The 144,179-nt window shown below is 32.5% G+C and overlaps 3 protein-coding genes across 4 annotated transcripts in view; 2 read left to right on the forward strand and 1 right to left on the reverse strand.

Annotated features, from left to right (window-relative positions):
• Positions 1-224: 224 nt before the first annotated feature.
• Positions 225-69,132, reverse strand: LOC123703135 (toll-like receptor 4). Of its 2 annotated transcripts, XM_045651034.1 has the most exons (16): positions 68,863-69,132; positions 27,687-27,834; positions 21,949-22,165; positions 21,244-21,362; positions 18,627-18,770; positions 16,091-16,238; positions 14,890-15,018; positions 13,396-13,587; positions 11,084-11,430; positions 9,349-9,551; positions 7,644-7,793; positions 7,007-7,265; positions 3,411-3,489; positions 1,560-1,648; positions 901-961; positions 225-355 (listed from the first exon to the last, which is right to left on the reverse strand). In XM_045651034.1, the coding sequence occupies exons 2-16, from the start codon at positions 27,831-27,833 to the stop codon at positions 225-227; spliced, it is 2,415 nt and encodes an 804-aa protein (XP_045506990.1). In that variant the 5' UTR covers position 27,834; positions 68,863-69,132. The 2 variants fall into 2 exon arrangements, with proteins under 2 accessions (XP_045506990.1, XP_045506989.1); XM_045651033.1 differs by lacking the exons at positions 225-355; positions 901-961; positions 1,560-1,648; ... (2 more) ...; positions 27,687-27,834; positions 68,863-69,132 and adding an exon at positions 21,527-21,644 and having other exon boundaries at positions 5,514-7,265.
• On the forward strand, positions 32,552-52,294 carry LOC123703140 (lysozyme). The gene is made up of 5 exons (XM_045651043.1): positions 32,552-32,604; positions 35,620-35,769; positions 38,743-38,831; positions 50,889-50,952; positions 51,588-52,294. The coding sequence occupies exons 2-5, from the start codon at positions 35,628-35,630 to the stop codon at positions 51,719-51,721; spliced, it is 429 nt and encodes a 142-aa protein (XP_045506999.1). The 5' UTR covers positions 32,552-32,604; positions 35,620-35,627; the 3' UTR covers positions 51,722-52,294.
• Positions 69,133-78,722: 9,590 nt separating the features above from the next.
• The window catches only part of LOC123703141 (apolipophorins), a 67,623-nt gene continuing 2,166 nt past the window's right edge, over positions 78,723-144,179 (forward strand). The window contains exons 1-67 of the mRNA XM_045651044.1: positions 78,723-78,965; positions 84,929-84,973; positions 95,411-95,529; positions 95,668-95,801; positions 96,290-96,431; positions 96,807-96,959; positions 97,291-97,504; positions 97,823-97,934; positions 98,227-98,391; positions 99,544-99,678; positions 99,973-100,094; positions 101,091-101,206; positions 101,423-101,577; positions 102,109-102,251; positions 104,612-104,788; positions 105,078-105,187; positions 105,463-105,789; positions 106,163-106,347; positions 107,205-107,390; positions 107,889-108,024; positions 108,337-108,516; positions 108,835-109,105; positions 109,479-109,771; positions 111,011-111,187; positions 111,911-112,105; positions 112,635-112,820; positions 113,327-113,496; positions 114,542-114,756; positions 115,662-115,824; positions 116,181-116,406; positions 116,770-116,874; positions 116,991-117,102; positions 117,536-117,682; positions 118,262-118,380; positions 118,635-118,832; positions 119,342-119,521; positions 120,010-120,108; positions 120,498-120,650; positions 121,473-121,679; positions 122,015-122,173; positions 122,828-123,063; positions 124,669-124,780; positions 125,418-125,588; positions 126,235-126,377; positions 127,100-127,205; positions 127,745-127,875; positions 128,199-128,400; positions 128,663-128,883; positions 129,369-129,504; positions 129,828-130,205; positions 130,965-131,210; positions 131,587-131,823; positions 132,151-132,483; positions 132,878-133,043; positions 133,395-134,325; positions 134,609-134,804; positions 135,211-135,344; positions 135,926-136,167; positions 136,880-137,082; positions 137,691-137,847; positions 138,396-138,622; positions 138,947-139,071; positions 139,599-139,793; positions 139,894-140,015; positions 140,597-140,745; positions 141,118-141,229; positions 141,545-141,676. Of these exons, the coding sequence (XP_045507000.1) occupies positions 78,908-78,965; positions 84,929-84,973; positions 95,411-95,529; positions 95,668-95,801; positions 96,290-96,431; positions 96,807-96,959; positions 97,291-97,504; positions 97,823-97,934; positions 98,227-98,391; positions 99,544-99,678; positions 99,973-100,094; positions 101,091-101,206; positions 101,423-101,577; positions 102,109-102,251; positions 104,612-104,788; positions 105,078-105,187; positions 105,463-105,789; positions 106,163-106,347; positions 107,205-107,390; positions 107,889-108,024; positions 108,337-108,516; positions 108,835-109,105; positions 109,479-109,771; positions 111,011-111,187; positions 111,911-112,105; positions 112,635-112,820; positions 113,327-113,496; positions 114,542-114,756; positions 115,662-115,824; positions 116,181-116,406; positions 116,770-116,874; positions 116,991-117,102; positions 117,536-117,682; positions 118,262-118,380; positions 118,635-118,832; positions 119,342-119,521; positions 120,010-120,108; positions 120,498-120,650; positions 121,473-121,679; positions 122,015-122,173; positions 122,828-123,063; positions 124,669-124,780; positions 125,418-125,588; positions 126,235-126,377; positions 127,100-127,205; positions 127,745-127,875; positions 128,199-128,400; positions 128,663-128,883; positions 129,369-129,504; positions 129,828-130,205; positions 130,965-131,210; positions 131,587-131,823; positions 132,151-132,483; positions 132,878-133,043; positions 133,395-134,325; positions 134,609-134,804; positions 135,211-135,344; positions 135,926-136,167; positions 136,880-137,082; positions 137,691-137,847; positions 138,396-138,622; positions 138,947-139,071; positions 139,599-139,793; positions 139,894-140,015; positions 140,597-140,745; positions 141,118-141,229; positions 141,545-141,676 (12,232 nt within the window). The 5' untranslated portion in view covers positions 78,723-78,907. The remainder of the gene's footprint in view (positions 78,966-84,928; positions 84,974-95,410; positions 95,530-95,667; positions 95,802-96,289; positions 96,432-96,806; positions 96,960-97,290; positions 97,505-97,822; positions 97,935-98,226; positions 98,392-99,543; positions 99,679-99,972; positions 100,095-101,090; positions 101,207-101,422; positions 101,578-102,108; positions 102,252-104,611; positions 104,789-105,077; positions 105,188-105,462; positions 105,790-106,162; positions 106,348-107,204; positions 107,391-107,888; positions 108,025-108,336; positions 108,517-108,834; positions 109,106-109,478; positions 109,772-111,010; positions 111,188-111,910; positions 112,106-112,634; positions 112,821-113,326; positions 113,497-114,541; positions 114,757-115,661; positions 115,825-116,180; positions 116,407-116,769; positions 116,875-116,990; positions 117,103-117,535; positions 117,683-118,261; positions 118,381-118,634; positions 118,833-119,341; positions 119,522-120,009; positions 120,109-120,497; positions 120,651-121,472; positions 121,680-122,014; positions 122,174-122,827; positions 123,064-124,668; positions 124,781-125,417; positions 125,589-126,234; positions 126,378-127,099; positions 127,206-127,744; positions 127,876-128,198; positions 128,401-128,662; positions 128,884-129,368; positions 129,505-129,827; positions 130,206-130,964; positions 131,211-131,586; positions 131,824-132,150; positions 132,484-132,877; positions 133,044-133,394; positions 134,326-134,608; positions 134,805-135,210; positions 135,345-135,925; positions 136,168-136,879; positions 137,083-137,690; positions 137,848-138,395; positions 138,623-138,946; positions 139,072-139,598; positions 139,794-139,893; positions 140,016-140,596; positions 140,746-141,117; positions 141,230-141,544; positions 141,677-144,179) is intronic.

Here is a 144,179-nt window from a genome sequence, read left to right on the forward strand (position 1 = left end):
ATCAAAAATTGAATTTTACGAACAGGTATACACATTTATTATTTCATAAATTATAATAAGGCTCTTTCTAATAGTATGGACAGGAGAAGAATATCAACACAGATTATCAGATATCTTCACCAATACTATAATTTAGTAATAGTCGGATTTTTGACTCGTAGTTATTACTATAAATGTTATTAAAATGCCTCCCTCTGGTTATCTATTAAAATATAAGATTTTACTTACTTCTCAATATCAGGTAACCGTTCCCCCTTACATCGGTTCTCCCATTTCGACCAATACTTGAAGCCTTCTTCTTCAAACACTTGCAGTGCGCACGCGCAGTCGTCTCTTATATCATCGTCTAGGAGTGCTGAAAAAACATATTGACAATAATTTATACCATTGATAGAATCACTAATATGCAGACAATATGCACAAGTTACGCACGCAGTTACGCAAGCACGAAGTTACTGTATCAAAAAAGGTGAAATTGCTCATGTTTAGCGTTAAAAAAAATCAATATGAAAAAAAGGAATGACAAATAAATTATTAATGCAATAATTGTCATTACCTAAATTTTATGATTAATGCTAAATCGCCGGCATTAATTTGCATTTTAAAACCCCTAAAGGATTTAAAGGATCCAGTTGAAGGTTAATAATTATATAAAAAAATACTGTACTGATCCGATCTGATGCATTATATATCTTTTAATTTAATATAAATGGCATAAAATAAAACTTAATTTGATTTCTCATTCAATCTTTATAGGTAGCAGTCAGACGGAAAAAGTTATGCCCAAATCGATATTTACGTGTTCAAACAAGGAAAAAGATTCAATATTGATATCAAATGACCACTTTTTGGTAACCTTAAGATCTTTATCTTTGAAATGTGATAAAAATATATAATTACCTTCACAAGCAACATTGCATTTGCCTCCCTTGCGACCTTCCTTGCAATACTCATTTCCTATCTGAAATGCACTAATAACATCATTTTTTATCACAAATTCAACATTTCTAAGGCATTATTTGTATCTATCTATCTATCTATTTACCTTTTTAGTACCACATATAAAAGCATTGTGTAGTATTTAATGGATACTGATAAAAATTGGATTTGATTATGCTTGACAGACTTTGATAAAATTAGGCGTGCTGGTAGACCACGAATCCAATAAAATATGAATTTTTCATAATGAGATATCAACAGTTATAACATACATATTATGTTATAACTGTTGATATCTCATTATGAAAAATTCATATTTACGTTACGTAAAATTCATATTTACGTATTTTTATATAGTTTTTTTATTCCAGATTAACCTCTGAGAGATTTGCTGGTATACCTATTATAATCTATAAAAATGAATCGCAAAATGTGTTGGTAAGCGCATAACTCGAGAACAGCTGAACCGATTTCGTTAATTTTTTTTTTATTACATTTCTTGAAGTATGACTATGAGGATGGTTCTTATGGAGAGAAAACGTAAAAATGTACCACGGGCGAAGCCGGGGCGGACCGCTAGTTCTTTATATAATTTAGAACATTCAAAGATGAATACATACTTGAAACAATCCATAATACTGCTTTCTTGTTGACTTCACAACCATGGCGGATGTATTCCTCCCGCTCTCTTGCTCAATTAAACATACCCCTGTAATTATAATTTATAAAGTTATTATTAATAGAAGATTTAAAATATATTCCGCTAATAAAATATATACCGGCCGAATTGATAACCTCCTCCTTTTTTTTGAAGTCGGTTAAAAACAAATTGAACAAACAAGCCCGGAATCAGAGCAAAACCTGAATATGTTTACTGATTTCGTTACTTCAAACAAAACAGAATCATTGATAAGTAAGATACCAATACAGAAGTTAATATTTGTTATTTTGTGATTGCGGTATCTTGTGGCCTGGTATTTTAATCTTTATATTCATATCATGTGGTAGGTACTCTTAGCCCGTGTGTGCTTCTATTAAAATTTACGAAAGTTTGTGAGGATGTGTGTGTGTTTGTTACTCTTTCACGCAAATACTACTGAACCGATTATAATGAAATTTAGCACACATATAGAGGGTAACTTGGATTAACACATAGGATAGTTTTTATCCCGGAAATCCCACGGGAACGGGAACTATGCGGGTTTTTCTTTGAAAACACGGGCTAAGCCGCGGGCGGAAAGCTAGTATATTATAACTATAATTCTTCGGAGAACGGATATCAGAGACTCAAATGTAAATGATCGAAGAAAAAAATAAGGACTACTCTACATAAAAAATCTGCTCCTTATCAGTTAATGACTGACAACGATGACTTCTGAGAACTACGAGGCGTTATTTGTTTAAAAATAATATCTTTATCAATAACGCAAATATTCGTCCTTCAAAATGTTTACATCGCTGCCTCAATCGCAACGTACTTTTTGTCTTTTTAACAAAAACTGTTTAGCTAAATTGTAAATGTATTTTCCATGAAGTAGGTACTCAGTACTCATAAGCAACAAGCATTTTGTTACGTTTATCCTGAATCAACTCGAAAAGAGCCTTAGCAAGAGAATAATTTAAATTTAGTACAAAATATTGGTAGCGCGAAACATCGATAAGTAAATCTTTAAAAATAGCATCAAAGCATGTAGATTTTAGATATCTTCATAACATGTACATTGTACAATGTACATGTTACATTGTACAATACAGTTCAAATTATTTTATGTTGACTAAATGACCCATATGATTATGAAATTATATACTTGACTCTACCCACTCAAAATGACAGATTTATATGGAAATCTATACTAATATTAAACCTGAAGTCTGTTTGTTTGTTTGCTTGATCTCAGGAATCACGGGTCCGATTTGAAAAATTATTTCACTGTAAGACAGCCCATTTATCGATGAAGGCTATAGGCAATAAACCATCACGCTAAGACCAATAGGAGCGGAGCAATGCGTGAAAAAGCGCGGGGCACAGCTAGCTAATTTAAATTTCTAATGTTTTACAACATAACACGCATTCTAAAGATAAAAATCGAAAATTACGTTAAGCCTCCGAGTAATAATTCTCGGAATAGTATCCAAATAGAAAAAATAAAAATCTAGTTAGTTCACTATTAAACCAAAATACTAAATAGCATGATCTATGCATAATCAACAATGCTATTGAATTTATTAGATACGTTTATTTGCAAACAATAGAGGCTAGGGTCAAATGAAAAAAAAACATGAATGAAACGACATAAAAACAAATTAAAACAAATTACACTCAAAACTTCGACAGGGAAAAACCCGACAATATTGTAACGATACAAAGCGATACAATAATTTAGCATCGACAGTTTTTACAAACAATAGATAATTACAAAGAAGATAATATATACATTTAATATGTATTTATTATTACATAATATACTTACAGTTGCTAAGGAACGTCTTTTGATGGAAATTGGTTTTTAATAACTCCCTTGTTAACTGACATCTTGTAAACACTTTTCCCTCTGTGCACGATAACGTTATAAACAATGTTAAAAATAAACAGAAAGCACGTCCGCACTCCATGGCGGTTAATTAACAACTAAGAAATCAGATTTTATAAATATCATCGCATGCGCGTACGCACCTTTTGACATTTGACTTCTGTCTATCTACAACGGACTTTCCGCGCAGACAATGCACATAAAATTAATTATGTAAGTCATAAAAATCGTCTAATTCCATAATATTATTATTTAATTGAGCCCATTCCAATCATAAACCAAATACAACAATACACTTTCCAAAAACAATTGATATTATAGGTACCTAAGAGGTACCTATACCAGGGTACTAGATATATCAATTGTTTTTAAAAAGTGTCACTTAACTCCTCATTTGTAATCGTCTCTAATTTTACTTATTTTATTTATTTATGCGCTTGGATCAGCCAATGATGACTCTTCATTCTGCTATTGTTAAAGAATTAATGTTTATGTTTCAAATTGTCATTCATCACTTGAAGACCTAAGTGGGAAAGTAGCACTCATGAATGATGATTTACGTACCATTAGTAATTGGAGCCGCGACCATGGTCTATGCATTAATCCGAAAAAATCGCAGGTGATTATTATTGGGAGTCAGTCGCTTATATCTAAAATTGATTGGTCCTCTATGCCTAAAGTTTGCATAAATAACACTGACATTCCATACAGTTCCACCGTTAAGAGTCTTGGTGTTTTTATTGACGAAACTCTTTCGTGGACAAATCAAATTAAAGAACTGAGGAAAAAAGTATTTGCAGCAGCTGGCTCTCTCAGACGACTCCGAAACTTTCTACCTATTCCCACTAAAATTGCTCTTGCTCAGTCCCTTCTCCTATCCCTGTTTGACTACGCAGATGTCTCCTATCCTGATCTCCTCCAATTCCAACTTGATAGTCTTGAGCGTCTCCAGAACTTCTGTGTGAGATTTATTTTTGGTCTACGTAAATATGATCACATTAGTGAATACCGCACAAGACTCAAGTGGCTCCCTGTCAGACTCCGCCGGGACTCTCATATCCTTAACCTTTTGTACTGCATCCTTTTCTGTCCAAACACGCCTTCCTACCTAAAAAGTAATTTCCAATTCTTGAGCTCCTCCACCCGTTCCCCACGATCCTTTAATAAACTCCTGTTGTATGTTCCTGTTCATAGATCTAATTTCTATGATAGCTCCTTTACGGTTCGTGCTATCAAGCTGTGGAACAGTCTGCCCGACAGTATCAGAAGAGCTGAGACACTGAATGAGTTCAAAAAGCAAGTATATAATTACTATTTATCTTTATGAAATGTATATTTGTGTGTATATGTATATTATTTTAATATGTAGTATACTCATTTATTTAACTATGTATAGTATATTCTTATGTGTATATATGTATAATTTTATTATAAATTGTGTTGTGCACCATCGACCTCAATATATTACGTAATTCTCATGATCCTTGACCTAAGGTTGCCTGGAAGAGATCGCTGTATTAGCGATAAGGCCGCCTTTTTGTACTTTTTTTCTATTTTCTGTGTTTTTTTGTTATTATTTTGTTACTGGTGCAAATAAAGTATTCATTCATTCATTCATTCATTCATTCATTCATTCATTCATTCAAATTTTTAAATATGACTAATTAAATGTAATAAATACAAACGAGGCATACCTAGTTACTTATCATTTTTTTCTCAATTTACAAAAGAAGTTAAATATATAATTTAGGAGATACTAATTATATAGGTAAATAAAACACCATTATACTCAATTTGTTAAAACTTTATTTATAAAAAATGTAATTCATAATTTATTACGTATTTACACAAATTACATTCTAATTAAAGCAGAACCAAAGTTCTAATCAAATGTACAGTTGCGAACAAACTTCATAAATAGAAAAATGTGTGCGTGTACACACGTAAGTAAGAAGTGAAACTTCTTTATCACCTTATTTTTCAAAAAATAATTTACTATATGCAACTTCACAGAAATACGTCGAATCACGCGTGGTAGGGATAAGAAAAAGATGGCGCGTAACGGAAAATTGTCACGCGTAGCGAAAAAATGTTACACTAAATTTTTTTCCAACTCCGATAAAGAAGTTTCACTTCAAAAATTACAACTACCCGCAAACAAACGAAATCATTAAAAACAAAAACGATCCTATACAATATTAACTCAAAGCCTCGTGTTAATATATTATTAGCTTAATATTAATCTTCACAGAAGATATATGTTAATCCGAAATCCATATTTTAGTAATGATATTCAGTCATGACGAAATATATTACTATTAGCAACAAAGATTACACTATCGATTATGTTAACGACTACTCAGAATTAATTGTATTATCTCAAGACACTTCTCAATAAGTAGTATATATCAGTGTTTACAAACTGGCAAATCTCAGTTCCGTGAAAAGATTAAGCTGGCTATTAATAGAATAAGATAATTATTTACATAATTAATTCTAGTATAAGTTTTCATAACACTTGACACGAATAATTTAACAATTATTCTTGTGAAAGGTCTAAATGAAATAATCTAGTTAATGAATATGTCAACGGAAATGTATGTAATCCGTCATTGTATACATTCCGAGGAAAATTATACATTTCCTAAGATATTTAATAATTTTTTTAGACAATATTTTATACATTTCCTAAATAGTATCGGAATTGTACACATTTCCTAGGATTTGTATACAATTCCTTGATTTCATCTATTTCCGGTAACAAATACATTAATGACATTCAAATATTAAAAATAGTTCTCGTTTCTAATATTAATTGCATTGACAATGAGTAAAAATATATTGTTACAGTTTATAAATAGATAACCGAAGAATATTATGGTTAAAATAATTGTTAACATCTATACATTTATCTGATTCATTTTTTCTCTCAAATAAGTTATACTAAACTATTTTTATTCTATCTGGCCGATAGATAAAAAATTATGATAAGCAGATTTTATTACAACAGTCTATTATTGATAGAAATTACTGCTCTCTTTAAGCGAATATGTTCTGGTTAGATACCATCGTAGTAGGCACATTTTCATACACATTACAAACTAACATAACTAAACAACTGACTAAACTGTTAAGAAGTAATAAATGTTTTAAACATAATAAACAAGGCACAATAATTCTGTAACGAACAAAGTCAAACAATGATTTTCAATCACAATAGATTAGCCACATACATAGCTTCAAACTTTAGAAGTTGCCGTGAGCATAACATAACTAGCTCTAGTATTCTCTTCCTGTACAGGTTCTGACCTGAAACATCTATGGGGTTGGAAATCTACAGGCTTCTTCAACATCTTCCTAACAAACCACACTAAACCTACTACAATAATCATCAGACCTAAGGCCACGCCAATCAACGCAGTATTCAATCCTTTCATACCAGATTTTATTTCAGAGCCTAATGGTTCTAACATTTGTGGTACGATACAAATTGGATGAGTATCGTCAACCTTATTCTGTGATATGGTAGCGCATACTTCATAAGGCCCACGAATAAACCCTTCCATGGTTATGCCTAAAGTTTCATGGCAAGGTGTATCCTTTTGAGCTACTAAAGACCCTCGGGATAAAACTGCTAGAACTACATAGCAGTTGTGTATAGGGTAATACGGTGTATCAGAAGTGGACAGTCTTTGGGATCTGGATACAAACTGGGATCGAGATGGTAGCCCCATTACAGATATTAAAACTGTCAATACACCGTCACTTGTTACGTTCGAGCGTACTTCGGAGACCCTGAAACAGAATAATAATTAGCACATTTATAACTAAAAGGAATTTTATTCTGTTAAACTTTTCTTCCGAAAAACAGTCAATTCTATTAATTTTGAACCATACTGCAGGATGAAAGGAAGAATTATTTATATATGGAAAGGAGAATTATTAAAGATTAATATTAATATTACAGTATAGTCATATTCTTTGGGTACCATTAATTTATAGAGTAAATTTTGTTTTGCTACTAATTTTCTATGGCATCACTGATATTATCAGCAAACTTTAATCATGTTCGTCTATTGGTTCGAGAAACAAGCGTAGATATCATAATATTAATTATCTCTAAACACTTCATATTTTAAAAGCACTTTCAAATCATCTAAATTATAACCTTACCGTATATCAGGTCCTGGTGGCAGTGTAACCGGTGACGTCCTCATGGTCACGTATGCTGCTCTTTGTCTCACTGCTTGTGGTGTTCCACATCCCAACACCAACGACATTGGCACGTCTTTGAGATCCATCTCTTCGAGGGCTATGCAGAACCTGTTTATAAGGAGTATTTTTAAAAGGAGATAGATAATTTAAAAAAAAACAAAAATAGGGAAAGGATGAAATAGTGAATAGAATTGCATCGAAATGATTATACGATAAATTTCTTAAATATTGGTGGATGTTTTGGATTGGTTGTGAATAATTTATTAATACAGCTAAATCCTGCGTTATTATCATGTGCATATAATTTGGTTATTTATATTTCAAAGGTTAGAAAACTACATTATAATATTATGATGACACGCGGTAAGTAAATCGTGTTTATGTACTTAATGCATAGGCTAATAAAGGTAGTAAATAAGAATCAATAGCTCCTTTGTGATGATAATAAAAAATAACAAAATTTTAACTAAAGCAATATTTCATGAAATAATACATGATATCAAATTGAGCATGTTTTTATTTGCAGGTTCACAATAACATTGTCCCTTCGTTTTATTTGTGGTTTACAATTTCAAAAGCTTTCCGAATTAAATAGTTCAGTGAAATGTTTTTCATAGAAAATCAATAATAATACGACACGAATTAATATTATAATATAGCCTAGCTCTTGCCCGCGACTCTTTCCTTGTAGACTATATTATATAGATTTGTATACCTAGCTGTTGCTTGTATGCGAAAGTCTGTGAGGATGTGTGTGTGTTTGTTACTCTTTCACGCAAATATTACTGAACCGATTACAATAAAATTAAGCATACACATAAAAGGTAACTTGGATTAACACATAGGATAGGTTTTATCCCGGAAATCCCATGGGAACGGGAACTACGCGGCTTTTCTTTGAAAACGCGGGCGAAGCCGCGAGCAGAAAGCTAGTCTATATAATATTCTATATATTTGTACGTGAAACCTGCAGATATATATTTTTAAATTTGCTACGCCTGACCGTTGTATCGAAGCAAATATTTGTAGTCTAGAAAAGTACCTACACTAGTAGTTGTCAATTATTATTAACCTTAGTGCTGATTTACACAGGGTCAGTAACTGACTACAAATTCGAGGCAAATCAGTGCTGACCCGAAAAAAAACCCTGTGTAAACAGATTTGAAGTCAGTACAGAGGCTTGAAGTCTAAGTAAACAGTTAAGCCGAAACTCGGCTCCGCGACTGACTTGTCTACTGACCCTGTGTAAATCAGCACTTAGTGTAGCACCTAATTCCTAAATACAGTTCATAGCTGCAGCAAGTAATAATGCTGCCAAATAAACTGTACTCTTTCTATTTCTATAAGAAGTTGTAAGGTTTCTTCTGTACAAACTGTATTGAAGTCCTACTAATCCTACTATCCTACTATCCTATCCTACTACTACACTAACTAAAGTTTGTGAGGATGGATGTGTGTGTATGTTTGTTACTCTTTCACGCAAAAACTTCTGAACCGATCACAATGATATTTAGCATACACATAGAGGGAAACTTGGATAAACATATAGGATAGATTTTATCCCGGATATCCTACGGGAACGGGAACTATGCGGGTTTTTCATTGAAAACGCGGGCGCAGCCGCGGGTGGAAAGCTAGTATAAAATAAACAAAAAGTACTCACGTATACGATTCAAGGGGGTCAATCTTCAAACCACGCAGTATCACATTCGCGGGCGGTGCTCTATGACAGGCGATATGTTTCGGTAGACCCCCTCCTTTAGACGCTGTGACCCCAGTACATCTGAACCGACGAGTGGATGGAGGGTCAACTGCCCATGTGAGATGGACCTCTTCGTCGTCAAACCAAGTGTCAAGTAAACGAACCTAGAATATGTGTTTGTATAATTTTTCATGTAAAACAAGTTTATTTTGTATACTTGATAATAAGATTATAAAAAGCTTGCTATTCAAATTGGAAAAAATCGTAATCTTTCTAAATATTTGTTAGGTGCATGGCTACTGAAATCTAAACATCTTCACATTAACGCAATCAAAACAAAAGCCAATTCAAAATTGTTGTTTGTCTATTTAGGATAAACACAAAAAATACTTACTGATTTAAAAAATATGTTCATAAGTTCTGAATTCTTAAATTTTAGAAGCAAATTATTATTAACTATACTGCAAATTTTCTCATAACGTGCCAATATAAAATAAATTCTATAAATCCCTCTTCAATAGATTCTAACCAACTCAATCACTACTATTCATAGTGTAAATAAATTTCCTTCACAAATTAATATTTTTAAAAAGAAATCTTTATAGCAAACTGCGCAGTGCAGCGGTTTCCTTTTTAGTCCTCCTACTAATTATATTAAGACTCTTCGATGTTGAACGGTTAATAAAAATTAGATAGCCAGTCGAAAGCCAATTATATTAGAAGAAATTTATTGGTTTTAACGATGGAACTGTAGGTACGCTATTAGGTTCAAAATCGAATAGCATATTAATTTCTAAATACATTTTGTGTATTTAATCACAGACTAGGTTTTATAATTATAAATAGATGCAATTTTTATGCCAAAATACTATCTTTAAATTTGTGAGTTTGTGCAAGCCATAGTTTCCTTTGCACTAAGATTTAGGGCCAACTATATCCAAGATACAGGCCCACAGAAATATATTATTACCTATGTTGATTTGGTTCGTAGGCATTTCAGAAAAACCATTATTGGAAGATGTTGACCTTTTTTAAGTAATTCAGCTTGTGGCGAAGAACATTGATTGAACATTTTTAAAGTACGATAAAAATATAATTATTACAAAATAACTGTATGACACAAATGTATAAGCAAATATTTATAAACCAACATTTGACCTACGCTTGGCAAAGGGAACCCTACTTTATTACATGTACCCGAATATGAAATCAATATTATGATAAAAAGTTTTCATGCTTGAATAATAATGCTATATTGTTTTAACCTTATTGTTAAACCAACGGTGAGATGAACATACAATTTTTACTATTTATATTTTTACGTTTTTAACGCACATACCCATAATTTTTTATTTGATCAACGAAAGCTCCATGATTCCATAATCTATAAAGACGAAGTTTATTTTTAAAGAAAATTAAGTTAAAACCACTTAATGAACACCAGAAATATGTCCAACTATTGTTATTACTATAGCTTTTCACCATTTATGCATTTGCATAATATAGTATACTGTACTTTTTCTACAGGAGTAAATAACCGATCAGAATTATACCACAAAAAACTTATGAAGAATGACTACTTTATCTTACACATTACACATCCAAGTACAGAAATGATAAGGATCATATTTTGAAATGTAAGTAATAAGCATGTTCCTACTGAAAGCTAAGATATACATACGTTTGCTATCCTTACCTTTGATTGCGATATCGGCAAGTCCTCTTCACCGGGTACGTCCATTTCTTCATCATACATATCATCATCCAAACCGTCTCGTTTATCACCATAAGCTTCATCATCTTTATCTGCATCTATGGCGTTTTCTATAACCTTATTATAGTCGTATAATTCGTCCACTTTAGGGTCAACGTGGTCGAAATCATCACAGAGTTTGTTCTTGGACAGGCGAGATAGCAAGGCGCCTTCCAAGTGGGGTGGAGTCGCGCAGACCACAGCGGATTTATCAGATTGAGACACATTTTTTGCTTCCCTTAACCACCTCGCAAAGCCGGCCATTAAGCAATCGCAATTAAGCGGATTATCTGCGAAAGAGAACGAATTTATCTTTATGAGTTCGAGAGTATAAATGGGTTGGAATTAAAATTAACGATCATCAAACGATTGTAGCGAACTTTTTGCTTTTTGTTCTGAAACGATGTGATTTCATCGGCATTTTAATGAAGGCTTCAGTAATTGTGAATGGAAAGTTGGAAATATCCGTGAATTCTACTGTGTTTAAAAATCGAGTGCTTTTCAGAGATAATCAACTCAATGAGTGAATATAATTATATTTTACCGTCCGGTATAAGTATTGTCTTTCGCTGCTCTCGATTGTATTGAAATAAAAGAGTGTATATATGTGACTTGAATTACGTTAAAGGTTTGCAGTGTTTTTAACAAGAGCATTTTTGTACATTTTTTAACCGGACACAACTAACGATCTAATAATATGTTGTGTTCTGCACAACTGTCAAGAGAAAATATAAATCTTAAAAAATTATTTACGTAATTATCATTCTTTCCATACTCCTTTAGACATATCATAAATAATTTTTATGAGCAGTAATATTTCTTTAGTAAGCTCATAAAAAACCATATCAACAATAAGCAAACCCATAAGTTATAGCAGATAACAAGAGTCATGGTAATAACAGGGTGTTATTCCGACGTTCCAACAAAGGGTTTGGCATACCGACGCACAATGACCAATATGGTACATACTGCTTCAGGGAATAGCGAACAAAAATGAACATATTATTATACTCTTGTTTTAAATGAGAAACTAGTGAAACGATTTTTAACGAGTAGGTATAATCCGTAGTATATTATTATTAGTCTGTGGTATAATGCAACACTATTACCAAATAATTATAATGTGACTGTATGTTTGCTATCGCTTGCTATAATTGTTTTTAACCTGGATGAGTTGGACGAAACTAGAGAAGTATTTAACATAAAGATTGACAGATGTTTTAATATACAAACTTTTGTAGTAAAAGATGACAACTGAGAAACTTGTATTTACATAAATACTTGTATTCACAGGCTAAATTACTTATAATTAGTCTATTATCAAACGAACAAAACGCACTACTATAAAGAAAATTTAGGAAGGTTACCTACAAAGTAAAGATTGCAAAATGCTCTAAACACGTGCCGTCTTAAGCTTACATTTGTAACATGTACAGTGTACACTAGTATCAAATACATAAAGTTTACGATTTCTAGGTAAAATCAATAGAACAAGCGGCATTTAACTATTTGTGCCAAATCTTTCAATACAATTCCCATCCTTTTCTTTCGTATGTATCTTATAAGATGCATGTCATTGTATCGTCATTATATACAATAGTGTAGCAGTATCATTGTAGCGTTATCTTCAATCATAGACTTATTGTATAGCAAGGATGTGACAGAAAGATTAAAGGGATTCCCGAGAAAAATAAAAACATCAAGGTGTCAACCCTGTCAGTATAATTATGCAAATAGGGCTGAATTTCTTTTCATCCAAGGAATAAGCGCGCGTAGTTAGAATGTAGGATATATTTCTTACGTTGTAATGGATTTAAATGTAAGATGAGCTGATTTCATGTAACTTTATGATTTACGTGTTTCAATGTGTTGTTTATTTAGTTCTCTTTTTGCTAAAGTTTTATCATTTTCGTTAAGTTATTATAATGCTAAATTTTAACTCTTTAAATAATGATAACTCGTAGTAGCTACCTGATTCCTTTTCTTATTTTGATACTGAATACGTAACTTTTCATTCCATATATTTTAAAATCAAATACTTTTAAACTAATTTAAAACGCAATCTATTCACTTTAATATTAACTAACCCGTCGTTTCGAATAAATTAAAACGAACCTAGAGCACCAATTATTTTTTAAATCTGTAAAAAACTCAATTAAATTGATGTGTGTAATTAATAAACTATGTTTATAGGTAGGTACGTGATAATTCTTGCCTAGAAATATATAAAATTATAAAGTATCTTTAAATCTTACCTTCAATAGTAAACCGGCTCAAATCCTTATGCAGAGCTAACGCACCGTCTTCAATTATAGAAATGTCATTATCATGTAACAAAAGCTCGGAGAGTTGATGGAGAGTTTTCAACGGCTCAGCGGAGAGAGAACGGAGAAAATTGTGAGATAGATCTAGGTGCACTAGATTTGTTAGCTGCGCTAGTGATGCTCCTGCAAATTCAAATTCATTTATTTGCCAAAAACACGGTATACAGAGATGTTAACAATTCAGTTTTCCAGAATGTTCAGCCGTTATTAACAGCTTGCAAATTATTCATACTATACATTCATACCTACATATTAAAAAAAAATTATATCACTTAAGCAAACTTTGTTTTAGTATCTGCTTAGGTTTATGTAAATTTCGCTAAAATTACAGGTACTGGTAGATCGCTTGTTAGAAGAAACATGAGTAATAATAACTTATGAAGGACAGAATATGATAATAATTATTATAAAAATACTGAAAGATAAATAAATATTATAAAATAAAATTTAATACGAGTAATACTGACATTGAATAAGCAACTACAGATTAAGTAATATTATACTACGTATATGAAAATATATCATTTAAAATCGACCAAAAGTAGGCTATTAATTATTTTGCTACCTTTCTTTCAAAATACACACCACGCTCTAACATTAATCAAAATTAAAATAAACAAGCACACATTACAAATTGAAACATTTTTAAATCGAAAATCCCTCACGATCAAAGACCAACCAAAAGGCAACATATTAAACCGTTAGAAATTTCTCCCAATTAACATCCATGTAATCAAGGTTCGTATTAAGAATCTCATTTACGAACCCCTTTCCAATACCATTTTTATATCGGAAATTGAATCGTCTCTGACTTCCTACAAAACGCTTGTAATATCACAATAAAGTATCGGACGTAATCAGATTTAGGTTTTATATTTGAAAAAATCTTGAATATCAATTTCCAAGTAAAAGAACCGGTCAAGTATTTCATAGAAATATTCAATAGAGAGCCAATAACTGAATCCTGAAATTCTGAGAACAGATATTTGATGTAATTTACTTTTTTGAATATGAAATTTTGAAGTGTTTTATTGCAATGCTTTAGTTCATTAAACTATACCTTCTACGCAATTTCAGTTCTTCGCTCTATAGTTTTAAAATATTACCTTTATAACAAGGAAAATAATAAACATCATCCTAACAAGATTTATAACGCCATTCGTTACTACATAGTATAAAATAGTCAATTCCCATTGTCTATCTGTCCCTATTTATGCTTAGGTATTAAAAACTACGCAATAGATTTTTATGCAGTTTATTTAATAGATAGAGTGTTTTTCGAAGGAAGTTTTAATATAATATTATTTGTTAAATTTAAGACAAATCGATCGAAGCAGCTGGCCGAAAGCTATTCAGAAATAAAATGTATCCTACAGATATTCATAGTTAAAATATGAAAAAAAATAAACGAGAAAAACAACCCACCTGAAACAGAAACGATTTCATTATGCGACAAATCCAAGTGGGACAAATTTGTCAAATGTCGGAACGCGTAGTCTTCCAATACATCTATTTGATTATTGTGCAGGTTCAGATGTGTCAGATTTGCTAAGCCTGGATGTGGAAAATATAGTCAGAATACAAAATATGTTTTTGGTTATATAAATACTAGCTGTGCTCCGCGGTTTTACCCGCTCCGCTCTTGTTGGTCTTAGCGTGATGATATTTAGCCAGCCATTCTCGATAAATGAGCTATCTAACATCGAAAGAATTTTTCAAATCGAACCAGTAGTTCCCGAGAATAGCATGTTCAAACAAACAAACACACTCTTCAGCTTTATAATATTAGTATAGATTACAATTATCTATGACTTTAGATCAATTTGCTGGCAGTCAAGATTTAAAAGTTAGAGATAATAAGTGATCAAAATGTTATAATTTGCATTTTATTAATTCGCAATTATATTTCACATTCTAGGTGTATAAAAGATTTATAATATTATTTATTCTTATATTTCTTATTTCTTACATTAATAAATACTCTTCTTTCTACCCTCGATTTCTATTCTGAGAACATATCTTAGCTTCTTTTTACATTAATTGCAATAAAAGTTTCTAAAATATAAATTATGTCCTATTATAACTGTATAGAAAAGAAAATTAGATAATGATCTAACCGCTAACGTTTAAAATATAAATCAAAAACAAGGACGAAGTTCTCGTACATTCAACTTGACTCAATTCTAGAGAATTTGATTAAGGTTCATATAACCAATACTGGATGCATCTAGTTGAGAATTTGCTAGGAATATCCAGTGAACTTAGAAATGGTAATACGTTAACAATAAGTTTCAAATTAAATTTAATGTCTATCACATTTTAAATGTATAAAATAGATGTATTTTACGTATTGAGTATAATTTTCATTACAAGTTTTCAGTCGAGTCTCCTAGCAAGCTGATGTTTTTCATCCTTCATCTCCTTGATCTGTTTTCCCGCGTTAAACACCCAAGATGTTACATTGTTGAAAATTATTATAGTTAAAAAAAAGCTTAAAAAGAAAAACAAATATATCTACCAGCCAGCGCGCCACATCTTGCCACAACTCTTATCTGTTCTATTTTCCCGCCAAAGAGGTCGATTTGAATTTCGAACATGAACAATAAAAAAGAAAAAAAAAACTTACCAGCCAGCGCGCCACGCCGTATACTCGCGAAGGTATTGTCGGCCAGGTGCAGGGTCTCCAAGACCAATAGTGTCGGCAAAGTTGTCGGTCCCACAGGCCCTTCTAGCGCGTTACTTGACACGTCCAACTCTTTTAACGATTTCGCTCCCTGAGGAAGGGTTAACTTTAGTACTTTAGCTTTATGTTGTTTGGGGATTATTTCACAATGCGGGGTCACTTTCATTATTGAAATTAAAATTTAAGTCATTCTATAATGTAATATTTTATATTTTATCTATAGTAGGTAATAAATTTATTCTAGGAGGTAGCAACGTTGACAAGTGAGCATTTTAGTATAGTTGGTTCTTTGATATGCTGTTCCTCTTGCTATTTCGGTTAGAGTCCGGGCTGTCTGGCTGGCCGCAGTGGTTGCGTTTATTAGTGCGCATCTTATCTGCACAGGAAAATATCCTTAATTTAAAGTCATTTTTTAACGCGTAATATTTAATCGTTTGCCTTTAGATAGATCCATTAGACATACATTTTTTATTGCAAGACGTTTTTTTCGTTGTTAAATAGGTGCCAGACGCAATTTTTATTTCAAAATAATTAAAATATCATCGAAATAAGTGAAATTCCATCAACATGAGTCCCAGTGAAGGATAAGTAATCACTGTGTTACTTATACTATATATAATATTCATTTACTATTTACAGTTTTATTGCAACAATCTACCATATCGCCTCCTTTTTCCCAACGAACCTCAAATAGGACGTTAATGTAAACTTGATAAAAACCAAATTTCATCAAGAAATTAAAGACTTTTTAACGGATTTTAAACGCGATTTATTCATTGTATTATTTTCCCAAGTCTTTAATTTCAAAATGTATATCACTCGCGTAAAATCAAGCACTAGAAAATACAAATATCATCAAATTCATATTTATACCCAAAAGTGTAATAAATATGAAACCATCTATTAAAAATATTAGTTTACTAATTATTCAATATAAGTATTAAAAAAGGATAATATAATATAAATAATAAAGTTATTACTTACCTTTTAAGCGGACTCATGTTGATGTAATTTCACTTATTTCGATGACATTTTAGTTATTTTGAAATAAAAATTGCGTATGGCACCTATTTTACAACGAAAAAAACGTCTTGCAATAAAAAAATTATGTCTGATGGATCTATCTAAAGGCAAACGATTAAAAATTACGCGTTAAAAAATGACTTTAAATTAAGGATATTTTCCTGTGCAGATAAGATGCGCACTAATAAACGCAACCACTGCGGCCAGCCAGACAGCCCGGACTCTAACCGAAATATCAAGAGAAACAGTATATCAAAAACCCAACTATACTAAAATGACTTTTTTTTTAACGTTGCTAGCTCCCGTACTAATTAATGATCTTAATTTAGCGAACAGCTAACTCATATTCATACTATTTTAAATGTTATAGTTGGTTTAACATCTTTTCCGTTCGAAATACATTTTTTCAAAAATCATACGTAGTTCGTATGAGATATTGAAAATATTATTTCTATCTATACTAACAAGACGTTAACCTAAATTGAATTGTCTACATAGTGTGGCTGCAATGTACTAGGACAACATGAGCCACCCAGAAGTGCACCTAATATCAAGAAACTTGTTGTTCAATCTTCATACCATCTTCATACAAAGCACTGCCTTTGCCTTACTTCAAGAGTATTTGAGGCTCATACATTATTCAAGAGTACATGCAGGTAGGATTAGCTTCGATATATGGTTTGATCACTATACTAGAACCTCCGGAATGGGAACGTGCTTTAAATTCGCATATTTATTAATTTTAGGTATTGGAGAAGTAATGAAGTCTAGTATGATATAAATGTTAGGTAGGCGCTAGGGATGGTTAATAAAAGTAAAAAAGGGAAATAAATTTTATTTAACAGTAGGCATATTATAAAGTTTCATTAACATGTTAATTATAAGAACTATGTAGGCATAAAATGAATTGAAATAAGGGCTGCATATTAATTATAAATTTTAATTACTCTGATGGTGATGACATCTCCCATTTCTCTAAATTTTGCTTTATAATAATATTTGCATTTAGAAACACAATTTTTAGACACAACATAATACTGAATACATGGATACTCCATGGGTTTTCTACATTGGATTTTTCTGTACATTTTTCATTTTGAATCGCTACATTGCAATGCATATTATGCATATGTATATTGTATACAATATAGTTTATAATATCCCCTTATCTTGGAACGCCTCATTGAATTTACTAAGATGCAGTACATAATATCTACTTAAATGCAGTATAAAGATCTTCATATTTATATTATTACGTATTAAAAATTTAATTTAAGTATTAGAATCTAAACTTAGATAATCTTTCTTTGTTCTGTTGAAGTTATTATGTACTCTTTCATTTACCAATTTTTATTAAAACCGCTTAAATTTAATCTAAAATCCATTTATTCACGTTAAGAAGCTTATCGATCTCTATAATATTGTATAAAATGATATTTTCATTAAAATTGCTTACCTTCAGAGACGACAAAGCGGCGACCTTAAGCAAGTTGCCTCTTAACCTCAAAACTGATAGTTTTATTAACGGCTTGAAGGCTTCAGGGGAGATACTTGTTAACTGGTTATCGCTTATATCCAAGTAGGTAAGGTTTTGTATACCCTGAAATTGTTATCTTATTAATAAAAAGTCTCTTGTATTATTTATGAATAGTGTAGGTACTTAATTATAATTACTTAGATTTCATTATTTGTACAAAGTAAATAAACTCGAGAATTTTGTTCTCAATTTGATAGTGTTTTTCTGTTGAACATAATATTCAGTATCGGTAGTAATAATATTCAGTTATTTATAATAAGGAAAAAACAAACCAAAAAAATACAGTCGAATTGAAAATATCCTCCTTATAAATTTATAAAGAATAGAAAAAATTCGATCACGAGGCGGGACTCGAACCCGCATCCTTCGCGCCATTCCGGGGCGGATGCCTAACCAACTCAGCCACTCGTGACCCGCCCGAGTAATCGAATTTATTCTATCCTTTCAGTTTTATGTGTCTTAAGGGACACACCGCGCGCCATCTATTGAGATGATTTAACAACCATCTCAACCAATATGAAGCACTTTTCAGTGAATACAATATTGTAACGATGGAACACGACCTTTTCTTGAATTTATATTTTTTGGTTTTTATGGCATTCAAATGCTTTATAAATATAAATTTATAAAGAATAGAAAAAATTCGATCACGAGGCGGGACTCGAACCCGCATCCTTCGCGCCATTCCGGGGCGGATGCCTAACCAACTCAGCCACTCGTGACCCGCCCGAGTAATCGAATTTATTCTATCCTTTCAGTTTTATGTGTCTTAAGGGACACACCGCGCGCCATCTATTGAGATGATTTAACAACCATCTCAACCAATATGAAGCACTTTTCAGTGAATACAATATTGTAACGATGGAACACGACCTTTTCTTGAATTTATATTTTTTGGTTTTTATGGCATTCAAATGCTTTATAAATATAAATTTATAAAGAATAGAAAAAATTCGATCACGAGGCGGGACTCGAACCCGCATCCTTCGCGCCATTCCGGGGCGGATGCCTAACCAACTCAGCCACTCGTGACCCGCCCGAGTAATCGAATTTATTCTATCCTTTCAGTTTTATGTGTCTTAAGGGACACACCGCGCGCCATCTATTGAGATGATTTAACAACCATCTCAACCAATATGAAGCACTTTTCAGTGAATACAATATTGTAACGATGGAACACGACCTTTTCTTGAATTTATATTTTTTGGTTTTTATGGCATTCAAATGCTTTATAAATATAAATTTATAAAGAATAGAAAAAATTCGATCACGAGGCGGGACTCGAACCCGCATCCTTCGCGCCATTCCGGGGCGGATGCCTAACCAACTCAGCCACTCGTGACCCGCCCGAGTAATCGAATTTATTCTATCCTTTCAGTTTTATGTGTCTTAAGGGACACACCGCGCGCCATCTATTGAGATGATTTAACAACCATCTCAACCAATATGAAGCACTTTTCAGTGAATACAATATTGTAACGATGGAACACGACCTTTTCTTGAATTTATATTTTTTGGTTTTTATGGCATTCAAATGCTTTATAAATATAAATTTATAAAGAATAGAAAAAATTCGATCACGAGGCGGGACTCGAACCCGCATCCTCATCTCAATAGATGGCGCGCGGTGTGTCCCTTAAGACACATAAAACTGAAAGGATAGAATAAATTCGATTACTCGGGCGGGTCACGAGTGGCTGAGTTGGTTGGGCATCCGCCCCGGAATGGCGCGAAGGATGCGGGTTCGAGTCCCGCCTCGTGATCGAATTTTTTCTATTCTTTATAAATTTATATTTATAAAGCATTTGAATGCCATAAAAACCAAAAAATATAAATTCAAGAAAAGGTCGTGTTCCATCGTTACAATATTGTATTCACTGAAAAGTGCTTCATATTGGTTGAGATGGTTGTTAAATCATCTCAATAGATGGCGCGCGGTGTGTCCCTTAAGACACATAAAACTGAAAGGATAGAATAAATTCGATTACTCGGGCGGGTCACGAGTGGCTGAGTTGGTTAGGCATCCGCCCCGGAATGGCGCGAAGGATGCGGGTTCGAGTCCCGCCTCGTGATCGAATTTTTTCTATTCTTTATAAATTTATATTTATAAAGCATTTGAATGCCATAAAAACCAAAAAATATAAATTCAAGAAAAGGTCGTGTTCCATCGTTACAATATTGTATTCACTGAAAAGTGCTTCATATTGGTTGAGATGGTTGTTAAATCATCTCAATAGATGGCGCGCGGTGTGTCCCTTAAGACACATAAAACTGAAAGGATAGAATAAATTCGATTACTCGGGCGGGTCACGAGTGGCTGAGTTGGTTAGGCATCCGCCCCGGAATGGCGCGAAGGATGCGGGTTCGAGTCCCGCCTCGTGATCGAATTTTTTCTATTTTTTCTATTCTTTATAAATTTATATTTATAAAGCATTTGAATGCCATAAAAACCAAAAAATATAAATATCCTCCTTTTTTGATGTCGGTTGACAAATTGAACTAAATTTACTTTAATAATTGAATATATTATGTATACCTTGAAAGAATTAGCATCCAATGAGTGGATTTTGTTATTAGAGAGATCCAATCGGTCCAAATAAGATAGTTTCGACAGGGCTTCCGTCGGCACGGCTGGTAGCTGATTATTTGGAAGACCTAGGAAAATAAAACGATTACTTCTTACTTGTTTTCAAGGTAATTACACTAAGTTCGGATATTAGTTGATCTAGTTCAGATAAGGTAAAAATGTCTATGGAGTTCATATAAATAAAATTATTGTCGTAATTTCCTTATATTTATTTTATAGACTTTTACATTACCTGTAGAAATTGCTGAACTTTGAGGAAATGGATAGGATTTCTTATACTTTCCCCCAAGAACGGATGACATTGACACATCTAGATGTTATATAGGAAAATAAAATTACCTACATTTGGAAATACTAATCCCCCCAATTAGGTCCCCAACGCTAATCCATTATCTGAAATCGTGATTTATTAAAAAATAATGATTAATTAATGACTGCTAACATAAACTTAAAGCTTAGTACATACAAACTAACCTAGCGCCAATAATGTAGATGCAATACTAGTGAACGCGCTCTGCTGCACCCGCTTTATATCTCCCTAAGATATCACCAGACCATGTAGGCCCACACCAGCCAGCTCAGATACGGACGCAGAAGGTAATGACGTCACACCTCGCAGAGCACAGTCTAAAAGAGTACATCTAACACACTTACCTAGCGCTAATAATGTAGATGCAATACTAGTGAAGGCGCCCTGCTGCACCCGTTTTATATCTCCCGAAGATATCACCAGACCATGTAGCCCCACACCAGCCAACTCAGATACGGACGCAGAGGGTAATGACGTCACACCTCGCAGAGCACAGTCTAAAAGGGATACAGCTGTGTTCTTGTTTCGAGATCTTTGTTCGCGAAGATGACGACCGATTATCTGTAACAAATAATATGTAGGTAGGTATATAAGGTATAACTGCAATTGTTCGTTATTTGAGAACGAGACGACGACAATCTACGGTCTGCTAATTATTATAGAATAGAAACAAAAGTCAAATTTATAAAAAAAAAATCGTTTGTAGGTTGCAATTATCTAATCCATTGTCTATGCATAAACTTAATTTTGCACATATGAGTGTAAAAAATATTAATGAATATTGTAACAAAATATATTCAACAATATTCAAAGCTAGCAATAGAAATCATTTAAACGAGCATAAAATAATTATGGCCATTTATGTATACTAGATCATTTAGCACTTTAGCAGTAAACAGTCAAATTATTCTAAATATTAACAAAACATTAATTGCAACACAATTATCAATCAAATCACTACAAATACATGAATTGTGGCATCATACAATACTAATAATTTAGCCATTTAATGAAATACTTAATTGGTTATTACTGAACTAATGACTGTAATTATTGCTTGATGATGTTATTATTACATATTTATTACGTCCAATCTCATAAACATTAATATATTATGTATATAAAAGGACCAGATTCACAGAAAAATATGAACATAAAAAGTAAAAGTAAGTCATTATTACAGGATAGTCAAAAAATACTTCTAAAAGCTGAAAAAATTACATGATTAGGGAACGTAAATCATTATTTTATTTTTATAGATCTTACAAATAGAAAACAAGCACAACTAAGTAACAGTAATAAAAAAATCGAAATCGAAAAAACGACATCAATGTACCAGTCCAAAAACGATACTACTACAAACATTTATATAAAATTTCGAATAAACAAAAATTTTAAGCCATTACGCAATACAGTACGATAACAATTTCATGAATGGCAGCCTTACATTTAGAGAAAGCAGAACATTAATTAAATTTTACGTTTACTTGAGTAACACAAACTAAGCGAGGCCCGTACAAATTGCCCTTCTAGCTCAACGATTTAATTCTACGAATGAATTCGATACCAATCATTCAATTTATTTGAACTGAAACAAATTTGTCCAATCCCTGTTTGACGTAGTTTTAAAGGATCGTCGACAAAATGGAATAGAACCTGATTTAATATGTATTAAAACGGTATTAACTAACTACTGCTTTGTACTGTAGTACGAATACTCGATTTCTATTACTAGAAAAAGTGGTACTTTATAGGTTATTTCGTGATCTAGGAGGGTTCACAAAGTTTTCTATCTAAATTACTAAAGTGACTAGTCTTTTCTAACGTGGATAAAATGATACTTATATTAAGTCTCTTGTTTATCAAATAGTATATAGTTCAGGATACATCGCCCATTTTTGCAAGTGACTACTATCAAGTTAATTTTCCGTTTGTAGCTTTATTTTGATGAGACGCCCAATAATTTCGTGTACGAAAGTCTCGATTGTGGTAGCTAACAGAGATAACAAGGATAAAAATTTTTGATTTGATGGTTCTCAAATATTTATTACTAACTGAATGAATTTTTTTTTGTTCAATCTCAAGATAATTACCTAAATTATTCGAAAAAATATTTGTCCTACAAAATCTATGGTTTGTTCAAAGAGTCCCCCTTTTCAAAGTGTATCGATAACGAGGTCATCATAAATGATTACTAACAAGCTGATTTTTTTGTTTTCACTTAGTTAATGTTTATATAATTCAACAGACATAATGTCCTACAAATTGCGTAATAAATATTTGAGAACCATCAAATCAAAAAATTTTATCCTTGTTATCTCTGTTAGCTACCACAATCGAGAGTTTCCACGAAATTATTCGGTGTCTCATCAAAATAAAGCTACAAACGGAAAATCAGCTTGATAGTAGTCACTCGCAAAAATGGGCGATGTATCCTGAACTAATAATGTAAAAATCAGAATTTCATTTAGATGTCAAATTGAGCAAAAAGAAAAATATTTTCCTCTATACTAGAAGAATTTATTGAAAAATGTAACATAAGCTGCACAGTGCTGTACCTATGAATTTATTTGCAATCAGAAATGTTTAATATCGCCTTTACATAATATGAGTTTGAAACTACAAAATAACGCTCATTCGCTTAAACTATGTTTATATTAAGTAGCCTCATCTATAAACTGCCTATTGATTTCACCCACACTTACCTGTGTTATCTGAGAATGCCCTGTTTAAATTAAATTATATAAAAATAAAGGATCGCAGTAGTAAGGACTAATAATCCCAGAACAAATAAAAATTAATTATGAAAAACCGAATGAGCGCATATTCGCGCATCTCTTAATAGATCTTTTGATCTTTGCGAATTCAATTTTCCGTCCATTGTCATGTTCAATTCATATTTTTTCGCTTTAGTCTTTGGAACAGTATTGAAAGATTTCTCATTAAATTCACAAATTAAAAAGAAATTTCCAATTTGTGGTCCCTTTGAAAGAAATTACTGTAACTTACTCGAGTTCTAAATGTTTTTCTTTATTTTTGTTTTTCTAACGAACGGCAGATCTTCAATTAATGTTTTTCTTGGAACTGTCATCATATTAGTACAGGATACATCGCCCATTTTTGCAAGTGACTACTATCAAGCTGATTTTCCGTTTGTAGCTTTATTTTGATGAGACACCGAATAATTTCGTGTACGAAACTCTCGATTGTGGTAGCTAACAGAGATAACAAGGATAAATTTTTTTGATTTGATGGTTCTCAAATATTTATTACGCAATTTGTAGGACAATATGTCTGTTGAATTATATTTAAACAATAACTAAGTGAAAACAAAAAAATCAGCTTGTTAGTAATCATTTATGATGACCTCGTTATCGATACACTTTGGAAAGGGGGACTCTTTGAACCAACCATACATTTTGTAGGATAAATATTTTTTCGAATAATTTAGGTAATTATCTTGAGATTGAACAAAAAAAAATTCAGTTAGTAATAAATATTTGAGAACCATCAAATCAAAAATTTTTATCCTTGTTATCTCTGTTAGCTACCACAATCGAGACTTTCGTACACGAAATTATTGGGCGTCTCATCAAAATAAAGCTACAAACGGAAAATTAGCTTGATAGTAGTCACTTGCAAAAATGGGCGATGTATCCTGAACTATATTTTAAAAGGCTCATTTTTGGAAGCTTTGAGTAGTGACCGTGATCTTTACGTTGTTGAATTGTCTTCAATTCGAAACACCGTATCTTAATTTTCCTGTCTTCTAATTTATACTCCTACTGTTTTTCTAAAAATAGAAAGCTATATGAGGAGGTTGGGTTTGGGTATCTTATATCTTGCTGAATTAATAAATTTTGTTTACTTTTAATATTATGATGAATTTGCATGTAAGTATAACCTATTATCTGACCGCCTCCGACTGAGGAGTCCTGGGTTCGATTCCCGAGGAAAAAAAATGTCTCGGTCTGGTAGGATACAAATGACTGATCACCTACTTGACCCTAAAGAAAATCGATCAGTGAAACAGATGTATGCATAGTGCATCTGCCCCTTACCCCACTACGGGGACACGATTTCACACATAACCTATTATCTATTCAATCATGTCAATAATAATTCTACATTCCATGTAATTCTATTTCACACAAGTATTGTGTCTCAAATAATTTCTCTATCTAGAAATGGATATACTTTTTCATAGGTGGATAAAATGTATTAGATCATCATTTTATCAGATATGGCCATCAATCACAGCTCAAACCTTAGACAACATTTTTGTGTTGTCACTAAAAGAAAAAATATCACTCAAATGTTTGCGGTCAGTAATAGAAATGTGTTTGGATTCCCTCTTTTGCGGCTTTTGTAGTTAAAGAGTCGTAACATTTAAATATAACATGTATTCCTATAAATAGAGCTAATCTGTACTACACTATAGAATTTAGTCTTAATTTATATTATACTAGTGGTCCGCCCCGGCTTCGCCCGTGGTACATATTTCGCAATAAAAGGTAGCCTATGTCCTTTCTCGGGTATCAAAATATCTCCATACCAAATTTCATGCAAATTGGTTCAGTAGTTTAGGCGTGATTGAGTAACAGACAGACAGAGTTACTTTCGCATTTTTAATATTAGTATGGATTGGTGGATCTAAACTTTTGACATAATGTAACCCTAATTTATCATTTAAACTCTTTGATATTTTACCAGAAAGTTTGAGTATAAAGGTTGTACGTGTAGGTGTGCAGTTCCAACTCAAATCGTAGTAAATTTTGACTTCTATAATCTATATCATTTTCTATTTAGCAGCTTTCGAACTTGGCCTTCGATCAAATATTTTATCCTCGTTCGATTGTCCTTCATGAACTTTCTGCATATTGATTATATTTCCAAGCATGTTTCCCACACATTAGACATTCTTTATTACGTTTTATAAATGGTAAGCTCTTACACTATTACACATAACTTGATATTTATTTACCTCTTCGTTCGTAAACATCACTGATGGGTTATGAGATATCGTTTATGAAAGAAAAAGTAATAATGGTGCGAACTCGTGTGTTTATTCTCACATAGAAATGATTTTCATTTGTTACGTTCCCCTAAAGCCAGTTTCACAATACCTGAATATGTTCTATTTAGATTACATATCTGCCAGATTAATTACAAATTATGTATGATTTTATATTTATTTAGCACCGAATTTAATTTTTTGTTCAAATAGGAAACCTAACAAATACTTACGGAAAAATATAGAGCGACTGTCATCATATTTAAAAGACTTATTAGTGATCTCTTCCAGGCAACCAGGGTAAAAGGTAAATTCAAATCAAAAAGTGAAATGGGCTGTCAGTGACGCTATCTATCAGCATGTCTTAAAAATGGCTCTATATTATTGTACAAATCTTCGAAATTAATATTTTAATTATTGTATGACTATTTAAGCAGCTATCTAGTTACCGTTAAACAGTTCTTCGACGATTAAAACGGTATCAGTTATGCGAAATCCACTATTCTTAGTAGAATCTAGTTCTGAATTCCGGGAACCACTTAAGCTAAATTAATTTCTCGTACCTAATGTTAATTCCACTAACATACATGAATATGAAATCTTATTAATATTATAAATGTGAAAATTTATCTTTAAATGTTTGTTAATCACCCGCATAGCAACTAATTGACTTGTGGATAACTTATTATTATAAATTTAATCTAGAAATTAAATTATCGTCAGTAATAACAATAAATATTTATTTTTATGATATTTTAATTTATAGTCCACTTAACAAGACCATCGCACTTTTATCCGTATCTTTACAAATAGGAAAGTAGGCATACTAAATTCTCTATAACGTTAACATAAAAATAAGCAAAGTCACCAAATATTAAATTATATAACTATATTATGTGATGATCATTACTTTAGTGCTTATATATCTTGTTGATGTACATGTTTATGTGAGGCAGGCGTTTCTAACGTTTTGTGGGTAGTTTCCGTACTGTTTGTATGTATTTACTGTGACATTTCATACATACAGAGTATGACATAACTGTAGAGCACTGTAGTATGATGATATACCTGTAAAGCAGTATGATCGCCAGCACAGCGCAGCGTATGCGGCAGATCGCAGGAGCACTCCGCGGAGGGCCTCGAACTCAGCTCCGGGCACAGGAACTCACCAAACGTGTTTGAGATGAGGCACACCAACGTGACCATTAGCCACATTCTGTGGACAAACATAGTAGTTTAGAAGAGTAAGAAGAATAACTAATACATTAGCTACTTGTAGACGTTTCATATTATATAGAAGTCGAGCTTGCTTCGTCAGGAATTGGGCCAAATCTGTACTAATATTATAAAGCTGATGAGTTTGTTTGTTGTCAGGAACTACTGGCCCGATTCCTTTCGGTGTGAGATAGCCCATTTATCGAGGAAGGCTATAGGCTATATATCATCATGCTAAGGCCAACAGGAGCGCAGCAACGCGGGTAAAACCGCGGGGCACCGCTAGTATCCCATATCTTTTAAGTTGGCAATACCAATATTCCTTTATTAATAATAAATAATAAATAAATATTATAGGACATTATTACACAAATCGACCTAGTCCCACAGTAAGCTCAATTAAGGCTTGTGTTGTGGGTACTAGGCGACGATAAATATAATATTTAATATATAGATAATAACACCCAGACCCAAGAACAAATAATTGAGTTCATCACACAAATATTTGCCCTGACCGGGGATCGAACCCGGGACCGTCGGCTCAGTAGGCAGCACTTTACCACTGCGCCAACCGCGTCGTCGTTTTCGTCTTTATTCATTATACATAGTTGGCAATTCATCTACAGAGGCGTAAAAATTATCATGGGTGTTTATCGTTGTGTTGAGAATTTGGGAGTTTCATATAACGCATTCGAAATTTATGTGTATTTTCTCTTTAAAAAAAATATGTTGTTATCACGCGTCACACTTTGCCATCTACAATATGCCTTTTTTGTATAGTAGACAATTAAAAAAGTATCACGTGAGTGTCTTTGATGAAAGTATTATTTACTTAGATTAGGAAATCTTTAAACATTATCCTCGTTTATTTACTTGACTTAATACAAACATATTCATAGAATCCATCTAATCGAATATAGAATAATAATGTTTGCTATTCCGCATATACAAGAAAAACATCGTCTCAAAAATGCCAATAGCAAGAAAATCCCAAAAATCGACATCCTTCACGCAAGTAGGTACAGCAAACTTACAAAAGCGGCGACTCAACAAAAGGTCTGCCGAAACATTAATTCAATACGAAACTAAGAAAACACCGCTGACTGAAATAAAAGCGATCTCAAAAGCTGTTCTGGTCATATTATGTGGTACTTGTAAAAGAATTGCCACTGCAATGCGTGTGGTTGCGACATAATGGGATATTTCCACTGAGTGACGGCCGGACGAAGGAGCTGGCTGGTATACGGTAGGAGCTGAGGCGTTTTCTATTTAAAATAACACTTACTGTTTTACCACAAAAAGTTTAGACAGGGTTTTTTAATAAATAAAATTTGTCGTATTTCACATAGAAAACTATTAAAGTGACAGATCCCTGGTTTAAAGTTAGACTGTGTTTAAATTATTTTGTGGTAAGACAAATAATGTTCACTATACAAAAATATAGCACTGCATAAACAATACAGCAAATGTGTAATGGTTTTTTTTCCTATGTCCAAGTTCTATGTTTGCGATACTTTAGAATTTAAGTAACATACATGTTTATTTATTTATTTATTGCTTGACCCTATGTATTTATTTAATCAGTTTATCAATTCACATGAATATTATACATGTGAATTGATAAACTGATTAAATAAATACTAAAAAATATTGAAGTGAAATTCTCATTCCGTTATTTGTTATTCATTCATCATCATTATATTGTCACACATTATCACAAGACATAACTGCGTTAAAAACAACCGACTTCAAACTTACACTTGCAACATTTACAAATACAGTCAAAAATGTTCATAAAATAAAAACTACTGGGCTACTATCCGAATAAAATTTTTATGGGACCAATTCGACACCAACCCGCATCGAACAAAAAAGAATCACGTAAATCGGTTCAGAAACCTTGGAGTAATAGGTGTACATACATAAAAAAAACATACCGGCCGAATTGATAACCTCCTCTTTTTTTTTTTTGAAGTCGGTTAAAAATGATTGGTTCTTGCAAATAGCGCTCCAATGAAACCTATAAATAAAATGAAGGTACATAAGAAGCTCATTTACATTTAATATTGAGTCCTTATCTACTAAAAAAATGAAATTTCAGATTTGGGTTCCATAGAAAAAAAATTCCACAAAAAAATTTACGACTCCCAGCTCGACGCCCTATAAAGTACCGTTTTACCCGTAATTCGCTTATAACTTGCCCCCTATTAGATATACAGTGGGAATAACAGCAAATTGCTGGACTATTGATAACATAGGGTGACGGACGGGCTACGACCCAGCTGTCTTCGATTTGCATCTTGATGTATGACCTATATTACTGACTATACGCACCTGTTAATGGAACTACCTTCCTTGTGCGAATTAGAATGCGCCACACGTACCACCACGTTATATTAGGGTTATCGAATTATGTCAGACTTTTATGAAGCTCTATTGGTCACTAGATACTATTCGTATGAATTAATCTTGTAAGGTTTTTGTTAATTCACATCTTGTATGTTATAAATGCTTCACAGACTAACATTTAAATTTGTAAGAAAGCGAAATAAGCAGTTTGCATTTTAGAATTATTTAACCCGACGTATCGATAGCTACAGTGCTCGTTATCACGGATACACTGAGGTGTCAGTTCGAAAAATTGTTTTGTTAGACTACCTCCGCTTTTCCTTTACATTTTATGTATTATTATTTTTTAATCGTACTCGATACTTTTTTCATGTTCTTAATGAATCAAATCATTTTATTTAAACACGGTGCAGATCTTGGAGTGAAAGTGGGATTTTGAAACTGAAAAAGTGTTCGGGCCAATATTTTGTAATGTTTAAAATACGAGGCCATTTATACTTTACATGCAATCATTATTATTGCTCATGTTTAGAAATAATGGAAAAACAACATACAATAATTTATTCAAACTTTTGACCATTAAACAAAATTTAGGACCGCATTGCATCAGCAAGAATATTATATGCCTATTTTAAAGCTAAACTTTTTGCTCTGCCAATTAAACTAGACCTTCGTACTTACATTCAGAGCGAAAATTTTCATACATTGTTTTATGATACAAAAGGGCCGGACGGGTCATTTTAAATTGGTATCGTTTATCAACATATGAATGTTTATGACACAGGCAGTTACGTAGCATTGTTTAAAAGGTTTGCAAAAATGTTTGACCTCTCGTGTTTATAAATTTGTTTAATGACTGCGTATTTTTTGGTGGCGTTAATTAAACAATTCCTTTTAACAGGTCACACATAGAACATTATCTATATCCTCCATATCACTAGATGTAATATTAAATTCAAATTCAAACTTAAACTCAAACATTTATTTATTCAATTAGACTTCATCGAGAAGCACTTTTGAAACGTCAATACATATTTTTAACATTTACCACCGATTCGGAAAGCAGTATCTATGGAGAAGTCGAATCGGCAAGAAACTCCATAGTTGCTCTTTTAAATCATTTCAGTATTACAATTTATAATATTATTTTTCCTTGACTTGACTTGACTTAAATCTTAATACTTCAGGTAGAGCCTGGTTTTTTTAACGTATGGTTTTGAACAAAAAAAAGACCATTTATTTTATGGAAAGTTTCTGAATTTCGTGAATACATCGTACTTTAGGGCTCTATCTTCTGAAAATTCAAAAATGTATTTGTTTTCTTCCAGACATAGCTCAGGACTGCTCGATTGAATCCACATCATGAAAATAACCGGATAAAGAAATACGATTCTATGCCGTTTTCTATTGAACTCAATTTCTGTTAAGGCTCCTGTCAATATTATTTCTTGGTATTAAAAATTGCTTTGATTTTCGACACAATGAATATTTCGAGGGAAGATAAAAGTTTTTGAAAGAAATATACGTCTATCAATTCATATTTTGTTTGTACTTACCTACTCAATTAATTTTTAAGCTTTTGTTTATTGCTTCGAAAATGTATAATGTAAATGCATTATATTTTTTTACAATATAGTGTATTTGTGTATTTCAATCAATAAATAACTAAACCTATCCTAACTTTATGTTCCTTTTATCCATCAATGGACATTTTTTAATAGTTTGCGAAACATATTCTCTTATCCTGTACTAGCTGCTCCGCGCGGTTTCACCCCCGTGGCTCCACGATGATAATGAATGATGATATATAGCCTATACCTTCCTCGATTAATGAGCTATCTAACACCGAAAGAATTTTTCAAATCGGACTAGTAGTTCCCGAGATTAGCGCATTCAAACAAACAAACTCTTCAGATTTATAATATTAGTATAGAATTAAAAGTACCTCAGTCCTATGCATCGCCTTTAAATAAATTGGCATGGGAAAAATTAAATTCATCTAATAACGTTAACTATTCCGTGGCATTTTTAACTACTCCGATATATTTATACTAATATTAGAGGAAAGATTTGTATTTAAGCATGATTGTAACGACAATTTGTTACAAACGTACATATTTGCATGAAACATAACAGCAATGTTCATTTGTTCATCGGAATCTCATATGAGCTATATAAATAAGTACCTACTTGATTTTTACCGTGGGTTCGTCTGCAGGGGAAAATTGTTCTAGAATATTTACTTCCCGGGTACAACCTTCAATATTTACTTCACGGGTAGAAAAAACTGTTCTTCAAAAATAATAAAGAAATCGCCTCCCCTTAACATCGCACGCAATGCGTACAATTGCCTAAATTGATAATAGCCATCCTGCACTCAGTTACTTGCACTTGCATCTCGACGGTAACCGCACTACACTTGGTAAATATATTTTTTTAACCTACTTTGAAAAAAAAATTCCTTAAGTAAAAAAAATTACCTTAAGTAAAAAAAATATTTTGGTGGCTTGCGCATTTTTTTTATTTTTTATTGTGATGGTTAAAAAATCCATTAAAATATTTTAAAATTACGTACATACGTATGTGTAGGTATTATACTAGGAAATATTTTATTGAATACGCTGCATTGGCTACTAATTTTGAGACTATTTAAAAAAAACTTAAAAAAATTAAAAAACTTAAAAAAAATAAACTCTTAAACTTTAAAAAATTGCCAGGAAATTCATGTTTAATCAGTCTGTGAAAATTATAGATTTTATAAGTTTAGTTAACTTCAATATCAAATAGTTACATAATTTGATAAACACAAGTAAACGACATCATTAATTAATATATTATAATCCTATAACCAACCAGACTTCATATTTATAAATCATATTAACATCAACTCCCTACCTACTACATGAAATTAAATTGGTGTGAATCGCGATTAAGAAGCTTGAATATTCTTGATAACTTTATTTATACGTAAGATCTGTTTGCAATCAATGATTAAGTGTACATAAACATGCGGTTTATAAAGTATGTAGTATAGTATAAAATCGGTTAATTAATACAATAGATTCATTTTCAAAGGCAAACAGATGCTTGAATCGGCAAACAAAAACGTTCTTTACGTTGCGCGTTGTAACGTTTACGTTGAATTTTACAAGCCGTTATAAAAGTTTAATCTTATGTGCCTGATTGGCGGTAATGTCATTTTCATTTAATTCTAGTCCCTCTGTTTTTACTTTTATGGTATTTTTTGCCTTATTGCCGTAATGGCAGGACTATAAGTCGCCTTGATTATACAATTTTCCATGGTTTATCGTAATAAATAATATTAGTTTCTGTTGGGTAAAGTATTTTTAAAATAATTGGTCTAGTCCTTTTTGATTTTATTCGTTACAAGCATTCAACAATACCTATACATCTCTAATAATAAAAGATAACGTAATATATAATCGATAATACTCTCTACTAATTATATTGTAACATAACTATATCCTAGTATTTTAGAATTAGTATCATTTTAAACAATTACTGAATAAAATTTGCAATTTCTTGTAGCTCCATCTAGTGAGTGGATAAGAATTTCATTAAAATCCTATTAAATCCACTTGTAATTAAGCCTGGAAACTAACGGTATAAAATCTTCAATTTTCATTCCGCTAAAGACTCAAATGGTACAGGTATTTAGGTACTTTCTTCCTTTACAAGAATTAATATTCCAGAGACTAACTCTTTTTGCAGATATCGTCAACCTTAGAGTTCCTTTACTTCGACAAAATATTAATAATCTACTAAGGCTAAATTCCTATCTACTAAGGCTACTAAGTTTCTATCCTTAGATTTTTTTTATTAAATTATTACCTATCTATTAATTATTATTTAACGTCGAAATAAGTGTAGTTCAATCTATTTTCTTTTTGAAATAAAACAAAATCCAGGGACATGATATTCTTTTTGCAGAAATAGTCAACCTATTCTTTTACTTCAACAAAATATAAATAAGCTACCAACCTAATCGATTCCCTTTTGTTACATTACTATTTTTTTTTCAAATCGAATCGAATATGTGTAGTTCTATAACTCAGTTCAATCTGCCACAAATTGGGTCACGCTGGGGTACTATGGAAACGACAGTATAACTTAAAGTACCTACGTTCAAAGGTCATTTAATTTCCATAGAACACAGTAAAGAGCTTTATCGAATGAATTTCAAGTAGAAATACCGTACTCAAATCTTTTCATTATTAATTATGGTATATCGTATCATCACTACATAGTATAACAAAGTCGCTTTCTTTGCTCTATATCCCGACATAGAGTCGCCTGTATGAATAATAATAATTAGCTTTCAAACTACGCAACGGATATTGATGCGGTTTTTTAAATAGATAGAGTGATTTAAGACTTAAGAGGATGGTTTTAGCACATAATTTATTAAGTTTTAGGCAAAGCGGGCCAAGCAGCAGATGGAAGGCTACTTAAAATTAAAAATACTTTTGATTTGAATTGATTTTGAAGCTCAATTTCTAATCACGCTCAATAGTAACCACATTTGTGCAAATCTTTTGTTTTCAACGACAAAATGAGAAATGCATAAACAGCTTGCGTATTCTCAGTTTGCGAGAACAATTGTGGCCAGCTATTTTGAGATGTATTTCGTAATTTATAGAGGTGTGAATTGCGTGCGACAATTTCGCTGTTGAAGTTTGCACTGGCCGTCACTGATTCGCTGTTTAATTGAGTTTCAAGTTTTTGCATCTCCAACAAGGATTTTCATTATTTCAACAATACTGGTGACGTGGCGGTGACAATGTAGATCTGTATTAATTTGTATGTGTTTATTACGAGTTATTGTTTGTGACTAGCCTTGCGTAAGGATTTTGCATGTATGAAAATAATAGATTTGAGAGCCTGAGAGAGCCTGAGAGAGCTTATTTGTTAAACGTAGATAAATAAAAACTAATATCTACTATTTTTTAATTTATTGTATGAATATAATCATAGGTTGCTCATACCAGCAAACTGTATGCATAAGAGTTGTCTTGCAACTGAATTTTATGCATTTATAGAAACAAAATAAAATAATTGTAGTTGACGATAAATCTTATCCTTTACACGTACTCGCACTGTTCTCCCTCCCTTAGATCTAATAATATATAATATACTAGCTTACCGCCCGCGGCTTCGCCCGCTTTGACTAAAACCTAATAAATTATATACTAAAAAATTCCTCTTGAATCACTCTATCTATTAAAAAAAACGCATCAAAATCCGTTGCGTAGTTTGAAAGATTTAAGCATACAAAGGGACATAGGGACAGAGAAAGTAACTTTCTTTATACTATGTAGTGACAGGGATAGTAAGACGCTAGATAAATTTTACTCCTACTTCTTATAAAACTTATCAATAACCAAAAACACCAAATGGAATAAAACTATTATTTTAGGCACCAAAATGCGGCGGCACACGGAGATCCTTCTCATCATCATCATCGCTTTGGTCTATAGTGCCCATGGTCACAAGCGGACGTTTACAAGATGTCAGCTATCGCGGGAACTACTGCGATACAACTTCCCGAGGACTTTGATACCCAATTGTAAGTAATTAGTTATGTGTATTAAAATATCAATAGTTAAAAGTAGTTTCGCACAAAAGAAGGAAATAATTTTAGCGGTATAGACACTTTGAATAGTTTCTGTAGTTGCTATCTCACAAATGAAGAGATAACATTTCGGAGATAGAGCTTACAAAAATATTCTAAAGGGCCAAAAAACATCATGCAAAGTTCTTTGAAATTTACTTAATTGTATTAAAATACTAATAACTAATGAAAGAATTTAACAAAATATAATTCAATATTTCCCGCCACATTTATTATTCACAACCTACAGGACAAGTCTCTACTCTCCAACACTTCAGACTAGAGGTATATTATGTCAATTATTAAACACCGAATATCGTATTTAGTGCCAGAAGCAAGGCCAACTATTCAATTGCCTTTAGTGTATCAATATATAAGTTGGGAACACGCGTTTAACTTATACCATAATAACGCCTTCAAACTTTGAAAAGCTTTACCTGGCCTTTGTTAACTGTAGGATATATTTGCGTCGTGTAGGATTATGTAACGATATATTAAATTCGATACATAAAATCTTTGCCGCAGATTTATGACAAATAATATAAATATAACATTGTATACGCTATCATTTTAAAATACATATTTGTTTCAATTTACATAAAAATGGTTCTGTTCTCTTATTGTTAATAAATAGGTGAAGCACTTTTTTAAAAAGATACTAATGATTTTCTAATGTATATAAACCATAACTTAAATATGATATTCAATGCAGTATTTGAGTATAATCCGCAATAAGAATTTACCAGATATTGAATACTTTACTTACATATATGTATTTCTAAAAAATGTCACGTAAATTCTAGAACTTGTCCAGTAAATACAGAAAGATTTACTCACACAAATTGTAGTGCATCCAACATTCTTCAGACTTCTTTACAAGGTTTAAATCTCGCTGAAAATTATTCACTTCGCTCGATTGCGAAGACTGCAAATACTCTAGTCCTATTTTGTAAAGCAAGTATTACGTAATATTTTATTTATTGAACTGTTTTATATTTTGTTACTATTTCATATTGTGTGTATTTTGTTCTGACACCATTAGTAAGAACCTACTGCCTTCCTTTTTATTTCTTGACTAGCTGCTCCGCGCGGTTTCACCCCCGTGGCTCCACTGTTGTTGGTCGTAGCGTGATGAAATATAGCCTATAGCCTTCCTCGATAAATGAGCTATCAAACACCGAAAGAATTTTTCAAAGCGGACCAATAGTTCCCGAGATTAACGCGTTCAAACAAACAAACGAACGAACAAACAAACTCTTCAGCTTTATAATATTAGTATAGATTGAATTTTTTTTATTTCAAGTATATTTTGAAGTACATTACAAACACAGAAGACTACAAGTTGTATTACACAAACACTTTACAACACTTAATTAAAAGATACAGCCTAATATTAATAACCATAGAAACATACTTAAAAGCAATAACAATTATCCAACTTTAACTAAATAACACTAATCCATTTTACCTAATAGAATATTATTATATGGCAAATATTATAATAATTGTTTGAGTTCGGAAATTCAATTAACAGTCTAACCAGACGTGAATTAATATCTTACATTAATATTGACAAACTCGACTATGTTGCAGTTCAGTATTACCATTCTGATTGTGAATATTGTAGGAAAGCTTTGACATAGGTATCTGCATATCCTATTAACTATGCCATTATTAGAATTACCAGCCGTGGTATCACACGAGAGGCGTCGTATTAAAGGGATTAGGTATATTAAAACAATGTCTAAACATTGCAAGCATTTTTAAGTGATGTAACACTAAGCAAATATATATAAAATTATTCTAGGTATTGTCATTAATTTTGCTGGTCGTATCACCAGCAAAATTATTTTAAAAATTTTACCGATATTTAAAATTTCACTGATATTTTACCGATATTTAAAATTTCACTGACATTTTACCGATATTTAAAACTTCAAAAGATAACTCGATTGATAGGTTACATTAATCGATCTTATTCTTATCTCATAAGCATCTTAATCACCACAAAGAGAAAACGTAAGTAGATATTTATCATTTGGGAAAACATATTTCTCATAGAACGTTCAACGTATTGCATTGAAATATATCATGATAATTATTCATCCCTACTTCTTTTCTGTAGTCACAACATTCTTAAATAAATATCACAAATGGAATAAGTAAACTGTACGAATTGTCCTTAACAAGTGATACCAGCAAACTCCGCGGCAAGCACTTATTAGCATAAAAAGGGGCGCTCAGGCAAAACATTTTGGATCCTTTCATTTAAGTTTAAAATTGTCAGGAAACGGGTTTAATTGACAATGTACAGGGACACAGAAATCGGAATTAATTTCAATTCATATTACCGCGTTTAAGTCGTATCATGTTAATTAAGAATCGCATTGGGACTAAGATAGTGAGCTCATGTGAGATGACCGTATATGTGAATATAAGTTATGAATGAATATTGCATAAATAACAATTATTTAATTGCTTGTAGAAATATTTTTTACTATAGTCTTTAGTCGAGTTTTTTAGGTGTGATTTCAATACGTTTAATGGTCGTAAAATATATTTTGATTATTTTTAAGGTCCTGTTTTGTCCATCTAAAAAGGTGATATGCTATTGTTACGCTCAGCTAGGTATATAACAGTATTTTCTGTAATTATTCTCTTCTGTTAATATTATCATAAGAATACGTTTACGTTTATTTCCTCTATAGATGTGAAAAAAATTACGTAACCTTTTTTTATAGTGGGGAAATCTTCCAAAGATACCCACGGTCCCCGGGGAAGGAGCCGTGGGTTATGTCGGATTCTTACCGACTAAAACCCCACTGTGTTCCGTCGAGCCGCTTTAATGATGGGGCCGCGGGTGTTGGTTAGAATTCTTCCGCGACCAAATTACTACGTAACCTAATAACTGTTTTTCTTTTCTTACAGGGGTGTGTCTAATCGAGCATGCGAGTGGAAGACAAACGGACAAACTTACGAACCACAATAACTCCTACAGCAGTTACGGTCTTTTTCAAGTAAGTTCGAAGGCCCATATCATTTTACAGGCAAGTGGGAGGTAGGTATGTAAATATGTATCGTGTATTAAATGATGAGGTTAAATTTTTACGCAATTTTTTACAAAATCGGAGACAAGACGTTACTTTACGTACATTACTATTTATTAAGATCACATGAAATCTGTATATAACAAAACTTAAAATTAAAAATATTATTTTTATAATTCGGTCACAAAAATATTACTATAATTTCGCAGGTTAAATATATTCTACTACGCAATGTCTCTAAATTAAAATAATGGAAGATATTAAAAGCGGTAAAAAGAACGAACAAAGTTTTTACAAAAATAAAAACTTTCACTGTTCCTTCAATAATGCTTATACACTGAAAATATTGAATACCCAAATATAGCTCTCAAATTTAATAATTGTTTTACGCAAACGTTAATAAATTCACATCTTGTCGGAATCGCTTCGTCTTACGAGGCATTAATTTAGCATTACCACTAAGCTCCTAATGACATATCACGAATAATAATAGAAATTAATGCGCCGTCGTAAAAGCTGAAATAATGGAAAATCGAGGTTCAACCGACATCTTGTTATAGCCAGTCATTTAGATGATGGATATAGACACTTTTTCAGTGTCAGTGTAGTTTAAAGTATTTGAAAAACAGAAAATGTAATCAAAATCATTTTTATTGCCCATATATTACTTATTACTAGTTTATTAATTTCACTATGACTTATTTACGATTCATTGTTTTCGCCTACAGATTTTCATTGGCCTCAGTAAATAGGTTCATCACGCATAAGGGGTTTATTCTTTTATATAAGACCAAAAGTCAATACTTATAGCCATAACTGAAGCCTGCTTCGTGCACATAATACCCATAAACATTATAGTAAACGGCATTAAAATCCACTTCCTCTATTCATAAAAAATTATAACCAATAAAGTAGTGTTTGAGTTACAGACAAGATTCGTAACAACCGTGCCCTTTTTTAATATATTCGATTAAATTTAGACAATTAGAAGAACCCATTCATACATTTTAACACCTAATTGTACACTTATTACGCACACAATACGATTGTGCGGACCGAATCAGACTGTAATTTCAATACCAATAGTCAAACTAAGGTAGAGCATATCCCACCTCAATTGTGCACAAACATACGTATTTACATATTAATGATAGATTACAGCCGTCTGATTGCATACAATTGATATAGAATAATGGCGTAAAATTGTCCAGTTGCCATCACGTTCGGCTTTGGTCATGTTATATGGACGTGAATTATGTTATTGTAAATAGTGTTAATTGTAGTTGATTTATTTCTATTGTTTGGTTGGTGAATTATGTTTTGCTTTATATTATTAGTTAAATACAATATTATATTTCATAACGGATGAATCTTTGAATTATGAATAAAAAGATACTTTTAAAAAACGTTTGTATGTAACGCAATTTTTATTTGAATTTAAACTGCTTTAATACATTATAATACAAATTTTAATCCTTTTGATAACAATGTTAACACTAAGTTACGCTTAAGTAGGTATAAATCGTTAATTTTCTTTTTTCTCCAATCTAAATAACAATAATTAGAATGGGTAACACAAATATTATTATGTATTATTACAAAAATTGTTAAATTCAATCAAAAATATAATTAACAACATTCACAGCATCGAAACATAACTTCAGAACAAAATAATAATCTCAAAAGTGAACTTCATAACCGTTATATAAATGCTAATTTGCGACAAATTTCCAAGGGATAACTTCAGCGATTACGCGATCCTTATATCATTAAGAGTGATGGTAGCTGAATGCGTATCGAGTAATATATTAAACCGTCATTAACATACGATGTACGTTTACACGTATGTTGTTACTGGAACTGGTATTATATTTTCTTACTAGCTGTGCTCCGCGGTTTTACCCGCAGTGCTCTGCTCCTGTTAGTCTTAACGAGATGATACATAGCCTATAGCCTTCCTCGATAAATGGGCTATCTAACACCGTAAGAATTTTTCAAATCGGACTAGTAGTTCCCGAGATTAGCGCGTTCAAACAAACAAACTCTTCAGCTTTATAATATTAGTATAGATTTACTTCTATATTACCACAATTTAACTCTTAATGTCTTTAAATATATAATAATATAGGTATGTCACTGTAAAATGGTAAACTCCGTTAACAATCGATTCCGAGAAAAATCTGACGAATGAGTTAACAGAAAATTGTAATACATCGGCTTTTAAAATTTTACTGTGACATAGGTAATCTTTAGAAGTGTCATTAACATACTTCTTCTACTTGTAATATTTAATGAACCTGTTATCTGTCATCAGGTATAGTAAGCCTAATCATAACTACCAGTAGTTTTCCAAAAAGGAATCGATAACATAAAGATATTATCCATAAAATTTGCAACATGTCTTTTAAAACAATGCAAGTATAGTGAAAATCCTGATGCAGCGCAGTATAATAGAAACTTATTGTAATTCTTAGCTAAATGGTGCTCAAACTTCAACCTCCGTTGATCCCAAGATAACAGTTTTTACTTTACTAAGCTTACGTGTTATGTTCCGCTCAAGAAGTGCGCTGTTGAGACATGAATAAGTTTGGAAGAAAATTTAGACTTTACTATTTGAATAATATGTATTTATAGTTGACTAGGTTTCCAGCCGCGGCTTCGACCGCGCAGTCAAAGAAAAACCCGCATAGTTCCCGTTCACATGGGATTTCCGGGATTGCGTCATTTTCCCGGGATAAAAAGTAGCCTATGTCCTTTCTCGGGTATCAAAATATCTCCATACCAAATTTCATGAAAATTGGTTCAGTAGTTTTATATATATATATAAGATAAGAAGTTATATATATATATATATAAGAAGTATACCTATATTATTTCAGAGAGAAATAATTTCTAAAAGAGATATCAGACAAATTGCCATTGAAATAAAATTTCCACCAAAGAGTAATAATACTAAATACAATCAAACTATAAGAAGGTAACCTAAGATTAAATATTAGCGTTTAGTTCGTAAACGAGGCATAAACTGATACAAATAATACGCGTGATTCGTTCGCTAATCACTCAAACGATGGAAAATGATAACCGCAGGTTAGATAACTAAATATTTATTGCACAAACATAGATTATTGACTATCGTGAAATTGAGTACTTTATGATTTTGGCTCATAAACTATGGCACGGTTAGTTTTAGGCCTGTTCAAACAGTGAATTATTAATTTTAACTTGTATAGGGGTTTTGAACGTGGATGTCGTATGCTATTCATAATTTAAGGTTTTATTTTGAATCTATACATATAATAAATCTGTAGAAGGGTCAATTCTGTACATTGAAAATAAATAGCAGGGGGTGTTACTGGATCGATACCAAACCCAAATATGTAATTAAAAAAATTTTTGTCTGTCTGTCTGTCTGTCTATATGTTCAGGCATCACGATTCACGTGAAAACTAACGGTTCGATTTCGATGAAACTTGGTATAATTATACCTTAATATCCTGGGCGTAAAATAGGATACTTTTTATCCTGGAAAAATACGCAGAAAAAAATTAATCTTAATTTTTCAGTTTTATCCATAGACGTTGTTCTGTAGAACCGCGAACACACGTTGCGTATTATTATAGGCCTAGCCGTATTTGGGTCTAATAGATATTTATAAGATGTCATTGTCAGAGTTACTCAAAATGGAGAAATAAACCATCCACGCGAAGACCGACATCCGCGCGGACGGAGTCGCGGGCGGAAGCTAGTATATAATAAATATATTTTGAGTATCATAGAACTTTTAAAATATAAATATAGCATAGTTAAATATATAAATAATATTACTCTCACGAACCTCTTTCCTGCTTCTACGAAAGTATTTCAAATATACGTAGCAGAAATATAACAATACTAGATTTCCGCCCGCGGCTTCGCCCGCGTTTGCAAAGGAAAACCCGCATAGTTCCCGTTCCCGTGGGATTTCCGGGATAAAAACTATCCTATGTGTTAACCCAAGTTACCCTCTATATGTGTGCTAAATTTCATTGTAATCGGTTCAGTAGTTTTTACGTGAAAGAGTAACAAACATCCATACTTACAAACTTTCGCCTTTATAATATAAAGAATATTAAGATCGTACCTATCCATTGAAATTGAATTTTACATAACATAAATAAAACATCACAAGTACCTTTAAAGTTTAAACACGTGTAATCAAACGAATATCCAATAAAATAATACGAAATTTCTATCCCATTTGACACGGAACAATTAAGCAAATAGCATCAGACCTAAACCAGGGGTCGACATCTAGCAGCGACCGCAGTTCAATAAAATAAATGGCACAATTACAATCACAACCTGACTACGTACAAATTACAATGTACATAATGTAACGTCAGCAAATGAAATGAAATGAAAATACGTTTATTATGGACATATGAAAAAAGAAAGATACAATTGAGTTGAGATAAACAAGCACTTAAAATATATACGTATGACACAATTAGGCCAGCCACTCAGTGTATCATCACTGATTTTCAGCGGTCGCCTTAATAGATCTTATTGACAGCATATAAAGTTCAGTGCTTTTTAATCGTAAACATTTTATTTATTTTATAGGTAATGTTGTAACTGAAATTTACAAAATAAATTAAGTTATCTGTGGTTATAAGATTTATACGTTCATGTGTGTGTTCATCTTTAATCAATATATTTACTCTACCAAACTCAACTCTACTCTACTATACTCTATCATATTAAATATATATACTCTCCCCAAAATGTACCTACTCTAACCAACAAAGTAAACTTTGGTGTTTTCTTTATCGAAAAAAAATGTTCTTAATACAGCTATTTTCGTATAGAATTAAAAATGTGATTTTAAATGCCCAATAAGTGCACCAACAACTTATAGCCATCTTAACTCACATATTACTTCAAACAATTCACAATTACTGGCATATTCACAAATACATGAAATCAGTCAAATCAGTCACACATAACACAACCACAATTTAACATAACACACACATAAGCAATAACTAATTCAACACCGAAATTATAATCCCGGACACTGTCAAAGGATTACTCCGAGTGTACCATTGTACGAATACATCGCTCGTTACCGTTAATTTGGACGGAAGTGACAATGCATTGAACCGGGCATATGAACAAAATATCCTCACGATTATACTGTGGTTAATAGATTAATACGTCTCTATGTCACTGTGGCTTTGTACGGTTAATGGCCGTAAATGAATTAGAATTGTGTTGCGCGAAATTCACGGATTGATTGAGAGTAATTATTAATTTGTATACAATTAGTTGTGATGTTATGAAAGGCTTTGGTAATTAATTGTAGAAAAATGTTAAAATTTTGCCAATTCTATTGGTTAGCTTAATTTTATAGATAAAAATGTTAAAATAGTCATTGAGAGTTTCTTTCTAATTCATATTTTACACTAGAAATATATACAAGCGAATTCTGTATTCTTTCAAGCGTTCTCTAATTATACTTGATCTGTAAAAAATACGAAAAAAATATACCTTATTGATGATTGATTTTATCCCAATCAAAATTCAAAATCTGTGTCCCGCCTCATTCGATGTATAGGTATTTATTTTACCTAAATTGTACTCAATTTAGATTTTAGATAAATAAGTCAAATATGAGCATTATAAAGAATGCGTATGAATGAATGACGGATATATACGTGTTTTTCTTTAAAAGTAAACAATAAACGCGTGAAAAATAGTCCAATAGAGAGGTTATTTTGAGGTGTGATTCGCTGTGTAACTCAAGGCGACTGTATTCAGCATCATTTGTCGACGTCACCACTTTACTAGTGTTGTGATGATCTTATTATTTCTATCGATATCGATTTCGATTTATAAATATTTTTCTATGTGATTTTGCTAGTATACATAATATTTCGGGATTATATTACACATTTTTATATTTCTCTCTTATAAGCAAACAATTTTAAAGTCTCACAATAAATTGTATTTTTTTCTATTATAAATATTATATCGAATTAGATAAAATCAACATCACAAAATTTGAGGAAAAGAATTATAATTTAATTGGTTTCAAATATGTAGTTATATTTATATTTACTATATTTTTAATAGTTATATTTACACATTTTTTTTAAATGTTTAAAACAGCATAGCAATTTATTTAATAAATTATTTGAGCTACAAGATTCAGTTTCACATCGTTTAAAAATATAAAACTTACTCAATAGTAAAAAAATATATTTATCGATATCCGCAAACATTGCGCACATCACTATCCTACGTAAGCTACAAATACAGTAGAGATACGTACTTACAGTTTCAATCACCGTGGAAATCTCAATCGACTCGTTTACAAAGACTCTTTGATTTACACATACGTTATATAGGTCTATGTAAACTAGTTTGTATGTTTCTTTAGAAGAAGATTGTATAGACTTAAGACTTGAGAATGAGATGGACATGCTCTTAACTATTTATTTGAAATTGCTCTATGCATGACGCATAATGATGTTGGTAGTGTAGCTAATTAGCTAAGACATATTTTTTTTAAATTAAGAAAATGAAGAACAACGTGATGCCATTGAAATCAAAGGAAAAATAAAATAAAGCAAAAATAACAAGTAAAATATTTTAGGGTAATTTTAGCTACGAGAGGATAGGAGAAATAGTTTATGATTTCCAATAAATATTAGCCTTCTTCATACTTCTAAAATTATTGAGTATTTTCTAATTATTTATTGATGTCTTCATGGCTATCATGAAGATGTAATTCCTCTGCTCTGAATGGATTAGTTTGCAGGAAAACAAAAGGTGGAACTTTTATTTGTGTGTGTGTGTGTGTATAATCTAAATAGCCATCTAAAGGAGTGTGAACAATCTAAATAACTATCGAGAGGAAACAAACTTGAAAAACGGTTAAAGTTTAAAAAGCGTAGGTAATTTTAATTGAAGTCTATGCTTACTAATTGCAAGGCAGCAAATGAGTTTCAGTAAGCGATTGCACCGTACGTGTTATTACTCAGAAACCCGATTCTCAAGTCTTAGCACTAAATTGAAACCACTAAAGACGATATCGACAAATCGAAGTAGACGAATTCAGACGGGACAATGATAGGGTTGTCAACTTGAAGAATTAAATTATATCAAATGTATTGTTATTGATGTTATTGTGAAAAATGTTGACTTAGATTAGTAATATAAACAGTTAATTCATTTTGATCAAATTTGTTATTTTATATTATTATTGTTAGAATTAATTGCCTTCGTGACAGAATCATATTTTACAAACCACCTTCATAGTTTTACTTTTGTAAAAAATAAGCAGGATTAGTGACTTGAATAATGTAGACGTTAACTTACACTTAAATTATTTTATCAATAATGACATATTTTTAACCACACTATAGAGCAAAAACTAGATACACAAACTAAGTTATTTTCACGTTTCAATACCACGGACACCTCAATATACTCAATATATTACAAGAAATCGACAACCCTATAGCTGAAGCAGTGGACTGTAACCGAGAGCGTCAGTAAATAACGTAGTGAGCTAATACTTTCACGCGTGATTGCTAATCTCCAGTGAACCTAGCTTTCTCACATATACTAGTACTTTACTAGTCTACAATAAGCGAAGCCACTTTAGAATTCAATGTAATTTGTCTAGTAACGACGAAATGTTTAATTGTGGATCGGAATTCCATTGAACCTTTGGCAATTTGATGGCTTGTTCTTGTTTCTATGGAGATCGAAATACGTGAACTGAGGTTTCCTAAATTATTAATACATATTATGTACATACAATTATAATATATCTAATTCTGTAAATATTTTTATCATGTTACGCGGATATCTTTTTTCGGGTAGCACGTCAAATATATAGGCTCAAGCAAGTCGCTCATCAATCGCTTTTATTTGCTGCATCATCGCTCTATTTTCTACAATTTCATTGTAGGGAATCATATTGTATGTTCAATGTATACATGTTCATAGAATATTTGTAGATACTTAAAGTCCTTGAGTTTAAGTCAATCTCCTTTTTTATAAATTTTAATTGAGAATTAAAATACAATACCGTATTATATTATGATTAAATCGACAATCGCAGCAGTTTCTGTTGACAATACGAAAACCATATCGCGAATAGAGCGTGCACTCAATACACGGTTAATATCGCCGCATCGCCATCAATACTAGTGCAAATAAATAAGCGAATTAATTAAAAACTTGTTTGCTGACAAAATACAAAATGCAGCGCTGTGTCGCTGAAATTTACATTTTTATCGCGGCCCGTACGGAGACGTGCGTATGTAAGCGTCACGGGTCAAATGTTGTAATGGCTTTTACTGTACGACTTGCATACAAATACGTTCAGTTTATATGCTAATGTGTTTTATAAATATCAAATCAAATAATTGGGTAGATTATGGAGATAGCAAACGCTTTTAGAATACGTAAATTGTGTGGAATTTTACACGAATGGTGTAAGTGTATCGATAGATATTATGTTGTTAACGATGGGATTAATTAGAGCTTATTTAGAATAACGAGTTTAATAGAAACAGATAAATACGGAGCCTTCCATAAAAAGATGTCTTATGATTAGTGATATTGGTATAGATAGTAATTCACTCTACATTCGTAATATACTGTAACAAAATCTCTACATCTCATCAATATGTACAATTGATATTTGATACCTTACCTTACTACCGTAGCACATTTTGTAGCCATTTTTAATACTTTTATTTTAAATCTTCTCTCCATATTTATAAGTTTTAAAAATATTAATTATCAATAAATTAAACTGGGCCATATTTAAATGCGCCCACGCGAAAGGCGCTACCATACAAATAAATAAATAATAATTCAAATAGATTCACACTCCCTTATCTCTTAGTATTATATAGATAACATACTCAAATACATTCGAATTGGGACCTCCTTTTTTGAAGTCGGTTGACTACAAGTCAGTTGCACCTCTCTTCACTACAATGACAAACCAAAATAATGCAATACTGTGCGGTCACACGATTAATATTGTGGCCGGGTGATTTAATAAACGATTGTAATTTTTGCAATGCCAGCAGATTTGTGAAGAGTGTATTTATTGCTTTGGGAATATGTTGGTAATTTGTGTCGTTTAGTCACACTAAATTGAGCACGTTTTTTTCGTTGTTATTAGCGAGTCGCTGGGGCGAACTGTTATATTTACAGAATGTATGTATGAAAACAACAATTAATTAATGTATTTTGTAGGAAAACAACAATTAATGTATTTTGTAGGAAAACAACAATTAAAAGTTAAAATATGAATTACTTACTGTAAATTTTAATTCTAAATTCTATACGCCTTCACGATTCCAATCCTACGTGACCGCTAAAACACTTTTTTACATTATTAGACATAAAGTATTATTTTTTTTAGCTATGATTCATTTTTAGCACTCTTGTCACCACAAATATAGTCTATTATACATAAATTATCTACATTTTACATTTCAACTTTGTATCGATATTAAAAGTAACTTGTACGAACGGCCTACTCTAGGTACAAAATTCGCTACAAATCTTATGCATGGACGTTCTCGAAAATTCCATTGCATTCCAGACTTTGAACGTTCATACTATATGTATGTATTATGACCGATTGACAATGTGTAAGTGGTCTGCCTTTGAGAATCTATCTTTACCCCATCCAAAATATTAATCGTCAAAGGTAGTTTTCAAATTTGTCGTAGGTACCCTGAGGTTTTCGATCTCTGAATTATAATATTATGAACTACTTAATTGGTGATCTTATAATTGAGAGGTTATGTAGATACTCTTTAACAAAAATGAAAGATAGAGTACCTAATTGGACCTATCTTGGTAAATTAAAATTATGTAGAGACATTATTTTTCTGTAATAGTATATTTTTTTTAAGACAGAACGAATGGTTAATATCGACATACGACAGTAGCCTAGAAGATGAAAGTTTTACAGTGCAAAATTTATTGTATTGTAAATCACAATAAATTCGTAAACTAATACACATAAATAATGCGTAAACAATGACTTATTATACGAATTTAATCGCTTAACCAAACATCAATTATGCAGCCTTTATGTTATTCAGAGTACATTCGGTTTATTACTAATATTCATCTATTAATATCAACAAAAGGTCCAACCCTATTCACAATGAATGCCTACAGTATTTTGATATTAAATTAATAACTATTGAGTACCAGGTACATATTAGGGTTGCCTACAAGAAGTTTCAGTGTGTATATTTTTTTTCTAAAATATAAGTATACCAGAATGATTGTATTTTTTTTTTGGTGTTTTCGAACACACATACAGAAAGATAGAGTGTTTTTGAATGACAGGTTACAGTTATACTTAATTTTTTCGTAAATGGTGACAAGCTGCAGTATCGGCAAATCATAAAAATATTTTACCACGAAGCTTAAAGTCATGAGTTGTGCAACATTTGAACGTAACATCATAAAATTATAGCTGTATGAATTATAACACTGGTTTAAACCTTTTCTTCCAACTTAAACATCATGACTAATAACAGATTTTTTACAATAGAAGAATAGAGACAGTTATAAGTAGACAACACAATTTTAAGGCATATAAACAAAACACGTGAAAATTATGCTTAAAAACTTAAAAATTAGCAATTGACATCCCTGATCACCAATGCGACAGAATTGCAGATTTAAATCAAATTGGTCTCAATGTAATTATGGTTTGATAATTGATTAGTGTTATGTGAATAAATTATTAAACGATTGTTAAAATATGTCTAGTTTGCACAAGTCAGTTTTATAGAATACAAAATGAAGATAGCACGTAAGTGCCTAGCAGTTAGCACTATGATCTATACTAATAGTATAACGCTGAAGACTTTGTTTGTTTGTTTGTTTTGAACGCGCTAATCTCAGGAACTACTGGTCCGATTTGAAATTTGAAATTCTTTCTGTGTAGATAGCCCATTTATCGAGGAAGGCTATATATCATCATTCATCACCCTAAGACCAACAGGAGCGGATCAATGCGGATGTAGCCGCGCGGCACAGTGTTTTAATAAAAAGCAAAAAACATAACCCTGTTAATGTTATACGTATACAATATACATATTATATGCATCAGTAGAACAAGGCAGGTAATTGATACACCTTGTTAAAAGCTTTTCATAGTTTTACACGTAATTGCGTCGTATGGAACGTCTTAAAATATAATATAGATATTCTCTACAAAAATTCAAGATGTTACCTTAACGGTAGATTAAAAAAAAATAATGTGTAATGTGTATACCTGATTGCCTTTAATACAACAAATACCATTTGACTTGCGTAAAACAAACCAATACGAAACCAATTACAAACTCTTATAACTCTGGAACAAAAGAAAATAACATTTCGAACGAAATAAGCTTAAACAAAAATAGGAGGCCAATATTTTCAAAAAATTCAATTGCTAGAGAATCCTATAGAGTGACGCGTGGAATACAGCGGGCGTGGAATAGACAGGCCAGACGTCGAATAAATGTCACCATTATAGATGGGGATTTTACAATTTTATATTGCACTCCATTTTCAGGTTTAAACATTTTCACTGTTATCACTTATTTCAATGTGGAAAGAGTGAGACTAGAGAAGCCTGAATTGAACGAAACGTTCCTTAACACTAAATAAAATAGCCTGATTTGATGTTGCGTTGATTCCACGTTACATATGATTTATTATTAGTAGGTATGTAGATTGTACCCAATACAAATTATATAATAATTTAGATTCGGTAATAATTAAAATAAACATTCATCCTACACGTTTTAACATTTTTAAAGTTTGCCATACGCATAATCTGCGTTAGAGTCAACAGATATATGGATCATAGAAAAAAGTATAACATAGTTCAATATTACAATTTAAGTAGTAACAATATTGTCTTTTTCCAAATGATGCTCATATAGCTAACCGAAAACTAATGTGTTAAAATTAAAGCAAAACTCCGTCATATTTCAGATAAACAACAAGGATTGGTGCAAAAAGGGGAGAAAGGGGGGCAACTGTAGTATGAAGTGTGAAGGTGCTATAAACTTATTAGACGCTTTCTAACTAATTGTGTTTAACACTACCTCTGCACCGGCAATGCTTTTAACATCTCTTGTTTTATATTTTCAACATAATGCTTCTAATAATTTAACGTGTAATTCACGGTTTGGTTGAGTATAAAATGAACTATATTATGCACTATAGCGTGCTCTATTTTCCTATACTTAATTTTCCTCAAATTCATATCTGCATTATTTACTTGTCAAATTACATTATATCACAATCGAGCTTGCATCCGCATCGGCCTCCGAGTGTCTGTATTCATTCATTTTATAATAAATTTGGAAAATAAACAAACTTTTGCCAAAAACAATATGCTTTATACTTTACGCCACTCTTACTTAACCCACGCCACGTACACCAACAATTTTCTTTGATAAATTATTAACTGCAAAGTATTTAAAAAATTCCATTGTTTTTCGAGGCATCGATTTATTTATTTGTCTATTTATATATTATATAATTTAACTGCATGAACCATACTCCTATGACATCAGTAAACTTTACAGAATTTTGAAACAAACCAAAAGTATTATACATACATTCATATCTACATTTTTTGTCCAAACATACAATGTAAAGGTTTATTTGATATTGTGTATGTTCCAGACCTTCTCAACGAGGACTTGGCCGACGACGTGAGATGTGCAAAACGTATTTACGATCGTGTCGGTTTCAAAGCCTGGCCATCCTCCTACGCATATTGCAAAGAGAAGAGCCTACCAGATTTATCAAGATGCTAAATGCTTTACTATTTTGTGCTCTGAACGATAGAATGTCATATATGCAAGTTTTGGTAATTAAATGCGCCTGCGAAAATGTTTGATGCAATATTGCGTTTGCAAGTTTTGCTCAGAAGTTATCTTCGATTTTTCAAAAATTTTAAAGGCTATGTTCGGAGTACAAATAAATAACATTGTGAATAGCGCAAGTATGAACTTTTAATTGACTTCATACTTATGCTTTTTACAAAATATAGTAGAATGTAAGCATTAGGATAATATATTTTAATAAGGTTCTAAGTAACAGAGATAATATAGAGACATAAGAGAAAAATTTTAATTAAACAAATAATAGAATATATTATTTTTATAAAAAATAATTTAATTACTAGCCTTACTTTAATAATTTCACAACACTGCCTATTTCGTAGTTACCTTAATAATATTTTTGATTCCGAATTATACCTGCGTTTAGTTCTAATGCATTTTTAGCGTAATAATATTAATAGTAGAAGACACAGTTTTTACGTTTATATCAATTTAGTTTAAGGAATGAATGCATACCTATTATTACAATTAAATTTAAATAAATATACAAAAATGTTTTTTTTATAAATCCATCTTGTTAACCCTATTAGAATAAATGCTATAAAATAACATAATAAATAAATATAAGAAAAAAGTACATAAAGAAAATTATGAAATTTTGCGTCTAGAAAATGAAAAGGCGCTTAAAATTTACCTACTTACATGTCAGCATAAAATTTTCCACGGCCCAATTTAAAAGCCGCATTGAGTCAAAATTAAAATTTTCAAAATGCATGAATTGTTAAAAACTTGAAACGTTGATAAACCTGGATTCAATTTAAAAGTTTAACGAGGAGCGAAAAGTTTTTAAGGTAAAGATTCCGAGATCTCTTTAGTTCAAGCTACTGAGTTTGAGTACTGACTACAGTTCGCTTTTACTACACTTAAGTTATTTAACGTTAAAAGGATGAACATCATAATCCATTTTAATATGATTTCCAGAGCCGGGATTCTTTTAAATTTAGATACAAGAAGTAATCTTTGGTTATAATATTATGTATAATTTTCCGTAGCTATTTGTCCGAAATATCCTGTGAAAAATATATTTTTTTTTATAAACTTGCCCAACATTTTAATCTTTTATTTTGTAAATAACTAATATAGGTATTAATTTGTAATCAGGAATCCCATGTATATAATACCACCACGAAAACATTTCAGCAATTTCCGCGTCCACTATAATAATATTTCATAAAATATTCCGCCAGCAATTTTATAATTATAACCTATGATCGAATCCAAAATATGATCAAACAAAGTTATGAATATAGCATTATAATTTCATATCGCATTTTAATTAACGCGTTATGTATTCATTAAAAGTTATCAGTTGCATATAATTACTGCGTTAATTAGATCAATGATGTGTAACATATTAACACGGGATGATAAAACAAATTATAATGAAGTGGAATAATAATATTATTCTATAATTAGTCTGCTAAATCCTGGTTCAATGTTTATTGAATTAACTGTTGTCTGCTTAATGGCATAATTTAGAGCCGTATTTGGTGTTTTAGCTTTAAAAAATTGAAGAACTAAAGTGACATCTTATCTCGTTTCGATAAAGATTAACAAAAGAAACAGGAAAACACATTCCTCGTAGATTATATAAAAAAGTAAAGTTTCCACAAAAAACAACGCTTTAAGAATTTCATCTGTAACTTTAAATTCAAGGAAATTTTTTTGACTGATTTAACAGTTAACACACATATTCAACTATCTTTCTTTCATTTACATCTTGTCTTTCTTTTACTACACATAAAAAAGCGCGGACAAGGAAAAGCTCCAAGCTAGAAGCTTTTACATTTCTCAGAGTTTTACAGCGGCCATGTAACGATACATTTTCAATGAAGCAAATCCTATGAAAGCAGTTGTATTCAATATTCATTAGAAACAATTTTGAAGTGCTGCACCGAGCGAATGCTCTAGTACCATTCATGGGATTTGACTTGAAACTATCTGACGAACTGTCTAATTAATTTTCTGGTTTGAATAGATATGCATTGTTTCATGTAAGTGGAAGTTGGAAGGTCATATTCTAAATTATTTTGAGAGTATGTTGGAAATATGTGTTCTGGTTATAATATACTAGCTTACCGCCCGCGGCTTTGCCCGCTTTGTCTAAAACCTAATAAATAATATACTAAAACCTTCCTCTTGAATCACTCTATCTATTAAAAAAACCGCATCAAAATTCGTTGTGTAGTTTTAAAGATTTAAACATACAAAGGGACATATAGGGACAGAGAAGGCGACTTTGTTTATTACTATGTACCTAGTGATTAAAAGGGAAAGCAACTATCCTCGTCAAGGATGCACGATTTAATTCAACATTGTATTCATTAAAGATAAATTAGGATACAGAATTGTTATATCAGTTATTTGCATTGTTTTGGCTCATTGGACTACAATAGTCTATAAGGTACTAGGTGGAATAATTTAGAGCAGCAGTAGCTTAGTGGATTAGTCGCCTGGTTTGAATAACAAACCCAAGTTTCGGTAGCAAGAAACATTTATGAACATCCTCAAAGCTTCTGTTGGTGGAAAATGTTCAGAAATCGGCGTATTTGCCAACAAATAACCAATCCGCAATAGATTGGGATTGTATGGAGCTCTGTTACTTTTAACTTTATATTTATTATAAACGAAGACAATAAAAAAAATCAATCAAAGACAAAAATGTTATTTTATAACAGAGTTACATTTGTGCAAAAAAGCTCGCCTATCTGCAATCATAGCAATACCCAGAATAAACAACATCAAAGTAACTCGGCTACAATTTTAACGAGTTTCCTATATCTTCCAAAAATCATTTTAAAATTGTAGCACACTTAAAAAGTATTCGCATAAACTTGGCTCGGTTAAAACGTCATTTTTATATTGAAAAGCAACAAATTGCATATCAAATACTCCTCGCATCTAACTCACGAGGTACTAAAACTACGAATGTAGGGTATCTGTGGGTTTTATTGTTACGAGACCTTTTATTAATAAAAAAGAAAGTTGATATTTTTGTAACATTCGTATAGAAAGTACTATAATGAAAAAATTCCGAAAATGTCTGGGGAAGTATGGTCTCGCAGTTAATTGTACGAATTTTCTTAGAATCCTATTTTTCGCCTTTATTTACGCCTGTATTTTTATGACTCAGTATTTTAAAGCCTATTTTATTCTATCTATCATATTTATATCCTATCTTCCTGGGGATAAAAGTATACTTATTACAAGCGTCAATTTCTTTAATAGAAAATAACTTAAGACATTTTGTATGTGTGTAACCGAATTATTGTAGAAATGGAAATGTTATAGAAAATTATAAGAACGTGATTTCACTATCATACAATTCGTAGTCATTTATCTTTTTTGCTATAAAAGTAAACTTCCTACTTTAAAGCGTGGTCACTATAAAACCAACATCTCGTTACAAATTTCAAAGGCCCGGATATTACTAACATGCGGTTAGTTTGCAGTTTTATTTTCAGATAGTCTGATGAAACCGCCGGATCTTGATGTGTAATAGAACCCTTTTGCGGATTTAAATTTGTATTTTGGGTGCTAAAAACTGTTTTTACAGGTTAAAAAAAACAAATGGAATAACCATTATAATATTTAGATAAAGCAAACAGTTACTAATGTTTTAGATAAACTTCCTTAGGCATGATTTACGTTAATCACATTAACATATTATTATCCCTCATATTCGCCTTTCTTTTCCTTATAAAACTGATTACGAAACTAAATGGGCCAATAGTGGAAGTACTTAGAGCAGTTAAAGCAGTCTGAAAGTCATTGGACTTCCTACTTATTATTGTAGTATCTAATAACAACTGAGACACGTGGTTTATATGCCTACAAAACTCAAAAGGCGACTTGATTTGTTAATTATTAAGTTCAATAATTTAAATGCAATCAAATTTCGCTGACATATTTTAATTAGTTTAAATCGCGTCGAATATAAAAGTTTATATCAGGCCTATGTCCTGCAGTGGACGTCTTGAAAGGCTGGAATGATGATGATAATGATGATGATGAAATCGCGTCACTTTTACCATCATTAAGTACAGGTACTTCATAAGTACATTTAAAGATATCTTTATCACCTATAAGCATTTACTTCCGCTGTAAAAGTTGCGTATCGATGTACTTAAGAATCGATGATAAACCGAATTAATCACTGTAATTATTGGTGATTAAATACTTGGTGCTTTATTTCGCTAATTATATATCGTTTTTGTTTTTTATATCCTGTAGATTGTAGAATATTCGGGTTGTGTCCCCTTTCTCACGATTGTGTTGCCTTATCGTAATAAATACTTTTGTTTTTATGTTTTATCTTTATAGGTGTGCTTGTGAATAACATTTGTTCATCTGTCTTATTTGAAACTTTTATATTCGACAACTAGTCCAAAATTGATGATTTTTTTTCTCTTATAACAAATCTAGTTATAATATGTTTTTATTTAAAACATCCCTTTGCATGCATGGAAAATATAATATTAATATTTTTTGTTTAAAATCTCTTAGAATTATTCTATAATGAGCAAATGTTTACGATGGGAAATTCCTACCTTAAAAACAATTAAAATAATCTTTTATACACCCATTATTCAACTAAGATATCACACAATATAAAAAATTAACTTAAACGGGCACTAAAACCCATTAAAAACACACAGCGAGCGTGACCCAATCTCTAAATTAATTTATTAATGAACATATATAAACAACCGATTGAAACCCACGCATGTTCATTCACATAGATTCTCCATACTATATATCTATTACGAAATAATTTATGAACCTCTGCCATACTTACAATGCAATAGTTTCTGTGATGCGATATCTTCTGTAAAGATATCGTTTATGTTCATGCTACATAGTTTGGTTGTGTGGTTTTGTTTTTGAAACGTGGGAAAAATCATATTATAGTTTATAACTGTGTATTCCAAGCTGTAATATACCTAAGTATATGTAAAATAGTTATTATAATCTATGTTATGACCATTCAAAAGTTTTTCTTAAAGAAGTCTGATGGAATAATTAAAATTTCGCGCTTTTTTTTTTGCAATAAGGACTGCTAAGAATACTTTTCAATGCATAGAAACGGTTCCTTATATTAAACTTCTTTCTTTTTGACCCAGTATTCACAGCAGTAGTTTCTCAAATGTATCAAAATCATCTTCAGGTAGGTATACCTACCTATTCTAAATATATGGAGATCATTTTCAGTCTTATATCATACTAGCTTTCCACCCGCGGCTTCGCCCGCGCAGTGCGGGATAAAACCTATCCTATGTCCCTAAGTAGCCTATGTCCTTTCTCGTGTATCAAAATATTTCTATACCAAATTTCATGAAAATTGGTTCAGTAGTTTAGGCGTTTTTGAGTAACAGACAGACAGACAGAGTTACTTTCGCATTTATAATATTAGTATGGATTGCAAATGTGTTATTTTATAGTCATTCGTTTATGAAAATAATCCGTAATTATAAAACATCGTTAACTATAATATTTAAGTTAAATAAATAGTCTAGTGTGCGTGCTGTCCGGTAGCACAGGTTAACTTAGCATAATTATCACCTTCAAGCATAAAACTTAAGTTAAGGTTAAGCATCGAGTTCATTAGAATTGTAAAGTGTTAGTTAGGAGATAAACCTTTTGGCTTTTACTTCTTATAACATAATCAACGCTTGATTTTTTACAAATCAAATAACAATTTATCCGTGATGTGTTTTTAAAGGTAACAGATTTTAAATAATAGTAAAGTTTAGCTTAATTATCTTTAGTAATATTATAAAGCTGAAGAGTTTGTTTGATTGCTTGTTTGAACATTCGTTGATATGGGTCCGGAAAATCTTAGGTATATTCGTAAAGAAAATTTTTTGGCATCGTAAATTAGACAAACAACAAACATATTTTTTCTAAACTGTAGCATTTAGCTTGCTATTATAGAAATTTCTTACTATTAATAATTATATTTTTCATTATCCTTGAAAAGTATTAGTGGAACATACCGTCCGCGTCGAGACAAGGACTTTTATTAATTAATTATTGCAATACCAAAGAGCTTTTATTGTCAAGTTCTCTATATATTATTTTCTATTTGTTTCATCCGTAAGAAGACAACAAGAAAATAAATTGACACACAAAACATACAAATAACAACATAAAGCTTTCAATATTACATGAAACAATTGCAAACGTATTCTTAACTCATTTATAAGTAACGTTGTTTTACAATAACACAGCTTCCCAATACGGCGATAGTGACAACATCAAAATAGATATATTATTCTTATTATAATACATACATACAACAACAGGGCCATCAAATCGTCAAAGGTACAATAAAAAGCGAATGCGACATAGTCATGTCATCGTGGGCTGGATTCCCACGTAAGACAGGTCATTGACTCGGTATCGATTGGTCTTCGGTTTTTGCAGATTCCACATTTCAACTGGTTGGATTCCAGCACTAACGAGTATCGAATGCCTTGAAGGTCGGATGTGGAAAAAGTCGAGGTTCGAACAGCCAATGTCATTTGTTTTGTTAAATATCGGAATGCAGCGCAAGGCGCAGGGGTGCAGGAAAGGCCTTAAAACAACAAATATTTCGTTCAGATTTCGAGTTATGTTCAATTCGTATAAGACCACTTTTTGCTCTTTGAAATTTATAAGTAAGTAACTAGTATTCTCAGAAATACCGAAAGAATTTATTATTTTATGTTTTTACACTAAAAAGCTTTATGTCAACTTTGAATTGATCACGAAAACGACGTAAAATAACAGCATTTGAAAATCTCAAAGATAACATTTCGTCTCCATCAAGAACGTCTTATAATAAACAATCTAACCTTATCGAGACAGCGACATTAAATGATTTTAATTTTACATTATATCCTAACCTTTCAAAGGTGCATGGGAATTTCACGCTCATATATAAAATCTGAATATTAAATAACATCTATTGTTTGTTACAACATGTTACTATACACCTCCATACAAAGCCTCTAACTGTATAAACACTTCAATAAGTTAGATATTTATGCATTGAGGCTGATAAAAACAGCGTAGGCATTCGAAAGAACAATAAATTATCATGACTACTGATTTCATTAAATTATAATGGTGGGTATACACGATCGTCTTTCTTTGAGCATGAATGTTGTAGTTTGAAATTCATTATTGTTAAGAAACATGAATCAAATTATGAAGTTACTAATATTTTCTATATTTCGCAGTTTAATCAGCATTGTAAGAAGTGTGACGGTGGTGACGGTGAAGAGGTGTTGCTACTTATAGAAATTTAATTATCCCATTAATAAGATGCTACTTCTGAAAAGCTCTATAAAATGCTTAAAACACAAGCAGACGTGACAAGCAGTCACATGAATGTAAATGAACATTAATACGCAATCCTTCAGCTCATTACACACGAACTCATCAAGCCGTCATGCCTATTACCCAAAAGCTTGATCGTATATCCGCATCATTACCATTGATATAAGAAAGCGTCCTTGTGATCCCAAAGGACAAACATACATTCTTCTCGGAAGCTATTTCGGTATGCACACCACACACGTCATATCGCCTGCTGTGTTATATTCACTAGGTTTTGCACATTGCTCTGTTTGGATTGAATTTTAAGAATTCAGCAACTATGGTGTTTTGTTGCCTTAGGTGCATTCATGGTTCTTTAATTAGGAGTAAATAGATTTTTGATATGACATTCCATTTCAATATCCATAAGAAGACGTAAAATCTTGCGTTATAAAGTTACTTCTATCCAATTTAACGATATATAAATAGAATTCCAAACAGAGGTATAAAGAAAATATATTGCCTATATCATATGCATATAATAATTCATGTGAATTCTGGCTATGAACTTCGGCTAAAGGAGAGTTGTCAAAAGGCAGCAAAAGCACTGGAATGTAATAATAGCGAAAAACAAACAAAAATCCATATTGAATTTCCACGCCTTAAATCTTAAGATATAGCCTTATTATTCCGCATTTCTTTTTGCTTATAGTGGAACAATGACACTCGATCGAATACATTTGCCGCGTATATATTAGGATATTTTGGCATTGTCCTGGTACAACTGCTTTCATATATGGTGATACGTTTTTACCATTGCCTTAAGTAGAGTCGGGAATTCGAATTAGTTAATGATTTGGATACTTTGTTTTGCTCACTAAGTGGCCATTATTATAGCCAGGATAGACTATAGAGTGCCCCTTCTCCTCTTGTGGGCTATGGGGCAAATGCATTATGCATTCATCTGTTTCATTTTCATTTTCTTTAGGCACAAGTAGGTGATCAGCCTTCTATGTCCTGCCAGACCGAGACACTTTTAAGCTATTGCATAGCTTCTATCGCGGGCCTTGAGCGCGGGGACTGAATCGAGAAATTCCGTAACGATAAAACCTCACGCTCCACTCTCCAACGGGCGGAGGTGTGGCTTGAAGGCATAGCATGCAATAGCTTTACCGCGGCAGTCCCCGTGTGCCACACGTCGTTTTTTTTCTTTGTTTCCACCGGGAATCGAACCCCTCGTTTCTACGCTCTCGCATTAACTACTGTACCAAGGCGGTCAGGATAGACTAAGTTTATCTTAAAATAAAATCTGAAACAAACTTTGTTTTGTAATGACAAACTCTCTAATGATACTCGTGTTTTGAATGAGAAAATATTTTCAAGCTTTTGCTTTTTTATTGTCCACTTGTTTCCTTGTTTAACGAGATTTGGAAATGGAATGAGTATTTCCGCATATTTTTTTTTTATATTTTTCAATTAAACCAATGCATTAACAATAGTTTTAATAAAAATGAATCGCCAAATGTGTTGCTAAGCATAAACTCGAGAATGGCTCTACTAATTCGGTAATTTTTTAACGTTTTTGTTGAGGCTCAAGATCGTTGCAGATCAAATGATAAAAATAACATGCAAAATATTTATATCAGTAACCAAATTTCCTAGATAAGTTAAAATAATAATTACACATACATATAACTTCTATATAATATTGACTATTCGTACTGTATCAGCTATTCCACGTAATATCGTGTCTCTATTTACATATTAATATTAACATTCTGAGAAATCGAATGAAAGGGCATATAGTCCCAAACAGCAAGCTACATATGAAGAGATGGAATATTAGAACTAATATGTATGAACATACTATATCCCTATTTTCTTCTTCTTATCAAAATTCCATAAACAACTATAAATATTTGACTCTGGCTCCATTGACCTACAATTTAGTACATATTATATATAATAATGTTACAAAATTTGATTTACGTGTTTGTTTTTCCTGGGATAGAAGGCTACTTGACCATGCAGGTGAAGCCGCGGCTTATAACAGTTAGTGGGCTATAAAATTAATCTCAAACTAATATAATTAGTGCGACATAGCACCCACACAAAACTCTCCAGATGCTCCAAATATAAGCCGTTAAATAAACACAAACAAAATTGGAAAGTAAAGCCAGTGTTAAGCAATATTGTGATAAACCATTAGTTGCCTTATTAGGGTTTCGTTAAAGGTGGTTTTAGCATGTGGTATTTATGGTACATGATTAGTTGTCAAGTGGTGTACCGCCTACATGTGCGTGGGCGCCGAGGAAACCGCAAGGCATGGATAGTGGTAATGTTTTGGTGATAGGTTGAGCGGATAGAATGTAAAAATAACAAATAGTGATATTATAATATCTCTTAGTAATAGAAAATCTGTCTTCCAATATCACTTACCGAAAGCCCAAGTTTTTCTAGCTCGTGGATAAAGTTAATTTTGTAATTATTTTTGCAGGTATGTTATATCTAATTTAGTTTACCATTATAGCTGATTTTTATACTATTATTTATGAGATAACTATTTTACTTACTCCGAAATTAATTATTAAGATCCAATGTAGAGTTTATCTATCTATTATATTATTTTTAACATTAATTTAATATTGTACAACTACATGAATAAATGTTTAGACATGCACTGATGATAAATGCCATCTATCCAGTATTTGTAATTGACAAAGCCTTTTAAAATCCGCTTCCGCTAAAGCCTATAAATGCGTGATGCCTTATGCGATATTAATTTATCGGACATTATTAGACGTATGACAAGTTTTATATGAAAATGGTGATAAAATTTAAAATTTAGACAGAATCTACTGTAAAGTTAAATTTTAATGGCCATTTTCGTATAATATCGGCTATTGTGAAACAGGTTTTAGTAAACGATTGAAATGAGGATGAATTTAACGTTTCATTTTGTATTCTACAACAAATAACAATGCTTGCAATCTGGTTTGGAAACAAATACATTTTATAACATAATATAATTCGCATAATGAACTCTGTGAAGGTTACTTCTAAAATAATCAAAGATAAGAAAAATATAGAGCCGGTAAGCAGGAATATGAAACCATTTAGAAACAACAAAAATATAAGTATATACTGCACATATCAATCTTTTGCAATAGCATCTCTAGAGCAAGAAATAATAAAAATATAATATACAGTTGGCTAATTTTATGTTCATATTATAAGCATCATTCAAAATCTTATGCCACACAGAAAAACAATGAAAGTGTGACCTCAAAAGACGAAAAGTCCAGTTCCAATACTCACCACTCATGCTCTATACGTAGTCTAGTCAAAAATGCGGAACGAATATGGCTCTCATTGATCCGTCCATTCATGCGGCGTAGGCACACGCCCGATTGCTGTGTCGTGAGTGGGCGGTTTTATAGCCAGTATGGGTATAGCGCCAAAAGTGTTCATGGATATTAATTGTTATAGAGTTTACACGCACAATCCGTGTGGTCTAGTCTTATGATGCATATTGCATACGTCTTTATAACGCTATATGGACTTACTAGCTTTTCGCCTGTGACTTCCCTTACTCATACTTTACATAGATGGATATCTATAGAATTTTCCTATTGAGAAATATTTCACCTGTACACAAAAATTGTTCATATATATAAGCAGGGGAAGACCAGAAGTTATCTAATTTAATAATTATGCGATGTAAATTGAATGAGATTCCTTAATAATGAATACCCATTCCTAATTTTTATGACAAGTACAAAACATCTTGACTTCGGATAAAATCTTGCACTTACGAAAAACTATCGAACTATCTTAATTCAAAAAGCTCTACACTATTTGAACTCAATGCGGTCAACATTGCAAACCAAACAACTGTTCAGCGACTTGTCACTTGCAAGTTGCAACTGTGACAAAACTGTGATTATGGTAAAAGGCAAGTGACAGTCACCTTTCATGTAACGCCCTTATTGCCCAGCTAAGAGTTATCTGTCAAAGTGTCATAATTATAAATTAATCAGCATACAACAGATGTGAACCGACGCTTAACTTTTGATATTTCAACAGCGCCGCCCACATCACCCTTCGGTATTTTGGAACGTACATGCATTAATATATTCATTAGGAATTAATCTCTGTTAGGTATTATTTGTTGTTTATATAAGCTAATGACTGCTATATAGCATATATATAATATATAGAGACATAGCAAGAATCCGTTCGATATATGAATTGGTTTTAATCTTAGAGTTTTAATGAAGACTCTTTTTCTAACGTTAACGGTTTATTTACTTATTCGTTTCTAATGAAAATGAACAATAACTTAAATACAACAATCTAATCAGGAAATTAGGCCTCATTTAAAATATTTTATGTTCCCTTCCTTATTTTAAGATATCTACTCATACATACTCATCACTAATCACATATTCAATACAAATTGCAATGTATAAATATTTTAAAGAATTCTTTAAAATATTTTGATATAGGTATATTCATACAAAATTAGGACTCTCTTTGTCACCTGCACTTCTCTTTTCCTATATTTGTTTAACTTTCTATCTAAGAATGTAACATTTATTTTCAATACATATCTTATCTTCCGAAGAATCTTTTCTTCGATCATTGACAAATCACGTGGTATTTCCGATTTGGACATTTAAAGCAACTGTTTAACATTACTACTAATTCAGGCATTCCTAACAAATACCATTGATTGAGAGATTCTCGATTTAATCGTCCACACTCCGTTATTTTTGTTTAATTGTGTCAACTCATTAATACTAGTTAACCAGTTAATGTAATTTAAGAGACTGGTTAAGTGCGAGTCGGTTTTTAGGGTTCAGCAAAAAATAAAATTATGCTGGAATTTCCATCTACTATCTCTTGCTAACATACCTATATATTTTTACATACACAATCTGAAAAATCTAAATCTAATATATAAAATTCTCGTGTCACAGTTTTCGTTGCCATACTCCTCCGAAACGGCTGGACCGATTCTCATGAAATTTTCTGTGCATATCGGTTAAGTCTGAGAATCGGCCAACATCTATTTTTCATATGTAGGTACCACGGGCGAAGCCGGGGCGGACCGCTAGTTTAACTATAAAATTTTACATTCACCATTATCGTAACAATTACAACTAATACATTTAGATCATAGCAATTAGATAACATCAAATTCCAATCAACAAATACTAAAAGAAACCCAGTCTCACAATATATCATTGAGCGTGGGTTTCAACCCAGTACCATCGATCATGTGAAGCAAACTCTGTGGGTGTTTCTTGTAATAAGCCTACTTTATATTATTAAGAATGATAGTAAAGTTCTCTGTCCCTTTTCTTAGATGTGTGGGAACCGCTGGGTAATTTTGAAATTTATTTCTGTCTTTATTGGCAAGTATTTACCTACGTACGTATGTTGTATCGATTTTATTTTTAAGCTAGTCTATCTGAATGACGGGAAAAATTAAAATCGTCATACGTCAAAATGAAGCTTTATGAAATTCCGTAGCTCGAACCTGAAAGAGAAATCATTTCGACCGTTTTTTGTATTCAAGGTATTGATTCTAGCTACCTTCTGGTAAAATCGAATAAGAACTATTCAATATTTCAATGAGACAGTAGGACAACTGTAATAATGGTCAGATTTTAAGGTAATTACGATAGGTAATAGGTACTTTACGATTACGTTATATTAGTTTATTTCAATTGTTTAAAAAATTGTGGTTGCTTATCATATCCTCAATATCCATTTTGAACAGACTTTCAGATAAAAAAACGATACTTGGCTTCTTAATTGGCAGTATTTTTTAATGATCTTCAAAAATTAATATTAAATCTTTACATATTTACTCATTGCTAATCGATGAAAGTGATAAGTTACAACACTAGGAAGAAAAAAACACTAATTAAAAAACTAGTTTTGTTACGGTTAAATCAGTAATAGATCTTGATTACCGTTTTATGTTAACAAGGCATATAATTAACGCGTGGTTTAATAATTAATTAATAATATCTTCAAGCATACAAATCAAACATACGCTATGTATAGAGACGTAATTTTAAAATTTAAGTAGAGGTAATTGACCTGATAAGTAGATATGCTTCATAAAGTGTTAGTATGGTTTTTATTATTAGTCTATTATGATCTAAAAGCATGAAACAAATTAAAATATATAGCTTTTAAGTTCTAAAAAACATAACTAAGTAAAAGAATTAAAAATCTATCTACCGTCTATTTTCAATTGGGATGACAGATTGTTCCAAACTATCTATATAGAAGGTGCTTTGGGATTGAGTGTAGACTTATCCGAGTCACAAACGAGCATCATTCATTAAAACGCTGCCTCAAAAGTAGGTTAGATAATAGATTAGCATACACATGGAATTGCATCCATCCCATATCGATGCATATTAGTTATCAACTTGTGATTTCCATAAACCACTATCAATTTACATTAGCAGGTGCCTGCTCGTCTCGTTTCCTATGGAATTCTCTCACAACACTATTCCCAAATTTTACCTATCGCTATACGAATAACTGCATAATATCAATCTTGCTTATAATTATGGAACTGTTATGTGGCCCTTTGGTCGTCGAAAGTTTTAAACTTTCTAATTTTACAAGGTTCGCTTGTTGAATTGTTTAAAGGTTTATCGAATTAGTGGCTGGTAGATGCTTTTTTTGGCGAATATTTGTCATTAATTAATGAAGTAGAAATATATATATTTATGATACGAAGTTCATGCCTAGTTTATAAGTTAGCTAGGTTTAAAACTATTTCGTATTATACAAGTAATCTTGAAATGAATACATTGCAATCCAATGTAGCGATAGATAGTACATTCTGAAATAAACTTTTTTTTGAAAAATTTGTTTTGTAATCTAATTATTTTTTGTTTTTATGTAAGACTACTATTAAAGTATCCATTATCCGCAATTCACAACAAAATAACAATAATCAAAACAACGTAGAAATAACGTGAAAAACACAGCTATTTCCTGTTAAAGTACTCATAGAAAAAAACAGTTAGTGAACAATAAGTATAGTTTGCCTTTTGACCGCTGGCCCTATTCTTGGGACAATGGGGAACACAACACTGCAACTGACCTATATGGCCAACAGACTTCGCAAACCTTTGGCTAATAAACATTTTTTGTTTTTATTGAAGTGAAACATCTTTAGGCACATTGAGAGTAAAGTTTCCAGGTCTATAATAAAATAAATGTCTAAAATCTTTAATATCTAAGCTGATTCTATATCTATTTTCTTACAAAAAATATTTACCTAGTAAAAGACGATAGTTTTCGGAACTTTATAAAAAATAATATGATAGTAAAGCTTTGACGTCTATTAAATTGTTTTCGATCATAACAATATTGTCTTTTGTTATGAAAAAAAATAGTCTAAGTATGTTTTATCCCAACATAGACTATTAAAATAAGACGTAGGTAGTTATTTTTTTTTAACATTCAAATGTTACATATTCTTGATTATTTTAATTCACTTCTTTAAGCTTATGAAATAGGTTTAGAACCTCTGATTTCAGGTGTACATTTATAAAAACAAATCTATAACACCTTTTATTTTTTTTAACTTAACATGTAGGTACCTACTATTTATTACAACCATAGCACAGAAATTATATCTATACTATCTATACTAATATTATAAAGCTAAAGAGTTTGTTTGTTTGTTTGAACGCGCTAATCTCAGGAACTACTGGTTCGATTTGAACAATTCTTTCGGTGTTAGATAGCCCATTTATCGAGGAAGGCTATAGATATAGGCTATATATCATCACGCTTAGGCCAACAGGAGTGGAGCACTGTATATAATACCTACAAGCTGTTATTAGAATGCTGTGATCTCATTTTTGCAAAAAAAAAATGTTTTTACTTATATTTGACGATTTATTTATTTAAATTGATTAATAAACTGGTGACTTGTGTAAAGCATAATTTCTATAATATACCTAACTACTGTATCTAAGTACCTATACCTACTGAGTATGTTAATTTTACGCAAAAGTTAATTTTACTTTCCTTGATACAGATACAACAAGAAGTTACAAGCAAAAGTATTAATTACGCTATCATTTACAAACGACTGATTTCACATATTCAGCAAGTCTACCTATGTGCGACAGGCGCCAGCCACGCATGTCAAAACATATATGTATAACGGAATAGATAGGTGCTTACCACCTATATAGTCATAGGATGGATGTAGGCAGGTATCGGTGCCATAACCCGGAAATATTTTTCTGCTAGGACATAGCCTATCTCTTAGATTTATAAAAAAAAGATCGTGTGTGCTCATCACACGTGTCAGAAGTGAAATTTCTTATGATTCAAAGATACCAAAATCGTCGTCTTACTCCATGACATGACGGTATTGCCACAGTATAGGAAATAATACTGTAATACTGTGGTATTGCCATAACGCGACTTTGAAATTTTACTTTCAAAGAAGTTTCACTTCAATAGTATCAACCTATTCTCAGACTATCTAAAATAATATAGGTACAATCTAAATAAATGTCACAGATTGAATAATAACACTACACAGTGCCAGTACTTACATAACATAACTGTTATTTAAATAAAATAACACTGAGACATCTTCATTAATATTTCTTCTTTGAAACAAGAATTTACTACAAAAATTCATCATAATATTTCTGCAATATTTCAACACTCGATATTATTTTAATCATTTCCTAGTACATTCGCTAATAATTACTTAAGTACAGTCAGCAAAATGTGTCGTTTCCGATTCCCCAAGCCAACCTTTCATTTACTCTGTTAAATTATGTGACTCAAAGCTTTTTGTCAACCGACTCTTCTGTAAAGGGAGTAATATGAAAATTAGCAACGTAATATTGCTTGTGTATTTTGAACCGTATATGTATGAGAATAAGAGTTTTAATATTATTCAAAGTGGCTGCATTATTTCGAAATGTCGCGACATTATGTCTACGCTCACCCACGCGTCCATTCAAATATTTTGTGCTTGTGTGCAATAAACTGAATGATTACTATGAACAGCATGTATTTTGTTGTTTTAATGTATTCGTATGTTTTTTCATTACCATCATTACTACTAACTCGGCTAAATAATTCTTATATTACGTAATCCTAACTTTATTTGCGTTTATCCTCTTTAATAAACTACCCACGTCTTTTAACTAAAACATTTACGTCATGTGTGGAGAAAAATATAAATTCGATTCAATATTTTTATTTATGGCGATAATAAAGGTCATAATATTTTATTACGATTTGCCAGCCAAAATAAATGGTTATTTTTAAAAATAAAGTTAAACTTTTCTGATTATTATTTAGAAGTAAATGTTTTGATTTATGAATTGAATAAAATTTGTTTTAATTTACATAATATTAAATATGCAGTAAGTACATAAATATATAAATCATTATTTGTATAAATAACTTTGACAAAACTATAAAATATTTATTTCCATGACACATAAAATGTCCCTATTTTCAATAGATGTATTCAAAGTGCTATTCCATTAATGCCGTTTATTATTTTATCCCATACGAGATATTTTAGTACTTACCGTAATAAAATTAGGTTTAACCATTTCCTCTCACACAGACGTAGGCTGCATGTGGGCGACTCTAAACCTTATGTTCTAGAGAGGCTGCAAATAAATGACCGTCATTTACTGTTGGCCCAACAAATAAAGTATTACACTCACCTTTCCAGTCTAATGATCGCGCATTGTCAACAAATTGGCGCCCACCGAACCGCTGACACCAGCCACAACACTATTCATGACATCACTTACACTCCATTCATAAACTTTGATCACCTCTTCATAGACAACACTATAAATCCAAAATCCAATACCAAATTCGAACGGTGACGCTCACCAGCGAGCCGGTTTGTTATCGATTCTATTTTCGAATTTAACTTTTTAATTTTATAATCTATATCAACGCACGGTGACGTTCGCCGCGCGCGCACGTTTGAACGCAGAAGCCTCGAATCGCCCCCGCGATTTCGCTGCGTGGGCGCTTACCGGCGCAGCCTCCCAAAGTAAATTTGCGTAATAAATTTGAATAATAAAACACCTTCGATGATAATACCTATAGAATGGTTACTCGTCCCCGTAAAGACGACCGGCGACAGCAGGGGATCGCATGGAAATGGCGAGCTTTCTTTATATGCTCATGTTAGAATTTTAAATGAGTATCGAATAATGCAACGGACATAAAAAGCTATCGGCGGCTAACAATATTATGTGAGCTGGTGCGTTGGGAAGCCAGTTGTCGAGGAGAGCCATGTATGGTGAAACGAGTTCGTCTGCAGTCCCACACGTTTCGACTTTTTGTCGTTCGCCCAGGCAAGTGCTAGGGCCATCTTCGGCCGGTGTAAGTTGAAATACCTCGTCCTTGAGGTGCATAGGGATTGGAGATAGGGGTGGGATACAATAGGGGTTATCGGGTGTCTAGTTATTCTGGCCGAGCGCTGGTGAGGAAGGAGCATTGTACCTAAGGGTCGTGTGCTTGCAAACCACGTCTTAGCTTCATACATTCGTAATGAAATCGTCGCCACACTGCACAGTTGTAATTAGACATTGAGCTAGCTTCGTTTACACGCGTTTTAGTGTTACCAGTGTGTTGGGATTAACATGAGATTAACAGACAATGCACCACTAGGTTATTTATCAATGAAAATGTTTGTTAAAATGTTTGCAATGTTTGTTAAAATTTTCCTCTCTATTTTTTATCATTTCAATACAAAAAAAATGACTGTATAGACTTCCCTTAAGTCTTCACTAATTCCTTTAATAGATAGTGTAGCTACAGCACAATTGCGTTTATGTTTCTAAGTTGGCCGTAGATAAGCAAAAAGGATCCAACCCACAACATGACCGAAAATGAGTTAAATATACCAAACTGCTCGTCTAGGTCTATATTTTCGATTAGCAAAAACAATCCAAGTAAAATATGAATATTTTGACGTTAAATTGACACTGGGTACCAACCCACATGTATGGAGAAGCCATATTTTAGTTTCGTAAAAACGATCCATTCTTCTTGGATCATATTGTAAAACGCTCAGTCTAAGAAACTAACACAAAACTAAAATGTTTAAAAAAATCCAAAGCATGTGGATCCTTTTAGATATTTAATTTTTATGATATTACGATGCAATAGATAAATCACTAAAAAGATTCAGAAAGTATGGATCTCTTTTGTTAAACTGAATTTTGTAGAAATGTATACTGGTTTAATAACAAAAACGATTCAGAACATTTGGATAGACTGAATATTATGTATTTAAAGCTTGAGGCGTTAGGCATGCATTAAGTTCACACTCCAAGTATCTTGATCGGGTCACACATCTTTGCCTTTTTTATACCGATTTTTCTAAAATAGAAACACTTTGAAAATACCTGAAAAAATTTACGAAGCTGACGAATATGTCGAAGTAACAAAAAAAAAATTACTCGCACAACTATCGATCACGCGCTCATGTGATCTTTATTACCTTCATTCAAGAATTGCCTATAGAAGACTGTAAGGTTTGTTGGGGATATAAATTATTAAGACTGAAATCGATTGTATGCGCACCTCCATCGACTAAACAGTTTAGTCATGTTGAATTCAAGAGGAGAATACAGCTCGACAGATCAGTTTAGTCGATGCAAAAGTTGTATGTATGGGCGGGCTCGAAAGGTAAATCTTCGGAGGTATCTGATAATGATTTTCAATGACTATGGCCAAATGTTAAAGAAAAGCCCAATTAGACGATTTGGAGTCAATCTTTGACTATTTATCTAAATACTGCCTGGATTTCTATAAATCAATCCAAGGGGGCAATCCAAGACTTCATGACGATGTAGATATGGCGATGAACCGGACTTCGCACACGAAGAAGAATAGTAAATCGGATAGAATTAATATGTTTTATATAAATAATGAAAAAAAAATTGAAAGTTAGTTGTTTTATTTATGAAATTAAAAAAAAATAAGGATCTTAGTAGCAATTACCTACTTTGAATCGTTTTTGCGAAATGAAAATTCACTTACCATAATTGAAAATAGGTTTTATCAAAAAGGATCCTAACACACATTTAGCTGAATATTTCAAGAAATAAAACTAAATTCAATAAAATTTGTTTGTAAGAATAAAATATACATTGACACACACACTTTTCCTTAAGAAGCAATTAACACAAGCAAGTCTTTATATGAACAAACACAGGTTAAACTTCAAACTTCAATAACTCAAAAGTAACATTTTGTGGGTTGGATCCTTTTTGGTTATCTACGGCCAGTTCTAATCTATCTAAGAAGTTTTTTTTTCAAGTCTTAAACTGGCATCGTGTCTAGCATCTCTGAGACCTTGATAGATTTGTAAGTTTGTTCAGTATGTTGTTTAACTAGCAATTCTATCGAGGCTCAGATTTAGTCAGACTTATTCATTTCATGAATGGATAGGTATCTCCTCCTATATAATTGTCCGATCGAAATAAGACAATAATAAAACAACAAATTAATAAACAACAACAAGCCTATTTCAATACCTTTAACCTTGTCTGACAAACGCCTAATCTCTTCAAGCATTATCTTTCCAAGGGTTAGTAATTATACTACCCCAAACCATCGAAAGATCCTTCTAAAGAACGATATAAAACACAACATGTATAAACAGTTCGTTATCGGTCAATTAAGGAAAGCTGGCATGTTCACAGTACTCACACTTATGCAATTTCACTTACAGTATGTTCAAAAATAAATGCGATTCTAGTTTCATTTTAGACTTGAATTGTAAAATGGGTGCGAAAAAAATATTATGCAAATATAATTATGAAAGCTCTCATAATTTACCTGTAAAATTATACTTTAAAAGTAAATCAATTGATGAAGTTAATTATTTATTCTAATAATAATCAATTGGATAAAAGTATTAATAATCATTCAATTATCAAATAATAATTAAATTTCAGGTCATAAAAACAATACAAATAACACGTGCGCTCACTCCCAACACACGGATGGTTGTTTTGATAATGATTTAAATAACGGACGTCTTCTGCAGTTGCGGAGCAGTCTTGTCCTGACTTTAGTCGAGTAAAGATATCTAAGAAATATTATATTTGTAGTAAGAACGTAATACCTACCAATACGCGCTAACAAATATGTGTTACATGTTTATTGTATAATTTTCACACTATTGGTTTTAAACTCAAACTCAAACATTTATACAATTAGACTTCTTCTAGAAGCACTTTTGAATCGTCTTAGCAGTTTAACAGTTTTAACATTTACCACCAATTCAGAGAGCAGTATCTATAGAGAAGAAGAAGAATCTATTTAATCATACCTAATCGTAATCTTCTACTTCACTGAAACTTTCATCGCTCGAAGAACTCGCCGTCAGTAAATGAGTCAGTGTAATTATCTACTTTTGGTTCTAATTGAATATATTTTTCCTCATGTTCTCGCGTCTTTCTCCAAACGTCACTAAACATATCCAGACTAATATGGCATTTGCTTCCTTTCTAAATAATTCTTCCACAGTTTTCAAGTTAAAGTTCACATTTTGTGATGCTACTTTCCCTTTAATTATGCCCCATAATTGGGTTGAGTTCTGGATGGTATGGTGGAAGGCGCAATACACTATGTCCATGATCTTTGAGGATTGCATCAAGTAAAAATTGTGTATAGTTTGGCTTATTTTTTTTAATAATGTGATAACTCTGATTATTAATTAGTAATTTGATTTTTGAAAAAAAAATGCCGATTTTAGTAAAAATTTATATTTTTCTAATAACAAGGTCCTTATCATCCAAATTTCCACCTTGGTGAGAAAAATTGACATTTCTAATTAAAATGAACAAAAAATTAAATGATTTTATTACTACTGTAAAATAGTCTATAATTCTTCCATTTACTGTATCACAAAATTCTTCATAGATTTTTAGATATTCGTACTACACCAATTATATCACCCTGTATTTATAAACAATTGCAAAATATGACACATACATAGGCCGGGAGATACTGACACAAAATTTCGGGTCATTTGTAACAGAATGGCGGTTCTACAGAGGTCTTATTACGCAATGACTAAAAGAAAAATGACGGTCAGAACGCTGGTACCGGCGGACTAGTCGCGTGGGCGTTAGTCGAACTCGTCGTATAAATAGCGAAAGTCAAACGATTTGTAACACAAAAATTTTAGAATTTACCGATAGCCCATAAAAAAGATGTAGTCCGCCGGTACCAGCGTTCTGACCATCATTTTTCTTTTTGTCATTGCGTACTAAGACCCTTCTAGACCGCCATCCTGTTACAAATGACCCGAATTTTTGTGTCAGTATCTCCCGGCCTAACATGTGCAATGTGTAAATGTGTTGACGTTCCAGCTCTTCTTAATATATCTATACAAAGAGGTTAATTACTAATTACCACTTAGTCTAAGGATTACTTGGAACTGCAACCCTGGTCCTGCTTAGAATATAAACAACATGATTAGCAATTGCCAACTGTTAATTGTTTACGTTATAATTTTTAGTTTTAAACTTTTATTTTGTTGTACTAATGATTTGAAATACGTATAGTGCAACTTATTATTTACGAACTATTATCTGATTTTTTTTGCGTAATGAAAACTTTTTTGCCGAAATTGTCGAAGGTTTTTAATTTGTTAAGTGGACATTTTATATGTTGTGTTTTTTACTACTTAATCACACAATAACAATGGTTGATTTAAATAAATTAAATCCACCGATAAATTATTATGTTAAAAATGGTCATAAAAGATACTCAACTTGCCTTTTGTTTGGACATGTTTTTGGTCCATTTTCTAATCAATTTATTTTGAAGCATTTGAATTTCACACAGCAGGAAAGATCATAAACATACCAATTAATCGATTACATTTGAAAAGGATTGAAAATGATTATTTTCCTTATAAGTATAGTTAAATAACATGAACCTCTAGACGACCTTCTTTTCGATATTCTTAAGTACCTATATTTACAATTATTTCCATTTTTATTACAATTTTTATATGTTATTTAAGATCGTTTACCTTTTAACTTTAAATAATAGGTATCATTATTGTAAAATGTTATAATATGAGACATGAGTCATGTCCAATATCACAAAATTCAAACTTGTCTGAATAAACTCTCACTTCTTACAGAAACAAAGTTGCGTCTGATGGTTAGTTTTAACTTTACTTACAGAATCCGAAATTAAAGCTTTGCCAATTATATGTAGAAGCAGTGCTATTTCCACAAATCTAACAAACACAACAAATAGGGTTTATTTGCTAAATAAAAGATCTTTTCGAGTCGTTTTATAACCATATGCCATCAACCGTTGACTGAAAGCAGCGGAAGGCCAATTTCCTTACACTTTCCTGTCTCCTTATTGCATACCGTCCCTCTAACAAACGTTTGGGTGAATATCCGAAGTGAATAGACTTGAGGATTATCACGTTTGAGTCAAGCATGCGTAAATTATATGGAGTAGAATTGATTTAGTATTCGATAACACCGGACTATTAAATGGACATAGTTTAGGCAATAAATATATTTTAACATCCTTACTTCCGAACTTTTGAATTTAAGTAAATAATTACTTGCAGGTAGATTGTTATTACAAAAAATCAATAAAGAAAGACTGAAACCTTCACGGGAATGAAAAAGAATTAAGAATTGAAAGCTTTATACGAAAGAATAAGTGTAAAAAGTGTTTTCTTTTCTTGAAAATTCTACAAATCGCGTCATAAATATTATGAGAATTTGTTACGTTCCCTCTACATTTCCCCCTCCTTACAATAACTTTAAAATCCGCCTGTTAGTTTTTTTGACCGCCTCCTCGGTACAGTGGTTGACGCGTGAGCGTAACACCGAGGGGTCCTAGGTTCGTTTCCCGGTGGAGACGAAGAAAAAAAAATTTCTCGGTCTGGCAGGACACAGAAGGCCGATCACCTACTTATCCCTAAAGAAAATTGATCAGTGAAAGAGATGTATAATGCATTTGCCCCTTACCCCACTAGGGGACATGGGACTTCACTTTTTGTTAGTTTTTATCGAATACACGAAACAATCATTCTATTCATTGCGTATTATAAAAGCATTTTGTAACATTTCTCAGTCTCTCGACAGCTTTATAACAGAGGAGATAGCTAATAGATTGAGGTTAAGAACACAGTCATAATACCCGTTACAACATGGCACTGTATGTATCTACGATTGAAGATGTGGTACTCGTGAATCTGTTAGGGTATCGTCACACTATATGGGCTGAATTTGGTTTTGTCGATATTTGAGAACACCTTTGTTCATGGGTTCTGCAGCTCGTTTGTTGTAGTCTGGATGAAGGGTTAAATTTTTAGATATCATATTGAATACACTATTCACGTGTCATTAAAATATTTGAATTAATTTTTTAAGGCATAAAACGCATTGAATCATAGCTAATTAAACTTTCACAGTATAATCACTACACTGCCGGTTCCGTAAACAATCGAATAAATAAATAAATAATTATTTTAATACTGCAATAATTAAAAATTATATCTCACAAACGTCAATATAACTCTCTTATTTCAAAGTCAGGTCATTTAATCCTGCGAATGTGAAAACACCTTAACCAAGCTCTGAGAACTTGCATGTTCGTTCATGAATATTATAATAGTACTAATTGTTGCATTAAGTTGTGCATACTCGCTGTGCTTATGATGGATATAACTTGCGCCAATAATGGATGCATTTGAAATCTTCGTTGCGAAAAAGTTATACAAAATGTACAGTACCTGGCAGTGATTTCTCTTCGTCTTTCATCCCATAGTATATTTTAATAGTTATGTATTAGATAATAACTTAAATATTACAAAATCACTAAGTACCTTTCTTTTTTAGAAAATCAAATGCCTCTGTCATCTGTTTAGATTTCGCTCCTCACAACTACTTCGCTATCACGCAAGGAAATGTGAATTTTAAGTAGAATGGAAATAAGAAAGTTATAATAAAAATATCAGTAAGTTGCGATTACATCTCTTTTGACATATCTTTACTTATACGCTCAGACAATATAATACTATTATACCTTCAAAACATCAAAGAGATAGTACAACCAATTTCTCACCCAGTCTGTATTTAACGATATACCTAGACACACACGGTTCAAATTACGTCAATTCTAGTTAATTGTCCATCACATCACACTAACAACAGAGCCCGTATACCTACTGGCAATTATTGTTAATGCATATAGGTTAACTTCATCACTAAACAAATCCCCATAAAATATATAAATATATGTTAGTATAATATTTCTTTTGAATACATCCAGCTCGCACTTTCTTCAAGATTTAATAATAAAGTTATTGAATATTGACGTAGGAATACTGGCTGAAAATAAAATTTATAAAATAGTATTTCTAAATTTAAAAATAAAACCCCAAGTATGTTATATTGTTTATGGTGTAATAAAAAGTTAATAATTTAAATAAAATGCGACTGAAAATTGATTACCTACTTTCTCGATTTTGTTTCGCTCCATTATCAGCACGAGTTATAAGCATACCTAATTAGTTTGCCGGAAAATCATTGTAGAACGTATTAAGCTTCAAGTAGACGTATTGTTGTGTATTCAGTATTTATCTTAATTTAAGCTCTGCTATATTAGCAACAACAGCATTGAAAATTGAAATAATCTATTTCGAACATGGAACATTATGTTATAGAAATACCTAAGCCCGTATCATATCCAACCAGACTCCATACGTTGTCCAAATAAATATGTGTCTCCATATAATTAAAGAAACATTTATTTTAAACATGTAATGTTCTTTATTATATTGTTTTATTAAGCTAGCACTAGATGGTGTTGTGTGAAGTCTTCTAGAATATTATGGGCCCTTAGTAGGTGAACACGGCAAAATGGACTGTTTTCTATGAGCTATAATTGAAAATATTGAAGTTTTTTCGCACTGGAATTTCTAATATGTATTACAGAACGTATGTGTGATGGGATGACTGTTTCCAAAACACGATTGGAAAAATTTTGCTCGATAAAAAAAATTCCTGAAGTTATCTCTAAAATATCATATAAATGCTCATTACAACCGTATTTTACGATAATAATTCGTATAAAATCACAAATATATAGGTATTTACCTTGTCGATTTCCTGACTGTTTTAGATTTTGAAAATACTAAATATTTTCATTCACTTTTTGATAAAAATGTGAATGGCGCTTACGATTTTTAGTTTCGAGCACGTTGATTCCATACTAAACGCGGACCCCCTCACCGCTTACCTCAGGCCCGAATAGCTGAATTTTCGCTGACCGCCTAACCCCCCTTATTAATAAATATAAAAAAATAAATCTAGTTTAATTAATTTAGTAAATATGCATTATGTACCTATATTGTATCTATAATATATTAGTTCTAATCGCAAATAGTTATTGCTCATTAAATCTCAACCCTGACTTTTATTCACTTTTGTAACACCAGATTTTAGAATATTATTCCAAAAGGAAAGCTAACCTTAATGTTATTTAATATTTTCAAAACCTAAAAAACTAAACATAAACACTTTTTAAATAGAAAATGTAAGTAATTCAATCCTTCCAGCATTTATATTTTCTGTGAAGGAGGACAGTCATTTTTTGTATCAATCCAAACTGTCGTTAATAAATTTGAGCTTATTAATTATTTTAATAACATGAATATATAGGTAATCGATTAATTTTTACATAATTATTATATGTAAGCTGTATTACAGACTAGTGTTCTTCAATGTAAAATAGGAATAAATACAAAATAATCCACAAAATAATCACTTACAGCTGTTCATGTATTCAAGGTATATATAGGTACCTATATAATACGAATAAGTTAGAAGATTGACCTTAGCGTCAAATTATTGATAACAATGGCATATAATTGAATCTCTACTCGTAGTTATAAATAAAATATTTAAATTGTGCAATCAATCGTACCATAGAAGATAATATCCAAACACATGAGGCTTATCTTTGGCATATATAAATCCAGTTTAATAATAAAATAATGCATTAAATAAGACAAATGGAGTGATCAAATTATTATTTTTCGATTGCATTTTGTTTCGATTAGTATTGAAGGTTATTTGAATTTTTTAACAATCTTTATCTATTTTAAATCTGAACAGATGTTATTAAAAGCGCATAAAATATTTGAGAATAACAATGCATCATTCAAAAAATTACATTTGTTCAATGTTTGTTTATATCTGAGTACCTAATTAAGTAGGTAAATGTCTGGGTACAAAATAATATCGTCTGATGAAGCGGCATTATAATATATAGTCGTCGTATCTTTAATTATTCATCGTCAGATCCGCAGCATCATAAAGGCACTGAAATTTCCAATGTGTACCTACTAATATATTAAGCATTATCTATCTCAAATTTCGATAAACTAAAATGAGCACGCAGTACATTCATACCTCATCATACAAGACCCAGCAACGAAAGCAAAGCAATAATATCACATTACAATTGTCAAACGCAATACGATCATTCATACTTCCCGTCAGTACCCTCTCTCAATCATTATCGTTATTTGTCGTTTACAAATTATTCTAAACTATTGGTAGAGATAATTGTGCGATAATATTATTTACTTTACCCCAATGACCCGTTGATAAGGAGCAACTTTATTCATTTCGATTTATGTTAGAGTCTGTGCAAAACGTGTGACCATGCGTTGATCCGTGATCCAAAATGTATTTGTGTGTGACTTTTTTGTGTTTGTGTGTCGCTGCAGTGCAAGGATCGGGCAGTGAGTACGCTTGCATACGTTTATTTCTTCTTTTTATCTTATATTTATGTAATTACGAGACCCATATGCATGCTGTGTTGGTACCAAACTAATGTTAAGTTTTTACACATGCAAATTATCTCGTATAAAATAAGGTCAAATTATCAATATAAACTTCAATTTTATAAAGCTTCATGTACATACCTATGCGAATTATTCAAATGAAATACACTAATTTAAACATGCTTGTATTTGTTTAAATACCTTCATATTTTATTTACGCAGTTATGCATTCCTGAACTATTCAAAATACCTAAGTACATATTTATGTCGAACGAGATGCGCGCCGCGGTTTCACCCGCGTGGCTCCGCTCCTAGGTCTTAGCGTGATGATATATGTATAGCCTATAGCCTTCCTGATGATGCTGATGAATGGGCTATCTAACACCGAAATAATTTTTCAAATAGGACAAAGTAGTTCCTGAGATTAAGTAGCACGTTCAAACAGACAAACTCTTCAGCTTTATAATATTAGTTAGTATAGATTACAACTAAAGCAGTAGATAAACATAAAAAACGTTTTCTATAGAATTGAACGTTGTTTCATCATCAAAAGCTCAATTAATTCGCTGCAAATATGCGAACAATTAAATAAATAAGTATACACAATGTTATAAACCAGATTTTCCTGTCACAAGCGACTGACGACCACCGCAGCTTTTCCCAAAATATAATTATGATCATTATCTACTAACGACCCATTTTAACAAGAAAATATTTTGTGATTAAAAATAGGTATTCACTTCCAATATATTTTGATACGAGTGTATCAAAAGGCCTGTTTCATTGAAACATTAGGTACTTGAACGGTGAAATTTAGTCTTTGGTTTTAATTAGAGAAATACATATTATCAATAATTGTAATATTCGTAAAGAAATTGTATTGCATGTGTTATGTAGAATCTATACTAATATTATAAAGCTGAAGAGTTTGTTTGTTTGTTTGAACGCGCTAATATCGGGAACTACGAGTCAATTTTAAAAATCAATTCGTTGTTAGTTAGCCCATTTATCAAGGAAGGCTATAGGCTATATACCTAATATCATCTCGCTAAGACACACACTATATTCACACACTATCCACTGAAATTAAACGTTCTCTTTTCGATCTTCGATACAAAATAAACTTTAAAAATACTGAGAAACAGGCGTCCTAATATCTTCGTCAAAACATAATATTGAGTCCATTCCTAGGTCCAATAATTATGTTTTACGTTACATACCTACTTAGATTTTATTATTTATTACTTTTTAATAATTATTTCAAGATCATTATTCATTAAAATACTTAATTTTGTATTCAAGTGCGCCAAAAGTTACATCTCCAAACGGATATTGAAATTTAAAAACAAAACAATCAATTTCCCGCTAAAAATGAAAATTGTTACATTCGTTTAGGAACTGCTTAAACAATGATACAATGTCACTGAATGACTGAAGGTGAAGGATACACAGTGTATGGGTCCACACGGTGACGAAACACCCTTCTGATTACATTCATTAAATATAATTTTAAAGCTATATATTACATCCTGTTTATATAAAACATAAACAGGATATAATAATATATAAGTATATCGAGATTGATAGCACGTTAATAACAAATCATAGTTACGTACCTATGATACTTACCTACGCCCAAAAAAAACAAGCATTATTATTTATTTCTAAATTATACTGTAAGTATTTATTAAATTATATTATGTATCTTTTTCTATGTAGTGCAATTATTACAGGCCTTTTACAGGCAGTCATGTCCGATTCAAGTTTTAGCAATGAACACTCCTTGGAAAAGTGCCGAATCTAAGTAAACTTTACCTACAGGGCTACAGCAACAAATTTTACTTTTTTAAGAGAAATATTGGTTTTAGTAAAACTATTATTCGAAAACTATTCGCGAACGGCGTCAAGGACACAAATTATTTTGACATAAAGATATTTAAACTTAGTGATGAAAATCGTTATCGTTTTCAAAGGTGCTTCTCTAAGAACTTATTGAAAGTTATCTCAATTAGCTAAAGTTTATAGCATTAAAGTTGCTCATGGGTAAAACTTGTCTTTGCGAATAGATATTAGATAATGAGTAGAAGTTTAGTTGCTTATTGTTCGGTATTATTACACATGATAGCGTTTCAGATACCCTATTATGGTTGATAGTAGTTCCAAAGTAGTTTATCAACAAAACCTGAAGCAATATTCATCAAACTGTTATACTTTTGAGGTTTCCAGTTGAAAAATAGTGAAACAATTTGTGTTTTGTCTTTATTTATATGTATTTCGATTATGTCTCTTGAAGTGACGCTCTTTAATACGATACTAGATGTCCGCCCGCGGCTTCGCTCGCGTATTCAAAAAAAACCCGCATAGTTCCCATTCCCGTGAGATTTCCGGGATAAAACCTATCCTATGTGTTAATCCAAGTTACCCTCTATATGTGTGCTAAATTTCATTGTAATCGGGCTAGTAGTACTTGTGTGAAAGAGTAACAAACACACACATACACATCCTCACAAACTTTCGCATTTATATATTAGTAAGAAAGCTAAAGACCTAAAATTGCCCACGATAATAATATTCATAGCTTGCCCATATATTACATAGCGAGCAAAATAGGTTAGAAGGGTCTCCTTGAATCTTGAATAGTCAGTGCGTAAACGATAAAATCACAAGGACCTGAATTCGGTTTAAAGCAGGGGTCATGGGAGGTCCGTTTATGAAAATATATATAAAATATACCTACAAACCTACCTATTATCTTCCACCACGGCTTGTGACTTGTAGAGCTTTCAATTATTGTTTCAAATTATTAATTTAGTTTCACCAATTGCTTGGCTTTTTGACACTTTCTGACGAACATTTTGATGCGTAGGGTCATTGCGCCTGTTCGCGTCCACCTGCCTATTCGCGTCCATTTTGCGGACATCTTTTAGAAAATGCACGAAAATAAGTATACTTTAAGTAAAATTGTAATAAGAAAAATTTCCGATAATACCTCAATGTATAAGAGACATGCACACATATTCAAAATATGCCTGCGGACCGCCTATCCTATTTAAAAAAAATATTTAATTTTGGCTATTAAACGAGAGAGCTAAAACGCGCGGGATTTTGAAAAAAAAATAGTGCGCAGCGTCGCGTTTGACGGTAAGTATCTTATTGTTTAATGTGAATTTTTGAATATGTAACTGTTTCTTTACTTTGCTAACAAAACATGGAATAGTATGGATTATAAATCAGCTTATTTCTTTTACAATTAAAAAAAATCTGTAAAAAGATCTGTATTATTTAACTTATTAGGCATGATTATATAAATAATTCGATCGAAATATATAACATTATATTTAGAACCTCCTCATGAGCACTAAACAAGACACACTTGACGGGTTATTTCTGATAAAAATAAGAGCACTCAAAACGTTAAGACGTAATGAAATACTTCCGTAATTGACCCCTATATCAATTCATCTTTAATTATTTTCAAACCCAAGCGTCCTTAGTCCGATATAAGATAAAATTAAAAGCAATAATAGATAGGTAAATAATATAAGCAAGTAAGTAATTAAATATAAATAGTCACCCACTTTAATTTTCAAAGTAGGTAGGTACCTACCTAATTATTCAAATGCGACATATAGTGCACATTCAAAAATGTACATTTAGAAAATATGTAGTTAGTACTTAAATCTTTAGGGTAAATCATTCGTATTATAGTAGGGGAACCCAAGAGGGGATTTTGGGATTTACTCGAGCGCGTCAGATTACTATAAGGGACGGTACCTTAGCTATTCATTAGTACCTCTAGTCAATATGAGCAGTTATGGTTGGTGGGTGCGCTCAGGGGCCCCGCTGGAAAATTTGAATAATCCATAATTCCCTAAGGTTGAGCTCGAATCGTCAGATTAGCGAAATGGGGACTTCTTATACCTCTATTGTAATTAACCCCCCCAGATATTAATCTGACGCGCTCGAATAATATTAGTTACTTTAATTTTTTACCCTTTCTTCATAGCGATTAAATCGCCACTTTAATCGTCAGATTAACGTATACTTTTTTTCAGTGACGTCCTGGAGCATGCAAAATATCAATATCTAACGCGCTTGAGTATTTCCAAGCCATTTTTTTTCTTTTTTAAATTAAAAAAAATCAAAAAACCCTTCCCCACCGCTAAAAGTGAAAACATTATAGGACCTTTTTTTCTCGCTATGGTCTAATCTACCAATTCTAATAGGTTCCCGTGACGCTCGAGTAAATCCACATTTAGCATCCTGGGCTCCCCTACTATTATGTTTAGTTTAGTTTTTAGTTGAAAATAATGATTATATACAGGAAAACATATTTGAATTTATTCCTACTACTTACCATCCAGTAGATACCTAATATTTATGTGTAAGCGTATCATACTATTGTTTCATTCATGATTCAACTATACGTTATCAATATGCTTATGTCATTTTTCCATGGAACGTCACATCAAATGTTTTAAAAGATAACGAATAATTCTAAGAATTTAAAGCTTTGCCACAGAATACATAATAGTAGCTAAACGCTAGCTTTGCTGAAAATTGATCTCATTAAATAATATTGATAATATATAGCAACTGTTTCAAACTAACTTAGTTAAAAATTAAAATATTATGTATTACCTATTTTACTGTCTCGCTTTTCTATATTTTATAATATTCGTGTAGGTAAATAACGTTCAGCGAGATATTATTATACCTACCTACCAAGTATCTATATAGACGTATCGGGCTGAAATTTGGCATGCAGGTAGATGTCAAAACGTAGGCGTCCCCTAAGAAAGGATTTTAGAAAATTCATCAATAGTATTCGTAAAATAGGGGATGAAAGTTAGTATCATGCAAATTTGTCTTTTCCACGCAGGCGAAGCTGCGGGAAACAGCTAGTTCAAAATAAATAGGCAGCTACCAAATAGTGGAAGCTAAATTGGTACAAATAATTTTCAGTATTTCATTGTATTACAATCTATACATATAATAAATCTGTAGAAGGGTCAATTCTGTACATTGAAAATATTGAAAAAATAAATAGCAGGGGGTGTTACTGGATCGATACCAAGCCCAAATACGTGATTAAAAAAATTTTTGTCTGTCTGTCTGTCTGTATGTTCAGGCATCACGTGAAAACTAACGGTTCGATTTCGATGAAACTTGGTATAATTATACCTTATTATCCTGGGCATAAAATAGGATACTTTTTATCCCGGAAAAAAAAACTTATTTTTTCCGCGTGGACGGAGTCGCGGGCGGAAGCTAGTTATAAATAAATGTATATCCAGAATCAAAGTATTCGAAAATACATGCATCATTTTATTATGTTAGTAGCCGTAGTTATTATTCCATGTCGGCGGTTTTCAATACTCAATCGTTCCCATTTTACGTTCACGCGGGATTTACAATCTCTCGTAGTTACATTTTGCATTTCTACGTATTTTCAATAATTTTTGTTTCACATACTCGATTTATTTCCTACTTTCTAGAGATTTATGCCACTTGTAAATATTTTCTACCTATATTTTTTCATTTGTTTGGTTAGGCTTGTTCAGGTAAATTCATAGGTTTGTACAAAAATTCCACATTGAATTTTTGTACAAACCTATGAATTTATTTGTATTTTTTATTACTTTTGCACTGCGTCTCCTTGTCCACCAGGTTGTCTGGAAGAGATCGCTGTCTGAGCGATAAGACCGCCTGTTGTGCTCTTTTATTAACAATGTATTGTGTCCTTACTTGTACTTTTCTCTGTGGTGCACAATAAAGTATTTTTGTTTGTTTGTTTGTTTGTTTGAATATTTTTTGTTTGCTTGAAACTTTCGGAAATAAATTAACTTTTTTATCCAACTAACTAGTTAGGTAAGTACATAATATTTTTCAGAATGTTGCATATATTTTGTTTTTTTCAGATTCTTTGAAAGATCCTTATATTTGCGGGACCCCTACATGTGCAGGTAACTAATAATAATTATTGATGACTTCAATAATCTTTATTTTTCCGCTAGAAATAATAATAGGTATATCTACGACCATTCTACGACTATCCTCTATAATGTATAATCAGAAATATAGTGTCAATAAATTATTACATTTGCTACGAAGCTAACTTTACATTCACTTTACAAAAGTACAATATAGACTTGCCGCCAAATTTTGATGTCATAGATTGAACTAGAAATCGTGAGTGTGATAACGTGTGAGTCATTAAAACTCGGAATCACGCATTAATAATTCCACTAGATTGATATTACCAGTAAAAACCATCTCAAACACATCTCAAAACTGTAATCTATAAAATCTTGTGTCACAAACAAAATCTGAAATTATAATTTGTGGATACAATAAAAGATTTCGTTGTAATAAATGGAGCGTAATACAATCATTGAGATAATATTAATATGGAGCAGACACCACGAACAAAATCTGTGCGCCAAGCGCGGCGGCGCGGGGCGCGCGAATGACGGCTAGACAGTCATAGATTATGCGATGTCACTGACTCACCGCTATAGAAGCGACACTTTGTTTTATTCTGTCTATTTTATTGGGTGCCACTCCTTACATGCACGTTGACTTGAAATTTTCTTTGTACTTACTTAATATTTATTTTAGGTATAAACTGACTTTACTACGCGGGGCTAACAATATCTGGCATATAATATAGGATGATGTAAATAGTTACGTTTTAGGTTCAGTCAGGGCTATGGGAAGTTTTATTCCTTACAAATTGAGCCTTTTTTAGAAAAAAAATAATTTTTCCCTTTTTTCACGGCCCAGACATGGAAACCTTGAATAGAAAAAATATTAATTACTTATCTCTGAAATAGCGGTCCGCCCCGGCTTCGCCCGTGGCACATATTTCGCAATAAAAAGTAGCCTATGTTCTTTCTCAGGGTCTTAAGATTGTCTGTGCCAAAGGAGAATGCCCATGAAAGTATGGACCACAGTACAGTGTTGCGTCAATGCCAGAGTGGTTTTGGAGGGTTCTTCGATATTCAAAAGATTTTTACCAATTGATTTTTTTGTGATAAAAACAGGGGTTTTCAAGATATTGAGAAAAATGTGAAATAACCTCAAAACTTAAATAACCCCGATTTAGTTAGGTTTATGTGTGATCGGTAACATTTTATCGTCCAAAGGTTATTTTTCAATTAACATATTTTAATCTATGCGTAGAGCTTTCAGACAAAGTCTATCTGTTCATCGGCTAGTGTAGGTAGGCACCAGAAATCTTCCGGGACGGATTTCAAGAAAACCTAAATATATACTTAAAAAAATGCCAATTGAGTTTTTATTCGGTTTACATGTTGTTGTTGTTGTTTGAATCATTTTTTCACTACATATTCGACGAAAGAAACAAATAAGAAATAACTGGTTACCTACCAAGCTATGTCATAATAATATTTTTTTTATATATACATATTTATATTATTTTACTTCACTATCTTTGTTAAAACAACCTACAGTGTATAAACAATACCTTAAAGAGTGATTTTATGTTAATTGATTTTTTTTGTAATTCAATGAAAACAATAATCGATATTAATACATTTAGCTATTTACCATAGTAAATGTAATAAGTTACCGCTTGGTTACCGTGGTAACCGGTAATGGACACTAAATCTATAAAAACGGATCTAAACAATTACATGTCTTATTAGGTTTTACAAAACATTCCCTGTTCAAAATATATTTTCCGATGGTAAGAAGGCCTCTAAATTGCCGAGATTTTTTTTAATAGTATTGTTGTCTTGAAGCATGAGAAAAACCAGTACCAAAAATGGGCATTCTCCTTTCATCAAAATCGGTCCAGTAGTTTATGAGCCTATTAATTACAATCAATCAAACAAACAAAGTTTTCCTCTTTATAATATTAGTGCAGATAAATAAATAATAATTCAATTATACGTTCAAGTCAGTAGCTTATACAATATCAATTAAAAACTTGATTAAAATCAATTAACAAAAAAAAATTGGTGATTGAATAACTAATTGATTTTCATATTTCATGATTTCACCTTTTTTCAATTAACAACCAGTCTATGCTTTTCTAAATATGTAAAATTATTATTTTATACTATAAAAATATACGCCAGCAATTATTACTAACAACACTTATTTCATGCCCAATGTCATATCTTAAATTTTTAATCTATGACAAAATGTCGCCCGCCAAAAATTTTGCTCTAACTAAGTTTTAAAAATTATTATCTAGTTACTAAACTGATGAAAAGTTATTCCTTTGCACTTTTCCGTATTCTTTGTATTATTTGTGCAATATCGTAACACACACGTATGTTATGTACCTACATATAAGATTAGAGGATGCATGGGGCCACCCAAGAAGCTGCACCTGTTAGGAATTGCGACATCGCGCACACCTGCGCTTCCAGAGAGTGTTGCGGCAATCATCGCCACCGCGACGCTGCAGCTGCCCCGCCGAGGAGGACGAGCACTCTTAGTTCTAACATCGAACGGGAGGGACGTAGGTTAAGTTAGGAGTAATTTATTATGTAATTTTTTTTACAATAAATAATTTAAAGTAAATTTCGGTTTTTTTTGCGCCTTCGCGGGCCGGTCGATATAATTGGCGCAGCCGGTAGGATGATCCTCGAGAGCCGTCTCTCGGAACGCGAAACTACAAGCATCGAGAATTGCCATTCCATCGGAGGGACGACGACGGGGACCAAGAACCTACATCTATTGGCCGCCGCAACGCGAAGGGTATCCGAACATTGATACTGCAAGAAAGGCCGAAATGAAAATCCTGTAAGTACACTAATTCTCTTAGTGACTTGCCATTCCTAGATTTGTAAGTTTTCCTAGATTACCCATTCACGGGAACCGAGGAACTGTAGCGCGTAGGTTTAAAATATTAATTCATCGCGAAATAATTTTCGAATTTTACAAAATCAAATTGTAAAATTCAAATATAGATATTAGGTTGATAAAAGATTAATAAGTTTAAATATTAATTAATTACGAATTAATTAATTTTCAAATTTTGCGAATTAATTCATTTCATAATTCAGATATATTAATTAGGTAAAGATTATTATTTTTTTTATATTAGTTTAACGAAGTAAATAAATTTAATTAAATTTAATATATTTTATATTATAAGTATAGGAAATACAGATATCTAAAATGTCAGATTTGGATAAAATTTTTAATGCACTTAGGCTTTTGCCAGAATTCGATGGTAATGTTAACGTTTTAACAAGATTTATACATTTAAGTGACCAATTGGCTGAGGAATTTATAGAAAAAGATCCCGGAAATACTTTAAAAACTGCCGCGTTATGTAATGGTATTTTAAATAAAATCACTGGGCCTGCAGCCCGAGTTATTAATGCAAACGGTATACCTACTACTTGGCACGGTATCAAAAGCGTATTAGTTAATAACTTTTCTGACCATAGAGATGAGACCGCCCTTTATAACGATTTAGCCTTATTAACGCAAGGTCGTAGCTCTCCTCAAGAGTTTTACGAAAAATGTCAACATCTTTTTAGTACTATAATGACGTATATAGCATTACATGAAACAGTCGTTACTACTCGTGAGGCAAAAAGGGACCTGTATCAAAAATTAACACTACAGGCTTTCCTACGTGGCCTACGAGATCCGTTAGGCTCACGTATACGTTGCATGCGCCCCGCAACCATTGAAAAAGCATTAGAATACGTGAATGAAGAACAAAGCACTTTATACCTTCAACAACGTAATGAAACTTTTGATAAGAAACCCCACGTACCCTTTAGAATGCCGTACTCGAATGAACCGTTTTATAGACATAATGATTTTAGTGAACCTATCTCTTCTAAACTACAGCCTTTACATTCGTTCAGACCGCAATTTAAGCCACCAAATTTTAATCGAAATTTTAATCAACCACAGGGACCAGCACGTCCTACTCGTACTATGCAAATTTTCCGCGCTGCACCCCCTAACTATAACCCGCAGAGCAATACGTTCAGATTACAGCCTAAACATCCCGCGCAACCGAAACCGCATCCTATGAGTGGCGTTAGCCATTACGTTACAAAGACTTTACCACCAACACCTTTTGCACGCGCTCATGATTGGTCAAAATTTGGTAATCCACCCCCGAGTAATTACTTTAAGACTAGGGAGATGAATCATAATGAATATATAGATAACGAAGAATATTACTGTACCGATTTTTATCCTTATGAGGATAACTATTATAATAATGAATATTACTGTACGGAATATGAACCTTATGTACATTACGAACAGACAGACGCACCTGGAAATTCTGATGAAACGTGTGACGTACGTTCAGAACACGATCAGGATTTTCAGAATCCACCAAAATTAGAAAAACCAAAATAGAATTAAATCTACACACGCAACGTCAACTTCCTTATATTCAAATTCATAATCCTCCACTTAAATTGTTAATTGATACTGGAGCTAACCAATCTTTTCTTAGCCCTGATGCAGTACAGAGATATTTTCCTGACGTTACTCTTAATTATGACCCCTTTGAAGTAAGTAATGTTCATGCTGTAACTCGTAGTAATTATTCTATAACATTACCTAGTTTTCCTGAATTTAATGACCCTGACGATATTACATTTTTCGTTTATAAATTTCACAATTATTTCGACGGCTTAATAGGTTCAGATTTGTTAGATAAATGGGAAGCATCAATTAATTATAAAACTAAAACTTTAAATACTTGCAATGCTACGAATCGGTTATTAGTATATGACTCACGGAACGCTAATCTTTATGAGGACGTCATACCCGCAGGAAGTAGTAAATTAGTTAGATTACCTATAGATGTTGAGAATGGAGACGCTATTATACCGGAACAAATTATATGTAATTGTCATATTTCTGAATGTTTAACGAAGGCGAAAAGCAATCGCGCTATCGTGGAAATTTCTAATCCAACCCGTAATGACGTAATTTTTTCAATGGATCGACCAGTATGTGCCGAGGTTTATAATAACGAGTGCACGCGCACCAAACGTTCGTCCGACCGTGTGAAACAGGTATTATCTCGCTTGCGTACTGATCACTTAAATAATGAGGAACGTTTAAATTTAGAGTCATTATGTTCACAGTATGCGGATGTATTTTATATAGAAGGAGAAACCTTAACATTTACGAATAAAATTAAGCATTCTATTAGAACTAAGGATGAAATACCGGTTTATACGAAAAGTTATCGCTATCCATTTATTCATAGACAGGAAGTACAGAATCAGATAAGTAAGATGTTAGAACAGGGTATTATTAGACCATCAGATTCAGCATGGAGCTCTCCTATTTGGGTGGTACCTAAAAAGGCAGATGCATCCGGCAAAGTTAAATGGCGTTTAGTTGTTGATTTTAGAAAGTTAAATGAGAAAACTTTGGATGACAAATATCCGATTCCTAATATTACAGATGTCTTACATAAATTGGGTAACTGTCAATACTTCACAACGTTAGATTTAGCAAGTGGGTTTTATCAAGTAGAAATGAACCCAGCTGACATTCCAAAAACCGCTTTTAGTGTAGAACATGGTCATTTTGAATTCTTAAGAATGCCCATGGGTCTAAAGAATAGTCCGTCTACTTTTCAAAGAGTAATGGATAATGTACTGAGAGAATTGCAAAATTCTATTTGCCTAGTCTACCTAGATGATATAATAGTATTTAGCACTTCTTTACAGGAGCATATCATTAATCTTGGGAAAGTGTTTCAGAAATTGCGTGAATCCAACTTTAAAATACAAATGGATAAATCGGAATTTCTTAAACTCGAAACCGCGTATCTAGGTCACATTATTAGCAAAGATGGGATAAAACCTAACCCAGATAAGATATCTGCCATCCAAAAGTATCCCCTTCCGAAAACTCCAACCGATATTAAACGATTTCTAGGTCTATTAGGTTATTATCGGAAATTCATACCAGATTTCGCTAAAATCACGAAGCCCATGACACAATGCTTAAAAAAGGGTTCAAAGATAACATTTTCTAAAGATTACATTGAATGTTTCGATAGGTGTAAAACATTATTAATGAACGATCCAATTCTCCAGTATCCTGATTTCAATAAAGAATTTATTCTTACGACTGATGCGTCGAATTTAGCCATCGGTGCTGTACTCTCGCAAGGCCCCGTTGGTTCCGATAAACCAATTGCGTACGCTTCACGTACACTTAATAGTAGCGAAATTAATTATAGTACGATTGAGAAGGAATTATTAGCAATTGTCTGGGCAACGAAATATTTCCGTCCTTACCTTTTTGGCCGCAAGTTTAAAATTATAACTGATCATAGGCCCCTTCAATGGGTCATGAATTTAAAGGAACCTAATTCCCGTCTCACACGTTGGAGGCTCAAACTTAGCGAATACGATTACACCGTAATTTATAAGCAGGGAAAGCAAAATTGTAACGCCGATGCTTTATCGCGTATTCAAATTAACAATGAGGAAACAGATTCTTTAGCGGTTAATCCAACAGAAACAACACCTTCGTTAATAAGAAGAAGTTCAGATACAATTACTGTTAATTCAAATTCAAGTACGATTACTGCACATTCGAAATCAAGTACTCTTACAGCAAATTCCGACACCGTCACAGTTCATACTGACGCGGAGAACCCAATTCTAGATATACCTATAACAGATCACCCGTTGAATAAATTTAAGAGACAGATAGTTATTACTTTAATAGATAGAGTACCGAGTAAGCCTATAATTTCAAAACCTTTTGAAAATCATACTAAGATAGATATTAATGTTAACAAAGCGAATATTGATAGCGAAATAGTTTCACTAATTAAAAAATATGTAGATCCTAAGATAAAAACTGCAATTCTAGTTCATCCCCCTGATGCTATGTGTACTATAGTTCCAATAATACAGAGTAATTTTAAAAGTTCATGTATGGATTTAGTTCTTACAAAATTAGAATTGCAAAATGTCAAAGATTACTTTAAGCAACAGGAAATAATACGAAATTATCATGAAGGCAAAACTAACCATCGCGGAATTAACGAAACTCATTTATCTTTATCTAGGAAATACTTTTGGCCTAAAATGAAGGAAGCAGTAACTAAATATATTAATGAGTGTAGCATATGTGGTCAAGGGAAATATGATAGAATTCCAGTAAATCCAAAATTTAGAATCGTAGTTCCTCCTACAAAACCTTTTGAAATAGTACATCTCGATTTACTTAGTATTGATTCTCAGAAATATCTCACTATAATAGATGCATTCTCTAAGTATGCTCAAGCATATTGTTTAAAGGACGCAACCGCAATAAGCGTAGTTCAGGCTCTTTTGACGTTTGGTACACATCATGGCTTACCTATGACTGTCGTAACGGATCGAGGTCCTGAGTTCACGAACCAAATATTCAGTGAATTTGTAAGGCTTCATAGAATAAATCACCATAAGTTATTAGCTCATGCACCTAACGAAAATGGTATGGTAGAACGGCTTCACTCAACTTTATTAGAACACATACGTTTACTAAAACTTGAACGACGTGGTGAATTAATCATTAACTTAATGCCGTATGCTGTTCTTGCCTATAATAGTTCGATCCACAGTTTTACGAAGTGCAGGCCTCTTGACATTATAACCGGTCATTTAGATCCCCGCGATCCTGTAGATATCGATCTATCAGAAAATGTCTTACAGCAATATATGCAAGAACATCGCGATAGTATGCAAAAAGTATTCAAAATTATTAATGAATCGTCTTTGGAACGCCGTACTCAAATTACAGAAAACATTAATAGGAACCGCGAACCCGAAATACAGTATTATCCAGATCAACAAATTTTTGTAAGAAATCCTAGGGCTAGTCGACAAAAGACCGCACCGCGTTTTACGCACGATACTGTACTGGCTGATTTACCTATTCATATCTATACTAAGAAGAAATATGGCGCTGTTGCTAAATCTAGGCTTAAGAGGGTACCTAAATTGTTACAGAATCCTTCCTCTGATCCTGTGCCAGATTCAAGCAGAAGATCCCACCCTGACTAGCTTGGATGACGGACCTGGTATATTACCATTTAATATTGGAACTGCTAGAATTGTCACTCATTATCATTCATTTTTGCAAATTATTAATTTAAAGGATATTCGTGATAGTATAACCATAGTAAAGGATCAATTAAATTCATTAACGCCTAATTTGCACGATAAATTATTTTCGCTTTATAATTCACATATTGAACACTTGCATTATAAGATTATTAAATTGTCAAATCAGTTGGAAACTTTTGAACCCAATCGCATAAAGAGAGGTCTCATAGATGGTTTAGGTTCAGTTATAAAAAGTATTTCTGGTAATCTAGACTATACAGATGCAATTAAATATGATACCGCAATTAAATTATTACAAAATAATGAGAATAAATTGGTCACAGAAATGAATAATCATATAAGCCTCAGTAAAGATTGGATAGAACAACAATCTGATATTTTAAACAACTTAATTAAAAATCAGGAAAAAATTGAAATAGCTATAAATGATTTAAAGGCCAATAATTTAAACGTTACTCTATACATAGATTTAATTCAACGCGTAGCGATTTTATCAGATAATATAGATGATATATCTGAAGAATTACATAGATTAGAAAATTTATTAGGTTTTATTCGTGCGAAAAGTACGCATCATCTTATGTTCAATTCAAATTCTCTAAAAGAAATGCTAAATAAATTACACAAATTTTATGGCAAAGAGCAAATCCCTCAAGTTAATTATAGAGAATATTTTGATTTAGTTAAACTAGGCTATTATTATAGTAATAGGAATATAGTTATAGTTTTTATGTTCCCGGTTGTCCTTCCTGCTACCTTTGAATTATTTAAATTATCCATAGTTCCTAATAAAGATAGTAAAGTCCTAATTCCACCCTATCCTTTTGTGGCAATTCACAACGAGGATTTTATGTACATGGAGGCAGAATGCCCGAAGTCTGGCCTAGGGTATCTATGTGAGGACAAGCTGAACCATCATCGATCCAAAAATGACTGCGTGTATCACCTTATTACCACGCAACGAGTCGTCGCATCTTGTCTCTTCACGCCTGTGGAGCTCGGAGCGCCCGCACTAGAAAAATTAGACGACGCCCACTACGTCATCAGTTTCCCCAAGCCATCAAAAATCCACTTATCATGCTCGCAAGATCAATATGACGTCATTAAAGGAAGCTACTTAGCCACCATACCCAAAAACTGCATTCTTCAAACGGAGGCTTTCAAGATAGTCAATCGAGAAGACCATATCAAAGGACAGATAATGAAAATTGCAAACCTGCCAGATTCCAGCCAATATAATACAGATGAAGAAGTTCTGAAGTTGAATTCGATAAATTTGGATAAATTACACGCTAGTAACAGAGCTATATCAATGGAAATGCCTATCAGTACTAACAACGGATACGAGATTCTCTATATGCAGTCTTCCATAATACCGATATATGTTATATTAATAACGAGTGCAGTTGCCCTAGTGACATGGTACGTCGTACGGAGACTGCGTACATCAAAGCCTATTACTACGAGTGTTCATGGTAATCAAAAAGAAGAAATAGAACATCAATCGGCGGAGGGTGAAATTTCAGCGATATTAACGAGCCTTGCCCGCCAATAATCGCTGAACTTCAGGAGGGAGGTGTTATGTACCTACATATAAGATTAGAGGATGCATGGGGCCACCCAAGAAGCTGCACCTGTTAGGAATTGCGACATCGCGCACACCTGCGCTTCCAGAGAGTGTTGCGGCAATCATCGCCACCGCGACGCTGCAGCTGCCCCGCCGAGGAGGACGAGCACTCTTAGTTCTAACATCGAACGGGAGGGACGTAGGTTAAGTTAGGAGTAATTTATTATGTAATTTTTTTTACAATAAATAATTTAAAGTAAATTTCGGTTTTTTTTGCGCCTTCGCGGGCCGGTCGATATAATTCGTAGGCATATTTGATGCGTTTCACTTTAAAACAAATAAAAAATGAGCGTGACGTTCGCGCCAATGAGCGAGCAAGCGACTGAGTGCAGTTACGCCACATGACGTATGTTGAGTGGAACATAAGTGATGTAGGCGGTATCGTCTCCATATTAATATTATCTCAATGAATACAATTGACAGTTGACATTAAACCGCCGGCTTAATGTCAAAGTTTGTTTTGAAATTTGTATTTTCATTCAGACGTTATTGATGTTTATTTTTGAACAAATAACACATTTTTAGTCATCAAAATGATCAAAATCACTTAACTTTACCTCACCCCTAGACCCTCATTCTCTGATATTAATTATTCTCTCCGTTATTGGGAAGTTTTTAATCTAAGTTTTTAGGTGTAAAATCCACTAAACTGGTATTATTCGAAACATTTTCAGCATCAGAAAAATTCAATTATTTAACATCTGTGAGCTATCACTATGAATATAAAGTGAATGTGGAAACCTACTTCGCTGGATCAAGTAATAACCGATCAACTCTCGATATTAAAACAGAGGTAACAACGTTTATATTAATAAGGCCTCCCTAATATTCTATTTGTTTTTTGTCTATCCTTCGTAATATTTATGTAAGCTGTGTCCTCAATAATAATGGTATGACATCCTAATATATTATGTAATTGTAATGCTTTCAGGCAATACTACAATTCATAAGGCCTTGTGAAGGTATTCTTAGATTAGCGGATGTAACACTCATAGACCAAGATGAGAATTATCCTGTGGAGAGAGCAGAGAAATTCATTCATGCTTTGTCCCTTTTTGATCTCAGGTAAAGTAAATATTTGTTCGACAACATGTGACATCCGCCAACCCGCACTTGTCAAGCGTGGTGGATTATGGCCTGTACCTTCATAGGAGGCCCATGTCCCAGCAGTGGGAATGTATATGGGCTGATGTAAACTAAATATTACTTTCACATACTCTTTATTATCTGAAAAATAGATTTTCTTTAGCTCAGTTGATCATTTTCTGTGTCTCTTTGTTTTAGAACTTAATTATGTTTTTATAGCAAAACTAATAATAAAGTAGAAAATTGGTACATATGATATAATAAACTAGATTTTATATTATTTGTAACACCCCATGGAAAAAGAGTTGTGTTACAAGTTTGAAGTGTCTGTCTGAAGAATCATAACTCCAGAATGGATGAAGCAATTTCAATTGAGTTTCAGTTACAATTTTGAATAATACAATAATATTTAAATTTTATTAGCTGCTATTCAACATTTAATTACAATTATATATTATTTTTTACAGATTTTCATTTCATGATGGTATTATATCAGAGATTTGTCCGGAAGACGGGGAAGAAGACTGGGTGGTTAACTTCAAAAGGGCCTTACTATCTCTCTATCAGAATAGTATGAAAAGATTTGATATCAATTTTAAAGGAGCTGAGGTATGTTTCAAATATAACTATTGATCAGTTTGTTGCATTACTTAAATGTCATTTTAAATGGCACTTGACAATATGATGATGAACAATATAGAATTGTGTGATTATGTTGTGTCTGTTTTATAATAAAAACTTACTCTAGTATATTGTAATGTACTGTTACTTAGTACTTAGAAATAGCATATTGCTCCAACAACATGTAACTCGCTTGTGGTAAACAAATAACAAAAATGTAATTAATGTTTAGTTAGTTCACAATTTAAAAAATCACACCTTTAGTAGCTTAGGTAAATATCAAATGTAGTGATATGAATGTCCGTAGCAAATCAAACTGCATCCGTTTAATATTTAAACAATCTTCTTAAATCTTAATTTCAGCAAGACATCCAAGGCACCTGTAATGTAGATTACGTAGTGCGAGGCCAAGAGCAGACCAGCCTTGTATTGGTGAAAACGAGAGATCTATCACAGTGCACAAATAGATACAAATATATGTCTATATTGCAAACTGTGCGATATGACTTCCAAAGTGTAAGTAGTTTTATGTTTATTACATAATTTAAAAATCGTAAATGATTTAAATTTACCTACTTGTACTTGTTCAACAGTTAACTGTTAAAAGTTTCACTATTTTAAACAATGGTAATTGGTAGATCTTAAACCAACTGCATCAAGTTTTTCCATTTTTTTAATTTTGTAAAGCCCCTTGAGAAGATATTGTAAATTTTGATTTCTCTTATTGAATTCTTTAAGCGCTTTGAGAGTTAAATTTCAAGGTCACATTATGGAATAAAGCGATGATTTTGTATGTTTTTTTTTACTTAATCTCACATCCGTATTTGTTACTCCTTGTCATTTCTAGAAATTCCAAACCTGGCCAGTCCTAAAATCGGAAAGCAAATGTCGCATAACAGTCGACCATCATGTATACAAAGCAGTGAATTGCAAAGAACGACATCTGTTCGAACCATTCTCTGGCAGAAACTCGGGAGCTATGACCACTGTTATACAAGATCTGTTGCTTATAAAGGAAGTTAATAAAACTGACGATGAAACTGTGGATAGCGAGAAGAAAGGTTTGTATGCGGTATTTCTAAAAAGTAAATCTAGATAAACACATAAGCTGATAATACTTGGATTTTAGGATATGAAAAATAGTTAATATAAGCTTTGATTATTATGTGTGCACGTTTCTAGACTATGGTTTCTTATTTAACATAACTCATATGTAAAATTAATGGTATGGAATAACTTTATTCTTTCAATCGGATTCTACGTGACAAAACTGCCTATCACACGCGTAGGCAGAGTTTTGCTTCAGACAATTATTTTAAGCTGACTATGGATCTGGTTGATTTTGCACGTCAAAAATAATAAAATTACAATTCTTTCAGCTTGGACAGTCATTCATAAACGGTCGAATTTGCTCCATCATCATATATCATACGGGAAGTCTGATACTGGTGAATTGAAATCAGCGAGAGATGTATTGAAGTTACTATGCTTGTAAGTATGCTTTTAATTTTAAGATTTATACTTTACTCTAGAGTATTGGATAAGGAATTTTGCGTTCTATTTATGATCTATCTATGGATTAAAGATGTGATATTTTCAAAGGTATACAATTAATATCGTAAAATTTTGCCCATTATTTGTAGCAGTTAAGTTTTCTAGAAGTGGCAAGTAGACTGTCAAATCGTATCTTTTTTTTATAGTCATATGTTTTACTCGATTCAAGCAACGCGGAAAGATCTTATCCAAGACTATTCTATATTATCAATTTCATTTTAATTTTTAGAGTAAAACCGAACACAGACGACGAAATGTCAACAGTAGATGAAAATATGGACAGTGGTTCAACAGTAGGACTGTGGGGCAGACTTGTGAGATCAGCTCGCAAATTGCACCACCCTGCGCTCGCGCAGCTGCTTGCTAGAGCACCCTCTATATGCGCTGGGGCTACGTAAGTATTTGCATAATATACAGGATGTTATAAAATTTTCAGTATCATTTTTAGGGTTCCGTAGCCAAAATGGCAAAAACGGAACCCTTATAGTTTCGTCATGTCCGTCTGTCCGTCTGTCCGTCTGTCCGTCTGTCACAGCCGATTTACTCGGAAACTATAAGTACTACAGTGATGAAATTTGATGGGAATATGTGTTGTATGAACCGCTACAAAAATATGACACTAAATAGTAAAAAAAAGAATTGGGGGTGGGGCCCCCCATACATGTAACTGAGGGATGAAATTTTTTTTTTCGATGTACATACCCGTGTGGGGTATCAATGGAAAGGTCTTTTAAAATGATATAAAGTTTTCTAAAAAACATTTTTCTTAAAGTGAACGGTTTTTGAGATATCAGCTCTCAAAGTCGTAAAAAGTATGTCCCCCCCCCCTCTATTTTTATAACTACGGGGTATAAAATTCTAAAAAAAATAGAGGTGATGCATGCTAATTAACTCTTTCAACGATTTTTGGTTTGATCAAAGTATCTCTTATAGTTTTTGAGATAGGTTGATTTAACTGTAATTTATTATATTTGCTGCTACGGAACCCTTTGTGCGCGAGCCCGACTCGCACTTGGCCGGTTTTTTTATTTTTAATTAAAACATATGTGTTCTTAATGGGATGTTACATGTATAATAGACGTGTACAGTGTATTAAAAATTAAAAATATCTGTTTTTTTTTGCAGATTCTAAACGCGATTTATTTATTGATATTTATATAATTACCCCGCGGTTTCGAACATTATAAAACGACCGTGTAAAGCAGTTATGTGTCTTTAATTTTTAAATGTATAAAATATAATGTAAAAATACAAAATCCATACTAATATTATAAATGCGAAAGTAACTCTGTCTGTCTGTCTGTCTGTTACTCAATCACGCCTAAACTACTGAACCAATTTGCATGAAATTTGGTATGGAGATATTTTGATACCCGAGAAAGGACATAGGCTACCTTTTATTGCGAAATATGTACCACGGGTGAAGCCGGGGCGGACCTCTAGTACTTATATAAAATCATCTGATCGACCTGTATATTATTCATATTATGTTTGATAATATTTAAGTATTAAGATTTTAATTTAAAAATGTAATAAATTGTTACAGAAAGCACATATTAGACGCACTTCCATACATAGCAAGTACAGGTTCAGTAGAACTAATCAAAGACATGATAATCAAGAACGAAGTGAACAACGATACGCGACACGAGTGGCTTATGTCTATGGCTATGATACCACGGTATGTATATCTGTGAAAAAAAATTAATAATATTTTAAAAGGTGACTTAATAAATAACCGACTAATACTGATTTAATACAAATAGTATATTAATAGGATCAGTTTGTTTCGAATGTCACAAGTTATAAATAAAAGATTTTGAAAGGAATCCATAAAATATAGTTTAATTTCCATTTGTACCTTTAATTTAATAAATTAGTACGAAAAATAATCTTATATTGCTTATACTGAAAGTTCGCCTTCAATTATCAATATTAAGTCCTATTTTGACTATATTAATTAATAAAATTTCAGACCAAAACTGGAAATGTTGCAGAGCATGTTGGAACTTTTACAAAAACAGAAAAATGACAAAGTGATCAGTTTTACTGTATCATCAATGACGCATTCGTACTGTAGACATAGTGGGAAATCACGTGAGTAAATGATTGAGCTAACTCACACTAATGCGACGAAAGAACAGTTGATCCAAATTGAAATGCGTAATTTTTCCTGTATTTTTTATTTAATCGAATATTTTTAAGCTATTGCCTAGCTTCTATCGCAGGCCTTGAGCGCGGGGACCGAATCTAGAAATTCTGTAACGAAAAAAACCTCACACTCCCCACTCCGACGGGCGGAGGTGTGGCTTGAAGGCATAGCATGCAATAGCTTTACCGCGGCAGTCCCCGAGTGCCACACTTTTTTTTAAATTAATTGAGACTTCTTTTAGAAGCATTTTTTAATGGTCATGACTTTTACAGTTCCATTCTAACTTAATGGCGGCTCAGAAGTTAGGTGCAGGTGCGAGTGCGGGGCGCACAGGTCTCCTAACGTCCCGCTAATACTTAAAATTGTTTTCTGCGTATCGGATCGTACGATGTTCCGAGCCGCCATTAAGGCCTGAATCGGGTAGAATTCCCATTTAATACCGAAAATTAACTCTAGTTATAACCGTGAATCTAAAAAAATGAATATTAAAGTTTCGAATATGATAAAGGCTATGGTTGTTTTAATTTGTTTATTTTACAATCAGGTTTTTTGGAAAAAAATGATGAACTGAGGTCGATTTTTGGACTTTAAACAAAACGCTAAGTCAATATAACGTAAATTATTGTAGTGTTTTAACAGTGTGTTTATGAAATTAAAACACAGGGCATGGTTGTTTTAAATTTTGATTCTATATCCAAATATTTTTTTTTAATAATTTTAATACGCACTTTTACTACGGTAGATTCGCGCCGGTCCCCCGGTCCCGCCTTGGCAAGGTCGCTAGCCCCTATTAAGGCCTTAAGTTTGAATCGTACTGTACTACCGTCACCCATCCGTGTTATCGACAAATCTAAACTCAAACCTAGTTAGAACAATGAATATGTACATGAAAAATCTTCTTGTTTTATAACATTAATTTACATTTATCATGTTCAATGTAGTGCGTGAATGCTGCGAAGAAGAGGTTCCCAAGCAAATATTGGAAGAATTCCAAAATATTATAAACGATTTGATCACTAAAGGAGTTCCCACTTTGGAAAGAAGAGATAGAGATAGTGTAAGTATCAAAAAAAGTCTTTCTCTTTTTCAAGGCCATATAAATGTATAACAGTGTATTTTTTACAATTCGTTATTTTTCTTCATGTTTGTATGTCAAATGGGTCTCTGAAACGTCTATTTTAATCTTTCTATAGCTTTACAATTTCAGAGCTTTGTTAAAAAATATTATAAGTATTTCATTATACAATGTACTAAATAATCTTCCATATTTCAGCTCATAATAGCAATCAAAGCTCTAGGAAACATTGGTGGTTTTAAACAAGAATTTTCTGATATTCTAATGAATATAATCGGTGACTCTCTGACTCCAGTACAAGTGAGGCTGACAGCTATTGATGCATTTAGACGAACACCATGCACTGAAACTAGGTATTGTAACTAATATATTAAGTAAAAGTAACCAGAGGCGGCTCGTGACAAAATTGTATGGGTGTTCACTTGAAATAAAACAACGAAAATACAATAGCGTTAGCAGGATAATTTATTACAAAAAAAAATTTGCACCACATTATAAATATCTATAAACACTAAAAATTATAAAGTATTTCAAAACGAATTCATTTATTATATCAAAATTAGAAAATCCCCGAATTTGCATTCGCGAGCGTATTCAATATTCATAGTGTTTGTTTATAATAAAGGAGTGGCAACGTCGCGCGCAATTGCTGCTGTCATGCGATGCGCAACGTCGCGTTATAAAAAACTAGACTATTGAACTCAAAAATTGTCTTTAGCAAAACTGCTTGCTTCTATAAGGCAGAGTTATGAGTGATACAGTAGAATTTGAAATTTATTACCACGAAATAAGGTCTTAATTGCAATGAACAACGCTGCTTTGACATGAATAGAATATGAATCTTTTGGAATTTCGAATACTTTATTGCATAATTATATTTCCAGCGAATACTTCCTTGAAACGTTTAGAGAAGATTTAGTAGATGTTGAAGTTCGTATCGCATCGTATTTGCAAGTGATGCGATGTCCAAACTTGGGTACTATAAGAAAGGTGTTCCATGCTTTACGACATGAGCCTGTTAATCAAGGTAAATATTAATTTAATATTCGTTTCATTCAAAAATACAAGGTGCAACTATTATATTTGTCATGATACACACACCGGCACAATTAGCGGAACAGAAACCGATGCGCGAGAACATCGTCTGGGATTTGATCGAATGGCAGCAGGTTCTCTTTACTGATGAGTGCAGAGTTCTTTTAAAACTGATTGATAGGAGACAGCGAATATGGAGACACAAAGGAGAACGCCACATACAGTCTAATTTTGAACACACAGTGGCTTATGATGGCTGTTCGTTTATGGTTTGGGGAGGGACATGTTTGGGAGCTCGCACGGAGTTAGTGATAGTCACAGGAGGGACCATGATATCAGATCGATACATCAAAGACATTTTAGAAGAACATGTTGTACCATTTGCCCCATTTATTGGTGACGACTTTATTCTAATGCAAGATAATGCTCGTGGTCGTAGTGCACAATCGGTACAGGCATATCTGAGCCACGTAGGTATACCGGTGATGCAGTGGCCAGCAAATTCCCCCAATATGAATCCGATAGAGCATGTCTGGGACTTGCTAAAAAGAAGGGTTAAATCCAGAATGCCACCCCCCAACAATCTGAATGAACTTGGAAACGTATTACTTGAGGAGTGGGATCGGTTGCAACAAGAAATCAAACTCAAACTCAAACTCAAACATTCATTTATTCAATTAGACTACTATTTAGTAGCACTTTCGAATCGTCATTACATAGGTAAGTATTTTTAACATTTACCACCGATTCGGAAAGCAGTATCTATGGAGAAGAATCGGCAAGAAACTCCATAGTTGCTCTTTTAACATCATGTAAATATTACAATATATGAAACTTATATCTAACTACATAATATATCATAATATGCCAATGAACTGTCTTGTGGTTTTTACGCGACAACCCTCCATGGGTTTTTATCGTCCATATATTCCTGAATACTGTAGTACGCTCTCTGATCATCGATAACATAATCTGTAGCATGCCCAGACAAATGGAAACCGTAATCAGAGCAAGAGGGGGAAACAATCGTTATTAATTTACCATTAATTTTCTGGTTAAATTATTTAAGGCCGCCTTTACACATGTAAGTTTTACTTACGTAAGTCACTTACGTAAGCTACTTACGATAAATTTTCAAGTGTAAACACTCGTTGTAAGTAACTTACTGTAATTTTTTACAACTTTCGTAAATTTAAAAATTACAAGTCTAAACGTGTTCGAATTTGCTTACGGAAGCGACTCGCAGCTTATTGAATTATTTTGATAAGTTGAGAACTCACCAAAACAATGTCCTCTAAACAAAAACAAAATAAAATCTGGTCACCAAACGAGGTAGAAGCTTTAATTACCGCTTTTGAAGCACGTCCCATACTGTGGGACTACAAAAATAAAGAATACAAAAACCGCGAAAAAACAAATTCACTACATGTTGAACTTAGCGAAATGTTATATGAAATCATTAGAAAGTTGCATAATTTGAAAAGACAATTTAGCCAAGAAGTGACAAAATTAAAGAAAAAGAAGAGTGGCAGCCCGCAGCGGTACTAACGAAGTTTATGTGTCAAATTGGCGGTATTTTAATGCCCTTTCTTACGACTTGCCCTACTGATTTAATGTAAACGGGCGTGTAATAATTTATGTAACTCACAAAAATTACGTAAGCATTATTTACTGTAAGTTTATTTTATGTGTAAATGCAACCGTAAGTCAGTTACATAATTTTTACGAAAGTAACTTACAGGTGTAAAGGCGGCCTAATGCTTACTTTTTTTATCTTTTGTGATGGTTCACAATCATCTAAAAATTTCACTTATTTCAAATTTCTTTATTTTTTCAATAAAAAATTACGAAGACTTTTCAAAGTCGTTGTTAAAAGATGTTAATCAATTTATTATTTTGTGTCTAATTACATTTTCGTTAAATATCTGCGTTATTATCTCATAGTCTCACTTTTTTTTCTGTTCCGCTAATTGTGCCGGTGTGTATATTATCAAAAGACGTTTATATTTAAACATTAAAAAGCTATGTAGGTAGTATACACATAAATTAATAAGGTAAAAAGTAAAAGAATATTAAGCTTAAGCGTTTAAAACTAATTTTTGAGAAACAATTTCTTAGTGCTGTTTACAGAGTATCTACATTGTACTTACATATTTTAAAGAAGTAGAATACATTACAAAATTCTAATTTCTCCAAAGTAAAAACACTCTTATTACTATTTAAATAGTTATGACTTTTGCTTAGAGTATCAAAACCTCATCCATATAATATTATACCTATCTCATTTCTTACTATACATACATCTTACCTTATTTCAAACTACTAAAAACACCCTTATTCCCAATACAATAGTGGCGACATTCGTCTGGAGTCACCTCAACAATCTCGGCCAATCGTCGCTCCCTTCACGAGTGGAAATACAAGGCTTATTGTCTGGACATGAAATGCCACAATTAGAAGATAATCCTGATTTTAGAATGTTCTCGAGGAATTATGAGCAGAGCGTGTTCTTTGATCAGTATAATGCTGGTAAGTTTAAACATGCATATATTTGATGGTATTCTTGTGAAGTGGTAATTATTTTAAAATGTGGACATTGCCATTGAATTATAACTTTATTAGAAAACTTGTTCTTTTGTAATCACAATCACCATTAAATAATTTAATCCGTTTTTTTGTTAACCAATAATTTACGTATAAGTTATAACCTATACTCACTTTTTCATTGAAAACGGCTTACACCTGCAAGTGCCATATAATATTGATCACTTGCAGTTAATAATACAAGATGAGATCGTAACAAACTGTTTTTTTTCAGGGGGTAATTATGAAGCAAACGTAATATTTTCACCTGACTCCTATATCCCACGCTCTTTGTCTCTCAACTTAACGGTGGACATGTTTGGTGAATCTATTAACTTATTAGAGGTAACTATCAAATCACATTATTATGATGTCGATAAGATTTTTGAAGTGAAACTTCTTAAGGCGCGTTGTGAGTAAAATTTAAAGGGCGCGTCATGGCAATACCGTCACGTCATGGAGTAAGGTCACGATTTTGGTTTCTTTGCATCTTGCCAAAGAAGTTTCACTTCTGACACGTGTGCTTGGCACAGACGCTCTTTTTTCCAATAATAATTAAGTGCGTTTATAAAACAGACGTCAAAATAATTATTTAATTAATTTGTAATGTTTATTTACAGATAAAAGCAAGAGGAGAAGGCTTTGAACGATACTTCGAAAGTATATTTGGTAACAACGGACCGCTAAACAAAGAGAAAGTAGTGGACAGAATAAACAAACTCCGAGTATTCCGATCGGCAAGCGAAGCAGATGATATTCGCGGGAAAATCGACGGTCTTGGGTACAAAAATAATGCTCTTAAGCACCGTTTTCCCATAGCAGAGATGGGAATCAAAGTGTTTGGCAATGAAATATCGTTCTGGAGTGCGGAAGGCGATGATGAAATTAGGAAATCATTGCAGAAGTTGGATCCTAAGTTGAGGATATTGGAAATTTTGTCAGGAAAGGTAAAAATAATTTAAAATAGCAACAATAATCGCTTGTGTGATTCCTTTTCAGAAGAAATAAATAAAAATCGTTTATTTGTTTCATATCACAATGTGCAATAAGCTTGAATACAATAAAAAGAATTTGCATATTATATAATAATAATGGGCACTTTATGAAGATACACTGCTCCCCACACTAAGATTGTGTTGTGGGAAACTAATCTCCTCCGATGTTACAAAAATATTTAGATTCTATATTTCAAATAATCTAAACACAATACCTGTAACAATTAAAGTATTTCTCATCTTACCAATAACTTTCCTTACTTCAGGGCGAAAATTACATAGCAAAAAATGTATTATATAAAATATCCTTTATTATTTCTCACAGGAAATATCCTACAACAAAGCGTCCCTTTTCCTCGATACAACATTCTCAGTAGCGACTGGATGTGGGTTGCCCCTCAATATGAATCTCATGGGGACTAGCTACGTTGATACGAAGATGTCCGGTACTGTCCTTGATAAATATACACATTCCGGCAATTTGGACTTTGAAGGAAAGATACGTCCTAGGTAAGAAGGTTTAAATTTCTTATACACAAATTTTCAATTGACAGACAAATTGTTATATTGATTTGTTATGATTTTTTGCATTGTATACTAAATATATAAGAAGATTGTAGTAAAACTGTGGTAAATTTCACACCTTTTTATGATCGACAGATGTTTGTTACTAAATCACATTAGAAATCTTATTAAATATATGATGTGGCTGGATTATAGTACATAAGCTAGTTTACATCCTATATCTTTAATATATATAAATCTCGTGTCACAATGTTTGTCCTCAATGGACTCCTAAACCACTTAACCGATTATAATAAAATTCGCACACCATGTGCAGTTCGATCCAACTTGAGAGATAGGATAGTTTAAATCTCAAATCGTTTTAGAGAAAGCGGGCGAAGCCGCGGTCGGTAAGCTAGTTATATACTATATTATGATCGATTAAAACTAATAACCACACTATCAATATATTTAATGTATCTATCTATTAGAATTATTACCAGTAAACATAGCAGCAGTGTATCAACCAGTTCTTTAGCGTTAAGTCATATTCATTTATTTTCTCGACACGACAACATTTATCCCTATGTTCTAATGATTAGAAAGAATCGTGATTATTTACCTTAATACATATTTTCTACACGTTACTGTATAGCAGTAAACACAGCAGCTACATTGTAGCTGCTATGTTTTAGTGTATCAGCGGGTTCTTTCGCATCAAGTGGTATTCGACTGTACACGGCTACACTTTTCAGTATATTATATGTCTATCTATTTGGACTATATGCGGTTACTTTTTCCCTATATTTTATTGGAAAATATATTTTTTTAATACCTCAATAAGAATTCTCTATACGTTACAGTGTAGCAGTAAACATAGCAGCTACAATGAGTGTAGCAGCCGGTTCTTTAGCATCAAGCGGTATTCGCTTATCATCCCGATTGTACACGGCTACGGCAGTTGAAGTTAAATTATCTGTAAGAGGTGTCGGTTTGTTGAGACTTGATTTGTCGCTGCCAAGGGATAAACAGGAAATATTTGCTGCTAAGTGAGTATTTTGGCATTTTTCATGTCACTTTAAAAAAACTGTATTAATAGAGCTTATTATAGAAGCAATTTTCTAAAAATGTTCTATAATATATTATTCGTCTTCTCTCTCTATTAACAGAGGGGTTAGACAAGTGGCTTTCGTTTAGCGTAACGTTTGATAGAATAGATTATGAATGTATGAGATTGACATAAGCTGTAGATAAATGTATCGACAGCTTACGTCAATACTCAGATTGACATAAGCTGTAGATAAATGTATCGACAGCTTACGTCAATACTCATACATTCATAATCTATTCTATCAAACGTTACGCTAATAGAAAGCCACTTATCTAGGGGGGCTGAACTGTATTCTTTATTCTTACTGTAAACTCCGATATTTTATATAATTACGAATAAATGAGTTATCTTGCATTCATTAACATAGACTTGAAACAATAGTGTACCCAAAACATGCCCCTGTGGAACTCCCATACATTTCATATTATATTTTTAGATCTGAGCTTCTAGTTCTACATGGAGATGAGGAATTACCTCAACAAGGCTTGAATAAGAATAGAATAGAACAGAATACTTGCAGTTGGTCCACTTTTGATAAAGCTATTGGTATTAAAGTGTGCGCTGCGTATCAGGTAATATTCTATTTCTATAACAGTAACATTGATTGTCAGTAAATGGTTGATTTATATACTTACTGTTGTTAAATATTGTAATTGAAATTATGTATGGTTGATTTTTTTTTAATTTATGTATTAGCGCTGGAGAAACATACAGATATATGAACCGTGCAAAGTTACTTGTCTTTACAAACTTGTCTAGTTCATAAAATGCGAAAGTCTGTGTGACTATTTATAATCCCTTACAATAATAAAATCATTGAAAAACATCAAATTATTAATTTTATTAGTTACTAATCATCTGAATTATATTCTCTTTCCTTTTAGTTCCCAAACATGACAAATCTCCGTGACGCACCATACTTTATAATGAGCGGACCAGCGAAATATATAGTTTCTTTGGAAAAAGCCGATCCTTCAGCTAAAACGTATGCCCTACAATATAAATGGGATAGAAATGAAACAACTAATGTATTGGGATTCTCATACGATACGCCTAATAGTAAGGTAAGGGAAGAATTAGTAGTGATTTCATTGTGTAGAAGTTTAAAATGCCGTATCATTCATTACTTATATTTTTCTAAATTAGAAGTAGTCTGGAATCTAGATACTTACCGAAACTTGAATTCACTCCATGCCTTGTACTTTTTTAATAATGGCAAAACTTTTGGAATAGTAATAAATTTGAGCAATAAATTTTTCTATATATTTTTAGTAAAAGACTTACAAAACTTTTTATAAATTCCTTATGATGTTCGAGTATCTCAACTTTGATTCACACATAGTGAGATAGGCTAATTTAAGTAATAACGTTAAATCTTCCAGGAAAAACGCATGTTCAACGCGATCCTAAGCATATCAAACACATCAAGCACTGCTGCACTAACTTTCCAATCTTCCGAAAGTACAATAAAAGCTAAAGCTCTATACAGAAACCAGCCTTACGATAAATCCGTAGAAGCAAGTCTGGATGTAGATGGACGGAAACAATTTGATACTGTGATGTCAATAAAACGGCATGATATTAAATATGGCTATGTGTGGATACCGCATGCGTATTGGGTGGTCAATGATCAACGGATTGCTGAATTGTCAGGTGAGATTTTTGAATTTGGAATGACTTTTTTTTTAAGTTTGCGTCTGGTTTGAGCCAGGGTTTGAATGTTTGGTTCAAATTAAAAATGAAAGTGCTAAGAATTTAAAATCGTATTACAGTCATTTCTTTATAGGTTAAAACATAACTGACTGTATAATTTAATGTCTCTTAGAATTTGGAAAAAATTGATCACGTGATGGGAATCGAACCTGCGTCTTTTGTCCTACCGTGACAATGGCCTCGTGATCGATTTTATTATAACAGAAAATATTATCTGGATTTTTTTACAATAAGCAGTTTGAGTTGATCAATTGAAATATTTATTAAATTTTATAGTTACCGAAATATTTATCTCATTTTTGTACTCATTTAGGTACTCTAAAAGTAAAATCAAAAGGCGGCGTCACGCAATGGGATGTAACCGCCGATTTCCAAACGAAACAACTCGCAAGTCGTCTCGTTGGATATTATACCATAAATGGTCCTACACACGGCACAAAATTGCAACTCGACTATCAGTTCTATAAAAACCCGAAACAGACTATAAAAATGGAAGGAGTGTATAGCGAAAGATCTTTGAACTATAGACACGATTTGTATGGAGAATTGGCTATGGATTTCACAGCGTATCCCTCTTATAACTTCTATGCGGTTTTGAGGAATGTGGTAAGTGTAGTTATTCATATACTGGTGGGGGGTCATTTGTTCTTTCCATTCTATTTGTATTTTGCTTGTGTTTAGGGACAAAAAGTATCATATTCGTTTATTTCAAATGAATACATATTACATGTAATAATAATAGTTAGGTACAGGTATAAGTTTTCGTATAAGAATAATTACTTACGTATAAATCTTGTCTTTAAACAAAGTCTTGTTCTTACGAAAGGTAACTATATTATACAAAATATTACTTTATAGTGATGTAAGTGGTATACCAATAGGTAATACTAAAGTTAGGTGGAGTATGAACATAATAAAATTTTAAACAAACCTACATTAATGTTACTTTACTCAACTTCCTTACAAATATAAACATACCTTATTTGTAACACTATAACGTCCTATTTCCTAGTAAGTATCTACCTTACATAATGTAAAATCATTAACATCTTGGGCTGCTACCGGTATTTTAATTCAATACTAAACTAACAAATACTGATAGTTTACCTTTTATTATTTGTTTAATATAATGATTGTTCAATACAATATAAACTCATAAAAATAAACTCTATAATAATTTTAACAAAATTAACATACGACTATATTTAAAAAGACAACAATTTACTATTTTTTTATGATTAAATTAAAAATTAAGAATATTAAGTATCCGTAACTTTAAATTTTATAATACATAATAAAATTATCACTTCTAAAACTCACGGCAGTTTTATCCATTTTCTGTTTCCAACAGTCTTTAGTGTTCATTCGTTTCTGCAAAATAATAAAATTCCATTAAACGTTTTCTCACAACCCACTAAAACTTTGTGATATTGTATGAATACTTATCATTTTTCACCAATAAATAAAATTCAGTAGTGCTCGATTATTCTAACTCCGTTCTAACATTATCTAACTGCATAGTTTTATTTTTTTGACATCTGTGTGGGTGTAAACTGTAAACGGAAATATCAAAATGATAACATTCATGTCGATATCAAACTATTGCACTTATGATTCCACATGACACGATGCAATAACAAAAAATTAAACAAACTAATAAAAATATTTACACAAAAAAAAATCATACAAAAATATTGCTTAAGGACTTATCATAGGTTTATTCAAAAGTTATTTTCATCTATGTTTACTGATATCACTAATTTAGGTCTAGAATAATTTAAGTCAATAGCTATGCAATATCTACCTTCGTTATAGACATAATAATTTTACTTCTTTTTTTTTCAGAAAACTCAAAACCACATAGACATCGGTTTCAACGTGAGCTCTTCAAAGGATTTGAAACTCGATCCCTCATTCACGTTTCTTTTTAGACGCATTGATAAATTGAATGGTGTTAAATTAAATACTGAAGTAAATTTATATAGGGCTAGACCGATTATATTGAAATTCCAGTTTGAACAGGTACCTATAAGACTATTATTTTCATACTTCTGAATGTCCATAATGAAGATCATTCAACTTCATTATTTATTAAGATCACTGGTCATATCAAAGCATAAAAAAGTAAGATTACAGGTAAAAAAGTACTTCTTATTTTATATAGGAAAGAATGAGGCCAGATAAATATAACTGGAAATAAAACCAACGATTTATACGAGAATATTTATTTTTACACACCACACTATCTAAAATATTTATTTATATTTTTTCTATATTTATTGAAGTGAAACTTCTTTATAGGGGTTGGGGTTACGCGTGACATTTTTCCGTTACGCGCCATCTTTTTCTTATCCCAACCACGCGTGATTCGACGTATTTCTGTAAAGTTGCAAATAGTAAATTATTTTTTGAAAAATAAGGTCATAAAGGAGTTTTACTTCTTACGTGTGTACACTAGTACACGCACTCATTTATTTTTTAAGTGGACGCACAACATCAATACATATTTATTAGTTTTCTGTTTTATTATAATGACCAAGAAAATCTATATTTAACATATAAATTATATATTTTTTTAACACCAGCACCATTAATGTATTTTTCTCAATTCCAGATTCCTATCAATAGCATTATTACTATGACCAAAAAATATAGATAACTTATATTATTATATACTACGATTTTATTATATGTATAGATGTATTTATTTTATATATGGTATTTTTAATATATTTTTGTCTCCAGATAGGACCAAAATACTCAGCGCTAGCCTTACTAAACGTGAACCCGAAATCGCGGGACATACTTATATCAGGTTTCCTATTCACTCCGCCGGGAACACAATTATATGCTGATGCAGAATTAAATGTCACTTTACCGACTTTACACCCTTGCATGTTGAAGGGGAAGTTGTTTGAGAAACGGCCCAACGAGTTTCAGGTAAGATTAGGGACTTATTTCCCAAAAAAAATAGGAAAAGATATAGTAGTTGGATAGGTTAGGTTAATCCCGCGTTTTCAAAGAAAAACCCGCATATTTCCCGCTCCCGTTATATTTCCTGGATAAAAAGTAACCTATATCTTATTCTGGGTCTACATCTACCTACATACCAAATTTCATTGTAATCGGTTCAGTAGTATTTGCGTGAAAGTTTAACAAACATTTATCTATCCTCACAATCTTTCGTATTTATAATATTAGTAGGAAGTAGGATTTAGTAACTGTAGTGCTTTCTGTAAACTATAAAATTGTATGAAGGATTTACGGTACTTAGGATTATTATATTTGTTGGAATTTTGATATTAATCTCTGATAGTGTAATAATTATTTTACTTTTGCAGAATTTAAAGACAGTATTAATTATTATGTGTACCTACACTGAAAAGGCACTCGATTTTAATGTATATGTTTTTCAAATATCAACCTTATTCTCTTAACAATAGAGTCCTAATTCCACCTTTTCCGGTAGGTAAACGCAAATGGCGTTTGGTTCACTGGTGTAGATTTCAACGTAGATGCCGTGTATCAAGATCAATCCAAGACAAATATGGCTTCACATCGGCTAAAAGTACTAATAAATAGCAGCCATTTCAAGGATATTGCTGTTGATGCGAGATTCACACAGGACAATCGACAGATCACATTCATAGCTGAGGTAATTAAACCAATACCTCTAATATGAGTGTAAATGAGCCTTGCTTGTGTTTGACTAAATTCGACCATATGTTCCTGGAAATAAGGTTTAATTTTAGTTGATTGACATAGTTAGATAACATCGGTCTTCAGGTTTCAAAAATAATGATTTGCATAAAAATGAACCATTGAGCGACCTGTATTTGAAAATGAATCTCGGTTATATTTCCATTTTGAGAATTATTTGGCCTATATAGAAATACAAAATTCCAAAATTCCAAATTGTAAATTTTCAAGACTACGATTCATTTATTTTTTCACTTCGCTCGACATCCGAATTTAAATTATCGTTCAGTTCATTTCATTATTTGAATGCCATATTTACAATATACATATCGAAATAACTGATTATTTCATTTTATATTAATCAATTAACTTCAACTTAAGCATTTCTTTTTCGTTTGAATCGATTTTTATCCTATATAAAATTATATATTTAAAGATTTTCTCAAAATATTATTATTCCAGGGTGAATACAACGCTGACACCTATAAAACGTTAATACGTTATCTGCTACTATCTGAGCAAAATTTCACCACTTATGGTGAAGTAGATATCAGTGGGAAGGTATACAGTATCAATCTAAATGCTGATTTGAATAATAATACAGATGTTAATATGGACGTGCATTTTGATCAGTAAGTATTGAAAATTGTTATAGAGTGTTAGATTTTTTTTAATTTAAATGTAGGATAGACGTATATTGTAAGGCCGCCTTTACACCTGTAAGTTACTTTCGTAAAAATTATGTAACTGACTTACGGTTGCATTTACACTTAAAATAAACTTACAGTAAATAATGCTTACGTAATTTTTGTGAGTTTAAACTTACATAAATTATTACACGCCCGTTTACATTAAATCAGTAGGGCAAGTCGTAAGAAAGGGCATTAAAATACCGCCAATTTGACACATAAACTTCGTTAGTACCGCTGCCGCTCTTATTTTTCTTTAATTTTGTCACTTCTTGGCTAAATTGTCCTTTCAAATTATGCAACTTTCTAATGATTTCATCTGGAGTGATATTAAACATTTCGCTAAGTTCAACATGTAGTGAATTTGTTTTTACGCGGTTTTTGTATTCTTTATTTTTGTAGTCCCACAGTATGGGACGTGCTTCAAAAGCGGTTATTAAAGCTTCTACCTCGTTTGGTGACCAGATTTTATTTTGTTTTTGTTTAGAGGACATTGTTTTGGTGAGTTCTCAACTTATCAAAATAATTCAATAAGCTGCGATTCGCTTCCGTAAGCAAACTCGAACACGTTTAGACTTGTAATTTTTAAATTTACGAAAGTTGTAAAAAATTACAGTAAGTTACTTACAACGAGTGTTTACACTTGAAAATTTATCGTAAGTAGCTTACGTAAGTGACTTACGTAAGTAAAACTTACAGGTGTAAAGGCGGCCTAAGAAGAAGTCATATTTATAACAACCTGGTGTATTATTTTATTATGCTTAGTTAGTGACAAGATCTCGAATCATCTCTCAAATATATTAATTAATTTATACAGACATACAGACAAACCTCAAAAATTCTTAAGACTGTTACATGTAGACAATATCGTAAAATTTATCACGCGTCATAAATTTAAGTAAGAAAAAAAAAATTTTTAAATAAGAAGATCTTATTATAAAAAGAGTTTTCCTCTCAACTCTTTCTATCTCTTCCCATCTCTTCCCAGATTACGCGACTTACACATATCCTACCTGCGCATATCGACACCTACCGAAAAACGTTTAAGCGCAACTTTTAACTGGGATGCGAACCGAGATCCCTCACAGAAGATAAGCATTGACGCTAAACTGGACCATCGGGGCAAATGGCATCATGCCGGCCATGCGACGTTGCATTACCCGGGGCAGGTTGTGAATGGAGAGTTTGAGTTTTTGTTGAGAGGTATGTAAAGGAAAAATAAAAGATTTTTAAGCTATTGCATAGCTTCTATCGCGGGCCTTGAGCGCGGGGACTGAATCGAGAAATTCCGTAACGAAAAAACCTCACGCTCCCCACTCCGACGGGCGGAGGTGAGGCTTGAAGGCATAGCATGCAATAGCGCAACCGCCCCAGTCCCCGAGTGACACACGGCGTTTTTTTTATTTAAATGTATTAGGTTAGTGATATTGTCGTAGTCTTAATAGTTAATTGTATTCGAAGTAATTAAGAATGTAAGTCTGAGTTTTAATTAACGAAATTAGCTTATAATTTTACTTTCTTCTTATTTTTGAAATTGTAACTATACAGATAAGAAGAGTTAATTTCGTATTCATTTTAAGTTTCACTTTGCATTTACTGATAACCTGTTTCTTATATTATAATAATCGGAGTCAGTATACCCAGCTAACCTTCCTAATATTCTCCAAATGGAAATTAATTTTTATAAAGTAAAACTATTTTATTAATACATAATCAGACAGAGATTGTGTTAATACTATGTTTTACATACTGCGCTTATTCATGATTCTTTTATACAGTACTAGCATTCCGCCCGCGGCTTTACCCGCGTTTTCAAAGAAAAACCCGCATAATTTCCGTTCTCGTGGGATTTCCGGGATAAAACCTATCCTATGTCCCGGGGTAAAAAGTAGCCTATGTACTTTCTCGGGTATCAAAATATCTCTATACCAAATGCAAATTGGTTCCGTAGTTAAGGCGTGATTGAGTTACAGATAGACCACAGAGTTACTTTCGCATTTATAATATTAGTATGGATTGTCATAAAAAATGTCTGCTGAAATTCTAGCTCTTTTTTACATAATTAACTATTTCTTTATATTCCAAAAAAAATAACATCTTTTCACCAGATTGGTACTGCGAATGGCTTGTACGCGCGGGCTGGGCTAGTCCCACCTCCATAGTGTGGCGAGTTAAAGCGTACTCAGAAGCACATGAACACACTGTATATGCGTTATTATCCAGCTTACATACGCCTTTCCCGGGATGGAAGGATACTAGCTTTAATGTTATGTATGTATTTCAAATTTCTTACCCCATTTTGAACCTTTTTCTTATATCTTTTTCATATGCCATAGTATAAATTGTATCACTTAGTATTTTGGTACTTAAGTTTAAAAACGTGTCAAAGCGTACTTAGAATTTAATAGAACGGACCATCCCAAAATACTTAAAGGACAAAACTTATGAATCCTACACCTATTTTACGCACTACAAAACTCAATGTCATATTCAAAAAATAAATATTAACAAAAATGAGAAACAACTTTTCGGCTTTATTATCATCATTAAATAATCTCTGTTCTATTTCTTTTCACTTTAAACCACCAATTACATTTTTGCATATTTTAACTAAATTTTAACACCAGGTGGCGCTACCAAGACAATTTACAGGCCATCAACGGCAGTATGAACTGGCAGGAAGACTATCTAGCGTTCAGTCTACTCGCAGACTATCTATTCACGAGCACTAAGTTCTATGGAGAAATCAATGCACTCGTTAATTCTACAATACCATCCCTGCCTAAAGCTGCCGCTATAGCTAAACATACGGTTGTGTGGAAGAAAAGTGCAGATACGCTGTTGAGTTTTCAGGTACCTCTATTGAGGAATAAAATTTTTTTTGTTTGTTTTTTCTATGTTCTGTGCGAATTCCAACCGCAGAAGAATTGCTTTTTCTCATATTTTTTTTTGTAATTGGTATCCTTATTGATACTAATTATAAGAATTAATCTGTTAAAACCAGTCAATATGAATACAAGATGGGAATCAATATGTGAAAAAATAATGTAGATAATTATAGATAAAGAAAACATTTGATAATTTGGCTGGTAAAACTATACAGAGTGCAGTGGTTAATATAAAGTGGTATCAATTTTCTGCCAAGGAAAAAATACATGGAAGTCTTCTCAGTTAAAATATTACATATTTCTAAACAATTGTTGTAATATTTTTCAGTATAACGAAGATGGTATGTTGATGATAAATTCGTCGTGGGCTATTGCCAAAGGACAAACAGCGAATAATGTAACAGGAAAAGTCACTATTATAACTCCTTTCAAAGTAAGTACCTATAATTTATATATATCAATATTAAATTTGTACACAAAATATTTATTTAAGAAAAGGAGTTTGGTTCGAATCAAAATACGTTATTGAATGAAACTTTTTTGTTTCAGGGTTATAAAAAAGGACATTTGAACACAGAATTTATCCTAGGTCATAAACGAGATATAAAAGGTGTGACGCTATTGGATTTAGAAGGCAAAGTCGTCAATATAATTGTTAATGGTAAGTTTGTGGTATAATTTAGCAAAATAACGTAGCTTCAAAATAATTAAACCTACTTGAGTGCGATTTTTTTATAAAGTTTTGTAAAGACTTAAGTTCTTCTATTTGGTGTAAATGAATGTGACTTAAGTCGGAATTTTGTTTTCCTTTTTCATAGCGTAATTGTATTAGGTATTATAAAATAAATAATATAATGATAAATAATGTCTAATAAGCTGAATGAATTCGTGTATACGCCATTGTAACCGTTTAATATAACTTAGTGTGAACACAGGCTTAGTGTGAAAAGCAGTTTATAAGGAGCCTGGGTCATTAAATGTTTGTAACAAATAATGTTTATTTATTATTTTAATAAAATTTTCTTTATGATTCAAATTGTACCATAATAAAGCAAAAAAACAAACTTTTCAATTTTATTTTTTATTTTCTCCAGGGCACATGCGTAGAATAACCAACTGTATGCTAGTTGTGAACATTACGAGTCCAATACCTCAATTTGCACATACAACCGCCAGGTTCGGGTTCATAGAGGCCGATAGGCATCTAGTGGCCATGGTTGTTACTACTAATTCTACAACTGGTAAGTGTAAAATATTAATCTATACAAATATTATAAAGAGGAAAGGTTTGTAATTATGTATGTATGTATGGTATTCTCGCATAAACTACTGGACCGATTACAAAGAAATTTAGCACACATATAGAGGGTACCTTGGATTAACACATAGGATAGGTTTTATCCCGGAAATTCCCGTGGGGAACGGAAGCTATGCGGGTTTTTTTTTGAAAACGCGGACGAAGCAGCGGGAGGAAAGCTAGTTAAATTGTAAGAAATATTTTAGCTTGATTTTAATTTATTTGGAAGAAGATTTTCACTTTCTTGTACAGTTTATCTTGCGTTGTTTTCTATATATAAACACATTAAATAATAAAAAAAATGTTTTAGCTTTTATTTACGGTCAATTACTCTTTCATTTGAGTCATATATGTACCAATGTTTAACACGCCCAAAAGTGTAAAAATTCAAAAAAAAAATCCCGAAATAAACCCACCCATCCTTAATTATTATTTCTGCGATAATTTTGACAATGTTGTTTGTAAAAGTACATTTAACTAGTGTTATATATTTGAGAGTAAAAATTAAACTTGTTTTTTTCAGGTATCGAAGTTTTACTACAACTAGTGTCGCTTCAAGACTTCAACATCTTAGGTCATGTGGCATTACCTATACAGTACTTGAACAGAGCTCTTATCACTGCTAAAAGGGCTACAGAAGAGGTAACTAGGATTCAAATCTTTATTTATACGTAACCTCTTTCTCTCATATGTTTAATAGTATGAGAGTGAAAGAGACAAAACATTACTTGGATAAAAGTGTTTGTACACACATATTGTATATCGATAAATAACTTCAAAACTTCTAGAAATATTAAAACATATTATTAACGCGCATATATTAACTTCATCTGTGTCTTTTTTTTCTAAATGAGATTTATTATACGTTAAATTAAACTTATTATTACATTTTAAAGGTGGACTTCAGAGTGGGTTGGGACAAAATGGACTTCGGTTTTACTGGCATATGGCAATGGCATTCGCTCATAGATTTTGTATATGTGTACAAATTATATACACCGTTAGATGGGTTCGAAGAAAACGGCTTGGTTCTCAAAAATGTGTACAGAAATGGGCTGGATACAGAATTATCTGTGCAACTGTCAAAACATAAGGTAAGCTGATAAATATATTTTTATCATAATATGATTAAATCTGAATCAAATAACCGATTTCAAAATGTACATACTATAAATAATTTTCGACTTTTATGTTTAATTTGTCCTTATAACTTTTTTATTTGAAGATACAACGTATATTTATATATGTATAGCCTTCCTCGATAAATGGGCTATCTAACACCGAAATAATTTTTCAAATCGGACCAGTAGTTCCTGAGATTAGCGCGTTCAAACAAACAAACAAACAAACTCTTCAGCTTTATAATATTACGGCCTTACTAATAAAAAGTTAAACAATGGATAAATTTCAACCATTTTATACCATAGCTGTGTCCTGCTCATGCTCACATGAAACGTCAATCATAAAAACAAGACAGGTTGTTGCAATAACTAATCCATTGAATAGCGAATGGGTAACATTTTATTAGTAAGACTGTAAAAGTATAGATTTTTCGTATCATAAAACAAGCGAAATATGCTTATTAACCTCAAATTTATTTCAGTTCGGTATTGCCATCCTCCTAGTCGACAATGGTAAAGGTCTAGTCGAAGTGATTAGAGACATAATGCAAAACAAGCCGCACGACCCGGATATGTTCGTGGAAAATTTCGATACTGAAGCCTCAGTCACTTTGGATACGTTATACTATCCCACTATTAAGTTCCATGCACATCTTATGAAGGTAGGTTTGTAAGAAAAATAGTGTTAGTACTGGGTGACTATATCTTTGTGTTCCTTTCAACATGGAATGCATAATAACTTATATGTTAAAAATAGAATTCACTGTTAAAATGGGCCTAATGAGATCTGCAACAATTTTTCTCTCGTATCTTAAAATTATGTGATTTAAATTGAATTTGGGCCGCCTTTCCGCACTCATTTTTGTAATTCCCAGACCCCCATTTTATAAATTGTCATATAAGTATAGTGTATCTACTCATGTTAACACAAAAGTGTGCGTGTACTAGTGTACACACGTAAGAAGTGAAACTTCTTTATGACCAACTTTCCAGAAATACATTGAATCACGCGTGCTAGGGATAAGAAAAAGATGGCGCGTAACGGAAACATGTGACACAAAATTTTTTTCCAACCCCGATAAAGAAGTTTCACTTCAATAACAATTTATACAAATACATTAGTTACTACATACTACTGCCATTCTTTCAGTATGTTGGTCCCGACGAAGAAGATATAATAGAAGCAAATGCGACTCTACACCTACCGGATAAGAAACCTATTGTATTGAAGGACGTTTTTATAATGGAGGTACGTATTTTAGTATCTGTATGTAATATTATTTTGGAAAAAATATATGTATATAGTAAATTAGTTTTAAATGATCTCTTAACTATTTATTAACAATTATCTTCCTATGTTAAAAAGGAAGGTAAAAGTTTTAAGTATTGGATGAATTAATTGACATAATAAAATTCCATTATTTAATGTCGTTCCCATTTTTTTCACAAATCTATTGATAACATACTCACAGTAATTTTCTTCAAGTTTGTAGTCGATTTCATGATACATACTCTAATGTCCTGAAAAATACTGAAACAGTAATTTATTTTATTATTATGTTAGGTACTGCAAATCTTAAAAAGTGCCACTTTACAGATTTTTTGTTTTATTTATTTCAATATATTTAATATTTTTAGCAATACACAGTGATGCGAAACACATTGGATCTAGTGACACCCTTCGAAATGGTATCACAACTGAAGTCTGTCTACACTCTGGATATAGTTTTTGGTGAAAAGTTCAATGTGACGTGCGTCGCGTTATTGTATAATGGAACTTATTGGCATGATGTAAGGTTCAATTTGCTTTGTTTTGATATAGTTATGTTTGTTTGCTTTCAATGATTGATTGAGAGGAATGAATGTGTGAAATCTGTTTACCTGAAGGCTTTAATAGATTTTGAATTGTTATAAACTTGATTTTGAGTTAAAATAGTTTGTTAATTAATATTATGCATAGTTGTAATGTTTGTTAATTAACATACTAATTAATTAATTATGCATAGTTGTGTGTTTTACATAACCCCACTTTTACGAATAACTATTTAGATGACGACGAATGTCTTGGTCTGGCAGGACACAGAAGGCTGATCACCTACTTGTCTCTTAAGAATATCGATCAGTGAAACAGATGTATGCATAATCACATCACATCACATCTCAGCTTAACATCTGGCGAGATTGTGGTCAAGCGCTTCCTATTACCAATAAAAAAAATGTATATTGCATCTGCCTCTTACCCCACTAAAGAACACGGAACTTCACACAATATCAACGACGTGTGTGAATCGTGTATCGTAAATACAAAATATATTATTAATATATTTTTCCGGGATAAAAAGTATCCTATTTTTTTTGTCCAGGATTATACCAAGTTTCATCGAAATCGAACCGTCAGTTTTTACGTGATGCCTTCACAGACAGACAGACAAAAAATTTTTTAATCACATATTTGGGTTTGGTTTCGATCCAGTAACACCCCCTGCTATTTATATTTTCAATGTACAGAATTGACCCTTCTACAGATTTATTATATGTATAGATTAAGTGATTCTGTAGTCCATATCTCGACATAGGTTACCATGGCAACACTAACCAAACATCCTTCCACAGATATCATACAAAATGTTCTACGAGTACGAAACGGGTGAGGACGATGCATATAAGTCGTATGTATCTTCAGTGGGTATAGCAACACCATTGGCAGTGTTGCCAGCTCTAGAGGCCCGTGTTACCGCTAGACTGGAGGGCAATTTGTGGAAAATGTCCGCCGGTATTGCCATGCCGTCGTTCACTGTGCAGGCGAATGCTAGACTTGAGGTATATACATACACACTAACAGCAGACGTATAGAAACCTCATTTATACATACACACTTACCGCAGATATGCAAGCAGTTAATTTACTTTTGGATGAAACAATTGTTGTAATATAAATTGACATCATGTAAGATTCTACGCTCTAAAATAAAATATTTTTTTTACTAACACATAAAAAATTTTTTCCTCTAAACTGATTAAAAAAAATGCAAATTATAGCATAATATTCCAAAGTTCATCAAAATTCACTAACATCCGAATGAATCACAATTGTAATAATACGCATTCGCATAAAAAATCTCATAAAAATAAATAAAAATTAAATATCTTTGACAGTTGGACGATCCGTTCGTAGAAACATCTGGAAGCCTCAACCTAACTTCATTATATTTGGAAGACTATTTTATCAAGATGGAGTTTAAAAAAGATTTTTCTGACGTTGAGAACATTTTAGGAGGAGGTATTCAAGTGCTGCAGGGTGAACATGATAACTATGTAAGTGTAATTATTATGTACTAGCTTTCCGCCTGCGGCCTTGCCCGCATAGTTCCCGTTCCCGTGGGATTTCCGGGATAAAACCTAGCCTATGTTGCTTAGTGAAGATGCAGCTTTCTAATGGTGAAATAATTTTTGAAATCTGTCCAGTAGTTTATGTGTGAAAACCATACATACATAATAACAAACATTTCCTCTATAAAATATTTATTAAGTATGACAGCCACATAATATGTTTAAGATTTAAAAACTTTAATTATAAAAATTGATATTATGAGAGATCATATTATTATTATTTCTACATAATTCCTGCATAAATTTAATTTATTATTATGTATATATTTATTTATGAACTCGGATCGGACTGTAAGGTAATGCAAAAAATATTCTTGGTAACCAAGCCACATGGAAGATGCCTTTCCTTAAATAAACACAACCAGGCTAAAAACATTGCTAAGGCCGGCTTTTGTGCATTTATTAATTAAAAACATCATTTACTCTGTATATATATACTTAATACGTTTTTTTGCATTAAAGCATTATAAATATTTTTTTTATACATATTTTTGTGTCTTTCTTATCACATTATTTAGTTTTTTATTCTTACCGCACAATGAAGAATAAATAACTAACTTTTAAATAAAAATTCCGCAGATATTCGCAGACGCAGTATGGCGTCCCCCACCATCCCGCAGCATCCGATTCAAAGCCCGAGGAGCTTTAGCCCCAGTTCTATCTCCAGCAGAAGTCATTCTCTTCTTCAGTGATGAAGATCAACAGAGATCTCTTACTGTGGATCTCAATAGTGAAGAGAAGATCTATTCGTTGAAAGCTGACCAATGGCCGACGTCCTTGAATATTGCGATTAGCAGCCCGCATAAAGGGTTTAGGTGAGTGACGTTTTTTAAGTCAATCTCTTTTTGGGTGAAAAATAGGTGACCATTTTTTGGCAATTATTTTATTGTTAACTGTTTCGTTGTATAAATAGAAAATATATTTGGAAGACAGTCTATCAAATAAAATAGTGGAAAACTGTCTAATAGTTAGAATGTTTGTTATTATCTACAAGGGAGATATATAGAATTGCCACAAGGCAGCATCCTCGGCCCGAGTCTATTTTTAATTTATGTGAACGATTTGTGTGATATTAAATTGCAAAATGGTGCTATATTCTCTTATGCAGATGATACGGCATTGGCTTTCTCGTCTAAAACCTGGCTCGAAACTTATAATCTTGCACAGCAAGGCTTCAATTCTGTTTTACATTGGTTAGATAAAAATGTGCTGACCTTAAATGTCAAAAAGACAAAATTAGTAAATTTTGCAATACGCAATGACAAATCTGATATTAATCACCTCCAAATTTTAGTTCCTTCTATCATGAATCCATCGAGTCCAGCTGTTATCGAAAGAGTATCATCTATCAAATATCTCGGCATCATTGTTGACTCTTCGCTAGCTTTTAAGGAGCATATAGAAACTGTTGGTAATAGGATACGAAAACTTTTGTACATTTTTAGGCAACTACGCTCATCAGCTGACATTTCAATTATGAAAATGGTATATATAGCGCTGTGCCAGTCTGTTATATTGTATGGAATTGAATCTTGGGGTGGTACATATAAATCTTATCTAATTCAGCTTGAACGTGCTCAAAGGGCAGCTTTAAAGGTTTGCTTTCATAAGCCTCGTTTATATCCAACAGCAGAATTATACAAACTATCTCAAGTACTAACAGTTCGCCAATTATTTATTCTTAAAACTGCGTTAAAACAACACAGTTCTACTCCTTACAATCCCCTTACTGAGCGTCGCAATTACTTATTAGCTCCGACAATTAGACTAAATACTTCTTTCAGTCACAGATTCTTTTTATTTCTTGGCCCTTACATTTATAATAAACTCCAAAATATTCTATCTGTACATTCTTTAAACTATCACAAACTGAAAATTTTACTTGATAACTGGCTACAGGGACTTTCATACGCTGAGACTGAGACCTTTTTAGACTCATTTATCTAATTCGTTCAAATTAAGATTTCAGATGTTTACCACACGCATTCAAACTCACTCACACTTACTCACTCGTCACAATCACTCACACTTCATCCGGGTAGACTTTTGCATGTTTAATTTTAGTTTTTTTTGTATCATTTTATTTTTATATATTTTTTGCTAATGTAACTAAAGTAATTTAATTCTTAAGCTACATAGTTTCTTTCTTTGGCTTAATTATAATGTTGTGTTCATCCGAGTGGTGGAGACCTGGTGACCTGTATTACAGGTTTTACACCTACCACAGGCACCAGCTTTCTACACCTTGTATATGTTGCCTGTATGTATAATTTGTATTGTAAAAGGAAGAAATAAATAAAGATTATTATTATTATTATAGAAACTATTTATTTTACGCCTTAATTCTATACTTCTTACACAAAATTGCCATGCCATTCATTCATCTAACTTTATATAGTGTATTTTGTTTTTTCTTAAAGGGCAATGAAAATACTAAGTGAATTCGACGGTGACGACATACGAGGATCCTTTGTAACCGACACCACTGAATATGGTATCACTGGGAAAATACTTAATCGAGAACCGCTAGAGGTAGGTTATTTACACCATTATAATATAAAAACTTTCTGTCACGATTTTAGATTTTTTTAATTTTATAAAAATTCTGTACCTGTCATGATCATATTTGTTACCATAATAGAAAGGAGGTGCAAAAAAATAATTCCGCTTATGAATTGAATTCTTTGATCATTTTTATTTCTATTTTCTATCACCTCACTAACAAAAATCTTACTTTACTGGTTTCATATAAACTTCGTAAAATTTGAAAGCTTCTAAAACATTTAAACGGTAAAAGATATACATATGTAGATGAAGATATATATATATATATATAGAGATACTAGCTTTCCGCCCGCGGCTTCGCCCGGTAGTCAAAGAAAAACCCGCATAGTTCCCGTTCCCGTGGGATTTCCGGGATAAAAACTATCCTATGTCCCGGGGTAAAAAGTAGCCTATGTCCTTTCTCGGGTAACAAAATATCTCTATACCAAATTTCATGCAAATTGGTTCAGTAGTTAAGGCGTGATTGAGTAACAGACAGACAGACAGAGTTAATTTCGCATTTATAATATTATAGTATGGATATAGATATGTGTTGATGGAGTTATTAGCAAAAAAAAATTACTTTGGTTTTTTTGTCTGTAAAAAGTAAATCTTATTTTTTCAGGTATCCCTAACCCTGGTGCCAAAAGGCCAAGGACAACCAATAACAATACGTATGAAATACGAAACTACTGCTACATTGTACAGTTTCTCTGCTCACATAGTTGGACCAATACAATCTACTGTGCACGCTAAAATTGAGACTGAGAGCAATTTTACTGATATTTACTTTAAGGTAAGTTACGAATGTTTTTAAGGAATTAAAGCTGTATAATATATTAAAAATGGCGATATTCCAATATCTATATTATAAGAAATTACACGTGAGGCCGGGTTAAATATTAGTTTGAATGTAATAAGAATGTACTGCGATTCTACACAGCTACCTAATTGATGAAGGTAGTTCATACAAATCGCAGCGAGTCAACGACTATTAGTAAAGTGAGGGTAGTTGGGTCGAACGTCGTATAAACAACGTCCGAGCCCCCCCCCCCCCCCGCCCCAGGCACGATTCGTACGAATGCGTCACGAGACAAAGGAAAGCGGCAATTTATAGTTTTCGACAGCTAAACATGTTTTGACAGGAAATAGTGACAACTATTCATCCACAAAAATGTTAAATCAAAAGTTACGTCTTAAAGTATATTGTAAGATATTGAAGAAAAACTAATATGGGGTGGAAAAGTTATCAAATCATCTAATTTTGTTCATTTGTGAAACACTTAAAATTTCATACTACCGTCAATTTAACAAAAACCGAATATTCGACTTAAGCTATGTCTTACCAGTCGTGGCACAACTAAGCATATGTACCCTTTTTGCTTATTATAATGTAATTTTTAAGTGATTGAATTAAAAATTTATTTTCCACGTCTTTTTAGGTGGACATGCCTCAAGTGAAAAGTCGTGAGATTTACTTCAAAAGTCGCGTGGATTCGTATCCCGGACTGCGACATGTTGTGAGCGTACAAGCAGCCACTCCGCTAGAGAGATTGAAGTTTGTTAAAGGGGATACTGATTTTGTGTAAGTAGTATAATTGTAGTAATATCGGTACTAGTAGTAGTAGTAATTATAAGAAATTACACTCGAGGCCGGGTTAAATATTAGTTTGTAATAAGAATGTACTGTGATTCTACACAGCTACCTAATTGATGTAGGTAGTTGATAAAAAATCACAGCAAGTCAACGACTATTAGCAAAGTGAGGGTAGTTGGGTCGAACGTCGTATAAACAACTTCCGAGCCCCTAGGCACGATTCGTACGAATGCAATTTATAGTATTCGACAGCTAAACATGTTTTGACAAGAAATAGTGACACATCCACAAAAATATTAAATCAAAAGTTATGTACCTCTTATAATATAATACTTACTTTTGCCCACGGATAAAACTTTCATCCCTTATTGATATAATTATACTATAATTTTTGTTTTTGGAAAGAAAATGACCAATCTTTGAAAGATAGACTTTTGCATTTATAGTGATGTTCTTTCCAATATTAAAACGTTAATTTAAATACGTTACCAAAAAATAGTATGGATGATTTTAAAAATAATAATGTGGCAATATAATATGCAATATGTTATTTAAAATTGTAAAAATGAGGGTTATATTATTATGGCCATTCGACTCGTGTCGGCAGCCAAGACTCGGTTTGGGTCGCAGAGCTAGTTAAGCTTGATATTATGGCCATTGAAAATTGTTTAAAGCAAATAATTTAATAAATTACCTATTTATGTTTATAGTTTCGGCCCAGAAAGTGGTTATTTACTTGGAAAATACGAACTACCGGATATGAAAGGTGATGGTGACTTGAAATGGAGTTTCTTGCTTGAAGACTTGTACATAAAGGTATGTGTAATATTATAGAAAATCAACTTAATTCAAAAGTGTAAAAGTATAGAAATTATGTCCATTTACCACCTCTTTGAATTTTTGTATTGGATTTTTTCAAAAACGATATTTGCTGAAATGCAAAACCAATCTAGTTAAAATACAATTTACTGATAGCTTATGGAACGTATTAAAATATATACTGTTTTACGTAGACTTTTACGTGCTTCCATGGAAAAACATCAGTAATTTTTGCTAACGTTCAAGCAAAAAATTACTTAAAAAAATTGGTTGTCTGTAAAGTCGGTTTACTGACGATAGGTGAACGTGACAACGATTGTGCTTCTTTGTCGCTCGTTCCGCGCTCTCGCTCGCACTTCAAGCCTTACATGGAACGCCTCAGAGCGAGGTAACGCCGCATGAGTCATGTTTTTTCGTGCGTGCAGCCGGCTCTATCGAATTATAAGACGTTGTCACGTCAAAATTTGGTTCCTTATAGTTTAAATAAACTGATCGTTTTTCTTTATTCAAATTAATTTTTTATTTTCTCCTTGAAGGCGGTAGGTCACCAATTGGTCAAAGAACTACAAAGGAGTGTCGACTTGGACATATATTATGGTAATAATACTGAAGAAGGGCTAATTTTAACCAATGCTGGCTTCAGTATGGATCTTGATAAAGTTTGGCAGTAAGTTTATTTTTCTATATAATATGTAAAATGTCAGAATATCAAAATGAATTTAATTCTAAGGTCAAATTGATAACCGTTAATTTAAAATGTTATATTTTGTACGCATGACAACAACATTCACAATAAACAATAATTAATTTCTATGTCTTATTTTAGTATCAATAATTTTTAACCGTTTAAATTTATCTTTTGTTAATAGCCTATTATTTAAGTTATTTTGACCCATTATAACATGTTTTTAATGGTAAGCGCTATTCATGATGCGAAAAAGTCGCCCATTTTCCATTAAGAATTAAACTTATTTTGCCTAAAATTTTCAGGATAGGAGCAAACGCATCATTCGGTATGATGATGGACAAACGTATAAAGCTCATAGTTAATGCTATTCTACCAAAACCGAATATAGATGTACACACGCTATACATTGAAGGTAATACAGGGAAGCCAAATGATCCTGGGCTAAAATTAGACGCATTGTATACAACTGATGCTACTAAAGTCAAAGCTGGGGTTCAAGGAAAGGTAATGTATTTATTTCTAATAAAGAAAAAATTAGCGCATAAATTTTAAACAATTTTTGGGTTTTTTTTTTACTTGAATTGGTATTTGAAACAGGTGCACAGATTTTGGTAATTCTTTAACTGTTAGTTATATCTTTGATAGTAAAAGACAGACAAATATTTTTATGTATGACAAATCTTGTTATGTTATTAATGCTATTTATATATTCTCGAACATAATACATAACGTTATCTATATCTTATCTTTAACATCTTTTTAACAGGTACTTAATCTCGAAGAAAGTTTCGACGCGAACGCTACATTCATTTGGACAGCAAACTCCATATACAAAGTTGTAGACAACATTGTATCCTACAAATGGGATATAAATGGCTCAAAATATATCGACTATTCGTTAAACACTCCGATTTATGAAGATAAACCCACTTTGACGGTCAAGGGATCGTATCAAAAGGATATGTTGCATAGCTATCATGTTATTAAGTAAGTACTTAAGTAGGAGGATGATTTTTCCAGAATTTTCCTATATTACTTTTAAGATTAAAAAAATTGGTTGGCTAAAAACAATTTTGTTTTTTAGTTCGTTATACCACTGTTCTAAATAAGAATTGTTTGAAACATTATAATAAATTGTAGCATGCTTATAGATGGAATCTATTAGATATATTTCTTCCCAAAAATTGTATACCACTTCTTATTCTAACTAAATAATTCCTTATTAATTTTTTTTCTTCAATAATACATTAGTCAATATCAAAAACCACAAGCTTCATATTTTCTGCAATGAAAATGACGAAAGGACCATATTTAATGCTTCATTTTTCTGTTTATTATTAAACGTAATTAATACAAAAATAACTGCCACTAAGATTCTTGTCTTATAGTTTTTCTTATCTCGGTCTCTTTCTCTACCTTTCTCTAATTTTCTCTTATTGTGCCAATAACTTTAAAATTTCCGTTTTCTACAGGGGTCGTATGCATCGTCCAGGTAATAGCCAAGTGGGAGAAGTAGATGTTCGTTATGGCGGCTTGATACACACGGATGGACATTTCAATGTGTCTACACCTTTCCAAACATTACCTTGGTTGAAATCTATCTTTAATGTAAGTTATTTTCCTTAACAGATATGTTTGGTCATATAAGAATTCAGAATACCTCCAGTTATTTGGTAATTCTAGGCCATTTACCAGATCACGAAATTTAAATCCAATAATTAATTTTTGAATGAAAGAATATCACGCTGTTAAGATTCACAACATTTTTGGTTTATGACATTAGTAGGAATATAAATGTTATGATTGAAGTCTGTCCATGTAACATTCACACCTAGGAACTTTTTCTTCTAAAATATATTTTTCTCACCAAAAAACTTATTAATAGAAGTAAATTACAAATCTAAAGCTGACATCTAATTACTACTTTACAGATCAACAACCTAGAAGAGGTATCCGACAACAAAGTAGACCTTTTCTGGCCAAACAAAACGGCATCAGTGAATACATCGCACACGTACCATAAGAAAAACACGGGTTTCACACAAGCGGGCACCATATCACTTTCCATTCCATTGAACACTCAGCACTTGGTCAATACGGAATACTTCTATGTACAAGAGAACAAATGGAGCAATGGAAACGGTACAATTGATTTTGACTCGGAAAGATTTTTGAAGGCGTCCTTCAATCAGATACTTAGTAAGAGTGAGAGGGACTTGGATTTGGCGACAACGGATATTGAAGTGGAAAATGAACATATACCCGCGGGGGTTAAATATATACATGAGTATGATGATACGGGGAATACTGTAAGTTTCTTTTTATATTACTTTACTAGCTTTCCGCCCGCGGCTTCGCCCGCGTTTTCAAAGAAAAACCCGCATACTTCCCGTTCCCGAGGGATTTCCGGGATAAAACCTATCCTATCTCTCAAGTTGGATCGAACTGCACATGGTGTGCGAATTTTATTACAATCGGTTAAGTGGTTTAGGAGTCCATTGAGGACAAACATTGTGACACGAGTCTTATAATTATAATATATTACTTTATTATGCTGTACTCTGATACAATATTTTAATATCACTAGTAAAAACGATTTAAAATTCAAGGATTTTGCGCTGAACATGTTAATTAACAGATAATATGAAATTCAGATCACACTTACAACCCTGCTAAGAAAAAATACAAGAAAGACTTGTTATTGCCTAAATTTATTCTTCTATGCTGACAATTCAACAATCCTGATTTAACTAATTACTTATACAAAGCGATACCAATTAAATTGAAATAATAACCACATATACTATACTAATATTATAAAGAGGAGAGGTTTGTATGTACGTATGTATGTATGGTTTTCACGCATAAACTACTGAACCGATTACAATGAAATTTAGCACATATAGAGAGGGTAACTTGGATTAACACATAGGATAGGTTTTATCCTGGAAATCCCACGGGAATGGGAACTATGCGGGTTTTCCTTTGAAAACGCGGGCGAAGCCGCAGGCGGAAATCTAGTGTTACATATAGAGTACACAACAATCTTATTTTTATTCAAATTACAGGACGTAAAGCAAGCGACAGTGTTCCACCTGAAAAACGCGACAAAATTCAACGTCACTGGCAAGCTCGATATCCACACATATGACATCGGAAAACGTATGAAGTTCACAGCACTGCACGGGAATAGAACCTGGAACTTGGAGAACACGTACGAAGCTGTGGATAAGGAATTGAGACAGGGGAGCAAAGTGGCCTGGGCGGAGGATGTGTGGCTGCAGTATAATGTGCATGTCACTAACTTGAGTGTGGTGAGTTTTAAGATAAATTAAACCGGTCAAGTGCGAGTCGAACTAGGGTCGAATTTTCTTGTTAGTGACAGAATTTTCATCATAGGATCAGTACTTGAATTAGATTAAAACTAGACCATGACGGTAGTTCAAAATGTTAAACTACATCTATACCATTTTAATAATGTATATGTGTGGAAAGGTCTGGAAGTTTTTTTTTTTTTTTATTACCGTAGATTTACTAACTGCGCCATAACTTATATTATAAGACTGTATTGATCAAAATTTCCTTTCATTATATTTACTCATTACATAGTATTTGATTTACATATAATTTAGATAAATAATGTATGTATTCTATCATAAATTATTCCATTTCTTTCATATTCTTCAATAGGAAGACACAGAATCCCAACAAGTAGTCATGGACGTGCAATACCCATTGCGGAATTTCCGTGTTTCCGCCATATATCGCTTACAAGACGCACTATTGGACGGAAAAGCGGATTTACTGTGGAATGTGCGCGCGGAAAATAAAACTGCGGAAATCAGTGGCCACTGGGAAAGTCCGCCCACTGCTGAGGGGAACTTGCATAATGTGCACTTGGCTTTATCTCATCCGTCATTTAGAAAGGTATATTGTGAATTAAGGTTGTTAATTAAGAAATATTCGCTTAATATTTTTAAGTGGATAAGAATGAAGCATAGTAGTTAGAAATATCACTGAAAAATTTGCTAACCTACTTATTTATTTTTTGGAAATTTTATAAATGCACATTGGACATGGCTTGAACAAGAATGAGAAAATGCACGCTTTAATCCATTCTTTACCAATAATAGATTTCCTTCAAACACAAAATAAGTATTAAAATATTGGATTACATTTATTTATTATTACAACAATATAGTTAGGTCATCAATACATGCAACTCTTACGAAAATAATTCAAATTTTCTTCCAGGATGTCACACTAAAAGGCCAATACCTCAGTTCTCCAGAAGTAATGTCGAATATATCTTTAGAACTACAATACTCTGAATACGAGAACGAATACCTCAAACTCAACTCAATATTAACTGACAACTCAAATGGACCAATCAGAGATTACAAATTCGCGCTAAAATGTACGCATCCATCAACTAATTTGGACTTGGATATGAAATCTGATATAAATATACACAGTAGATGGTACCATTTGAGCAACTACTATAGGTTCCAGAAATCTTTGTTCTATGAAAAACTGAGGAGTAATAAACTGCTGGTGGATTTGAACACTAGCGCTATTAATTGGGAGGTAAGAAGTGTTTTATTTATATGTTAAAAAAATTGACAAAAAATGGCACTAATGCAAGATGAAGCCAATAAAATATGCAATCGTTATGATGAATAGCAAAAAATACAGAATTTAACAGAACTATGTACTTATACGGGAATTATTCATAATATGAGTACCTAGTTTTATTAATTTCTGTCTCTTAAAGATTTCGAAACACGTAAAGTAATAAAGACAGACAATAAATTAAATTAAGTTTTAAAACTAATAACTGGTACATTCTTTTATCTACTTTCTTATCATACATTATTTGGTCATTGTATTTAGTTATTATTTTTGTCAAATTCAAAACGGGCAATTATTTCCTGAATCCATTTTTTTTTTCATATTTTATACACAATAACTTTTTTTACAGCGAGCAAACGAAACATACTTCTACAAAGTGAACGGTACATGGTCACTCATGTACCCACAATATGGAATACGTGGTTTGGTAGCGAGACCCAACGCTAATGATACTGTTATAGCTACGCTTTCTATGGTGGATAAGTCGTTAATAGCGCATTATAATAGCACGGATGGTGAGTAGTTTTGAAGAAAAATGGGCTAGATATATGTATTATACTGGACGTATAATTTTCGTATTTCCCTATTTTGTCTCCCTTTTTACTTGTAAAAAGCCCAACAATGGCACATTTAATATCCCAGAAATGTGACATTTTATTTTTAACCAAATAACGAAATTTAATCATTTAAATATAATTTAATTTTCAATTTTTTATGACGACTATCTCGAGTAAAATTTACCACAAAATGAGAAATTCCACAAAATTTGTACTAAACGGCTTAAAAAGCTATCAGGTCCTAATTAACCGATAGAATTGTAATTTAGTCTTTAATACTTACATGTTTAACACTAATTTCTATTACAGACATATCATTCCATTTAATCGGCGAAATTATCGACACTCGCTCCGCCCACCTGAACGCGTGGCGGAACTATGATGACGTCACCACTGTCGATCTAGCTTCATACATACGTTTGAACCATTCGCGTCTATTAACTAGCGCTGTTGTATGGAGACCAGAGATATTCAGCGAAATTAAATCACAAGCTGTGTATTCTCTGAAACTTCTATATGGCCAAGTTAACGAAACTCTAGTAATTATTAAAGAAGCGCCCATGGAAGCTCATCTTGCTTTACGAAATATATGGAGTGACGCAAAACCCAGAGTACGAGATTTCTTAGACGATTTGAACGACTTACACGTTATAAAAGACGATTTAGATGACTTCGAAAGATTCTTGAACCAGTCGTATGATAATAATGACTTCTACGTCAAAGATATTGTGGAATTCACATATTATGTGTTAGATGAAATGGCGATACGTAACCATTTGGAGCATTTGCCCGGTTTCGTCAACGATATGTGGGGAATGATGGGCAATACAAGTAAATCGATAAAAGACAGTCTCACATACGTCATTGAGTCAATTAAAAAGGCATACGCGAACTTCCTAGATACAGTTAACAAAATTCTAGAAGCAGATTTGATGGAATTAGTATCGGATAGATTGGAAGCCATGATTTTGCAATACGATAACTTTATAAGGGACTTGCATATGAGGTTCTTAGAATATTGGGAAGATACTTGGGTTAATGCGACGACAAGATTGTCTAAATATTGGCATGAGTTACTGAAATCTATAGAGCCGTTGTTTTTCAAAATGTTGCATTATACTGAAGCTTTCGTGGTTGCTATTTGGAGAGAAGTGATGGATTTCTTCCATGAAAGGACGCATGAATTGACGGACACACCGTACTTTAACTATGTGTCGACGTTTGGTCATGAAATGGACAAGTAAGTATAGAAGAAGACATATTTATGCTAAGGTTAAAGTTTAAATATAGAATCCAATATCTTTAATATTGTATTTGAATTATCTTACATGAAATCGAATATTTCACATACATTTAGTTTGCTTAAAATTATCCTTGAAAATATGCAAGAAAGGCAATTTCAATGTAATATAAATATGTTATCCAAAAGTATTCAGTTACTTGGATTTTTCAAAATTATGTCGTAAGTCTAAGTCGTAAGTCAAAATAAGACAATAATTCTCATCTGTTTAAAATTGTTACAGAATCTACCGGGACCTCATAAACAATGACATAATAACAAACATAAAGAAGTACTCAAAGAAACTGTGGAACGTGATTTGGTCAAAACTAGAGAAGTACATTCCCTTCACAGAAGAGTTCAAACAATTGTACAATGAATTCAAGAACGCATGGGAAAACTTCTTGAAGACACCGCAAGTTGTTTATGTTAGGGAAAAGGTAAAATTTTCTATGATATTTTAATAATTTTATACGTACAAAAGTTTTTTTTTTTAGAATAGTCAATCCGTTTGTCACTCTTTCATGTAAAAAATTGCTTTAGAGATTCAACGTGTCAGAAGTGAAACTTCTTTGGCAAGATTTAAAGATACCATGACGCGACCTTGAAATTTTACTCTTAAGAAGTTTCACTTCAAAAAAATCAGGTGTTCATTCTTCTTTCTTGTATAAAGATCTTCTAAAGTTTATATTTATGACCTTAATTTCAATAGGCCTGTGAAAATAATATAATTTAAAATCCGTTAAAAATCTTTAAAATAATAAAATGGTATAATACTCGCGTAAAATCAAACACTAGAAAATTGCAGATTGTCTATTTCTTGCTATTTTAAATATATTTTTTCAGTGCAAGGAAGCATACGTACGTCTAAAATGGTGGTACGACTATTTCTTAATTGGTGACGCTCTTGATGCCGTGTGGGAGATTTTGTACAATAAGATCACAGACTTCGCGAAAACTGCGCTTCAGTATGAGGAATTGTGAGTATTTGCCTTTATTTAGTTTATTTTTTTAAGCTATTGCATAGCTTCTATCGCGGGCCTTGAGCGCGGGGACCGAATCCAGAAATTCCGTAACGAAAAAACCTCACGCTCCCCACGGGGACGGGCGGAGGTGTGGCTTGAAGGCATAGCATGCAATAGCGCAACCGCCCCACTCCCCGAGTGACACACGTCTTTTTTATTTTTTTTATTTCTACGATAAAAGTCTATCTTACATGTAATTTGTGATTAAGCTATTTATTAACTACCTAGTCTGTAAATGTAAATTAAGACACCGAATCGAATCTACGTGAGTTTTATTAACGTGATTTGAAGAATTTTACTAATCAATCAGATTCCGAACTTCTAAAATATGAAGGTGTAACAGTTTGTATTTTCTTTGTAACGAAACTATTGACTCGATATTGCTGAATTATTATGCCCGAGCAAGCTCAAAACTTACTATACAGATAGAATATGTTGGAAAATACATTACAAACCATCTTTTAAACACCCAAAAATGTTTTAAAACAATCTCGTTTAACTCAATCCTTATTTCCTTCAAACACCTTTAATTCCAGGCACCGCACACCAAAAACGAACTTTATATTCGACCCGCACAAAGGCAATATACTTCTAGAACAAAAGCTACCAATGTCGTGGCATGCGTTCAACCAAACGCCAGATATCACAGAAATAGCTGAATATAAGGCAGTTAGAGACTTTATGGACGAATGGCTGACCAGTAATAAGAGCATTTGGGCGTATTATTATGAGATCCGACCGTATCTTGACTATAATAATATTGTGCCTCCGTTCGCTGGTAAGTGATTGCTTTTAATAAGTTTTTAAAGTGAAACTTCTCTAAGCGCGTTGAGGGTAAAATTCCAAGGTCGCGTCATGGTAATGTTTTGATATGGTAATGTCTTGCCAAAGAAGTTTCACTTCTGATACGTGTGCTCGGCACACACTCTCTTTTTAAATGAGATGTTATTGGTTGATAGATGTCGTCATATAAACCAAATGTACAACATATAAAATTTAGAACGTAGATAAGTCATAGGATTCTAAGAATTTATAAAGAAAGATGTTCAAAATTTAATAATCCACTTCTAAAGCTTGAAAAAAAAGTTTATAATATTGTACTAGATTTCCGCCCGCGGCTTCACCCGCGTTTTCAAAGGAACACCCGCATAGTTCCCGTTCCCGTGGAATTGCCGGGATAAAACCTATCCTATGTGTTAATCCAAGTTACCATCTATACGTGTGCTAGATTTAATTGTAATCGGTTTAGTAGTATTTGCGTGAAAGAGTAACAAACACACACACTCACATCATCACAAATTTTGCATTGATAATATTAGTAGGATTTTGTTCTCTTGTTATTTATTGTACGCTAGTCTTTTACTTTGCAATCTTTAAACCCATATTATACTCTCTTCATGTTTAATTTTCTAACTTGGACAAATACTAAAGATGACATGATATAATATTATTGTAATGATTAATACATTGTTATTTTTTATTAAATACAGGAATGGGAATGATGACCGGCCAAGGTACTCTAGTGACATTCGACAAAGAAGTGTTCACGATCACCGAACCCGGGACCTTCCTGCTCACAAAGGACTATAGGCTGAACAACTTCACTGTGCTTATGGAGAGCAATGACCAAGGACAGTACGATCTTGTCATATTGACGAAACAGTCGTTGATTTATATCGATTTGTATAAGGAGGTGAGTTTTTAGATATTTCAGTGAGTATAGGTAAAAAATTTTTAAATAAAGCATTTTTTTCATTTATTTAAGAACTTCTACTGTCTAACCACAAAAAAACCTTCAGACACTTATGTATCTTTAAGCGCGGGTTCTCTTTAATCTGATTTTGACGTATTTCACATAGACAACTATTAAAGTGACAGATCCCTAGTTTAAAGTTACACTGTGTTTAATTGTTTTGTGGAAAACCAAGAAAATTTTACTTCAGTGCTTCTAATAATAGATCTCTTTTCAATAATTACATTTATTTATTTTTTACATTATGTTTATATGTAATATCCGGGCCAATAAATCAGTTGAAAGTCGTCGTGACAAAAAAATAATACTGCAAAGATATTGGCATAAGTTAAAGTTAAAACGATAGTTAACATATCTAACTGATAAAATCTTCCTATTATACACCTGAACATAAGTCAAGTATAATGGGAAGATTCGTTATTTATTTCCTCGATTTCCGAGCTCAATAAATTATTTTTATTTTAACATAAAAATAATAGAATTCACATTAATTATCCTTACTTCCTTAAAAAAAAATAATTCTTCCCATTATTTTTAACAACTTCCAGCAAGTATCTCTAGGCAGATCGAATCCGCTAAGCCTCCCGGCAGCGGTAGAAAATTTCATAGTAGATCGACAAGATGATACTATTTCTGTGGAAACAAGGGCTGGTTTGGATGTACACTGTAATCTGCTGTTTAGGACTTGTAAACTGCAAGTGGCTGGTGAGTGGTTCTTGTATTAGGTTTATTTATTTATTCAAAAAACACACACTAACATTACAGTTTCCCAATACGATAGTGGTTTTACATTAATTAATTGGTTACATTTAAATTATATATATTTAACATAAAAATAAAGACACTTTTTATAGCAACTTTATAACACTTTATATAGCAGGTTGCTAATTTATGTGTAGCAATTTGTATTAGATATTTATTGGGTAGAACACAGTCATGTGCTTAGTGCTAATCTACCATAGGTTTTATACATATAGTAAGCTAAACTCAAACGTGCATTAATTCAACTAGAAAATACGGCAAGATGCCGTGGAGTTGCTCCATTCCAAGCATATAAATTTTACTAGATAAGAGTCAAAGATAAGCAGCTTCAGCCCATGAATCTGCATTTATCATTAGATACAATTAAATTGAAAACATTTTTGAGAATTTTATTTCCATTTTTTAAACCAGATAATCAAGTCATTTTCATTAAGCGTTTCCCAATCTCTATGTATTTTTAATGATATCAAAATGTTCATTTATTCAAACAGGCTGGTTCTACGCAAGCCTCGGCGGACTTCTAGGTACATATAACAATGAACAATTCGACGAACTGCAGTTACCCAACGGCACACAATCGAACATCGAAAGTGTTGCCAGATCGTGGTTGTTGAGGCAAAGCCAAGTGTCCCAACCAGTATGGGGACCAGTTAACGATACGCAGTGTGCCAAGTTCTTCATGAATAAGGTGTCGCCTTTGCACCCTTGTTTCAGTGTGGTAAGTATTAAAGGGAATTTGGTTTTGTAGAGAATATTTTGTTAAATAATTATGTCGAACATTGATTATTTTAAGACTTAGAGTTTCAATTTCAATTTTTGTTATTTATAATAATACATTATTTGATGTCAATTTTATAATGTTTCTATTGACTATTTAATCAGTTTAAATATGTACGTACTATAACCTCCATTTTAACTTTATAATAAATAACCTTATATTTTATATCAAGATTAGTTGGGGACATACAGATTTCATTTCTGTAATGTAAAGTATTTGTAGGGTAGTTTTAACAATCACACTGCATATATAACACCCTCACAGATCGACGCAGTGCCATTCCACGCGGAGTGCTCGCGCGGTGCGGACGCGTGTGCGCTAGCGAGCGCATATCTAGAGCTGTGCGCGCAGCAACACGTGCCTACACATGTGCCTGATCATTGTGTGAGGTATGTATAAATAAACCGTTTATGAATCTTTTACTTATTCTCAATTGACGGCCTAATAATATTTGTGTCGCAGTCATATTAGATTTTAGACATACATATTTATATTCCATATTACGTCATTGTATAGGCTATTTGCATGTTATGTGTACTTAACCTATTAAAACATTTAATAGTTCGAAGACTAACATAGTAATAATTTTAGAATAATGAGATTACAGTATGACTTCGAGTAATATATTCTAAACCTTATTTGTTACTAAAATAATAATTTGAATTATGTACATAAAGCAGTTGATTCATTTACTTTAATTCCAAATGTTCATGGTCCTTCGAGCCGGATACAACAAAAAATATAAATTATTCAATAATAGAAAATTTCTTAGTGACAGCGAAACTACTGTAACCGATAGTTAAACCTAAGTTACCTAGGGTCTCTTGGCTAAATAGCCCGCGCCCCTAGCAAACAAATCCTTGTAAAGGGAGAAATAAAACAAACAAATAAATAATAATAACTAACTCTTTTTCAGATGCACAACACCTCAAGGCGATATAGTAGAAGAGGGATCGTTCTTGGAAATACAAAACCCGCCGAAATCAGCTGATATTGTGTTTGTAGTAGAAGCGCAGTATTGTAACAAGAATATACGGAAGTCGAAGAATATTGACTTGTTCATAGATACGTTTGATAGTAAACTACAGGAAAATGGCTTGTCGGATAATCGGTAAGAAATTAAATATGTATTAAAGTATATCTTAAATTTCTTTATTGTTTGAAATTCTGTACTTAATAGTTAATATAACTTTTCTTATATTTGTTTTCAGATACGCAGTTGTAGTTTACGGTGGTAGTGGACTGTACCGACGACCCCGAGCCCTCTACCATAATAATAAATTGTTCACAAATACTGTTGACATTCCAAGACATTTCGATACTTTTACTATTGGTAAGATTTATAATTTCATGCTACGTGTAACGGCAATTAATATTGTATATTAAGTAAAATGAACGCTATCGTTTGATCTCATGAGATATTGTTTGATAATCTCTCTTATTAGTCAGTTATGCGCATGTTTGAAATCTTGAAATCGAATGAAATTAATTGGATCGTTCCATTTTCAAATCCACACCATTGAGCATTGAGATAATATTACTACGTTGGAGGAGACACCACGAACAAAATCTGTGTGCCATTTTTTTGCTCTAAGTTTTAAAAATTATTATTTAGTTAGGTACTTACCGATGAAAGTTATTCCTTTGCACTTTCCGTATTATTTGTGCAATATCGTAACACACACGAAGGCATATTTGATGCGTTTCACTTTAAAACAAATAAAAAATGAGCGTGCAGTTAAGCCATATGGCTTATGGTGAGCGGAACATATTAAGTCTCCATAGTCCATATGTATATCTCAATGCCATTGAGTGGTTTTATTTGTCACTAGCCAGCAAGACTAGCCAGTAATACGCATGTTCCAGTTTTTAAATCTGGAAACCCATTCCAACGTTCCATTTTCAAATTCACAGAGAAGAGCGAGTCAGTGCGGTCCAACCGCTCGGTGCGTGCGGACGTGTTCGCCGCGCTGCGGTTTGCGAGCGCGTTACCGTTTAGAGCTGCTGCACCACGTGCGCTGTTTTTGTTGCCGTGTACTAAGTGTGATTCTAGTAAGAGTGAGGTGAGAACAGTTTTATTATATAAATTTTAAAGGCTGGATTCGAACCCACGTCTTTTCCTTAGAAACATAAAACCAAGAAAAAAGGAAAGAGTTAAATATGTTCGATTGCTCTGATCACTGGAGGCCAGGAAAAAAACGTCAAATTTTGTTATAGTAAAATTAAGTTATTTAGGAGCCCAACAATGCGTGTGTTGAGCATTCGACTAATGGCATGATCGATGTTGAATGTTTTTCTATTTCTATATTATGTCTATATAATATTGATCAACGATTATTCGAGTATATTTCCCCTTTATCTTTTCTTCAGAAACTGTTGTTGTTTGATGTTAATTAATCTTTTTTTAAATTAATGATTATATATGCTTTTTCCAGCTGGATTATTCCACAATATATCATTATCTGATGGAAAACTCCATCACATTGCACATACTAATGGACGATGACTTCAGTCTGTCTAAGAAGAGAGTTGCGAAATACCTGTTTGGTAAGTGTCCCAAAAAAGTGTCTTATTATGTAAACAATAAAATAAATTATAGAGTGATATCCAAATGTGTAGAAATACCTTATAGAAATATCTTGTACGTAATAAATAAAAGTTAATTTTGACGATCATTTAATCAAAATGAGTATCACTAAAAGTTTTTATATCAGTCTTATCTATGTACTTGATTACATTTCTACACAGATCACTTGCTATCTCTTTCATCTAACTAAAGAGAGATAAGGATAGAACGATTACATAGCATTTCAAACCCATAATATATTCAAATGAAATATAAATAATATATTTTATTTTCAGGTGTGGATAGCACATTAGCATACACGAACAAAGATTACGAGAGGTTGGTAGGAGATCCGGGATTAAGGAAGCAAGTCAAACTGCCTAAAGATAAGCTTGGTCTTTGTACTTCGCTGGCTTTGGAGACAAACGGTTTGTTGATTCTTGATATTGCATAAAACTTTAAGTATAACTTTTTCTAATTGATAAGATCCATCCGTTGTAGATTTGAAAGAAACATAATTTCTCTTATACTATTACAACCTCTATAGTATATTCATGTCATATGCCACACACAAACAAAATAATGTGTGCTTGTACTAGTGTACACACGTAAGAAGTGAAACTTCTTTATGACCTTATTTTTCAAAAATAATTTACTATATGCAACTTTACAGAAATATGTCGAATCACGCGTTGAAGGGATAAGAAAAAGATGGCGCGTAACGGAAAAATGTCACGCGTAACGAAAAAATGTTACACTAATTTTTTTCCAATCCCGATAAAGAAGTTTCACTTCAAAAAAAAAAATTCAAATTTGGAACCATTGAGATAATAATATTACTACGTATGGAGGACACACCACGAACAAAATCTGTGCGCCATTTTTTTGCTCTAAGTTTTAAAAATTATTATCTAGTTAGGTACTTACCGATGAAAGTTATTCCTTTGCACTTTTCCGTATTATTTGTGCAATATCGTAACACACACGAAGGCATGTTTGATGCGTTTCACTTTAAAACAAATAATAAATGAGCGTGCAGTTAAGCCATATGGCGTATGTTGAGCGGAACATAAGTGATGTAGGCGGTGTCGTTTATGTATATCTCAATGGTTACACTAAATTCAAATGTTCCAGTGCAGTTCCAATAATACAAATGTTCCAGTGATTAATTTAGCGGTAAACCACATAGAGGAACTCAGCAGCCATGCTTTTGTTTCCTGCACACTCAATATTTATAAGAAAAAAGCCAAACCTAAATTTATCACTTTCAGGCCTATAGCGAACATTAACATAGATAACTTTAATCAGTCTCTGAATAATATCGATTGGTCACTTCTGTTCTCTTTCCATAACGTGGATGAAATGGTTAACATGATGACTTCATATATCATATCTCTTTATGGTATATTTGCACCTAAGAGAAGGATTTTCGTCAAGACGAAACGGCCGCCCTGGATTACACAGAATATTAAAAAAATGTTCCAATTACGCGATGAGGCTAGAATTAGAGCGCGTCTCACTAAGGAGGATGCACACATACATTATTACAAGGATTTAAAAAATTTCACCAGCTTAGCTTTAAATCGTGAAAAACAGGCTTACTTTAATTCATACATTAACTCTAATTCAAACAAACCTAAGATCATGTGGAAACACATAAAAGATAATGTTACCATCAATTCTAAAAAGGATTCATTGTTACCTTCTCATCTCAATAATCCCAATATGTTAAATAGCCACTTTCTAAATGTCCCTGGTAAAGCCCAATTACATCTTTCCATATTAACATATTATGAATTTAATCGACACAGTGATGCTATTTTCAATTTTACGAATGTAAATGAGTCTTTGGTGTTGAGCACTATAAAGGAACTAAAGTCACAAGCTATTGGAATTGATGACATATCTTTAGACATGTTTAAATCCACTTTACCTTCTACCTTACCGATACTAACGCATATTATTAATGAATCTCTGAACACTGGCATCTTCCCTGGTTTGTGGAAAAGTGCTCTCGTTCGTCCTGTACCGAAAATCCACAAAACCTGAAGGACCTTCGGCCAATAAGTATACTGCCTTGCCTTTCCAAGATTATTGAAAAAATAGTGTATAAGCAGCTAATGAAGTTCTTAGAGACCAATAATATCCTCCCAGATCGTCAGTCTGGTTTTAGAAAAAACAAAAGTACTGCAACAGCCATAACGGACGTAGTAGACGATATATTATCGGCTCAAGATGAGGGCAAAGGTACTTTCCTGGTATTACTGGACTACACGCGAGCATTTGAAACCATAAACGTGCCTTTGCTGCTATCTAAACTCACACCTATCGTCACGTACTCAGACTGTTTCCGTTACAGAGGAGGATGGAAGAATAATGCTCTCTGAATGTGGAGCGGTAACACGAGGAGTGCCTCAAGGATCTATTTTGGGGCCCCTCTTATATATACTGTACAGTGCAGACATAGTGACGCGAATAAAATCGTGTCGGTACCACATTTATGCAGACGACGTACAGCTATATATTTCATTCCGCCCACATGAGACGCAAGTTGCAGAAGAAAAGCTGAATTCAGATTTGGATTCAATACGAATGTGGTCGGAAAATAACTCTCTTGTTCTCAACCCCAATAAGACCAAATACATGATACTCGGAACCCCCTCTACTGTCAAAATTATAAAAAATAAGCTGCCATCTGTATCTTTATGCATAGACGGGGTACCTATACAGCGTGTTGAGGAGGCTAGAAACCTGGGCATCATTTTTGATGAGAATCTGAGATTTGAGAAGTACATTAGCACTACATCAGCTAATTGTTTCTATAGACTTAAGGTTTTATATCGCATCAGACAATATATTGAACCCAGTCTCAGACTCAAGTTATGTGATAGTCTAGTTCTATCAAAGTTCAATTATATGGATGTGATATAT

This window comes from Colias croceus, chromosome 25 (assembly GCF_905220415.1).
Source record: "Colias croceus chromosome 25, ilColCroc2.1".
Classification (NCBI taxonomy): domain Eukaryota; kingdom Metazoa; phylum Arthropoda; class Insecta; order Lepidoptera; family Pieridae; genus Colias; species Colias croceus.

Coding starts and splice junctions, on each gene's coding strand:
- LOC123703135 (XM_045651034.1), bottom strand. CDS start 27,833: ATGTGGCTAATGGTCACGTTGGTGTGCCTCATCTCAAACACGTTTGGT. Junction 7,794..9,348: donor GACCCCCTTGAATCGTATAC/GTGAGTACTTTT, acceptor CCTTATAAACAG/GTTCTGCATAGCCCTCGAAG. Junction 7,266..7,643: donor CCACCAGGACCTGATATACG/GTAAGGTTATAA, acceptor ATTCTGTTTCAG/GGTCTCCGAAGTACGCTCGA.
- LOC123703140 (XM_045651043.1), top strand. CDS start 35,628: ATGCGGCGGCACACGGAGATCCTTCTCATCATCATCATCGCTTTGGTC. Junction 35,770..38,742: donor GAGGACTTTGATACCCAATT/GTAAGTAATTAG, acceptor CTTTTCTTACAG/GGGTGTGTCTAATCGAGCAT. Junction 50,953..51,587: donor CTGTAGTATGAAGTGTGAAG/GTGCTATAAACT, acceptor TGTATGTTCCAG/ACCTTCTCAACGAGGACTTG.